General features: G+C 48.0%; 4 protein-coding genes and 1 long non-coding RNA gene across 6 annotated transcripts; 3 read left to right on the top strand and 2 right to left on the bottom strand.

Annotated features, from left to right (window-relative positions):
- The first annotated feature begins 705 nt into the window (after positions 1-705).
- On the top strand, positions 706-36,749 carry LOC308591944 (tumor necrosis factor receptor superfamily member 8-like). Its single transcript, XM_081203121.1, has 10 exons — positions 706-799; positions 17,682-17,763; positions 20,475-20,603; positions 21,867-22,022; positions 25,749-25,842; positions 27,946-28,160; positions 30,126-30,293; positions 33,540-33,565; positions 34,851-35,058; positions 36,366-36,749. The coding sequence occupies exons 1-10, from the start codon at positions 722-724 to the stop codon at positions 36,611-36,613; spliced, it is 1,404 nt and encodes a 467-aa protein (XP_081059247.1). The 5' UTR covers positions 706-721; the 3' UTR covers positions 36,614-36,749.
- A 3,984-nt stretch (positions 36,750-40,733) lies between these two features.
- Positions 40,734-44,329, top strand: RNF186 (ring finger protein 186). Its single transcript, XM_081203188.1, has one exon. The coding sequence runs from the start codon at positions 41,051-41,053 to the stop codon at positions 42,089-42,091; it is 1,041 nt and encodes a 346-aa protein (XP_081059314.1). The 5' UTR covers positions 40,734-41,050; the 3' UTR covers positions 42,092-44,329.
- Positions 44,330-50,660: 6,331 nt separating this feature from the next.
- TMCO4 (transmembrane and coiled-coil domains 4) lies at positions 50,661-95,030 on the top strand. 2 transcript variants are annotated; one of them, XM_081203075.1, is made up of 14 exons: positions 50,661-50,971; positions 58,674-58,858; positions 60,946-61,120; positions 63,095-63,122; positions 66,443-66,578; positions 69,318-69,415; positions 70,613-70,756; positions 74,524-74,643; positions 76,555-76,719; positions 77,594-77,730; positions 80,255-80,339; positions 87,273-87,390; positions 88,452-88,569; positions 93,007-95,030. In XM_081203075.1, the coding sequence occupies exons 2-14, from the start codon at positions 58,683-58,685 to the stop codon at positions 93,433-93,435; spliced, it is 1,929 nt and encodes a 642-aa protein (XP_081059201.1). In that variant the 5' UTR covers positions 50,661-50,971; positions 58,674-58,682; the 3' UTR covers positions 93,436-95,030. The 2 variants fall into 2 exon arrangements, with proteins under 2 accessions (XP_081059201.1, XP_081059200.1); XM_081203074.1 differs by having other exon boundaries at positions 58,671-58,858.
- A 1,077-nt stretch (positions 95,031-96,107) lies between these two features.
- On the bottom strand, positions 96,108-113,364 carry HTR6 (5-hydroxytryptamine receptor 6). Its single transcript, XM_081203132.1, has 3 exons — positions 111,953-113,364; positions 98,084-98,242; positions 96,108-97,607 (listed from the first exon to the last, which is right to left on the bottom strand). Exons 1-3 carry the CDS (start codon positions 112,682-112,684, stop codon positions 97,197-97,199), a joined length of 1,302 nt encoding a protein of 433 aa, XP_081059258.1. The 5' UTR covers positions 112,685-113,364; the 3' UTR covers positions 96,108-97,196.
- LOC308592090 lies at positions 106,183-108,340 on the bottom strand. Its single transcript, XR_014010367.1, has 3 exons — positions 108,020-108,340; positions 107,228-107,553; positions 106,183-106,855 (listed from the first exon to the last, which is right to left on the bottom strand). It is a non-coding gene; the product is annotated as an uncharacterized lncRNA (long non-coding RNA).
- Positions 113,365-121,896: the final 8,532 nt, after the last annotated feature.

The following is a 121,896-nucleotide window of genomic DNA, read 5'->3' as shown; positions in this document are numbered from 1 at the left end:
GGAAAAAATAATAGCAGTTGACAACTCTGCAAGCCGGAGAGACTAGCAGGCAGCCGGCAGACCTCAGCTGCCTTTTAAGCCGAGGCAGGGGAAACACTGATGACCCTCCCTAAATGACGCTGGATCTCACCTCCCATCACAAACACTCCGCGCTCTAACCATTGCTCATGCTGGCTTGCTGGGAGTTGAAATCCAACTGCATCTGCGAGGGCCAAAGATTCCCTCCCTTGCAATCGCGCACACTCCTTGGTTTAAAAGCGTGCAAAAACAAAGGGCGTTTTTTATTAAAAAAAACAAACAACAACCCCCCAAAATACCTGACCGGTCAACCCTGGATAGGCTTGTCCCCATTTCACAGGAGGCAAACTGAGGCAGATAACGGGAAAGGCGGGAGATAAGCTACCGGTAAGCGCCTGTGATGTGTGATTTGGAAACCACGTTCTCAGGCAAGGATGGCCGCAGACCTTGGGGTTTTTTTATTTTAAAAAAGATAATTGTATGTAGGCCCCTCGGGGCGGAGTCCTGAGGTTGACCGCATCCCCAACGCCCCACCCCCAACCCCGTAGTTGATTTTATTCTTTTCTTTCGCCCGGCGCAGATCCCGCGCGCTTTGGGGAGGTCCCTGCGCCCTGCGCTCTCCTCGCCGGGCGGGCAGATGGACGGCCTGCGCTCTGCCCACCTCCCTTTTCTGAAGAAGTGGGGAGAGAGACCCGGAGTCGCCATGGGTGCTTGGAGTCGCCCTACGTGGCTGCTGTTCCTCCTCTTGGTTCTGCAGAGGGTGGCGGCGCCGCCTTCCCAGGTGAGGCATCCGCGCGGCTTAAGATCGGGCGCACGTGGTGGGGGAATCAGTCGCGGGTTTAAGTTCCTTCCTTGGAGGTTTTTGAGCAGAGGTTGGATGGCCACGTGCCATGGGTGCTATAGCTGAGATTCCTACATTGCTGGGGGGTGGGGTGGGCTAGATGTCCGTTGGGGACCCCTACAATTCTATGCTTCTGAGAAGGGGAAGAACCATTGCACGGTTTTGGAGCACTACTAGGTAGTAGACTCCCTTTTCTGAGCAATGGGGACTGGGATCTTGCATCACTTTTTAGGGGAAGGACACGCAGCGCGTGGTTAAACTGCGGAACTCGCTGCTGCAGGAGGCAGTGACAAATGCATGGAGGGGGGGGCTAGCGATGGCTCGTGGCTATGCTTGATGGCTATGTTCTCCTTCCACGGTCGGAGACAGTGATGATGATGATGATGATGATAATTTTTTATTATTATTTATAGCCCACCCATCTGGCTGGGTCTCCCCAGCCACCCTGGGCAGCTTCCAACAAAGTATTAAAATACAGTGGTACCTCGGGTTAAGTACTTAATTCGTTCCGGAGGTCCGTTCTTAACCTGAAACTGTTCTTAACCTGAAGCACCCCTTTAGCTAATGGGGCCTCCTGCTGCCGCCAGAGCACGATTTCTGTTCTCATCCTGAAGGAAAGTTCTTAACCTGAAGCGCTATTTCTGGGTTAGTGCAGTCTGTAACCTGAAGCGTATGTAACCCGAGGTACCACTGTACAGTGGTCTGTTAAACATTAAAAGCTTCCCTAAACAGGGCTGCCTTCAGGTGTCTTCTAAAAGTCCGATGCTTCTAAAGACCAGTTGCTGGAAATCACAGGAGGCCTCTTGAGCTTGAATCCTGCTTTCCCTTCAGGACACATGGCTGTGAGGACAGGATGCTGGACTAAGATGGGCCATTGGCCTAATCCTGACCCTGTGGGCTCGCCTCACGTTCTTTGCTCAGTGGTGGAGCACCTGCTTTGGATGCAGAAGGTCTCAGGCTCAGTCTCCAGTTAGGGCTTGAAATCTCCCCTGCCTGAGATCCTGGACAGCTGCTGCCAGTCTGTGTTGGCAGCAATGGGCTAGATGGCCAGTGGCCCAACTCACTCTAAAACCTACGCCCCTTCTCCTGACTTTATTCCAAAAAATCTTGCCCAGTTTTTTTTGGGCAGGGGGGAACTGAGAGATGGGTGTCCTCTAGGCAATCCCTTGGCCGGCAGGCACCCAAAAATGCAAGAAAGACCCTCTTGGGTCAGATCAGGGGACTGCCGGTCCAGCGCTGGTGCCTCTAAGAAGCCAACAAAGTATCAGGGTGAGGAATGAGCCTGCAGCTGTTTGGCATGCAGAACGCCCCAGCTTTGATCCCTGGTGTCTCTAGGTAGGGTGGGAGGAGAACGATGCTTGGAAAAACTCAAGAACTGCTGCTGGTGAGAGGGTGGATGTGAGGTGCTTGTACAGTGGTACCTCAGGTTAAGAACTTAATTCGTTCCGGAGGTCCGTTCTTAACCTGAAACTGTTCTTAATCTGAAGCACCACTTTAGCTAATGGGGCCTCCTGCTGCCGCCGCGCCGCCGGAGCCCGATTTCTGTTCTTATCCTGAAGCAAAGTTCTTAACCTGAAGCACTATTTCTGGATCAGCGGAGTCTGCAACCTGAAGCGTATGTAACCCGAGGTACCACTGTACTTTCAAAGCGCATTTCCTCCCCGCCCCCCCCCCCGAAAGAATTCTGAGCACTGTAGTTTGGGAAGGTTTGCTGGGACCTGTCACTTTTTGAAGAGCCATATGTGTGTGTGTGTGTGTGTGTGTGTGTGTGTGTGTGTGTGTGTGTGAAACTACAATGCCCAGAATCCTTTGAGGGAAAGAACATGCACTCGATGTGCTTAAAAGCCACTGGAGATGGGCTTTCAATGCATTGCCATTCAATGACCATTGGGATCCCTTTTAACTACAATTCTACGGATCTAGGATAGGAATGAGCGGGGAGGACCAGTGCTGTGGTTCCATCATCGTCACCATCATCATCATTATTGAAGGCAACTTCCCATGTTGGGTATGAGGAACATTTTGCCCTCTGGATGCTGCTAAACTACAGCTCCCAGCATCCCCCACTGCTGAGTGTGCTTGCTAGGCCTGATGGGAGTTGTGGTTTGGCAGCATCCAAAGAGCCCCGTTTCCCCCACCCAACGTAAAACAAAATAAGGGCTGCTCTTATATTGTGGAACAACCTTATACAGAAGGTCCTTCTTGGGCAGGGAGGTGCACTCTGAACATGCCCTTTTGTTTCTGAGCCTCATACAGTGGTACCTCGGGTTAAGTACTTAATTCGTTCCAGAGGTCCGTTCTTAACCTGAAGCACCACTTTAGTTAATGGGGCTTCCTGCTGCTGCTGCGCCACTGGAGCACGATTTCTGTTCTCATCCTGAAGCAAAGTTCTTAACCCGAGGTACTATTTTTGGGTTAGCGGAGTCTGTAACCTGAAGCATATGTAACCTGAAGCATATGTAATCCGAGGTACCACTGTAGTTCCGAATTCATTTATTTTGCTTAATCATCATCATAATTTATTTATACCCCGCCCATCTAGCTGGGTTTCCCCAGCCACTCTGGGCAGCTTCCAACAAAAGATTAAAAATACATTAAAACACCAGTCATTAAAAACTTCCCTAAACAGGGCTGCTTTCACATGTCTTCTAAACGTCAGATAGTTGTTTGGCATCTGGTGGGAGGGCGTTCCACAGGGCGGGTGCCACTACGGAGAAGGCCCTCTGCCTGGTTCCCTTAACATCGCTTCTCGCAGGGAGGGAACCGGCAGAAGGCCCTCAGAGCTGGACCTCAGTGTCCAGGCTGGACAATGGGGGTGGCGATGCTCCTTCAGGTATACAGGACCGAGGCCGTTTAGGGCTTTCAAAGGTCAGCACCAACACTTTGAATTGTGCTCGGAAACATACTGGGAGCCAGTGAAGGTCTTTCAGGACCGGAGTTATATGGTCTCAGCAGCCGCTCCCAGTCACCAGTCTAGCTGCCGCATTCTGGATTAGTTGTAGTTTCTGGGTCACCTTCAAAGGTAGCCCCACGTAGAGCGCATTGCAGTAGTCCAAGTGGGAGATAACCAGAGCATGCACCACTCTGGCGAGACATTCTGTGGGCAAGTAGGGTCTCAGCCTCCGTACCCGATGGAGGTGATTCACAGCTGCCCTGAACACAGAACTGAGCTTTGCCTCCATGGACAGCTGTGAGTCCAAAATGACTCCCAGGCTCAGCATATTACCAAGTTAAACATATTTACCTCTTTTGACCAGTCGGCAAGGAAATCCATGGTCAGGAGGGTTCGCACACAGTCCTGACATGCACACAGCTTTGTCATCATGTAAGGGGTGCAACACAAGATTAATCACACTCAGTACAGTACATCTCTGTTAATCTAATCTAAGATATTCATTTAACAGCAGAATTGTGGTTTTTATTCTGAGCCTTTCCAGCCTCAATGGTCTAAGCAGGAGTGGGTGGTGCAGATTTGTGGCTCTCCAAACATTGCTGACCATTGAGATGTCTGGCTGCTGGAAGCAAGGCTCTCCGATGTCTGGTCTACAGGCTTCCTCAAAGTCGGCCCTCCAGATGTTTTTGGCCTACAACTCCCATGATCCCTAGCTAGCAGGACCAGTGGTCAGGGATGATGGGAATTGTAGTCTCAAAACATCTGGAGGGCCAAGTTTGAGGAAGCCTGGTCTACAGGTTAGACACCCTCGATCGAAGATAATAATATAATATAATATTTCATTATTTATACCCCGCCCATCTGGCTGGGCTTCCCCAGCCACTCTGGGCGGCTTCCAAAAAAATATTAAAATACTGTAATACATCAAACATTAAAAGCTTCCCTAAACAGGGCTGCCTTCAGATGTCTTCTAAAAGTCTGGTAGTTGTTGTTCTCTTTGACATCTGGTGGGAGGGCGTTCCACAGGGAGGGCGCCACTACTGAGAAGGCCCTCTGCCTGGTTCCCTGTAACCTCACTTCTTGCAGTGAAAGAACCGCCAGAAGGCCCTCAGTGCTGGCAGTGTCCGGGTAGATATCTGGCCCGGCTTGTTAAAGGCGCAAGAGCCCTAGCAGGAGAGAGAACATGGCAACCTCTCCAACCATGACTGTACAGTGGTCCCTCGGGTTAAGTACTTAATTCATTCTGGAGGTCCGTTCTTAAACTGAAACTGTTCTTAACCTGAAGCACCACTTTAGCTAATGGGGCCTCCTGGTGCCGCTGCGTCGCCAGAGCGCGATTTCTGTTCTCATCCTGAGGTAAAGTTCTTAACCAGAGGTAATATTTCTGGGTTAGCAGAGTCTGTAACCTGAAGTGTATGTAATCCAAGGTACCACTGTACTTGAAGCACTTGCAGAGGTATGAAATGTTAAGCTAGGCGAGAGTGCCCTGGAGCGTGTGCCGAGTGCCGCTTAGCAGTGAGCAACTGCACATCTAGGGTTAAAGGTAAAGGGACCCCTGACCATTAGGTCCAGTCACGACCAACTCTGGGGTTGCAGCGCTCATCTCGCTTTATTGGCCAAGGGAGCCGGCATACAGCTTCCAGGTCATGTGGCCAGCAGGACTAAGCCGCTTCTGGCGAAACCAGAGTAGTGCACGGAAACACCGTTTACCTTCCCGCCAGAGCGGTACCTATTTATCTACTTGCACTTTGACATGCTTTTGAACTGCAAGGTTGGCAGGAGCAGGGACCGAGCAACGGGAGCTCACCCCGTCGCAGGGGTTCAAACCGCCGACCTTTTGATCGGCAAGCCCTAGGCTCTGTGGTTTAACCCACAGCGCCACCCGCATCCCACATCTAGGGTTAGGTCTGGGTATTGCACAGAAATAGAAGGCAGCTCCTTTTGCTGCCATGCTATGGTGCTTCTTCAAAAGATAACGTAAGATTCTAGTCCTCATGGCTGTGAATATAGGGCTGATTTAAAAGGAACAGAGGAAGCTGCCTGATAATGAGCCCATCTAACTCAGTATCATCTACTCTGACTGGCAGCAGCACTCCAGGGTTTCAGGGGGGAGGTATTCCCAGGCTTACCCAGAGATGTCGTTGGGGATCGAACCTTCTGCATGCAAGACAACTTCCAGGCCTGATTCCTAGAGCCCAGATGTGCAATATATCAAGGAGAGGAAAGGCATAAAGGATCCCTCTCTGTGGAGGTCTCTGTTACAGGGGTGACTACCTGTTTTCAGCTCAAAGGCTGCAGTCCTTTGTGGACAAATCTTGCGTGGGGCGGGGGTTGGACTAGATGACCCTTGGTGTACCTTCCAACTCTACAATTCTATGAGTCTATGAGCTGTTTGCCACCGGTAGGCAGGGCCAGGGCCAAAAGCAGGTGGAGCAACACCTTTTTACAAAGAACCACACACAAAAGCATAGCTGTCAAGAGTCCCTTATTTGGCGGGACAGTCCCTTATCCCAGCGCCATGTCCCGCTGCTGTCCCTTATTGATGATGTCCCTTAAATAAGCTACTGAAGGTAATGGGGCCCTTTCTATGTCCAGCTGTCCTTTGTCAACAACAAATTGTTGCTGTTTTTTTTGTGTTGAATATATACTATATGGTAATTTATGGACCTAATAGGTATCTGAAGCCGTTTGCATGCAACAAAATATGTATTTTATCAACTAATTGTTGATCCCTTATTTTGGCCGCTGATCCCTTATTTTCGAGGCTGCTGGTCCCTTATTTTCAAATCTGTAAGTTGACAGCTATGCACAAAAGTCAGGCACACCTGTCCACACGCCATCCAAACAGAGAGGAGGAGAACCGCCGTGTGGCATAGGGGTTAGAGTATGGGTAGGCAAACTAAGGCCTGGGGCCAGATCCGGCCCAATTGCCTTCTAAATCCGGCCCACGGACGGTCTGGGAATCAGTGTGTTTTTACATGAGTAAAATGTGTCCTTTTATTTAAAACCCATCTTTGGGTTATTTGTGGGGCATAGGAATTCATTCATTTCCCTCCCCCCAAATAATAACCCGGCCCCCCACAAGGTCTGAGGGACAGTGGACCGGCTCCCTGCTGAAAAGGTTTACTGATGTATGGGGTTTTCAACTATCATCTTTTGCTGGCCCCTGGGTTAGAGTGTCAGGCTAGGACGTGTGAGAGACGTGGGTTCGAATCCCCACACAGCCATGAAGCATGCTGGGGTGACCTTTAGGGACCCACCTCACAGGGTTGTGGTTGAGATTAAATGATGAAGGGGAGAAAGAACACAGACCCCGCCTTGAGCTCCTTTGGAGAAAAATATGGGGCGCAATGAATAAGTAAATAAACAAGGCAGGACATAAATGTTGTTGTTGCTGTTACAGTTCAAGGATTTATCCCAGCAGATGCTGTCTTGTTGAACCTTCCAAGTAAACTTTGGGCAAGCAAAAGGCATAATCACAGTTCAAGGACTTGGGAGCGCATTCATGGAGGGTGTGGAGAAAGGCCAGAGGGGGGCATGACCTGGGCAATGGGAGTTCCAAGGCCCACATAGAAAACTGGGGGGGGGGAGACCTCTGAGCCTGAGGTTCCCCACTTTTTTGTACTGCATACCCCCAAGCTATTTGAAACATGGTTTTATTTTTTTAATTCCATTTCTATCCCTCCAAATTGCTCAAGGTGGGGTGCGCTGCCCCCCCGCTCCTCACTTAATCCCAACACAACAACCATGCAAGGTAGGCTAAGCTGAGAGAGACAGTGCCTGGCCCTGTTGTAAACAAAAATTGCCCTTCTTCCCTTATGGGGTATCCAAGAGCCCATATAGAGTCCTTAAGTGGGTTCCCTATTGGTAGGAGAAAATAACAGAGGCCAACCAGAGAATATTGAGAAGCAAAGCAGCTAGTAAGCCTGATCTTTATTGATCTGTTGCAACAGGGTGCTCCCCTCACCCGCAGGAGAGGAAGAGGACCCAGAACAATGGCCTGCAAGGCCTTATAAAGACTTTAGAAATTGCCACCCTGTAGATCAAGACCACCCCCCAGAAACATCATACATACATCACAGAAGGGGTGTAACCTAAGACTACCCCTCAGATACATCACACCCACATCACAGGAATGGCGGTCTAAAACAGATATTTGAATGTTGTTTTTCTCCTGTCCTTGTTTATCTCCTGTCTGGCTGGTTACTTGATTGGATTGCCTGGGGGGCCTGGCTAGTCTTTTTGTAATGATAAATACTTAGTTCCTGGGCCAGGTCACAGGCTCACACCTTATTCAAACACAGACATACCCTTAATACAGGATTTGTGAAGGAAAAGACAATGGGGAGGCTTTTCCATTTTCCTTTGACCTTGCAGAGAAAACATTTGGTCAGGTTGGGAATCAAAATGGTTCCAGGTCGGTCTTCCTGTGCTGATCTATGTACAGTGGTGCCCCGCAAGACGAATGCCTCGCAAGACGGTAAACTCGCTAGACGAAAGAGTTTTCCGTTTTGGAGGTGCTTCGCAAAACGAATCTCCTATGGGCTTGCTTCGCAAGACGACAATGTCTTGCAAGTTCCTGCGGGAGTTTTTTTTCCTCCCCCCCTTTTTCTAAGCCGCTAAGCCGCTTATCAGCTGATCCGATCAGCAGATAAGCCGCTAAAAGCAGCTAAAAGCCGCTAATAGTGCTAAGCCGCTTATCAGCAGATAAGCCGCTAAAAGCCTCTAAAAACCGCTAATAGCGCTAATCCGCTAATCCTTCAATGGGCTTGCTTCGCAAGACGGAAAAAACCGCTAGACGAAGAGAATCACAGAACGGATTCTTTTCGTCTTGCGAGGCACCACTGTACGTGCTTGGTTGGTACACTTATGAACATTTAACATATACCTAAGACCTCAAAATTCCTATCACAGCCCCAAGGTCACCCCAATGAGCTTCAGGACTGAATGGCGGATTTGAACCTGGGTCTCTCCCACGTCCTAGCACGTTTGCACCCTAACCACTATGCCGCACTGCCTCTTGCGGTTTTGCTGTGGACGGAGCTGTAAGCGAGTGCTTTAATGTGGCGGGGAACGGGCCGGTGTCCGCCCGCCTCCTGGCATGTGTGCATAACAACAAAACCTCGCACGTGCGGCTGTTGCTGTGGATCCTGTTCAACCCAGCAGCTCTTTCTCCTGAGGCCAGGAAACCCAGCCATCTTTAACTCCCTTACTGGCTAAGCCAGCCTGAAAATGACTCATGCACTAATATTTTTCTGAGGCCACTGAAACCAGAAGGCTGATTTAGAAAATTTCAGTTTGCAAGAGATGAGTGGCGAGACCAGGAAACCGGCGGGGTGACAACAACTCCTGTCCTCATTTGGGAATTGACTTGGCCAGCAGGCAGAAAACTGCACCCCTCACTTTTCTGAATCGGCTTTCCCCAGTCCCCTCCCCAAGCACACTCTTTGCAAAAACCACCCGACCACATCTGAGAAATTTGCAATAAACCTCCAGCTACCTTTGACACAGCAGTTTAGAGCTGAGAAAGGGCTGCTGTTCAAATGGGAGAGCATCTACATCATGGGTAGGCAAACTAAGGCCTGGGGGCCGGATCTGGCCCAATCGCCTTCTAAATCCGGCCCACGGACGGTCCGGGAATCAGCTTGTTTTTACATGAGTCGAATGTGTCCTTTTATTTAAAATGCACCTCTGGGTTATTTGTGGGGCCTGCCTGGTACAGAGTACAGTGGTACCTTACATGAGTACAGTGGTACCTCGGGTTACATGCGCTTCAGGTTACAGACTCTGTCAACCCAGAAATATTACCTCGGGTTAAGAACTTTGCTTCAGGATGAGAACAGAAATTGTGCTCCGGCGGCGCAGCAGCAGCAGCAGTGGGAGGCCCCATTAGCTAAAGTGGTGCTTCAGGTTAAGAACAGTTTCAGGTTAAGAACGGACCTCCGGAACGAATTAAGTACTTAACCCGAGGTACCACTGTAGAATGTGTGCTTTTATTTAAAATGAATCTCTGGGTTGTTTGTGGGGCATAGGAATTAGTTCATTATTTTTTTTCAAAATATACTCTGGCCCCCACAAGGTCTGAGGGACAGTGGACCAGTCCCCTGCTGAAAAAGTTTCCTGACCTCTGATCTACATTGTGTGCAGAAGGCTCCAGGTTTGACCAGCGGCGTAGCGTGGGTTGTCAGCACCCGGGGCAAGGCAAGTAATTTGTGCCCCCTAACCTGCCGCCGCTGCCAGCTTCTTCTTGCTGCTGCCTGGGCTGGGGTATTTACGGTAAGGTAGCCACGGCGGCGGGTCCATGTCAGGTGATCTGAGGCGAGTTGCTGCTGACGCTGACGCCCAAACGACACCGCTTGCCCGGAGGAGGAGGAGGGCAGAGAGGCGAGGAAAATGCAACATGGCCCAGCAGCTGCAGCAGCAGCAGCAGCGGCGGGGCTGTGAGGAGGGGCTGCCTGGCGTGCCCTCCGCGGCGAGCGCTGAGAGCCGCTGCCAGCTTGTTGGTTCCGCGAGACATGGGGCTCTGCTACAGCCTGCACCCGAGGTTCTTCGGCGACTCCGGAGGCGGCGAGCGCCCCCCCCCCGATGTTGCGCCCGATGCGGCCGGCCCCCCCTGCACCCCCCACGCTACGCCACTGGGTTTGACCCCCCCATGGCAGCATCACCATATAAGGCTGGGAACGGCACTCCTGCCAGCCAGTGTAGGCCAATGACCTGACTCAGTATAAGGCAGCTTCCTGCATTCCGACTGTAAAGGTAAAGGGACCCCTAACCATTAGGGCCAGTCGTGGCCGACTCTGGGGTTGCGGCGCTCATCTCGCTTTATTGGCCGAGGGAGCCGGCGTACAGCTTCCAGGTCATGTGGCCAGCAGGATTAAGCTGCTTCTGGCGAACCAGAGCAGCGCACTGAAACGCCATTTACCTTCACGCCAGAGCGGTACCTATTTATCTACTTGCACTTTGACATGCTTTCAAACTGCTAGGTTGGCAGGATCAGAGACTGAGCAATGGGAGCTCACCCCGCCGCGGGGATTCGAACCGCCGACCTTCTGATCAGGAAGCCCTAGGCTCTGTGGTTTAACCCACAGCGCCACCCATGTCCCTTCGCATTCCGGTTGTACCAGCCCTTTATTTGCAACCATGAGGCCTAGAATCTTGCTAGTCCTTTTGAGGAAATGCCGCAGCGCGGTGGCAGAGCACTTGCCTTGCACGCAGATGGCCCCGGGTTCAACCTAACCCTGCCTGCAACCCTGGAGCGCTAGAGGTTGGATAGTTCAGCTGGCTAGAATGTGGTGGTGACAGTGCCAAGGTTGCAGGCAACAGCCAGCAAGTCGAGACCCCGGTCGATTCAGCCCCGTTCCTCTCCGACTTCAACGTCCTGCTTAACCACATGTGGCGACTCCAGACAGCGGAGAGCATGAGGGAATCTGTTTCGGGAGGAGACTGGACTGGATTGGGTCCATGAGTGGAATGGGATGCAGAGCTGAGCCCTCCCCACCCTTGTTATTGAATAGCGCTTTCTGGGAGAACTGCAGAAAAGCACAAACACCTCCAAGCTCACGATAACAAACGCATGGTTCATTTTGGTCCACCGGCTAAACCTACACATCCTTCCCATCGATGCCCAGAACAGGGACTTGTACAGAGTTGCGACAGGCAACTCCCTCTTTAGTGAGAGCTGCCTGTCGCAACTCTCCACGAGTCCCCGTTCTTAGCATCAAACACTTCAGGGTGGATATCCTGCGTCTTCGGAATTACCGGATGGTCTGATGTTTAGCTGGAATCCTCTTCCTAGCTGCTTCCTCCCACTGATCAATCTAGGAACAGTAATGAATCTCCCAAGTTCTCTTGCTTGGCTCACATACTTCTAATTAAAAAGGCAAGGAGTAAATCTTACTGGGGTTTATAAAGCTTGTAAAAGAACAGCTATATAGTCCTGCCTTGCATGTGGTCAGACTAGAAGATCCTCAGGGTCCCTTCCAACTCTATATTTTGTACATTCAAACAGTCTGCCTCTGATTTTAGGCAGTGGTTTCCCCAAAATGGCCCAGATGGAAACCCCTCGGACTTCCAACCCATGCCTTAACAGGAAACATCAAAGAACAAGTGGGTGGGTTTTGCTCAAAAAATTTTTTGGGCCACCAGCCGATGCAGAGGCAGGGCTATTAATAGAGCTAATAAGCAGCTGTGTGTTCAAATGCAGATCGTGCCTAATTAATAAAAACACTTGTTGACTGTAAACACCAGGTCAAAACTGAACCGAGGTAGCCTCATTCGTAGCTCTTGAAATGAGGAGGTAAAAAGAGCGCAGAAAAGTCCCGCAGAGCCACAGCAGACGGGAAGACCCGTGGCTTGGTGAGAGGCCACGAGCTTGGCATGCGAAAGATTTCCCGGTTTGATCCGTGGCATCTTCACCGAAGGACCAAGAGCCCAAATCTGGCCTGCCACCAACCACCCACTGCACATTTCCCCTGGAGATTTTACAAGACTTGATGTGTGCAGGGATGGATGGAGGAGGGAAAACTGGCGACTGGGAGCGCCCGCCGAGACCACATAACACCGGTCTTGAAAGACCTAAATTGGCTCCCAGTACGTTTCCAAGCACAATTCAGTGTTGGTGCTGACCTTTAAAGCCCTAAACAGCCTTGGCCCAGTATACCTGAAGGAACGTCTCCACCTCCATTATTCTGCCCGGACACTGAGGTCCAGCGCCAAGGGCCTTCTGGCGGTTCCCTCGCTATGAGAAGCCATGTTACAGGGAACCAGGCAGAGGGCCTTCTCGATGGTGGCACCTGCCCTGTCGAATGCCCTCCCGTCAGATGTCAAGGAAATAAGCAACTACCTGACTTTTAGAAGCCATCCGATGACATTCCTGTTTAGGGAAGTTTTTAATGTTTGATGTTTTATCATGCTTTTAATATTCTGTTGGGAGCCGCCCAGAGTGGCTGGGGTAACCCAGCCAGATGGGCGGGGTATAAGTAATAAATTACAGTGGTACCTCGGGTTACAGACGCTTCAGGTTACATATGCTTCAGGTTACAGACTCCACTAACCCAGAAATATTACCTTGGGTTCAGAACTTTGCTTCAGGATGAGAACAGAAATTGAGCGGCGGCAGCTGGAAGCCCCCATTAGTCCTGCTTCAGGTTAAGAACAGTTTCAGGTTAAGAACGGACCTCCGGAATGAATTAAGTACTTAACCCGAGGTACCGTGGTATTATTATAAAACAAATGTCTTGCCACACCCTTGTCATGCGGCCCCTGGGAGGCTTCCCTGGAGGGAACATGGCCCTGGGGCAGAAGAGGGTTTCTCTCAGACATCAAAGCCATGCAGAAAACACCACCTGATGGCATGAAGAGCTGTCGGATTTGACAACCAGATCTCCGCAGGGTGGACCAGCAGCCTGACCTGGAATTCCAGTTGTTGGTAGCTGCAAAGGGGAAGAGCACAGCGGTCCTCAAGTCCTGCTTGCTGTTTTCCCACAGAGAACGTAAGGGCATAAATAGAGCCTGCTGGTTCAGGAGCCACCTATTCCATCTTCCTGTTTTCCTAGTGGCAAACCAGATGCCTGTGGAAAACCCGCAAGCAGGATCTGAGCACAAGAGAAATTCTCCTTTTCTGTGGTTTCCAGCAAGTGGTCTTCAGAAGCATTGCTGCCTCCTGTGATAGGAATTTTGAGGTCTTGTTGATGTTTAGTCGTTTAGTCGTGTCCGACTCTTTGTGACCCCATGGACCAGAGCAGGCCAGGCACTCCTGTCTTCCACTGCCTCCCGCAGTTTGGTCAAACTCATGCTGGTAGCTTCGAGAACACTGTCCAACCATCTCGTCCTCTGTCGTCCCCTTCTCCTTGTGCCCTCCATCTTCCCCAACATCAGGCTCTTTTCCAGAGAGTCTTCTCTTCTCATGAGATGGCCAAAGTACTGGAGCCTCAGCTTCAGGATCTGTCCTTCCAGTGAGCACTCAGGGCTGATTTTCTTCAGAATGGAGAGGTTTGATCTTCTCGCAGTCCATGGGACTCTCAAGAGTCTCCTCCAGCACCATAACTCAGATATATGTTAAATGTTCATAAATGTACCAACCAAGCCCGTACATAGATCAGCACAGGAAGACCGACCTGGAACCATTTTTGATTCTGAAACTGACCTCAATTATTTCTCTGCATGGTCAAAGTGGGAAACCTCCCCATTGTCTCTTTTCTCACAAATCCTGCCTTAAGGGCACATTTAAGACTCTTGAGGAGACTCTTGAGAGTCCCATGGACTGCAAGAAGATCAAACCTCTCCATTCTTAAGGAAATCAGCCCTGAGTGCTCACTGGAAGGACAGATCCTGAAGCTGAGGCTCCAATACTTTGGCCACCTCATGAGAAGAGAAGGCTCCCTGGAAAAGACCCTGATGTTGGGAAAGATGAGGGCACAAGGAGAAGGGGACAACAGAGGATGAGATGGTTGGACAATGTTCTCGATGGTACCAACATGAGTTTGATCAAACTGCGGGAGGCAGTGGAAGACAGGAGTGCCTGGCGTGCTCTGGTCCATGGGGTCACGAAGAGTCGGACACGACTAAACAACTAAACAACAACAACAATTTAAAACAGTCCACATTGGTGGCAGGGATTTCCTGCCTATCATACCACCTCTTTCTTGCCCTTTCTCTAAACCAGGGTTTTTCCAAACTTGGGTCTCCGACTGTTTTTGGACTACAATTCCCATCATCCCTGACCTGTTAGCTAGGGATGATGGGAGTTGTAGTCCAAAAACAGCTGGGGACCCACACTGGGGAAACAAACAGCTCTGAACTGAAAAGGCCCGAGCGCTGCAAGTTTTCTTCATAGGGGAATTGTTCCATCCCTCCTCGATAACTTTGAACCTTTTCCAACTCAGCAATATCCCTTTTGAGGCGAGGCAGCCAGTCAATCTAGTTGGCACCTTTGCTTGACTTGAAGGGCTGTTGACAGTCTGATCTGACAGCCAGACTCTTCTCGAAGGAATGGGTTTCCCAAATCTAAAGCCTGACTGTGCAGTCAGTCTGAAATGGGCCCCAAAATCCCCATTTTTCCTCCTCCAAGGGTCCATTAGCTAAAAAGCATTAACTTGAGCACTTGAGCCAATGTATAACAGGAACCCAGCTGTATAAACAACAGCCCTCTCCTTTATCAGTCCGTGACGCTTAATGGATGGCCTTGTCAGTTCCGAAGTGGAGACGGGATGGCAGAGCTGGGGCTTATCTTGTAGGTTGTAAATATCCTGACACACTGACGCACAGACTCTGCAAGATGGGGTCTGTCAGCCCCCACTGCTGGAGATAGAGATGGCGTCAAGGGAAACTCCTATAGCTGAGTGACCCTCTTAACCCCAAGATAAGAGTACAGGAACAGGCACATCTGTTTATGGTCATGGATGTCAACTTACGTGTATGAACGTACGAGGCTGGATTCCTGGGGAAGGGGGGAGAGGGTGCCTGGAGGATATATATACTGTGTGAAATTTCTATTTCTTCGGACTTGCTGTGAACTGACCACGCAAGTGCCTTTCTGCTACTCCGGAGAGCAGAAATAAAGAATTCTTTCTCTGAATCAACCTTGGTGTCTTTTGACTCCTTCCTCCCTCTCTGGGAGGAACGCTCACCCTACCAATCGGTAAAAGTCTAAGAAGGCTACATTCTTTGGTTCTGAGGAACAGCAGAGAAGCAGATAAACTTGCCCAAGTCTTCAAGCAGCACACATATGTCTACAATTGTCTCATTATTTTACAATCTCTGCCAAACTGACCTCAAAAAAAAATTTTTTTTGAGGGATTGAAATGTCACGTCTGTTGCTACCAACCCCTTTCATCTCTTGATAGTATGTCTTGTTTCGACTCAAGTCTGAACTTTTCCAGTCATTCAGAAAAATCAAACTCAGCGTCTTTAATTCAGAGACGAATCTAGAGAAACGTCCTACCATTTCTCTTACGGGTGAGCCAGAATCGGGGCTCTCTGAGGGCCTCAGAAGGAGACGAGACGTCTCAGAAATAAATGCTTCACGGAATATTATGGTTTGAAGAATCAGCGAGCAGGATTTGAATTATAAGCAACAGAAAGAATGAGAGTCTACAGTGGTACCTCGTGTTAAGTACTTAATTCGTTCCAGAGGTCCGTACTTAACCTGAAACTGTTCTTAACCTGAAGCACGACTTTAACTAATGGGGCCTCCTGCTGCCACCGCGCCGCCAGAGCATGATTTCTGTTCTCATCCTGAAGCAAAGTTCTTAACCTGAAGCACTATTTCTGGGTTAGCGGAGTTTGTAACCTGAAGCGTATGTAACCTGAAGCGTATGTAACCCGAGGTACCACTGTATTGTGTTGTTATGATGTAAAATGAGGGGATAAGACAGGATGCAGCAAAGAGACAATAAAAAAGCACCCTGGAAAATGGGGTGGGAAGTCATATATAAGGATTTTTTAAAAATATGTATTGGAATTGTATGTGGAATTTCTTGAAGTTTAATAAAATAATTTTGGATTAAAAAACAAATAGATGCTTCACGGTGGCTGAAATCCTACGCTTGCTTCCCTGAGAGTAAAAGCTGCTGCACACTGCACGAGTTTGTGACTAAGGCTTTGTGCGCCTTTCTGGAAGACACAAGATTTACTCACTCTGGAAGAATGGCAGATGAAGGTGATTGATTACATGGAATTGGCAGAAATGACTGCCAGAATTCGAGACCAGGGAGAAGAGTCGGTGAAAGAAGACTGGAAGAAATTTAAAGACTATTTACAGAAATATTGTAAAATTAATGAATGCTAGAAGGATGTTGGATAGAAACTAAGTGGTTTCCAGCTGTAATGCTTTAAGAGATAGGAAAAAAGGTTTACAAAAGGGTAAAAGCTTAATGGTAAGGATTTGTTGAACTAACAAACTGAAGTGGAATACAAAAAAGGGAGGTATGAGGAGGTCCGGGGAAATAAGTGTAAGGAAGATATGTTATGGAAAATCAATGTGTTTTTTAACTGTTTTTATTTTGTAGATAGGTAGCCGTGTTGGTCTGCCATAGTCAAAATAAGAAAAATTCCTTCCAGTAGCACCTTAAAGACCAACTAAGTTAGTTCTTGGTATAAGCTTTCGTGTGCATCTGAAGAAGTGTGCATGCACGCGAAAGCTCATACCAAGAACTAACTTAGTTGGTCTTTAAGGTGCTACTGGAAGGAATTTTTCTTGTTTTTATTTTGTATGTTTCTTTTTATTTTTCATTTTTACTGTTATACTTTAAAAACTTTAATAAATATCTTTAAAAAAAAAAGGTTTTGCGCGCCTTTCTGTTTACGCCGGTTCCAGAATGTTCCTTTCATTCCCTGCAAGGAAAGTTTGCAGGGTCTGAGGCTTTTTAGCTTAGAGAAAAGGCGAGTGACATGATAGAGTGGGGGACCTTTGGCCCGCAAGATGTTGCTGAACTGCAAATCCCATCAGCGCTAGCAAACAGAGCTGATGGTCAGGAATGAGCACTGAGGGGAACAGGATGTTGGACTAGAGGGGTCACTGCCTGGCCTGATCCAGCAACCAGGCTTTTCTTAGGAGCTAAAGAATTTGTCTAACCCTTTCTAAAGCACATGGGTTTTGCCAGATCTTGTGGCAGGGAGTTCCATCAGTTGTTTTGGCCCCCCTCCTTCTTTTTAAGGCCTCAAATGGAATCAAAATAGAAACCACGAGAAAACCACCAGTGATCTCCCCCTCCTGAAACTGCGCCTGAAACTATTTCCCCTTTCTTTCGAGAAACAACACTCAAGTCCTGGCCATTGATCCTGAGCTTATGTGGAGAGTTCCACCATATTTCAATGTCTTGCGCGTTATTTCGGATGTATTTAGAAACACAGACTCTGCCCTGCTCAACGCAGGAGAAACATGCAGCCTCTCAGCTTTTAATTATGGCTTTTGTCTTTCTGCCTTTCTAGGGATCGGGTCATTTGCCTTGCTTGGGGCTGGTCATCGGGTCCAACAAAGAACCCCTACGGTGCTGCTACCAATGTCCCTCAGGTCAGTACCTCTGGAATCATAGAGATTAAGGGGATCTGCAAAGGGCACATTCTAGTCTGGCAAAATCTATTGGGGCAGGAAGCAGGATCAATGAGAGGGTGTGGCTTGGATAGAAGAGGGTGTGGCCTGCGGAGAGTTCTGAGGGCCAGGGAGAGAATCCTGGAGGGCCACACATGACTTTCTGGCCCGAGGTCCTTAACCCTTTGCTGACTGTCTTTCTATCCCCCTCTCAGCACCTGTTCCCAGGTCAGCTCATAACACTGTAAAAGTGCAACATTGGAAATGAGTTTAAATACTCCTCCTTATTTATTCTCTCAGATTTATTTCATAAAACTCACATACCACTTGGTTGTAGAGAACCTCAAGGTGGTTGACAAGAAGAATAAAGCAGTAAGATGATTAGCAGAAGCAATTAGATCGCTGGGAGAGTGGAATTAAAACCAGCAACAAATTAAAAACACGCATTCTAAACATCTGGGCACGCTTGTCTGAACAAGGATGTTTTTAGCAGGCGCCGAGAAAAGCACAGCGAAGAAGGCCGCCTGATGTCAAGTGGCAAGGAGTTCCAAAGTGTGGCTTCTGCCACACTAAAAGATGACGTTCTTGCAAATGTGGAAGGAACTGCTAGGCAGCAGTTGTAACAGGGCCAGATCCGCGGGTCGAAGTGGCCGGGTGTGCAGATGTGGGCAAGGAGATTTTGCTGTGCTTTAGTTATTGAACTCTCAGAAACCGACGTGAGCAGTCTTAGTTGTGGTTTCTTCATAAAAACCAGAGAGATGTGGTCTGTCACGCCAGAAGGGGGAGCTTCCCTCCCTCCGGAAATATGGTGCTTTTGGGGGGCTGTCTGAGGTGAGCTGGGTGACTCACCAAAGTTTGCAAACTCTGCGGCCTTGGAAGCCAAGCCCCAAAACTCCCCTCGAGGAACTTAAGAGAACTCTGTGGGTGGGGGGTGTTTTTACTGTCTTTCTAGAGGAAATTTCTGACATTTTCTCCTTCTGACGGTTCTTTTTTCTGTTGGGTATGAACGGCGCGCCGTCAGGGGCTGGCGTTAAATAGAAGGGTGTTCCCCTTCCAGTCCTGCGTGCTGAAATAGAGATGTATAATCCACTCAGGACCCCTTTTAAGGCTTTGTTTTTTCTGCAGTTGGCTGACCAATAATAATAATAATAATAATAATAACAATAACAATTTATTATTTATACCCTGCCCATCTGGCTGAGTTTCCCCAGCCACTCTGAGCGGCTCCCAATCAAGTATTAAAAACAGTACAGCATTAAATATTAAAAACTTCCCTAAACAGGGCTGCCTTCAGATGTCTCTTAAAAATAAGATAGCTGCTTATTTCCTTCACATCTGAAGGGAGGGTGTTCCACAGGGCGGGCGCCACTACCGAGAAGGCCCTCTGTCTGCTTCCTTGTAACCTCACTTCTCACAATGAGGGAACTGCCAGGAGGCCCTCGGCGCTGGACCTCAGTGTCCAGGCAGAATGATGGGGGTGGAGACGCTCCTTCAGGTATACAGGACTGAGGGGGTTTAGGCCTTTAAAGGTCAGCACCAACACTTTGAATTGTGCTCGGAAACGTACTGGGAACCAATGCAGATCTCTCAGGACCGGTGTTATGTGGTCCCGGCGGCCGCTCCCAGTCACCAGTCTAGCTGCCGCTTTCTGGATTAATTGCAGTTTCCGGGTCACCTTCAAAGGTAGCCCCACGTAGAGTGCATTGCAGCAGTACATGCAGGAAATAACTAGAGCATGCACCACTCTGGCGAGACAGTCCGCTGGCAGGTAGGGTCTCAGCCTGCATACCAGATGGAGCTGGTAGACAGCCGCCCTGGACACAGAATTAACTTGTGCCTCCATGGACAGCTGTGAGTCCAGAATGACTCCCAAGCTGCGCACCTGGTCCTTCAGGGACACAGTTACCCCATTCAGGACCAGGGAGTCCCCCACACCCACCCGCCCCCTGTCCCCCAAAAACAGTACTTCTGTCTTGTCAGGATTCAACCTCAATCTGTTGTCCACCATCCATCCTCCAACCGCCTCCAGACACTCACACAGGACCTTCACCGCCTTCACTGGTTCTGATTTAAAAGAGAGGTAGAGCTCAGTGTCATCAACTCTTAAAGGAGCCCCCCCGCATGGGTTAATAAAGTTCAGGATCCTGCATCTCGCAGGATCTACAATTTTGAAACTTGCAGCACGGGAAGCAAACTTTTAATTAAAAACCTCTCCTTTTACAATGGTACCTCGGGTTACAAACACCTCGAGTCACAAACACTTCGGGTTACAGACTCCACTAACCTGGAAATAGTACCTTGGGTTAAGAACTTTACCTAAGGATGAGAACAGAAATCGTGTGCCGGTGGTGCGGCAGCAGCGGGAGGCCCCATTAGCTAAAGTGGTACCTCAGGTTAAGAACCGTTTCCGGTTAAGAACGGAAGTTCGTAATAAGTTCGTAACCAGAGGTAGCACTGTATTCTGATCAAAAATATGTGGCAGCAGAGATGTATTTATCAGGGGCTTTAACAGGCAGCTGGCCTGTCTTATCGCAACATCATCCTCACGAGACAATAAACCAAATTTTAAATGGGCAGAAAAGCCACGTTTGGCGAAAACTAAAGAGTCCTCTCCAACCCTCTGACAGTGGGATCTGCAAGGCCCTGGGACTGGGTTAAGAGTGGCCTCCACTCGCTTTTTATTTTATTTTTAGGATACACCCAGACTGTGACTTGCCCTGCGAATCTCACGGACTGCAAAAAGAACCTGTGCCGAGCCGACCACTACCTGAACAACGCTCACGTCACGCCCCGTTGCGAGGCTTGTAAGCAGTGCCTGCCAGGTATTTGCCCCCGGGCACCCGTTGCCCTTTGCAGCACACTATCTTTTCGATTGGCGCCTGGGCTCGCCTCCTCCTGCACCAGCCCAGTCCCTCAAGTGTCAAAGTCCATGGTAATGACTTCAGCATGTTGTAAGAAAAATACTGCTCCCTTTCACTTATTGGGCACCTAAGAGCCCCATAAGACGCGGGTGGCGCTGTGAGTTAAATCAGAAGGTTGGCAGTTCGAATCCCCGAGACGGGGTGAGCTCCCGTTGCTCGGTCCCTGCTCCTGCCCACCTAGCAGTTCGAAAGCACGTCAAAAGTGCAAGTAGATAAATAGGTACCGCTCCGGCGGGAAGGTAAATGGTGTTTCCGTGCGCTGCTCTGCTTCGCCAGAAGTGGCTTAGTCATGCTAGCCATGTGACCCCGAAGTTGTACTCCGGTTCCCTCGGCCAATAAAGTGAGATGAGCGCCGCAACCCCAGAGTCATCCGCAACTGGACCTAATGGTCAGGGGTGCCTTTGCCTTTAAGAGCCCTGGGGCGGGGTCCGACAGCCTTTTATCTTTGTTGGGGTAACGGCAGGTCCTAATCCCCCAGTGACTCACCTGCCTGTCTTGCCCGAAGGCGAGCACTCCTCCTGCGAGTATTCAGGTCTCTCCTTCTCTCAGACCTTAGTCTCTGCAGCTCGGGAGATGTCGGTGGGTTACTAGACCCAGAGGCCGCCTCAGCCTCCCCTGACCCAACTGGTAGTGGAGCAGCTGTAAGTGATGGCCCAGCTGAAGGCAACGAGGCAATCCCCGCATCTGGAGCCAGGGCAGGCTCAGGCCCCTGACTCGGCCCAGCTGGTGCTTGTTGCTGGGGAACCTAGACAGCTCTTCAGAATCAGGCCCCAGACTTGATTCCGATGATGCCTGAGGCAGCGGATCCGGTGAGGACTGAGTCTCCTTTGGTTCCGAATCCGAGCCCGGGTCCCAGGCCATCACACTCTGACAAATGGCCATCTAACCTCTGTTTAAAAACCACCAAGGCATTGAGAGTCCACAACCTCCAGAGAGGGACCGTTCTATGGTCGAACAGCTCTTACTGTCAGATAGGTTGCTTTTTCTGATGCCTAGAAAGTTTTTCCTGAGGTTAGACCGCCCTGATCTAGAATCTGGGTCTAAATCCCCATTCAGCCACAAAGCTCACTGGGCAGGCCTCGTTCAGTCGCTTCCTCTCAGCCTAGCCTACCTTGCAGGGGCGTTGTGGACTAAAACAGCATCTGTTTGGGTCCTTTCCAACAGACCGCCACCTAGTAGAAAAACGTCCTTGCACCAACCATACCAACCGGGAGTGCCAATGCCAGCCTGGATGGTACTGTAAGGAGCCGTCGACGGGCACCTGTATTACCTGCGTCCCGTTGACCACTTGCAAGCCGGGCTCTGGGGTCAAGACCAAAGGTACGTACTGTTGAGAGTGTTTTGTACTGTTGAGAGTGTATTAACTTATGGTCTGTGTGTGTGGTTTGGGAGCTGCACAGTCAGGGAAAAACCCAATGATGTCCAGGGTTGTAAAGACTGCAGAGAGAATAATTGACTGCACTCTTCCCACGTTGGATCAAATCTATGCTTCCAGGTGCCATAAGAAAGCTGCAGAGATAGTGCAGCATAGTGCGCACCCCAGAAATGATCTCTTTCAGCTTCTGCCTTCTGGAAGAAGGTACAGGGTTATAAAGACTAGGACTAGCCGTCTGAGAAACAGTTTTTATCCAAATGAGATTTTGGTTTTAAACACAGTATAAGGTAGTCTCTGTGGGAGTATTTAATTATGGGGTATCCATGCCCTCCAACTTTTCTCTGATGGAAATAGGTAAAGGTAAAGGTACCCCTGCCCTTACGGGCCAGTCGTGTCCGACTCTAGGGTTGTGCGCCCATCTCATTTAAGAGGCCAGGGGCCAGCGCTGTCCGGAGACACTTCCGGGTCATGTGGCCAGCGTGACGAAGCTGCTCTGGCGAGCCAGCACCAGCGCAGCACACGGAAACGCCATTTACCTTCCCGCTATAAGGCGGTACCTATTTATCTAATTGCACTTAAGTGTGCTTTCGAACTGCTAGGTGGGCAGGAGCTGGGACCGAAATACGGGAGCTTACCCCGCCGCGGGGATTCGAACCGCCGACCATACGATCGGCAAGTCCTAGGCACTGAGGTTTTACCCACAGCGCCACCAGCGTCCCTTCCCCCTGATGGAAATAGAGACATCCTATTCCATAATAATAATTTTACAGTGGTACCTTGGGTTACAGACACTTCAAGTTACATTCGCTTCAGGTTTCAGACTCCGCTAATCCAGAAATAGTACCTCTGGTTAAGAACTTTGCTTCAGGATGAGAACAGAAATTGTGCGGCGGCGGCACAGCAACAGCAGGAGGCCCCATTAGCTAAAGTGGTGCTTCAGGTTAAGAACAGTTTCAGGTTAAGAATGGACCTCCAGCAGGTGGAAAAATCGAAACTAGAGACAGAACTGTTAGAACCAAAGACTAAGGTATTATCGAGAATGTATAACTTGCTGCTTAAATGGAACACTCAGGATGAGACAGTTAAATCAGCCATGATAAAATGGGCTCAAGACATTGGGTACAACATTATGTTTGAAGACTGGGAAAGGTTATGGACCACCGGTATGAAATTTACGGCATGTAATGCCTTGAAAGAAAACATTATGAAAATGGTATACAGGTGGTACATGACCCCAGTCAAGCTTGCTAAGATATACCATTTGTCTGATAATAAATGTTGGAAATGTAAGGAGGCTGAAGGGACATTCTTTCACCTCTGGTGGACATGTCCAAAAGTGAAGGCCTTCTGGGAAATGATTTACAATGAGTTAAAAAAGGTGTTTAAGTACACCTTTCCTAAGAAACCAGAGGCCTTTCTCTTGGGCATTGTCGGCCAGAAGGTGTTAAAGAAGGATAGAACGTTTTTTATGTATGCAACTACAGCAGCAAGAATTCTTATCGCAAAACATTGGAAGACTCAAGATTTACCCACACTGGAAGAGTGGCAGACGCAATTGATGGACTATATGGAATTGGCCGAGATGACTGCCAGGATCCGGGATTTGGGAGAAGAAGCAACGGAGGAGGACTGGAAAAAATTCAAGGACTATTTACAAAAAATTTATAAGTTATATGAATCATAAGAATTCGCATGATTTGGAAAGGTTAGCTCCAGCAACGAGATTGGATGGTATATGAAACTAAGTTATATTAATGAAAGGACTAATGTTTAAAATAACATTATATTTGTCTTTAGAGTAAATTGATAATAAGTAATTTAAACTTAAAATGCAACTATCTGAAAGTACAAAAGAATGCATGAAACAAGGTTATAATTTGCTGATATTTTTATTGTTAAGAATGCACGGTGAGGGAGATGTGGGGAAGTCCGGTAGAAGACTGAAAAAAGTTCTGAAATGATGAATTTTTCTTTTTTTCTTTTCTTTTTATTCTTGTTTCTTTGTATATCTGACTTTGTGTCTTTATCTGAAAAAAATGCAATAATTTTTTTTTTTTTTTTAAAAATGGACCTCCAGAACGAATTAAGGACATAACCAGAGGTACCACTGTACTAATTTATACCCCTCTCATCTGACTGGGTTGCCCCAGCCACTCTGGGCGGCTTCCAACATACAGTGGTACCTCGGGTTAAGTACTTAATTCATTCCGGAGGTCCGTTCTTAACCTGAAACTGTATTTAATCTGAAGCACCACTTTAGCTAATGGGGCCTCCTGCTGCTGCCACGCCGCCGGAGCACGATTTCTGTTCTCATCCTAAAGCAAAGTTCTTAACCCGAGGTAAAATTTCTGGGTTAGCGGAGTCTGTAACCTGAAGCGTATGTAACCCAAGGTACCACTGTGTATAAAAACATAATAAAACATTTTTTTAAAACTTGCCTATACAGGGCTGTATTCTGATGATTCAGGGACGTGAGTGACGCTGTGGTCTATACCACTGAGCCTCTTGGGCTTGCCGATCGTTAGATTGGCGGTTCGAATCCCCTTGATGGGGTGATCTCCCATTACTCTGTCCTAGCTCCTGCCAACCTAGCAGTTTGAAAGCACACCAGTGCAAGTAGATAAATAGGTAGCTCTGCGGTGGGAAGGTAAACAGTGTTTTCGTGCACTCTGGTTTCTGTCACGGTATCCCATTGCACCAGAAGCAGTCTAGTCCTGCTGGCCACATGACCTGGAAGCTGTCTGTGGACAAACGCCGGCTCCCTCGGCCTGAAAGCGAGATGAGCACCGCAACCCCATAGTTCCCTTTGACTGGACTTAACCAGCCAGGGGTCCTTCTGATGGTTCAGAGTTTGGATAACTCCCTACCCTCCAACATTTCTCTGATGAAAGTAGGAACATCCTAAGGAAATGTGGGACATTCTGGGATCAAATCAGAAACAGGGACGGCTTATGTAAATCCGGGACTGTTCCTTGAATAGGCTTCCTCAACCTCAGCCCTCCAGATGTTTTGAGACTACAATTCCCATCATCCCTGACCACTGGTCCTGCTAGCTAGGGATCATGGGAGTTGTAGGCCAAAAACATCTGGAGGGCCGAGGTTGAGGAAGCCTGCCCTAGAAAATAGGGACACTGAGACTCCTTTCCAGCGCCTAAAAGCTCCTCTTTTGACTGCTCTAGGAAACTAGAGAGAGAGGCCCCGCTGCAGAAATAGGAACAGATCTTTGGCCTCCTGGGACCCCCAACCACAGCACCTCTGGTGGTGCTTGTTTTAAATTACAGTAAAAATGTAAAGGGACCCCTGACCATTAGGTCCAGTCATGGCCGACTCTGGGGTTGCGGCGCTCATCTTGCTTTATTGGCCGAGGGAGCTGGCGTAAAGCTTCCGGGTCATGTGGCCAGCATGACTAAGCTGCTTCTGGCGAACCAGAGCAGCGCATGGAAACACTGTTTACCTTTCCACCAGAGCGGTACCTATTTATCTACTTGCACTTTGACGTGCTTTCGAACTGCTAGGTTGGCAGGAGCAGGGACCCGGCAACGGGAGCTCCCCCCGTAGCGGGGATTCGAACCGCTGACCTTCTGATCGGCAAGTCCTAGGCTCTGTGGTTTAACCCACAGCGCCACCTGCATCCCTAAATCACAGTAGTCTTTTATCATTATTTTCATCAGGCACCCCTGACACAGATACCATCTGTGAAGAATGCCCTTCGGGTACTTTCTCTGATGAAGATTCCAGCACCCAAATCTGCAAGCCTCGCACCAAGTGAGTGATAACTTCCTCTGCAATTCTGTATCTAGTATGTACTTACAGAGCAGGCATCCCCAAACTCGGCCCTCCAGCTGTTTTGGGACTACAACTCCCATCATCCCTAGCTAACACTGGTCAGGGATGATGGGAGTTGTAGTCCCAAAACAGCTGGAGGGCGAAGTTTGGGGGTGCCTGTTATAGAGGGTCCTATCCTGCAGATAAAAACTAAAACCCAGTGGACTACCTTACAGGGTCGTTTGTAACACTTCTCTTTTTGTATTGGTTTCTCTCTCTCTCTCTCTCTTTTTTAAACAATAATATTTATTGAGTTTCATACAAATATAACACATACTGTAAAACAAATGAAACAAAAATAAAACAAATAAAACAAATAAAACGAGTAACAACAAAATATATAACAACAAACACATAAACAATACAAATTAATTAATTAATTAAACTTCCAACCTCATAAACGTATTGCTTGACTTCCTCTAGTCCCTCCCATCTGAATTTCCTTGTAACTGAATGTGGCAGTTTTCCAATATCATTATTCAAAAATAATATTCCAATTATAGTCAAATTTCTTAATTTTTCTTAACATTCTAAGTCTCATTTATTTAATTAAATCCTAATTTAATCCTAGGCCTATTTAGTACTTTCAGGTAACTTCTAATTTTTAATGTTGCAATATTTATTCAAATAGTCATTAAATTTCTTCCAATCTTCTTGATATTCCTCTTCTTTCTGGTCACGGATACTTCCAGTGAGGTCAGCTATTTCTATAAAGTCCATCATCTTTATCTGCCATTCTTCCACAGCTGGTAATTCTTGTGTTTTCTACTTCTTGGCTATTAAAATTCGAGCAGCAGTTGTGGCATACAAAAATACCTTTACATCTTTCTTGGGCAATTCAAGACCTAATATTCCTTTTTTAAATAATAATAATTTTTATTAATTTTAACATATAAATACATACCACAAAAAGTAACCACTTATACAATCTTTTTTTTTTTTTTTTGGACTTCCATCAGCACCTCTGATGATCCACCGTTTTGACCACTTCTTATGCATTTCTTAAATTCATATTGCCTTTAATTATCTTAACTAACCATCCTCCCCTTTATCCATTTTTGCAATAGTTCCAATAATTCACCTCACAAAACTTATTGCAAACCTACAAACGTAGTCTAATCATCACAGTTACTTTTCAAATAGTCTGTAAATTTACACCAGTCTTCTGTGAATTTCTGGTCCCGCAGATTTTGAATCCTTTCTGTTAGTTTATCTAATTCTGCATAGTCCATTAATTTCATCCTCCATTCTTCTTTCGTCGGTAATTCTTCTTTCTTCCATTTTTGTGCCAATAATATTCTTGCTGCCGTCATTGCATATAAAAACCATAGCTGTCAACCGTCCCTTATTTGGCGGGAAAGTCCCTTATCCTAGCGCTGTGTCCCGCTGCTGTCCCTTATTGATGATGTCCCTTAAATTTCCCGGGTTTCAAAGGAAGCAGCTCCTCCCTGCCTGCCGGCCAGGGAGGAGGGAGGCTTCAACTGTGTTGCTTGGCTGCGTTGCTCACCCAATAAGGAGTCTAAGAACGACTGGGGGGGTGGAGCTTGCATGCCTTGTGCCGATCAAATCGGCCGCGTTGTCCGGGGGACTCGCCTTTGCTCAGCGCTTCCCAGCAGAGAGGTGACGGTGGTTTTCCTTGCTGCATCCCCTTTGCTGGGTTGCTGCGCTGTGGGAACCACCGCTGGAGGCTTCGTTTGGCTGCTGGCTGGGCTTTCTGCCTTTGGCTCGGAGGGGCTCAGAAGTTGAACATACCTGTGCTTGGAAAATCCCTTATTTTGGCTGCTGATCCCTTATTTTCGAGGCTGCTGGTCCCTTATTTTCAAATCTGACAGCTATGATAAAAACAGCTTACATTCTTTCCTGTTTATATCACTTCCTACAATGCCCAGTAAAAGTGCTTCTGGTTTCTTTATAAATGTATATTTCAACATGTTTTTCATCTCATTATATATCATTTCCCAGAAGTCCTTCACCTTGGGACTGGTCCACCACATGTGATAAAAGGTTTTTTTTTTCCTCTCCCTCCTTCTCATCCGCCCCCAGTTGTGCCAAGTTAAACAAGGTCCCTCTGGGCAAAGGGGCAACCACGCAGGACGAACGCTGCCTGGACCACTCGTCTGGGCAGTCAACACCGCCGGAGGGCACAACTGCCATTCACCTGGACCCCTTGCTGGACAGCATCCTCAGCACAACGGTCAGCGAAGGCAGAGGCGGATTCAACTCCACCCACATCTTGCCTGTGAAGAAACCAAACAGAGGTTTGCAAATGGTGTTGGTTGGCAGGGAGGTACGGGGACAAATCAAGAGTTAGGCCTCGTCTGCGCTGTACATTTAAAGCTGTATCGTACCTCTTTAAGCAGTCATGGCGCCCTCCCATCAGATGTCAAAGAAATAAACAACTACAGTGGTACCTCGGGTTACATACGCTTCAGGTTACATACGCTTCAGGTTACAGACTCTGCTAACCCAGAAATAGTGCTTCAGGTTAAGAACTTTGCTTCAGGATGAGAACAGAAATGGTGCTCTGGCGGCGCAGCGGCAGCAGGAGGCCCCATTAGCTAAAGTGGTGCTTCAGGTTAAGAACAGTTTCAGGTTAAGAACAGACCTCCGGAACGAATTAAGTACTTAACCCAAGGTACCACTGTATTGGACTTTTAGAAGACATCTGAAGGCAGCCCTGTTTAGGGGAGCTTTTAATATTTGATGAATCATTATATTTTAATATTCTGCTGGAAGCCGCCCAGAGTGGCTGGGGGAAACCCAGCCAGATGGGCGGGGTATAAATAATAAATTATTATTATTATTATTATTATTATTATTATTATTATTATTATTATTATTATTCATGGCTTCCACCCAAAGAATCCTGGGAAATTCCGTTTAAAGTGGTATAATGCAGGTTTAAAATTAAAGTGCCGATGGGGTCTGTGTCTTCAAAGCGCTGTCCACTCTTTCCCGAAAGCAAACTGCAAAAACGTCGGCTGCTTTTGTCTTTTCTGTGACTTTGCTTAGAACTGTGTTTTTGTGTTTCGAAAAGCTGAACTTCTGCACTGAGGAGATCCAGTCGCTGGGTCAAGAAAAGCACTGCTCAGTCACCCTTCCCATGAAGTACCAGGGCGAGTCACAGTGATTTCAAAGACACAATATTTAAAAACAGTTGGCAAGAAAGATCAGTGTGATCTGATCTGATCTGATCCCCTGGCTCCCGGGGAAAACCTTAGTGCCCGCATTCTGGATCAAGTAAAGTTTTCCTGACTGTCTCCCAGGGCAGCCCACAATGCATTACAGTAGTCTAGCGTTGAGGAGTCAAGGGGCTGGAACAGCCAACTGGCTCAACTAAAAATCCCCCAAATCTATATCTATAGAGTTATCAAAGAGATGAACAACTACAGTGATACCTTGGGTTAAGTACTTAATTCGTTCCGGAGGTGCGTTCTTCACCTGAAACTGTACTTAACCTGAAGCACCACTTTAGCTAATGGGGCCTCCTGCTGCTACCGCACCGCCGGAGCACGATTTCTGTTCTCATCCTGAAGCAAAGTTCTTAACCTGAAGCACTATTTCTGGGTTAGCAGAGTCTGTAACCTGAAGCGTATGTAACCTGAAGCGTATGTAACCCAAGGTACCACTGTACCAGACTTTTAGAAGACATCTGAAGGCAGCCCTCTTTAGGGAAGCTTTTAATGTTTAACAGACTACTGTATTTTAATGCTTTGTTGGAAGCCGCCCAGAGTGGCTGGGGAAGCCCAGCCAGATGGGTGGGGTATAAATAATAAATTATTATTATTATTATTATTATTATTATTATTATTATTATTATTATTAGTGCAGAAATTAATTCCTTCTGCTCCGCTTTCCAAAAAGAACAGATCATAAGACGTTACTCAGTTCTACAGTGGTTGCTTCTTTAAACCACCTTCCACATACAGTGTGGCACCACAGGTTACAGACGCTTCAGGTTACAGACTCTGCTAACCCAGAAATAATACCTTGGGTTAAGAACTTTGCTTCAGGATGAGAACAGAAATCATGCTGTGGCGGCGCGGCGGCAGCAGCAGGAGGCCCCATTAGCTAAAGTGGTGCTTCAGGTTAAGAACAGTTTCAGCTTAAGAACGGACCTCCGGAACGAATTAAGTTCTTAACCCAAGGTACCACTGTATATTTCTTCCTCACCCTTTCCTCTCATCCCTTGCCCATTCCTCTGTGTGTCTTTGGCTTTTCAGGGGAGACTGATTTCACCCTCTTGGTTGCTGTCTTCCTTTCCGTGTTGGTCCTGTTGGCCGGCTTGGTGATGTTCTGGCGGAGGAGGTTTTGCAAGGCGTGGATCGTCCCCCATGCAGCGAAGAGTGAGCTGACCTTCTTCCGCAGGAAATCTATGCTCAATCTTCAAGGTGCTGGTTATTATAAGAGATATATATATATAATAACATATCACATTGTTAACAACCCAGAAGTGCAGTGACGGGGTATTAAAAGGTAAAGGTAAAGGGACCCCTGATCATTAGGTACAGTCATGGCCGACTCTGGGGTTGCGGCGCTCATCTCGCTTTATTGGCCGAGGGAGCCGGTGTACAGCTTCCGGGTCATGTGGCCAGCATGACTAAGCCGCTTCTGGCGAAACAGAGCAGCGCACGGAAACGCCGCTTACCTTCCCGCCAGAGCGGTACCTATTTATCTACTTGCACTTTGGCGTGCTTTCGAACTGCTAGGTTGGCAGGAGCAGGGACTGAGCAACGGGAGCTCACCCCGTTGCGGGGATTCGAACTGCCGACCTTCGGATCGGCAAATCCTCGGCTCTGTGGTTTAACCCACAGCGCCACCCGCGTCACTTGACAGGGTATTACGTCATACCATATACAAACCAAACATCCAGTAAATAGGAAAGAAAGAACAGTAAACATTCCAATTTATAACTGAGACATGATGAGCATCCAAGTCAGAAACATAGGAAATAAAATCCCACCAGATTTCAAAAAAGTATTCTGAATCCTTCAAACACCCCCCCCCCCGGGAAACATGCAGTTTACGTGGAATTTTTGCCGCAACGGCCAAAGTCCAGAAGTTCCTATGCCGCACAGCTAAAAGATTAAATACAATAAACTCTGCTTATAGAAATGAGAGACACAGAGGCATACCAACAAATGAACATGTTTGCATTAGGGGATGTCCTGAAGTAGAGGACCTTATGCATTATATCTTGCGCTGCCCCTTATATAATGAAGCAAGAGAACAATTTGTAGCACCTATAATGACAAAGTCCCCTGGCCAGAACCCCTCTGACATGATTATATATCTCCTCGCTGACACAGATAAGTATGTGACCTGGCGTGCAGCACTCTTTGCAGCTGCCGCTAGGAAAATTAGAGCTAATTATATAGCCAAGGTAGGGACGCGGGTGGCGCTGTGGGTAAAAGCCTCAGCGCCTAGGGCTTGCCGATCGAAAGGTCGGCGGTTCGAATCCCCGCGGCGGGGTGCGCTCCCGCTGCTCGGTCCCAGCGCCTGCCAACCTAGCAGTTCGAAAGCACCCCTGGGTGCAAGTAGATAAATAGGTACCGCTTACCAGCGGGAAGGTAAACGGCGTTCCGTGTGCTGCGCTGGCTCGCCAGATGCAGCTTTGTCACCCTGGCCACGTGACCCGGAAGTGTCTGCGGACAGCGCTGGCTCCCGGCCTATAGAGTGAGATGGGCGCACAAACCCCAGAGTCTGTCAAGACTGGCCCGTAACGGGCAGGGGTACCTTTACCTTTACCTTTATATAGCCAAGGTAGCCAAGGAGATGAATTTATTTAACCCAATCTACATCAAGCTATATTCTATCTTTATCACCAAACTCCGAATATAATTGCACATTGTATTAATTAACTTTATTTTTTAATATATTAGTGGCCATGTGATAATTTTAGCCTATAAATTTTATTGTTTAATGCTTTAACCTGCATATTAAGGTACTTTTATAGCTCTGTTTAGAGTAGGTAATGTCTTGATAATATAAATGTTTTAAGTTTTTTGTATCAATCCAGTATATTGTCTTTCAATTGTTGAATGATTCTGTGTGCATTGCGGCAGCCTTTGGCTATGTGCAATAAAACTGACCGACTGACACAGCCAAAAGCAAATTTATTGAGGTTTTCCATTGCTGGGCTCTTGAAATCCCACGGGAAGCTAACGTCCATGTCAAAAGCTCTTTAGAGAGACAAGAGTTCATGTTGCCTGCCCACAAATTCAGTAAATGACAGAAGAGCTCTGGTCGAGTTGGGCTCTTGTCATGACTTCATTGCAACAGTAGGTGGCACAGTTCCCTTTGTTTTGGGTACCAGGATGCCGCTTATAATGTTTTGAGTGCTTTCAGGTGCCCCTGTCCTGGGAGCTCAGTGTAGCCCATCATGCATTGCTTTGAGTGAATATCGGAGGAACATAGGACGCCATAGGTCCATCTAGCTCAGTATTGCCTGCACGGGCTGGCAGCTGCTCTCCAGGATTTCTGGCAAGGATCATCGCCGGCCCTACCTGGGGGTGCTCAGTCTGGAGGTTCTGTTTAAGCTCAGAGCCATCAACAGACGTTCTCTATGGGTTTTCCTAATCCATATATTTTTATCTGTAGAGTTCATAAAAAATATACTACTACTTGAAACGGTGTTGTTTTTTCAAAATAAATTAAAAACAGATTAAATTACAGCAATGAATTAAAAACAGCAATAAATTTAAAACAGATTAAAGGACACATCAGCCTTCTACATGTCTGGGTAAAGGTAAAGGACCCCTGACCATTAGGTCCAGTCATGACCGACTCTGGGGTTGTGGCGCTCATCTTGCTTTAATGGCCGAGGGAGCCGGCGTACAGCTTCCGGGTCATGTGGCCAGCAGGACTAAGCTGCTTCTGACAAACCAGAGCAGCGCACAGAAACGCCGTTTACCTTCCCACCGGAGCGATACCTATTTATCTAGTTGCACTTCGTGCTTTCGAACTGCTAGGTTGGCAGGAGCAGGGACCGAGCAACGGGAGCTCACTCCATCATGGTGATTCGAACCACCGACCTTCTGATCGGCAAGTCCTAGGCTCTGTGGTTTAACCCACAGCGCCACCCACGTCCGGGTAGGCTTGCCTAAATCGTAATGTTTTTGGCTGGTGCCAAAAAGAGTACAGTGATGGATCGTACTTGATGTCACTAAAAACATCATCTGCTAAGAACATTTTGTTTTGGTGAAAGCCTGTATCACGTAGAATGCTGGCAGGTGTTTTAATCTTCTTGCCACTGATTTTAATTAATTTTGAATAGTTGCTTTTACCTGCTTTTACCTGGTAATTTCATGCTTTTATTCTTTTTGTAAACCACTGATGGGATTTTGCTTGTTTTTGTTTGTTTTTTTTTACAATCACGTACACATTTCATGAAATATAAACCCATATAAATTTTATGAAATAAATAAAAAACAATCTCTCCTTCTTTAAAAAGATTTTGAAAGCCCGAGGCCATCAATTATCTTCTTTGGCAGAGGCCTTTCCTAATTAAAGAATGACATGCTTTGTTTGTGCAGGGAGAGGGAAACCTTTTGGGATTGCCGTTTCCAGAAATTAATGCAGAAACATTGAATGGCGAGAGATTTAATCCTTCCTCTCCTTTTCTCTCTCTTTTGCAGCCTCTAACCCGGCGAAGATTTGCGAAGTAAGTATGATCCCTTGCCTTGCAACTCAGCATATTGAGGGGTTAAATAAAGCTTTCTGTTTCCAGTTATTGCTTTTTTAAAAAATACTGTTCTGGAACCGCTGGAGCTAAGAAAAGAAGGTGAGGGCAAAAAGAAATACCCTAGAAAGAGGAATAGCAGGCGAAGCTGATGGACTATGCGGAGATGGCAAAATTGACAGAAAAGATCCGAAACCAGGAGGATCAAGTATTTGAAAAAGACTGGGATAAATTCTTACTTTGTTTAAAAGATCAGTGTAAAAATTTAAAGTCACTGGCAGGAATGTGAAGATACTTGTACAGTCATACCTCGGGTTACAGACGCTTCAGGTTGCACGAATTTGGGTTGCACACCGCGCTGAACCCCAAAGTACTGGAACAAGTTACTCACAGGTTTCGGCGCTTGCGCATGCACAGAAGCTCTAAATCGTGCTTTGTGCATGCACAGGAGCACTGAATCGCAACCCACGCATGCGCAGACACGGCGCTGCGGGTTGCAGACGTGCTTCCTGCATGGATCACGTTCGCAACCCGAGCGTCCACTGCAATGTGAAATTTTACTACATTTTACTTGTGATTTATATTGCGTGGCGAGTTCCTGCCCCACCAGGTGGAAATAATGACACATGACACAATTATTAAGGTTAATGGGCTAAAAAAGGCCACAACTTTACTGGTTACAGGTGACGAGCGGTACAGTGGTACCTCGGTTTAAGAACTTAATTTGTTCTGGAGGTCTGTTCTTAACCTGAAACTGTTCTTAACCTGAAGCACCAATTTAGCTAATGGGACTTCCCGCTGCCACCGCGTCGCCGGAGCTCGATTTCTGTTCTCATCCTGAAGCAAAGTTCTTAACCTGAGGTAATATTTCTGAGTAAGCGGAGTCTGTAACCTGAAGCGTCTGTAACCTGAAGTGTCTGTAACCCGAGATACCACTGTAGATAAATAGGTACCACTCCGGCGGGAAGGTAAACGGCATTTCCGTGTGCTTCTCTGGTTTGCCAGAAGCGGCTTAGTCATGCTGGCCACATGACCCAGAAGCTGTACGCCGGCTCCCTCGGCCAGTAAAGGGAGATGAGCGCTGCAACCCCAGAGTTGTCCGCGACTGGACCTAAAGGTCAAGGGTCTCTTTACCTTTTATGCAGCCTAAATCTTGACAGTGGGGAAAGCCAGAGAGGGAGAACTGGGCAGTGAGAATAGATGGCTTGCCTTCCTGCACAGGATAGACCCTTCACCCATTGATCTCCTGGTTTTCTGTCTTTGCAAGGAGAGGATCGATGGGCCGGACTCTGAAGAGCATGGGTCAGGAGAGGGGGACCAGCTGAATCCCGAACCCCTCGCAGAAGTCCCTGACTTCTCCATCTTAGAAATGGAAGACACTCCTGTCCTTGGTCGCGAAGGTGATGAGCTGCTTCAGATGGACGGAGGGGCATTTGTGGATACCCCCCTGCACAACCACACGAGTAACCACATCGGTGAGTCAGCCGTTGAGTTTGGTGGCCCTCACTGCTTCCTGTTGGAGTGAGTGCTCCATTACGGATCGTATAACACAGTGGTACCTTGGTTGTCGAATGGCTTGGCTCCTGATCAAATTGGTTCGTGAACACCGCAAACCCGGAAGCCTTCTGGTTTGCAAATGTCAGGGAACTGCCATCAGTGCCGGAGGGAGAGAGCAAAAGCCAGAGGGATTCCAGAGAGTGTCCAGGGATTGGGAGAAGCAGCCCATCTTCTGGGGAAGAGAATCAGCGTAGCACCAGTGGAGAAGGGGGGCAGATGGGGGAAGCGGCGAGGCGGTCCCATGACTCCTTGCCTGGGACCAGCGGGGAGAGTAGAGGTCCTCCGCTGCCTATGCCCTCCTTGCGCAGAAGGCTTTCGCGCAGAGAGAGTAGGAGGAGACTAGGCGTCAAAGAGCTTCTTTGCTGGAAGAAGTTTAAGAAACGCCCACTGACAGATTCTGCCAGCGATTGAGACAGCCACGGGTGAGTGGCTGTCCGGACAGAAAAGGTTCTCTCAGGCAACCCAGCCAGGTGTTTGCACCCAGCCGGGGAGATAAGCACCGGCTTACGCACGAGCAACCCCTAGAACCATTACAGGAGCTGAACTGCCGACGTGGCTTCCACAGCTTCTGAGTGAGTGCAGAAAGCTCCTGCAGCCAATCGGAAGCTGTACCTTGGTTTTCGAATGGTTCCGGGAGTCGACTCCCGGAACGGTTTAAGTTTGACAACCAAAGTATTGGCGAAATTGACATACAAACTGCGAGACTAGGACAACTGTGACTTTAAAGAAGAATAGGAACTTTTTACAAACTATTTAAAAAACCCCAAAATGAATTGGACTCCTTGGCAGGTTTTGAATAAACATACACAAATTTATTGATTGTTAACATAATAGTCAGATAATTTAAGGATCTTTACAATTTTACAATATGCAGAGAATAACATGTGTTGAAAAATCAGAGAGAGGAGCTGAGGGAAGTCTGGGGTGGGTGGGTTTTTCTTAGAGAGGAGGGGGAAATGGGGGGGAATGAAGGTGATAATTTTGTTTTGATAATGTTTTGATAATTTGTTACGTTGAAATTCTTAATAAAAACTATTTTTTAAAAAAGTTCGACAACCAAGGTACCACTGCATATCCATTTTTTGCAAAAAGAACGTTTTTTTAAAAAAATGAAGTGAGGAATGTTTTGAGCCCCCAACTGTTTTCCCCACCTGAAGCTATGCTTTATGTGTGACTGAGGGAGGGGGAAAGTAATCCTGTTTCCTGCTTCTCTCCCCCCACCTAGAAAAAATATACATCATGAGAGCTGACACGGTGATTGTGGGGTCCGTTTCGGAAGTGCCTTCCGGGAAGATGTGCCTCGCCAAGGAGGAAGATGGCGGCTCTGAGACCCAGGAGGACGTAGAGGGGAAGGAACTGGCCATGCGCTATCCAGAACAGGAAACAGAATTCCACCCAGGCAGTGACATCACAACTCCCGTGGAGGAAGAGTGGGAATTCCACAATTCCTGTGAAAAGACTTTGGCCATCTAGCTAGAAAATGACGGGTGCACCCTTATAATAATAAATAATAATTTTATTATTTATGCCCTACCCATCTGGCTGGGTTTCCCCCAGCCACTCTTACTGAACTGTTTTTAGCATAGGAAGTGCTCTACAGTCGTACCTTGGTTTCCGCAGCTTCTGATTGGCTGCAGGACACTCCTGCAGCCAATCAGAAGCCACCCCTTGGTTTCTGAACATTTCGGAAGTCAAACGGGCTTCCGGAATGAATTCTGTTCGAAAACCAATGTACAAATGCACAACGATTTGAGTCTTGGTCTTGCGTGGTCACGTGAGTGAATTTGCAGGCGACATTGCTCCAGATTTGGAAACGGAAGATGAATTGATCACCCTTGCACCCGCCTTTTCTTTGTGGGAGTCCATTGACAATGATATTTTAGCTGAGATTCGTGCATTGCAGGGGGCTAAACTAGATGACTCCTTTCTAACTCTAAGACTCTATGATTCTTTGATACCTTAAGCCAGCCTTCCCTATCCTAGTGTCCCCTGGATGATGCCAGAATTTGACCCCCATCAGCCCCAGCCAGCAGGGCCAATGGTTAGGGATGATGATGGGAGCCCCACAACATCTAGAGGGCCACAAGTTCTCCGTTCTATGATCCCTGCGTTGAAGTATGGCAGAGTTATGATGGAGTTAGCTGGGGGCTGTAATGGCAAGCGACGGTCTGCTTTGGGGATGACATTGGCCTCCTGTTCCCAGGAACCCCAGTCAACATGGCCGATGCTCAGGGGTGACGATGGGAATTGCAGCCCCAAAATCTAGAGGGCACCAGGTGGGAGAAGTTTTATTAGGCAGAGTTTCTTTTCCTGCCACTGGTTTGGAACTGCAGAACTGGAACGTGTCCAGAGGAGGGCAACCAAAATGGTCAAAGGCCTGGAAACGATGCCTTATGAGGAACGGCTAAGGGAGCTGGGCATGTTTAGCCTGGAGAAGAGGAGGTTAAGGGGTGATATGATAGCCATGTTCAAATATATAAAAGGATGTCACATAGAGGAGGGAGAAAGGTTGTTTTCTGCTGCTCCAGAGAAGCGGACACGGAGCAATGGATCCAAACTACAAGAAAGAAGATTCCACCTAAACATTAGGAAGAACTTCCTGACAGTAAGAGCTGTTTGACAGTGGAATTTGCTGCCAAGGAGTGTGGTGGAGTCTCCTTCTTTGGAGGTCTTTAAGCAGAGGCTTGACAACCATATGTCAGGAGTGCTCTGATGGTGTTTCCTGCTTGGCAGGGGGTTGGACTCCCTTGTGGTCTCTTCCAACTCTATGATTCTATGATTCTATGAACTGACGGACAAACAGAAATCTGGTGGTAAAGTTTCCCCGCGCAGATTCTCTGAGCCTAAAGTAGTTTGCGAAGAAACCCGAAGCTGTCTTCTACAGTGGTACCTCTGGTTACGTACTTAATTTGTTCCTGTTACGGTAAAATCTGGGTGCGAGGCTGCTCTGCCACCCAGCTCGTCGGACTAAGTCCGCGGGTCCCTGTGGAGGAAAATGAGCTCAGCCGGAGACAGGAGCAAGCTGCAGAAGATCCAAGTTTATTGCGCAACAGGTTCAAGGCGAGATTGAACAGCGAGAAAGGGGTGGCATGAACTTTTGAAACTTCCCTCCATGTCCCAGAATACAGTGCAAAATACATCCCAGTTACATCATGAATACATTAAGAAGAGGTTGGGTTACACAGGATTAACATATGGAGGAGGGAGGGGGGAATATGCAGAGCTGGAGATATGTGCAGATAAAAACATCCTGAGTACCGGTGATGAGAAGACAATGGTCCATGTATGCATGGTCTGCCACCTGGCATTGCCCGGAGGAAAGGCTTGGCAGAGTGATTTGACAGGATTAGTGTCTTGACACCTTGCTTGAGGGATTATGGAGGACAGGGGAGGTGTCATAGAGTCCTAGAGAAACTGAGCAAATTGGCACGTTGATTTTCTATGAATTTTATAGATTTTAGTCCCTTTTGACATTGACAATTGGAAATAAATGGATATATTGTAGCGAAGAAGGAGGTGAAGAAGACATGCCCCCCCCTTCCGTATCAGTCCGGAGGTCCATTCTTAACCTGAAACTGTTCATAACCTGAAGCACCACTTTAGCTAATGGGGCCTCCCGCTGCTGCCGCGCCGCCACCGCACAATTTCTGTTCTCATCCTGAAGCAAAGTTCTTAACCCGAGGTAATATTTCTGGGTTAGCGGAGGCTGTAACCTGAAGCATATGTAACCTGAAGCGTATGTAACCCGAGGTACCACTGTATTGGCATTTGAATACAATCCCCTCCACACCCTATATTCCCCCCCCCATATCTTTGATTTTTGTTTTCCCAACCACCCCCAATTTAGAACGCCGCAAGGCTTTTTCTTTTAATCGAAAACAAAACACGCCCACACAAAGGTGTTTCTGTGAAACTTTGGGTTACAGTATTTTTAGACATTGCCTTCAAGTCATTGGCAAGACTTGATGATTTCCTTAAAGCATCCCTAAACACTGGAATGCGCAACTAAAATATGCAGATGTTTGGAATATCCGGAGGGAGCTGGTCATTTCGGGTCAAATTTGAAGTCTGTGTGGAATTTTCAGCTCTGCTTGTTTGTGTTTGTGTGTGATGGGTCCCTCAAAACACTCATGAGTCTCTGAAATTGCTTCTTGTTTGCCTGGAGTTATTTTCTTTTCTAGGTAGACCAGAAGCTTAACAGGAGTCAACAGTGTGATGCAGCAACAAAAAAAAGGTGATGAAATCCTAGGCTGCATCAACAGAAGTTTAGTGTCTGGATACATTTACGGAAAGGTCCGTATAGTTACAGCTATGGTTTTCCCGGTAGTGATGTATGGAAGTGAGAGCTGGACCATAAAGAAGGCTGATCGCCAAAGAATCGATGCTTTTGAATTATGGTGCTGGAGGAGACTCTTGAGAGGCCCATGGACTGCAATAAGATCAAACCTATCCATTTTGAAGGAAATCAGCCCTGAGTGCTCACTGGAAGGACAGATCCTGAAGCTGAGGCTCCAATACTTTGGCCACCTCTTGAGAAGAGAAGACTCCCTGGAAAAGACCCTGATGTTGGGAAAGATGGAGGGCACAAGGAGAAGGGGACGACAGAGGACGAGATGGTTGGACAGTGTTCTCGAAGCTACCAGCATGAGTTTGAGCAAACTGCGGGAGGCAGTGCGAGACAGGAGTGCCTGGCGTGCTCTGGTCCACGGGGTCACGAAGAGCCGGACACGACTAAACAACAACAACATTTAGGGAAGTAAGAGGACCACTGTATTCTGCCTTTGTCAGACGACACCTGGAATACTGTGTCCAGTTGTAGGTGCCACAATTTAAGAAGAATATCAACAAGCTGGAATATGCAGCCAAGAGGAACAAGGGTCTGGAAACTAAGCCTTATGAAAAACAGTTGAGGGAGCTGGGTATGTTTAGCCTGGAGAAAGAAGAGGAGACTGAGAGGAGATATGATAGCCATCTTCACATATCTAAAGGGCCGTCACATGGAAGATGGAGTAAGCTTGTTTTCTGCTGCTGCAGAGGCTAGGACTTGAACCAATTGATTCATATGACAAGAGATACCGACTAAACATTAGGAATACATTTCTGGCAGTACAAGCTGTTTGACAGTGGAACAGACTCCTTCAGAAGATGGTGGGTGCTTTTCAACAGAGCTTGGGTGCCCATCGGCCAGGGATTCTTTATCTGTAATCACTGCACTGCAGCTTAGAGTTGTAGTGTAAATGTAAAGGTAAAGGACCCCTGGGTGGTTAAGTCCAGTCAACTCTGGGGTTGCTGCACTCATCTGGTTTTCAGGCCAAGGGAGCCGGCGTTTGTCCACAGACAGCTTTCTGGGCCATGTGGCCAGCAGGACTAAACCGCTTTTAGTGCAACGGAACACCATGATGGAAACCAGAGTGCATGGAAACGCCATTTACCTTCCCCCTGCAGCAGTACCTATTTACCTACTTGCACAGGCATGCTTTTAAACTGCTAGGTTGGCAGGAGCTGGGACAGAGCAACTGGAGCTCACCCCATTATGGGGATTCGAACTGCCAACCTTCCGATCAGCAAGCCCAAGAGGCTCAGTGTTTTAGACCACAGCGCCACCCACTCCCCTAGAGTTGGACTAGACGATGCTTTCAACTCTGTGCTTGTATGATTCTGAATGCTGGCTACACCTTCTCTGAAAAAAAAACCTCAAGCGTCCTCCTTATGTTTTGGATCTCAGTTTAAAAAAACAAACAACAAACTTTTGCTCTTTAGGGCAAGAATTCCGCAGCTTATGTTATCGGGCATCATAAAACCCTGTGACCGTTGGAGTTACTGATTAACGCCTATCCCTGCCTTGGTTTTTTTGTGTTTTTTTAAAATGACAACCACCATGACGTCACTGCCTTTCCCGGAGCAAGCGGGATGTTCGGAGAGCAAACAAAGCCTTCGCTCTGTGTTGGCCGGACAAAGCGCCTTTATAAAAGGAGCTTCCAAATGCACACATGCAGTCTGAAGGGGGCTGCTGTGCTGTCGCTGAGGCCGCCATTGTTTCCTATGGAAGGCTCCGGGGATCACTTACATACTGAGAGCGAAACTGGCTCTCCAGGCAGGGAGACAGGGCAGCTGGGGATGGCAGAAGGCGAAGACGCTGCGGACATGGACGTGCCGGAGACATCCAAAGGGCCGATACACGAAGAGAATGGTGGTCCATTAGATGAGGCTGATCCTACAGAAGAGGGCAAGGGTTGTTGTTCCCCTGCTGCGGAAGCCCCCGATCCAAATGCTGCCCAGTTAGGCACTCCAGAACCGGTGCCCTCCGCACCCTTGGAGCCGCCCGCTTTGACGGAGACTTCTGTGCCGCCGGTGGCCGACCTGTGCCATCCGCGCCCCTCCAAAGTCTCGCTGGCCGAGATGGATTGCCTCATCTGCTTCAACCGGTACAGCGCCTGCCGCCTGCCCAAAGTCCTGGCCTGCCAGCACGTCTTCTGTGCCGTCTGTTTGAAGCTCATCCTGAGGAACGAAGACCACACCTGGGTCGTCAGCTGCCCGCTCTGCCGGAAGGCCACCGTCGTTTTCGGAGGCCTGATCTGCAGCCTTCACGACAAGGAGGACGTGGTGGGCCGGCTGGGCAGCCCCGGCCTGGACACCGAGGTCCCCTGTCCGCCAGACCCTCCTGGCACCAGCCTCACTGATGGCAACCCCGCCTCTGAGAATGATGCCATCAGGGGACCAAGCCGGGCAGCGGCCAAGAGGCTGGTGCTGCTTTTGCTGCTGGTGGCTGTCCTTATTGTCCTGGTCCTCCCCTTCATGTACACGGGGATGTTGAAGTGGGTGCTTTGCTCTGTGGTGGTCCTGGGGCTCATCATGTCGGTGCTGCTTTGCTGCAACCCCAGCTGGAGCTGCCCAGATCTCTTGCGGTCTCCCTGGAGGTGGAAGGAGAGACAGGCGGCGCCGGTTGCTTGAGAAGACCGCCATGCTGTGGTTCCTTATTCGCGGGTCGGGAGCATTGCATGGCCCCATCTGCGGATCCTGTGCGTTTGGGGAATGTCGTAGCAGTTGTAGTTTCTCACTCGGAGACCTTGAGCCAGGGCATCTGTCATCCGCTGCTGGGAGAAGGACCGACAGAGGCCTTCCTTCTTTGGGTCATCGTACAGGTCAGGCAGAGGCCCGTCCTGTCGCTGGACCAGAGGGTGAGGAGGGTGGAGAGTTTGCTAACACAACCCCTGATGCCTGTTCCCGTTGAGGCACAGCCCCGCATGCCCCACAGCGGGAGCCTACAGAGAGACACAAACACAGCTCCCTGTTGAGTTTTGGGTGGTTTCACCCAAAGATCGCCTGCCTCGCTGAATGATTTGTTGTTGCCGGAGAATGTCTGGCTCTGTTTCGCTGCAAGGCAACTGAGCTTCTGGCTTGAAGAAAGCGGGGTCGGACCTCTCCGTAGAGCGTGGTCAGTGGCTGTTAAGCATGTCAACTAAGTAGAACCTCCATGCGCACATGCAGTCTACCTGTGAATGCTGAAAGGCCAATAGCAAAGGCTGCTGCTTTCATGTTCTGCTTCTCCAGGGGCATCTGACAGGCCGCTGTGACCACAGGGTGCAGGACTAGATGGGCCTAGATCAGGGTTGGGGGAGCATCTGTGGTCTTCTGGATATTGCTGGACCACAAATTCACACCACCCCCTGACCATTGGCCATGTTGACTGCAGATGATGGGAGATAGAGCCCAACAAAAGCAGGAGGGTCATGGGTTAGCCACGCCTGGCTTGGATGGATCCATCAGGGCTTCTCTTAGGATCCCCTTAATGCAGATTACCTGCTGTTTAATTCCCCTGATTGTCCTTGCAGTTGGGCGTTTGTTTTTAAAGAGTGTTTTTTCCATCAAGATGAAATTGAGATTACCTTTCTGTGTGAGAGAGGTTGACTATAGCAGGGAGCTCCAGCGGCCACCAAGCCCCAGTGGTCAGGGATGATGAAGGGAGCTGGAGATCCCCATCCTCGGATTAAGTAGCCAGAAAAGGCTCAGTCCTCCAGGTATCATTTAACGCAAAGTAAGGGTGGATCTTTATGGGCACCATTTAATGCAAAATGCAAAAGGGCTTGTTCCTGTGTGCCTGTTATTTCTGCAAAGATTCTGATGAACAAAAGATCTGTGATGGCAAATACAGCACAAACGCAACTCGGGTATCTCTGCAAATAAGGGCAGTTGAAACACTCAGTATTATCAAAATGTACTGTGTTTTCATTTTTACAAAATAGTGTATATATTTAATAGGTTTTCATATGTATAAATAGACAATTTGTCTTGTGAGTTTTTGTCTCTGTCCTTTTGTTTCTTTCTCCCTGCTCCAAATGTGACAAAGTACCTGCCATCACCAACAAGATATGCTGTTACTCCCCAGTGACTAGTTAGTAGAAACCAAACTGGCCCATTCTGTATGGAAGGAAAGCACTTTACCTGTGTTGATCTCTGGCTGTGACACAGACATTGTTGAAGGGAGAAAAGGCAGAGCATACAAGATTTGTTGGAACATCTTATCACTGCTCTCATGCCTCTAACTGCAGCATGATCCTCAACCTAACCCACAATTGCTTAATTCCCACGCTGCAATGAACATTACCACCTGATTCCTGCAGGCTAAGCTGCTGTTAAAGGCACAAGAGCACTCCAGAGCAGCTTTTATTTCTGGTCAGTTGGCAACCTTATGTTCAAAGACACCTTTTCTCTGCTGAATCCATTACACTTTACAGCGTAATCTGGTGCACTTAAATCAACTGCGTTCAGTGGTCCTCAACTGCCTACTGCTCAGGATTTGTAGCTAACTCTTTGTCACAATTTCCAAAACCTGATTGGCTGAGTCGTGGGAACTTCTGATTGGCCAGAGGCCTTATATAAACTGCCATGCCACTGAGTGAAGGCTCAGTAGTGTGAGGAGCTCCCTACTTGTTTATCAGCGATGGGCAATGCATTCCCATTAGCTATCACAGCCCACCTAATAATGTCCCCAGCTTCCTTTACTTGCGCCCTCCCCAAATATTGGACTACAACTCCCATCTGCCCCAGGGACAAAGACAGGCATTGTCAGGCTCCTCCAGGTGAGCTGCTTATTCAACAGTCATCCTGATTTGCTTACACCAAAGCTTATGCGGAGATGACGGTAGATTGCATTTGTTTCCCTTTGCTTGTGGGGAGGCTATAAGCCTTCCTATTGATCCTTCGCTCGTCCCACACTTTCCAATGCATTTCTCGGTCACTTTCCTTACAGCAGACAGCTCATTTTATAAAAGATGGGTTTCTTGCACCGGAATGAGAAAGTACAGTGGTACCTCGCAAGACGAATGCCTCGCAAGACAAAAAACCTCGCTAGACGAAAGGTTTTTCCGTTTTTGATTTGCCTCGCAAGACGAAATTTCCCTATGGGCTTGCTTCGCAAGACGAAAACGTCTCACGGCTTTGTTTCCTTTGTCTAAAAACAAAGACATGTTTTGTTTATAAAATTAATTTATTTTCCCTTCAATTTTTGAACTGCTCTTTACAGTATGTGTGACTTTAAAGAGAAGTTAATAAACTGTTGTTGTACCAAATTTGGCTTTGTTTGGACTTTTTTTGACCATAGGAACGCATTAATTGATTTTCAATGCATTCCTATGGGATTTCGTGATTCGCAAGACGAAAAATTCGTTAGACGACAAAACTTGCGGAACGAATTAATTTCGTCTTGCGGGGCACCACTGTACTTCAATCCACTTCAATTGTGCCGGCTGAAATTTCCCTAGATGCACATAAAACTGGAGGTGTCTGAAGCCCAACAACATCTGAACATGTTCCTCACACCTGTCTTAGACTGACCTCTCATTCCACTTCCACAAGGCATGTGTTGTTAAACATTCTGTGTCCACACACACCCAACTTCCCAGTCGCTGCTTGGACACATTTCCTCCAGCGAATTTAGTCTCCCACAGGAGGCTGGACTAGATGAACCACTGGTCTGATTCAGCAGACTCATCTTACTTTCATATGGCCTTGTGTCTCCACCAATGCATGGCGTGCTTGTACTGTCTGGCCTTGAGACCACTTGCAACCCCGCTCTGTCGGCGACAGAGAAGATAGAGAGCCTACTGTACTTTGATTTGGGGGTGCTCTTGATTAGATGATACATTTGAAGCAGCAGGTCACAAATCTGCTCCATGGCGCACAATGGGCCAAGACAAACCAGCCTCCGGTGCAGCAAAAGGTTGAAAGCCAAGGTTTTGTGAGTTCTAAATGGGACCCAGGCCAATAATCTGCCCTCTGTTTTCTGAACCAGTTGAATTTCCCTGTTCTCCAAGGGCAGCCCCATGCTGAGTGCATTGCAGTAGCCCGTCTTGCTGTGCCTTCGGCGGGGGCGGGTTGTATAGAACAAAATCTGAACTTCCCCACTTCTCTTTTTTCTAGAAGGAGCAGCATGGGCTTTTACAGAAACAGAGGCTGGATCTAGACACACCAAAGAAGCGTTTCAGTTAAATGCGTTGTAAACTTTGTGCGAGAAATCGGGTTGGCAAAAGCGGAACTCCACAGCGCCATCTGGTGTTATATGCATATACAATGCATATAAAGCGTTTTTTCTTTGCCAGTGTAGCTGAGTCTAGAACCGTGTTCCTAGAACGGGACGAGCAAGATTTCAAACGCAGAAGATTTGTTCTTTGGCAATTTGCATGGGCCAAAACAGGAGAAGGATTTGGGGAGGAGAGGGACTGATTAAGTTTGATTTAGAGGGGAACCTCCCAAATCTGCACATTCCGAAAGAATATGCAAAATGAAACACAACCAACCTTTGAAATTAGCACTTCTCTGATTTTTTGCAATGCAGTTCTCCCCTCAAGTAATTTGTACAAAAACCACAGGTGTTGGTGTAAAGCGTGCATAAAAATGCATATTTAACTGAAAACAACACACACAATGCACTGTATTAAGAGGAATCGCATAGCAAAAAGGTGTAGATCAATAGTTCCCAAAGTAGGCAACACTGTCTCCTCGGTGGGGGAATTACGGGCGGGGGGGGGGTGCTAAGAGGCAAGGAGATGGCAGGGGGGGCACTGGAGGTGTAAATGACCATCAGACTTTGAAAAGCTGGTATCCCTGGATGAAGTTCACTCGTTCCATTGAATGATGAATTAAACTCAATAATTTTTATTGGATTTTGAATAAATGTGCAATTAATTGTCACTGTTTTGAATTTTATGGTGCCGTTATCTTCCTTGTTGTTTAGTTGTTTAGTCGTGTCCGACTCTTCGTGACCCCCTGGACCAGAGCACGCCAGCCACTCCTGTCTTCCACTGCCTCCCGCAGTTTGCTCAAACTCATGCTGGTAGCTTCGAGAACACTGTCCAACCATCTCGTTCTCTGTCGTCCCCTTCTCCTTGTGCCCTCCATCTTTCCCAACATCAGGGTCTTTTCCAGGGAGCCTTCTCTTCTCATGAGCTGGCCAAAGTATTGGAGTCTCAGCTTCAGGATCTGTCCTTCCAGTGAGCACTCAGGGCTGATTTCCTTCAGAATGGATCGGTTTGATCTTCTTGCACTCCATGGGACTCTCCAGCACCATAATTCAAAAGCATCCATTCTTCGGCGATCAGCCTTCTTTATGGTCCAGCTCTCACTTCCATACATCACTACTGGGAAAACCATGGCTTTAACTATAGGGACATTTGTTATCTTCCTTAGTCAACCACTATTATAAATAATGCTTTTTATAGGGTAGGGCAAGGAGGACTGGGGATTAGTTTATGGAACTGAGGGGTCAGACAGACCTGGAAAAGTTTGGGAACCGCTGCTGTACATTAAGCAAAATCGCATCGGGGGGAAATTACACTCGTGCTGACAAATTTTCATGAGGTTTTTCCTTTTTTATTTTTATTTTTTAAATTGAGGATTGCTCTAGGGATGTGGGGAGCTGAATATAAGGCCCTGGAAATGAGAAACAGAGAAAATTGCGATTGACAGGCCAGTCCGTCCCTCCCTCCCACATGCCTGCGGAAAAAAGAATCGGAATATGTCACAATGCAAAGCTTACTAAAAATAATAATAATAGGAAGACGGCAGAGAGCTTTAGCTTCTGAAGAGGCAGGGAAGACTGGCAGCAGGTGGGCGAGGATGGGTTTATCTTAAGAACAATAGGGGGTCCATTTTCACAGAGCTTTGCAGGCTTCAAAGGAGGAAGGACCTGTTACTCCCTCAAAAAAAAGGGACAGGGCTAACCATCAGTTAAGCACCTGATTCCCTAGGACAAAGAATCATAAAACGAGGAGCGATTCAGAAAGCGGGCTTAAGTTTCTGAAGGCCGCATGCCAGTGATGGGCAGAGCCACAGCCAGAGCTGTCTTTCCCATAGGGTTTAGTGGTGCGCTGCGCCAGGGCGCCGACCTCTCCGGGGCACCTAGTGAGTAGGGGAGCTGCGCGGCTTTGCCGGCAGCCTCCCCTTTACCTGAATGCCCGCCAGCTGCGCCATATCAATCATATGGCTGGCGGGCGTGCAGCTTGCCTCCCAAGCCTCCGCAGGGATTGCTCTCCCGCAGCGGCATGGGGGAGAGTTGCGGGCCCCCCCATGGCTGGCAGTGTGCAGCTTCGCCCCCATCCCCACTATCCGTGGAATTGGAGACGCTGGGCAGATATTTGCACCCCAGTGCCACATCTGCTAAAGACGGCCCTGGCCATAGCCAGCAGTAGACGAAGCAACAAATGCAAATTTGGCCTCTATACAGTAGCTAAAAGGGACGTGGGTGGCGCTGTGGGTTAAACCACAGAGCCTAGGACTTGCCAATCAGACGGTTGGTGGTTCGAGTCCCCGCGACGGGGTGAGCTCCCGTTGCTCGGTCCCCGCTCCTGCCAACCTAGCAGTTCGAAAGCACGTCAAAGTTCAAGAAGATAAATAGGTACCACTCCAGCGGGAAGGTAAACGGCGTTTCCGTGCACTGCTCTGGTTCGCCAGAAGCGGCTTAGTCCTGCTGGCCACATGACCCAGAAGCTGTACGCCGGCTCCCTCGGCCAATAAAGCGAGATGAGCGCCGCAACCCCAGAGTCGGCCACGACTGGACCTAATGGTCAGGGGTCCCTTTACCTTTTTACAGTAGCTTAGTTTTGACACACCCTTCTCTTATCCTCCAGGCAAGCGAGAGGCAGAGTCAGAGTTTGACATACTTTTCAGCCAGGCATAAACACTTGAAGAGGGTGCAAAGCAGGGCTGGAAAAGGGCATGGCCTGGGAGGGTGGAGGGTGTGGCTTGGGAAGGCCCTGAGGGCCAAATGGAGAATCCCAGTGGGCCGCAGTCAGCACCTACGCATGAGGTTCACCCTGCAACTGACTGGCAACAGCTCTCCAGGGTTTCAGATGGCGATGCCAGGAACTGAACCTGAGACCTTCTACATGCAAAATAAAACCCCAAACCTTTCTGGTTTGGATTCTGGTGAGGTTTATAGACAGAAGAGTCTGTGAAGGGCCACATACCGTATTTTTTGCTCCATAAGACACACTTTTTTCTTCCTAAAAAGTAAGGGGAAATGTCTGTGCGTCTTATGGAGCGAATGCATGGTCCCTGGAGCCGAATTGCCCAGGGGCAAAAAGCAGATCATGGTTTTGTGTTTTTTTAAAGAGGGAAGTGGGTGTTGAAACAAAGCCGCTGATCGTTTGCCGATCGGGGAGAGAGATAAGGGACGCTAGAGATAAAGGAGGCTGCCTGGGAGGGGGGAGGTAAAGAGAGCAAATTTGCAAAGGGGGGAAACAGGAAGACTAAAGCAATAAGGAGAGAAATTAGAAGAAAAGGAGGAGCAAAAAACTGCTCCAGCTAAGGAAAAGACACTAAGGCAAGCAAGAGGGAAATGAAACAGCTGATCGGTGGGCTCGGAAGAGAGATAAGGGACGCTAGCGGAGGCTGCCTGGGAGGGGGGAGGTACAAGCCCATAGATCCTCAGGATTTTTACATTGGGTCACCCAAATTCACCATCAGATCACATAGCATGTCCATGGCTATAGCCTGCACCAAAAAAAACCATGCATCCACTGTTGCGTGGGGCTGCAATGGTGCAAAAATGTAGTTACAAAGCACGGATCCACATGGATCCTCAGGATTTTTGCATTGGGTCACCCCAAATTCACCATCAGATCACATGTCTGTGGCCACAGCATGAACCACACAAATCATACATCCATTGTTTCATTCAGAATATTTTTTTTCCTTGTTTTCCTCCTCTAAAAAAACTAGGTGCGTCTTATGGTCAGGTGCATCTTATGGAGAGAAAAATACGGTATATAGGCAAGGTGACTATTTCTGCATTGGGAAAATGAGGGATCGCATCATGGGGTGGGGCAGCAGATTTGCACAGAAAGTTCCACACGCTCCTTTATTTGCAGGGGAACAATTTAAAATAATGGTTGTGATTTAAATAGAAATGTTTGCGACACATCACACCATGGTAGGATGAGAATTTTTTAAAAAAGAAATCTGTCTGCCAGAGAAGAGCAATGCTGGCTAGAGGATGGACAGACCTGTGTGGGTTATTCCTGAGATATCTCCATATAGTTTTTATATGGGCACATCACAAACCCCCCTAGATTAACATCACCATCCTGTGCCAAACGTCAAGCCCAGAAAACAAATGGAGGCCCCTCAAGCCTGTCTTACTGGGCCTGCTTTTGCCAGATGGTTGGTGTATAAATAATACATTATTATTATTATTATTATTATTATTATTATTATTATTATTATTATTATTATCATCATTATCATTATCATTATTATCACCCCTCCCTCTGCTGACATGTGGCCCCCGGAAGCTTCCCATGAAGAGAAATGTGGCTCAGATTGAAAAAGGTTACTCACTGCTGTTTTTAAAGAGGGAGCCCTGTTTATCTATTTATTATCATGTGGGGGAGGTCGTCTAAGTATTTAACCTTTTACTTGGAATCCGGTTAATGCAATAAATTGAAAAAGAAATCCCAGGAAAAAGATAGATTATTTGTTTCTTAAATTAAAAAATAAGGAAGAGAGAAAGGGAAAATAATATAGAAGTCTTTCTTACACTGAAGAACGATTAGGTTGTGATTTAACACTTTCACAGCAATATTTATATTTATTAATGAGTTATGGAAACGTAACGGCAATTTCCGTAAGCACATTAAACATGTATAGGGACTATTAAGTAATCTTTAGTGATGCATCGATGTAAAGGCATATTTTCACGGTGCAGCTTATACTTTTGAAAAACATGCTATTACCTTAAATAAACATTCAATAACGAGCACTGTGCAACGTCTTAATCTGCAGATAACGGATTAAAATACATATGGAAAAAAATTTAAATTTTTTTATTAAATTTTTATTTTTATATATTTATTTTTAATATATATATTCATTGTTATTAAAATATATTTTTATTTTTCCAATTAAAATATATTTTTCAAAAAACTTTTCCAAACTCTTGCAATCTTGGGCAACCCCCTCTGAGAATTCCCTTCCCCGAAATGAGAGGCAGCTTTTTGCCTTTTTTGCATGCTCCGCCCACCCAAAAATGAAACTATCGGAAGGCAAAGTCAGCGCTTCCAAGTCTAGAGTCTAGATTTGAGAGCCTTTCTCCTTCCGTTCGCTGCTACGAAGTTTGCGCAGCCTCCCGCTCCCTCGCGTGCCGCTTACGCCAGCCTCCTGCCGGAAGTGCCCTCTCAGAGTAGCGCTCTGGCGCAGCTGTCGGCGTACGAGGGGCCTAAGCCGGCTTTTACAAGCCTCGGACTGGAGTGATCGCTCGGCCGGCGGACGTCGCGGGGAAGGCGGGGACGAGTCGGGAGTCCGGATGCGGCCGTTTTCCACCTCGAGGGCGGCCAGGTGGGGCTTCGAGGCAGAGGGGAGAGGATTTAGACGCGGGGTGGAGTGGGGGGGAAACTTCATTTTTTAAAAAATTAAGGGTGGGGGCGTGGCTTTTTGCTACCCCCCCAAAAAAAGTTGGACTGTAGTAGACTTTCCCTCCCCCCAATATTAGGATGGATAAAGAAAGGGAGTGCTGGTGGGTTTCAAATGGTATTTACCAATTGCATTTGGTGGGGCTTAAAAAACAAAAAATACAATAATTTTGCTCCCCTCTTTTTGCATCAATTTCAGGACATGCTGGTGTAAATGCAAAAGCATTCCTGTTCCCAGTGACAGGGCTATTGGGTTGTTGTTTTTATTTTTATTATGTGTTTCGTGGTTTTGTATCTTGATTTTATTCTGCGGACCGCCCTAAGATCCCTGGGTATAGGGCGGTATATCAATTCCTTAAATAAATAAAATAAAAATAAATAGTAAGAGGCTCCAAAAGTCAGCAGGTTGCTCCGTGAGCTTCTCTTTCCAATGCCCCGCCAATATATATATATATATATATATATATATTAATTAAACATTGGCTCAGGATTTCAGTGTTTGATCAAGGTAAGGGTTTGCACCAACACCTGACCAATGAGGAGTTTGTCAGCAAATAGCAGAAAACTATGGCTAGAAAAGCCACTTCTATCATCTGTCACCCCCCCCCAACTGTATTACCTGGGTTATGAAGGCGCCCTAAAGATGTTAAAGCAAAGATTATGGGTTAATGCACACAGGGACTTGCAATCTCGATCACACGCAGTCCGTAGTCCGCTGGAAGTAGGAGTACAATATGGGCATGTCTTTAAGTTAACATCTTACATTAAAAACCTGACAGTACCAAACTACCAAAGGCTTTTCACCAAAGCCAGACTAAACGTCTTTCCTTCTGCAGTGTTGGATGGCAGGTTGAGAGGAGTTCCCTACCAGGACAGACTTTGCTCGTGTGCTCAAGACATCGATTCCATAAAACATATTTTGCTGCACTGTGCAAAATATGAGCAAGCCAGGGCTGAACTGATATTACCCTTGCTGGTACCTTTGCTGGGAAAATCAGAGGCTCACTATGTCAGGTTTCTATTGGAAGACCGGACAAATGCTAGAACATTAGCAGTGGCAATTTTTTTATCAGTGGTTGCAAGAACCAATGATTCCTATCTTTTGAACAAAATGCTTGTTTAACCTGGAGGTAGGCTGAATGAATTGTGCATTGCTTTGTAACGATTTGTTGGGTCTCTGGACCATAATAAAGATTGATTGATTGATATATACAGTGGTACCTTGGGTTAAATACGCTTCAGGTTACATACGCTTCAGGTTACAGACTCCACTAACCCAAAAATAGTGCTTCAGGTTAAGAACTTTGCTTCAGGATGAGAACAGAAATCGTGCTTTGGCGGCCCGGCGGCAGCAGGAGGCCCCATTAGCTAAAGAGGTGCTTCAGGTTAAGAACAGTTTCAGGTTAAGAACGGACCTCTGGAACGAATTAAGTACTTAACCCAAGGTACCACTGTATATCAAACAAAAGCAATATGATGTGACTACTCCCTATTGATCACTATATGGTGTCTGTGGCAAGAAAGAGCCTTCAGTTTCCACCCTTCCATTTTCTGCTGCGGACATGATGGACAGATGGATGGCTCCAGACACAATGCCCCTCTTAAATCTTTTAAAAAATAAAACAAAGGCATGGATAGGACAGGATGATTCATGGACTGGGGGCGGGGGGTGGTGGTATTGGCACACTTTTCACCGCTGAAAATAGGAGCGTGCTTTCAGTCACTGCTATTGTCATATGAAGAATAAATTCCTCAGAAGCCCCCACCCCCTAACCCCTTTTTACCTGCTATATAACTGAAATCCCACGTACAGTTTTAAAGCCCTGTAATTAGAACTTCAGCTAAGATGTGTTCTGCCCTTTGGGGAATTGTAAGTTTCTCCCACTCTACTCTGAACGTCACCGCTGCACCCCAGAGAAGACAATCTTAATAATAATAATAATAATTTTATTATTTATACCGCACCTATCTGGCTGGGTTACCCCAGCCACTCTTCCTGCCTTAGCATATCCTCCAACAGTTCTTCGATGAAAATAATAATTTTACTATTTATACCCGACACACTGGGCAGCTTCCAACACATATAAAAACATTAAAAAATATTTTAAAAAACAACTTCTCTATACAGGATTGCCTTCAGACGGCTATGGGGTCGGATAACTTCATACCCTCCAACATTCCTCCAATGAAAATAGGGACATCCTGAGGAAAAGTGGGACATTCCAGGATCAAATCAGAAACTGGTACGGCTTCGCTAAATCAGGGACGTGCTGGAAAATAGGGGCGCTTGGAGGGTCTGCCTTAGATTCTGGTCCACGCTTTGCAATGGGCCACAGGCACAATCCCATCCTGACCCGGCTTAACCCTTTTTCTTCTTATGTCTAGGCACCTTCACCCCACTGTATCTTTTCCATATCGTTTGAAGGTGAAAGGAAAGCATTGTCAGTTTCCGCTGACATAAGAAGATCCTGCTGGATCAGGCCAATGCCCATCTGATCCACCATCTTGTTCTCATGGTGACCAACCAGATGCCCATTATGGGAAACCTGCAAGCAGGGCAAGAGCTCCCTCCCATCCTGTGGTTTCCAGCAACTGGTGTTCAGAATTTAGGGCCCTTCAGGATTTAACCTCCTTCCGTCGGGCCTGTAAGACAGAGCTATTCCGCCTGGCCTTTAATTTGAACTCAGCCTTTTATTTCCCTTCTTTCCCCTCCCCCTTCCCTTTTATGAAGATCACCCGCTCTGAGACCCCACAGCTAATTCTCCCCTGGCCTCCTCGCTGGCCCAAGTAGGACCAATTCAGCCAGCTAGCCCTGGGGATTATCTAATTGACTTTTGAATTTTATTGTTATTCATGTTTTTATACTGTATTTTATGCTGCTTTTATAATTAAGTGTTTTAAAGTGTTTTAAATTTGTTAGCTGCCCTGAGCCCGGTTTTTGAACTGGGAAGGGTGGGGTATAAATTAAAAAAATTATTATTATTATTATTATTATTATTATTATTATTATTATTATTATTATTAGCATTGCTGCCTCTGACTGTGGAGGCAGAGCATAGCCATTGCGGCTAGTAGCCACTGGTGGCTTCTGGTTCGTGAAATTGTCCAGTACCCTTCAAAGCGCTCCAAGTTGGTGCCCACCCCTGCTTCCTGTGGGAGTGAGTTCCAGAGGCTAATCTTAAAGCAGGCATTTCCAAAGTCTGTTTTGGGGGCCTAATCTGATTTAATCTGGCCCCTGTGGCAGGATACGTCCTGGGGTAAAATCCTAAAAAAAGGTTGGGTTAAAACTTTGGTCGGCCCTCATGCATGTTCACTTCATCAAATCTGGCCCTCTTTGAAAAAAGTTTGGGCACCCCTGCCTTAAAGGATGGGAACAGATTTATTACAGCTAATCACGAGCAGCCATGGGACATTTTTCACGAGGTTATATGATTTCCTTCCCCCTTTTGCAGTATCGCTACATTCCTCTTTCACTTCTCTTCCTCCTGGCCCCGATCCCACCCCCACTAAAGAAATTCAAAATCACATGAGCAGCCTAAACAACAACAACAACAATTGCTCATAGCCTCCCTCGTGCCTCAAAAGCAGGTGATCAAAAAACTCCCTCCAAGACAAACTAGGAAAGGCTGTAGCTTAGTTGGTAGGGCAGCATCTCCCAGTACAGTGGCACCTCGGGTTACATACGCTTCAGGTTACATATGCTTCAGGTTACAGACTCCCCTAACCCAGAAATATTACCTTGGGTTAAGAACTTTGCTTCAGGATGAGAACAGAAATCGCGTGGTGGCAACGGCGTGGCGGCAGCAGCAGGAGGCCCCATTAGCTAAAGTGGTGCTTCAGGTTAAGAACAGTTTCAGGTTAAGAACGGACCTCCGGAATGAATTAAGTACTTAACCCAAGGTACCACTGTAGTCTGTTAATGTTCCCTACTTAAAACCCTGGAGAGCTGCTGCCAGTCAGTGTAGGCAGTACTGAGCTAGATGGACCAATGTTCGTATTCTGTATAAGGCAGCTTTCGATGTTATTTCTGTGTTGCTAGGGTCAGCTAAATAGTGGCAGGGAATTTTTATTTGCCTGCTCCCTGGGGGTTAAAAGGGCCCTTAATCTCCTCCCCCCCCTCAAAAAATTAATTAGTTTTCACAATATTATAAACAAACAAACAAACAAACACAAAACAAACAAACAAAAATCATAGCCTTATTGAAAATTACAGTTATTGACTTTGTTAAGTGACTTCCTCGCTTCCCCTTGGTTGAATTTCATTGCATGTCCTTTTAACGGTTTTCCAAATCCCAATTTTTATGAAATTTAACTTAAACATTAACATCCTTAGATCTTCACCTTATGGAATTAAACATCTTAATTCATCACTTAACATAAATAAAATTTTATTTAGGATTTTAAAAGGGCCCTTAATCTCAGTATTGCCCTTACAATGTTCGCCTGGAGGAAGGGGACAGAACTAGATTTTTTTTCTTCTACCTGCCATTGACTCTGGCGCCAACTCCGGCCTCCCTGCCATCTGCCCAATGGGCACCTGCCACCACTTGGCGTTTGCCTCTTCCGCAACTCCAAATTAAAAAATCGAAATGATGCGACTAGTCCCTAGTAATCGGTAGTGCAGCTGCAAGGAAGCTCCTTGATATCGCACATATTTCCCTCCGGTGATGTGATGAACAGGCCGAAGGGTTTATAATTTGCTTGGTTGAAAGGCAGCGGGGCAACTCTGCAACCTAGCCCCCAAATTTCGTAGGAGCATAGGAGCTAGACCATTGGTCCATCTCAGCATTGTCTGCACCCGCTGGGATTCAGATACCGCTGGAAATATTTCAATGGGAGGAGAGAAATGTAGAGCAGGGGAGGAACAGAGTTTTGCAGGTTCTTAAAGTCAGTCTCAAGTCCTTGCACAACACTCCCTCTGTTTGGATTTGATGCCGTAAAGGGGTGTGTGTGTGTACACACAGGCGAGATTGCGGCACACCTTTTAATTTTTACTGTGGGCGACGTTTGCGTTATCAGGACGCCAAGCTGTCCTTCAGGCTAATGTCAAGAACTGGGAGGTCGTTAAAAAAGAAAAGAGGAGAATGAAAATAAACGAAATAGGAGCTTGCAGGATGCTCAAGGTCGCCTCTCTCCAGGAAGCAGGAAGGTTGGTCTGTAAAAGGAGGCATACCTGGGCAGTGGAAGTGGACTTAGGAAGATGTCTTATGCAGACTCAGACCATCGGTCCATATAGCACAGTACGGTCTCCACTGACTGGTAGCAGCTCTCAAGACTCTCAGGCAGGAGTTTCTCCCAGCCTTACCTGGAGACGGAACCTGGGAGCTTCTGCATTATTCTGTGCCCCTTCTCTCAAGACATAGGATGCCGTCTTATACTGAGCAGACTTTTGGTCCATCTAGCTCAGTACTGCCTACACTGGCTGGCAGCGGCTCTCCAGAGTTTTAGATGTTTAAAAAGTTGATGCTAGTTTTTAGCCTACAGTTGCTTTTGGGACGCGGGTGGCGCTGTGGGTTAAACCACAGAGCCTAGGACTTGCCGATCAGCAGGTCGGCAGTTCGAATCCCCGTGACAGGGTGAGCTCCCGTTGCTTGGTCCCAGCTCCTGCCAACCTAGCAGTTCGAAATCACGTCAAAGTGCAAGTAGATAAATAGGTACCACTCCAGTAGGAAGGTAAACAGTGTTTCCATGCACTGCTCTGGTTCGCCAGAAGCGGCTTTGTCATGCTGGCCACATGACCCGGAAGCTGTACGCTGGCTTCCTCAGCCAATAAAGCGAGATGAGCGCCGCAACCCGAGAGTCGGTCACGACTGGACCTAATGGTCAGGGGTCCCTTTACCTTTTACCTTACTTTAACTTTTTGGAAGTATTAAATTATTTTTTATTTTTCTTGCTGATAATGTTATTGTTTTATTGTTTTTGTAAACCTTTTTTTTTTTTTGCAACCGTGTGGTGTATAATTCCTAAGAAATAATAATCTTTAATAACAACAACAACCTTACTCCCTGTTAAGAGGAGAAGATAGACTGAGCTGGGCTATGTAGGTTCCATGCTGTCAGTTTTAAAATGCTTTGCTTGCATGCTTCCTTGTCAGCCAAGACCCCGCTGAGCATCTTGTCTGGTATTCATAGATTGGGAGAGGGCCAACATCACTGCAGTCTTCATTTATTGGATCACGAACCTGTGCCACATCTGTCTGGCCGCTCTGCTCAGAGACCGCCACCAAGGTTGAGACAAACTGTAAAGTTACTGGTTCCATCAAAATACTTGAGCCATCAAGAAGCCTCTGCCAACATTCAATCAAAATCTGCTCTACTATAATTATGAGATCTAGGATCTGGCCTAGAACAAGTCTTTTTTTTTTTTAAAGGAAAATTGGGGTTTTTTGTGGGCAGGTAGTGAAGAGTTTTTAAAATTTCATTTTATAATGTATATAAAACAGAACAATTATGACAACAGATGGAAATGAACACACACAAAACGAATAGCTAAAATAAGCACAGTTACATCCGGATCAAGTAAGAAAGTCCAGGTCATGAAAGGAAAAACAATGAGATTAAAAGTCGTCTTCACATAAAGAAAGAATATTAGTGTGATTTGATTGTCAGAATTGCCGGCCTTGTGACGATGGCTGTCTTGGAATTGACAGTCCCACTATACATGTAATAAAGGAATGTCCTTATCGAAATGTCAACCAATGCGTAGTTTTCTCCATTGCAGCTATATGGAAGAAAGTTTATTGACAGCTTTAAAGCAATCAACGTAGTACAAAACAGGCTCTGTAATCCCATGGCAGGGGCGCTTTTTGAGACTTCTGCAACCTAGTGCAGACAGCATGTTGGGTTTATGTTGAGGCAGATTCCGGTTCCACCAGCAAGACCCTGAAAAATGAATCTCATGTACAGATGGACAGCAGCTTTATCCCAGTAATATTAGCATTCATAAAGGGGGGCCCACAACTTCTCAAATGCATCGACCCAGTAGAGGTCTCTCTATGTATTAGGGTTGCCTAATATCCATGGCACAGATAGAGAAAAGTTTTAGATACAGTGGACGCTCGGGTTGCTAATGTGATCCGTGCAGGATGCATGTTTGCAACCCGCAGCGTCGGCAACCCACAGGGGCAGGTCTGCTCATGCGCAGGTTGCGATTCAGCGCTTCTGCGCACGTACAAAGCGTGATTTAGCGCTTCTGCAAATGCACGGCCTTCAAAACCCGGATGTAACCCGTTCTGGTACATCCGGGTTTTGGCGGTCCGCAACCCGAAAAAACACAACCTGAAGCGTCTGTAACCCAAGGTATGACTGTGCAGTCGTACCTTGGTTCTTGAATACCTTGGTACTTGTACATTTTGGCTCCTGAACGCGAAAACCCGGAAGTAAGTGTTCTGGTTTTTGAACATTTTTTGGAAGGCGAACGTCTGACGTGGTTTCTGCTTGAGTGCAGGAAGTTCCTGCAGCCATTCGGAAGTCACACCTTGGTTTTTGAACGTTTTTGGAAGTCAAACAGACTTCTGGAATGGATTACATTCGAGAACCAAGGTACGACTGTATATTTGTGTGTGTGTGTGTGTGTGTGTGTTCTATTGCATGTTTATTCCCTGTACATATCTCTGGTTTTTGCAGCAGCTGGTGAAAATGGCAGCCAACCGCCAGCAGCGGTGGAGGCCCTGGGGAAGATTGGCGCAGCCACAGCTGGAGAAGGAGGAAGTGTCTGAATGCGTGGGCCGGCAGCTGGGTGATCCGGGGAAGTTTGCCTATGCGGCCCTCTGCGCTGTCTCTTTGGCATCATTGTTTCCCGAGGAAGAGGAAAGGTAGGCGCTCGAGCGAAGGAGAGAATGCAGGTTCTGCTCTGTTCTGTCCTCATTCCTCCTGACGGCATGGAGGGGGATGATGGGAGTTGTAGGGTAAAGGGACCCCTGACCATTAGGTCCAGTCGCGGACGACTCTGGCGTTGCGCCGCTCATCTTGCTTTACTGGCCGAGGGAACCAGCGTACAGCTTCCGGGTCATGTGGCCAGCAGGACTAAGCCGCTTCTGGCGAACCAGAGCAGCGCACAGAAACGCCGTTTACCTTTCCGCTGGAGTGGTACCTATTTATCTACTTGCACTTTGATGCGCTTTCGAACTGCTAGGTTGGCAGGAGCAGGGACCGAGCAACGGGAGCTCACCCCGTAGCGGGGATTCGAACCGCCAACCTTCTGATCGGCAAGCTCTAGGCTCTGTGGTTTAACCCACAGTGCCACCCGCGTCCCTGATGGGAGTTGTAGTCTGCAACTTAATGGAGGGCACCGCATTGGTTGCCCATGCCATAGGCTGGGGAGAATCCCCACTCCGCCAGGAAGCTCCCCAAGGTGAGCTTGAGGCCGTTGTTATCTCCGCACCTAACCTTTTTCGCAGGGTTGTGAAAATAATGAGGGGAGAAGGAGCTTCGGAGAAGGAGAACTCAAATGATTGAGGAGATGGAGCAACTCCTTTGAGGAAAGGTTGTTTCCTCAAAGTCGCTTGTGGCTTTCTAGTTTAGTGAAAAGGCGGGGAAAAGGCGACATGATAGAAGTTTGTAAAATTATGAAAGAAGAATGGCAGACAAAATTAATGGACTATGCAGAATTGGACAAAATGACAGGAAGGATTCGAAACCTTCGGGACCAGAGATTTACAGAAGATTGGAAGAAGTATATGAACTATTTGAAGAGCAATTGTAACCAACAAATTACGCTAGTAGGACTACAAGAAGTTTTGTAAGGAGAAATATATGAAGTGTTACAAAGTAGATAAAGAATAGAGATATTGGTTATGAGTTTTAAATGTAATAGGGAAAGTAGGAAGTGTATTCTAAGAGATTAGATTGGGAAATTTTCAGACAGAACTGATGGAAGTCAAAAATTGAATAAGTTGTAAAAGTATGTTTAATTACTGTTGAAAATGATACTGTTGAAAATGGTATGTTAAAAAACTAATAATTTTATATATATATATATATATATATATATATATATATATATATATATATATTTGCTTTCGTAGATTTTCACGGGTACAGGAATGCAGGTTTTGGTGTCTTCGGGTGTTTTGGTGTCTTCGGGTGTCTAAACTCTTACACGGGAAGACACCCGAAGACACCAAAACCTGCATATATATATATATATATATATATATATATATATATATATATGTTTTTTAACATACCATATATATATATGTCTGTGTGTGTGTGTTTGTAAAATTATAGGCATATATGTGTGTGTGCTTGTAAAATTATAGGCATCACAGAAGCACTGGATAGAGAGAAGCTTTTCTGCCTCTCTCTCGTATGACAAGAACTGGGGGGGGGGGTGTCCAATGAAGCTCAGTGTAGGGAGATTCAGGACCGATGAAAGAAAGCCCTTCCTCACGCAGCAGAGAGTTAAACTGTGGAACTCCCTGCCACAGGAGGCAAGGATGGCCACCAGCTTGGATGAATCATAGAATCATAGGATTGTAGAGTTGGAAGGGATCCTTGCAGTGCAGGAACCTTGACTGAAAGATCCCTGACAGATGGCCGTCCAACCTCTGCTTAAAAACCTCCAAGGAAGGAGGGTCCATCTCCCGAGGGAGTCCGTTCCACTTGACAAACAGCTCCTGTTGTTGGAAAGTCCTTCCTGAATCTCCTTTCTTGTAACTTGAAGCCCTTGGTTCGAGTCCTACCCTCCAGAGCAGGGGAAAACAAGGTTTAAAAGAAGATTAATGAAGGACGAGATGTCTATGGTTGCTAGCTAGGATGGCTTTTGCTCTGCTCCGCAGTCAGAGGCAGCCCTGCCTCTGAATACCAGCTGTTGGAAAGGGCAGGAGGGGAGAGTTGCTTTTTTGCTTGGCCCTGCTTGCTTACCGTTTTTGTCTTCTTTGTTGTGTTTGTTTTGAAGGCCGTATAGGACGGGTTTCGTGGAGAGCCTGGTGGAATGGCTGCAGCTTTCAGATGCCGTCCTGCCTGCTATGTTGGCGTTTGTCGGTGGTCTGGGGGGCGAAGGGACGGAGACTTTTGCGCAGATCCTCTTGAAGGAGCCGCTCATGAAAGACGACCCCAGCATCATCACACAGGTAGGTTCTGTTGGGATACTGCCGGGGAGACGGGGGCATCAGGCAGGCCCCCAGCTGGCTCCAGCCACCGGCCGGCAGCCAGGCGAACTCCGGTCTCCCTTGGAACAGCATCAATCAGCGACACAATCCTCAGATACCTTTAGAGACTTGGCACGCTCTATCAGCAGAGTGAATCAATCTTCACACAACGAAAGTGGCAGACAGAGACATGTATAAGCATTATTTACAGGCGTTTATTCAGCATAATCCAGGAACAAAGGGAAAACATGTCTGCTTCCCTTCGTGTCCAAGCAAACAGCAGATAAAGAAAAAGCAATATACAAATGGAAGTTCCCAGCAAGCCTGTGCGGGAAGTAAACAGGCATGTGACACACAACAGTCATGCCTGTTCCTCTTAAGGTGGAACGGAACGATATCCTAACAGGTTAGACTCCATCTCCATCTCCACATTCTCTGCTTAGCACCACTGTGAACAAGTCAAGAAAAGGTTATAATTCTTTGGCAAAAATTTGCTGCTGCTGAGCCAGACTTAACCAGAAGGATCTCTGGTGCAGATCCTCCACCTACTTGCGCTTTAGTAATCTGCAGACAAGTTGCTATGCTTTTTAAAGAGAGAGAAAGCGAGAAGGAAAAAATATTTAGTTTTCCAGCTATACACAGTTGTTTTTATTCAAGATGGACATCTGCGAACTTTTAGTAATGTAGCTTCTGACCTCTTGTTAGAAAAAGCTGGCCTTTCCCCAAAATAACTTAAGACTAACAATGCATAAGCCAAGTGGTTGCTTAGCTTGTTTCTGAACTACTCTGAATGGTCCCCTCTGATGATGATGATGATGATGGTGATTTATTTATACCCCGACCACCTGGCTGGGTTTCCCCAGCTACTCTGGGCGGCTACCAACCAAATATTAAAAACAATACAGCATTAAACATTAAAAACTTCCCTAAACAGGGCTGCCATCAGGTGTCTTTTAAATGTAAGATATTTGCTTATTTCCTTGACATCTGATGGGAGGGTGTTCCACAGGGCAGGTGCCACTACCGAGAAGGCCCTCTGCCTGGTTCCCTGTAACTTCACTTCTCTCAGGGAGGGAACTGCCAGAAGGCCCTCGGAGCTGGACCTCAGTGTATACTGGGCTGAGGCTTTAAAGGCCAGCACCAACACTTTGAATTGTCCTTGGAAACGTACTGGGGGCCAATGTAGGTCTTTCAAGACCGGTGTTATGTGGTCTTGGCGGCTGCTCCCAGTCATCAGTCTAGCTGCCGCATTCTGGCTTAATTGCAGTTTTGAGTCACCTTCAAAGGTAGCCCCACGTAGAGCGCATTGCAGTGGTCCAAGCTGGAGATAACTAGCACATGCACCATTGAGCAGCTGTTCTGTCCTGAGCTACCACAGATTTCAGATTTTCCACCTTCAGTGGATCCTTTCGGTATCCACTAATATGCCAAGGAAGTTGGATCAGGCCAATGAACCGTTCAGGCCAGCATCCTGTTCTCACAGTGGCTAATCAGATGCCCCAACAGGAAGCCCCACAGCAGGACCCGAACATAGCACATGTGGTTCTCAGCAACTCGCATGCAGAGGCAGGATGTTGCCATTGTGGATAGTGGCCTTCTCTTCCAGTCCTCTTTTAAAACCGTGGAAATTGGTGGCCATCACCACCCCCTATGGAAGCAAGTTTTAACTCTGCAAAGAAGGACTTTAGCATCCGCCGACCCTAAGTTAGCCTAGCCTGAACGAGAATAAAATTGCGCACAACCTTCTTTTTTCATTTTGTTTTGCATACCCCCACTTTCTTAGAGAAGGGATTAGCTATTGGTTGCAGGGGTTATGGCTAACTATGCGGCACTTCAGTGCCAAAGATCAAGTACATTTTAAATTGAGACTTCTGTGCATATTCAGAAACCTGCACTTAAAGGGCTTCCCTTTTTAATATGTTCTCATTATTCTTCCCCCCCCCTCTTCTGTTCTAGGATCTTGTGTCCTTCTCTCTCAAGGACGGTAAGTGAGATTTGAGGACCCTCTTTCTCCTCTGAGTTGTTATCAAAAATATAAAACTGTTAAACGGAAATGATTTCATGGAAATGTGGTGTGATTTCATGTGGTTTATTGCGTTTCTATCCCACCTTTTCCTCCAAGGAGCTCAGACTGGAATACAGTGGTACATCGGGTTAAGTACCGTATTTTTCGCCCCATAAGACGCACTTTTTCCCCTCCAAAAATGAAGGGGAAATCGGGGTGCGTCTTATGGGGCGAATGCCTGCAAGCCTCGCGCGCCCGGCAGGAGGTCCGACCGGGTGCGCGAGGCTTGGGGCGGCAGCCTGTCGCCCGAAGCACGGGGAGCCCTCTGGAGGGCTCCCCCTGCTTCGGGCGAGTGTCTGCAAGCCTCGCGCACCCGGCAGGAGGTCCCACCGGGTGCGCGAGGCTTGGGGCGGCAGCGGACTGCTTGCGCGCACCGAGAAGCTTGGGGCCAGCTGAGCTCAGCTGGCCCCAAGCTTCTCGGTGCGCGCAAGCAGTCCGCTGCCGCCCCAAGCCTCCCGCACCCGGCAGGAGGTCCCGCTGGGTGCGCGAGGCTTGGGGCGGCAGCGGACTGCTTGCGCGCACCTAGAAGCTTGGGGCGGGCTGAGCTCAGCTGGCCCCAAGCTTCTCAGTGCGCGCAAGCAGTCCGCTGCCGCCCCAAGCCTCCCGCACCCGGCAGGAGGTCCCGCTGGGTGCGCGAGGCTTGGGGCGGCAGCGGACTGCTTGCGCGCACCTAGAAGCTTGGGGCGGGCTGAGCTCAGCTGGCCCCAAGCTTCTCGGTGCGCGCAAGCAGTCCGCTGCCGCCCCAAGCCTCCCGCACCGGGCAGGAGGTCCCGCTGGGTGCGCGAGGCTTGGGGCGGCAGCGGACTGCTTGCGCGCACCTAGAAGCTTGGGGCGGGCTGAGCTCAGCCCGCCCCAAGCTTCTCGGTGCGCGCAAGCAGTCCGCTGCCGCCCCAAGCCTTGCGCACCCAGCGGGACCTCCTGCCGGGTGCGGGAGGCTTGGGGCGGCAGCGGACTGCTTGCCGGCATGCAGAAGCTTGGGGCGTGCTGAGCACGCCCCAAGCTTCTAGGTGCGCGCAAGCAGTCCGCTGCCGCCCCAAGCCTTGCGCACCCAGCGGGACCTCCTGCCGGGTGCGGGAGGCTTGGGGCGGCAGCGGACTGCTTGCCGGCACGCAGAAGCTTGGGGCGCACTGACCTCAGCTTGCCCCAAGCTTCTGGATTAGCGCAGCGCACCTGGGGGGGAAATAAATTTTTTTTCCTTTATTTCCCCCCCTAAAATCTAGGTGCGTCTTATGGGCCGGTGCGTCTTATGGGGCGAAAAATACGGTACTTAATTCATTCCGGAGTTCCGTTCTTAACCTGAAACTGTACTTAACCTGAAGCACCACTTTAGCTAATGGGGCCTCCTGCTGCTGCTGCACCGCCAGAGCACAATTTCTATTCTCATCCTGAAGCAAAGTTCTTAACCTGGGGTACTATTTCTGGGTTAGCGGAGTCTGTAACCTGAAACGTATGTAACCTGAAGCGTATGTAACCCGAGGTACCCCTGTACGTGGTCCCCCCCCCCCACTCAATCCTCACAACAACCCTGTGAGGTAGGTTAAGCTGAAAGGCAGTGACAGGCCCAAGGTTACCCAGTGAGCTTCATAGCCAGGTGGGAGGGTTTTGAACCCTGGTCTCTCCCAGGCCCTAGTCCGACACTCTAAACCAGGCATAGGCAAGCTCGGCCCTCCAGATGTTTTGGGACTACAATTCCCATCATTCCTGGCCACTGGTCCTGTTAGCTAGGGATGATGGGAGTTGTAGTCCCAAAACATCTGGAGGGCCGAGTTTGCCTATGCGTGCTCTAAACCAATGGCTCCCACAGTGGGGATTAAGTAGAGGGCAATAAGGATTACCTCGCCAGACAATAAGAGGCAAGGGAGCTGCAAGGGGGCACTGGAGGTGTAAATGACTTATCAGACCTTGGGTATTTGGCATCAATTTAATCAGTTTTGCTGAATTAATCTATTATTATTAGCATTAATATGCCGCCCAATTGGCTGGGTTACCCCAGCCATTCTGGGTGGCTTCCAGCAAATTAAAACACAATAAGACATCGAACATTAAAAACTTCGCTATACATGGCTGCCTTCAGATGTCTTCTAAAAGTCAGGCGGTTGTTTATTTTCTTGACATCTGATGGGAGGGCGTTCCACAGGGTGGGCGTGGCTACTGAGTAGGCCCTCTGCCTTAAATAGTTTCAATTGGATTTGAATCAATGTGCAATGAATTCTTATTGTTTTGAATTTCTTCCTTAGTGGCTTGTGAAAACGGCTATTCTGAATAATGCTTTTTTTAAAAAAAGGATGGAGTAGGGGGCATTGGGGATGAGTTTATGGAACCAAGTGGGTGGTGGCCCAAAAATCACTGGCTCTCTGCTGGTTCTTGGTCCTAGCTTAAATGTCCAGGAAGAAACAGGACCTGGTTTGTCCCAGGGGCCAAAGGCTCCCTACCACTGCCTTAGACAAAAGCCTGGGTGGGCTAAACCTGTGTACGTATGGGGGATTTGGTATTCTGGTAACAGTTCATTGGGGAAATTTCATCATGCCGTCCTGTCAAACGGAGAGTGATGGGAATTATAGGGACAGAACTACCCAAACTGTATAGAAACTTACGCATGTATGCTACTACAACGGCCAGAACATATAGGCATATTAAACACATAAAACGTTATATACAATTAATGGAAAAAGGTGTTCAAAATAACTTTTATTTAAAAAAAGACCAGAACCTTTTCTTTTGGAAATTATAGGGACAGAACTACCTAAACTGTATAGAAATTTATTCATGTATGCTACTACATCAGCAAGAATGCTACTTGCCCCAAAGTGGGAAGAAGCAGAAGTCCCAGCAAAGGAAGAATGGATACAAAAACTTACGGAATATGCAGAAATGGCGAAACTTACTGAAATAATAAGAAATCAAGATAACAATTTTTTAAAAATAAAAGAATGGAAATGGTTTATTGAATATTTACAGATAAATCATAAAGAGATAAGAGCTTTGGCAGGTTTATTGTAATAACCTGCAGTTTTATAAGTTTTATAATAAATGAGCAAATTACGTTAATTTGGATATGCAGAAGATATTAAAAACAAATCTAAGGAACCGCAGAAAGAGGGGGAAGGAAGTCAAGTTTTGAAATATTGTAATGATTGTAAAATTAGTGAAAAATCTGAAAAGCATAAATGAAATTTAAGTGGGGGAAAGACACTGACTAGCCGCATTTGGTGGCCTTTGGCTCTTTCCTTGCCTTCCAGGCACCTACGACGCCCGAGCGAGGGTGCTCCTCTCCCACATCACCTGGCTGCTGAGGATTCCCCCTGCAGAACTGGAAGCTTCGGAGGAGCGTCTGCTTGAGTGCCTGAAAGAGGAGGAAGATGAGGAGGAATCTGAGTAAGGCTGTTTCCCCAGAAATGCTTTCATGTTGTTGTTGTTGTTTAGTTGTTTAGTCGTGTCCGACTCTTCGTGACCCCCTGGACCAGAGCACGCCAGGCACTTCTGTCTTCCACTGCCTCCCGCAGTTTGGTTAAATTCATGCTGGTAGCTTTGAGAACACTGTCCCACCATCTCATCCTCTGTCGTCCCCTTCTCCTTGTGCCCTCCATCTTTCCCAACATCAGGGTCTTTTCCAGGGAATCTTCTCTTCTCATGAGGTGGCCAAAGTATTGGAGCCTCAGCTTCAGGATCTGTCCTTCCAGTGAGCACTCAGGGCTGATTTCCTTCAGAATGGATAGGTTTGATCTTCTTGCAGTCCATGGGACTCTCAAGAGTCACCTCCAGCACCATAATTCAAAAGCATCAATTCTTCGGCGATCAGCCTTCTTTATGGTCCAGCTCTCACTTCCATACATCACTACTGGGGAAACCATAGCTTTAACTATACGGACCTTTGTTGGCAAGGTGATGTCTCTGCTTTTTAAGATGCTGTCTAGGTTTGCCATCGCTTTTCTCCCAAGAAGCAGGCGTCTTTTAATTTCGTGACTGCAGTGATTATGGAGCCCAAGAAAGTAAAATCTCTCACTGCCTCCATTTCTTCCCCTTCTAGATGCTTTCATAGAACCATAGAATCGTAGTGCTGGAAGGGACCCCATGGGTTAGAGTACAACCACCCCTGCAATGCAGGAATCTCAACTAAAGCATCCATGACATCTCTCTTTATCCAACCTCTCCTTAAAGACCTCTGAGGAAGGAGAGTTCTTTTTTAAGAAAATATGAAGAGCCCTGCAAGGAATCAGGCCAGTGGCCCATCTAGTCCAGCATCCTCTTCTCCCAGTGGCCAAGCAAATGCCCCAGTTGGAAAGCCCACAAGTAGGGATCATGCCCCAAGAACCCTCTCCCCTCCTGCGGCTTCCAGCAACTAGTATTCAGAAGCATTGCTGCCTCCAGCTGTGTAGAGGCAGAGCGTGGCCACTGTGGCTAAAAGGTAAAGGTAAAGGGACCCCTGACCATTAGGTCCAGTCGTGGACGACTCTGGGGTTGCGGCGGTCATCTCGCTTTATTGGCCGAGGGTACAGCTTCCGGGTCATGTGGCCAGCATGACTAAGCTACTTCTGGCGAACCAGAGCAGCACACGGAAACGCCGTTTACCTTCCCGCCAGAGCGGTACCTATTTATCTACTTGCACTTTGATGTGCTTTCGAACTGCTAGGTTGGCAGGAGCAGGGACCGAGCAACGGGAGCTCACCCCGTCACGGGGATTCGAACCGCCGACCTTCTGATCAGCAAGTCCTAGGCTCTGTGGTTTAACCCACAGGGCCACCCGCGTCCTGGCCATTGTGGCTAGTAGCCATTAAAAAACAAACAACCTACAACGTTTACGTCCTTTAAGAACCCCTTTGCCACAGGTGTCCTTGAAACCTTGCGCAATTGCAAGTCTGGTCCCTATGAAAAATCAGCTGCCAGCCAGAGGTGCAGGGTTGTTCCCTTAAACAAATACTTTTAATCTGCTGTTATTGGTCTTCTGGGAAATTGCCTGTGTACATATTTTAATAGCTTCTGTTTTCACTACACAAGCTGCCAAATCGCTAGGAAGGATTTTCAAGGTAAGCGTTGCCAGTACTGTTCTTTTATTACCATTATGATTTCTGGTTCTGTTTTCAGCCATAAAAAGTAAGCATTATTATTATTATTATTATTATTATTATTATTATTATTATTATTATTATTATTCCCTATCTTTCACCCCAGATTACACACGTTAAAGCCACACAGATAAAACTCAGGTTGCTAAAAATACATAATAAAGGTAAAGGGACCCCTGACCGTTAGGTCCAGTTGTGACCGACTCTGGGGTTGCGGCGCTCATCTCGCTTTACTGGCCAAGGGAGCCAGCGTACATCTTCCGGGTCATGTGGCCAGCATGACTAAGCCGCTTCTGGCGAACCAGAGCAGCGCACGGAAACGCCGTTTATCTTCCCGCCGGAGCGGTACCTATTTATCTTCTTGCATTTTGACATGCTTTGAACTGCTAGGTTGGCAGGAGCAGAAGTAAAGGTAAAGGCAAAGGTAAAGGGACCCCTGACCATTAGGTCCAGTCGTGGCCGACTTTGGGGTTGTGGCGCTCATCTCGCTTTATTGGGCGAGGGAGCCGGCGTACAACTTCCGGGTCATGTATGTGGGCAGCATGATTAAGCCGCTTCTGGCAAACCAGAGCAGCACACGGAAACACCGTTTACCTTCCCGCCAGAGCGGTACCTATTTATCTACTTGCACTTTGACGTGCTTTTGAAGTGCTAGGTTGGCAGGAGCAGGGACCGAGCAACGGGAGCTCACCCCGTTGCAGGGATTCGAACCACCGACCTTCTGATCGGCAAGCCCTAGGTTCTGTGGTTTAACCCACAGTGCCACCTGCATCCCGGGAAAAACAACAACAACATAATAGATAATAGTTAAAAAGCAATCCAGTTCTAATAGAATTGAAATAATATTTTAAAAAGTCAAGTGTGTTGAAATACAGAGGGCAAAAGCAGTGCAGCACTATTAAAGCCCTTTTCTTAAAAGAAGGCAGGGGACCAGTTTGCAAAGGTGCCAAAAAGAGTTCAATGAAGGGGCCTGCCTGATATCAATAGGCAGGGAGTTCCGAAGTATAGGTCCTGTTGCGACTCTCACACCCATCTCTTCTGCCACCGCTAGGACGGCAGCAGCTGTGCGGAAGAAGAAAGAGAAAAACAGGAGGTTGAAGAGGTACCTGTTGATCGGCTTGGCGACTGTTGGCGGGGGGACAGTAATAGGTGAGTGACACCGCGCCCCCATCTGTTGTCTACGCCAGCTAGGGGCAGCTGGCTTCTAACCTTCTTGTGACCCACTTGCTTCTCCAGACCCAGTCTAGTTAACCTGTGGCCCTCCAGATATTGATGGACACCAGCTCCAACCAGTCCCCTTTGGGCCAGCATGGCTAACAGTTAGGGATGATGGGAACCGTTGCTCAGCAGCATGCCTGGTTCAAAGGTCCCCCCCCCCCATTGAAAGAAGGCAGAGTTACGATGGAGTTAGTAAAGTTAACTTTGACGTGCTTTCGAACTGCTAGGTTGGCAGGAGCAGGGACCGAGCAACGGGAGCTCACCCTGTCGCGGGGATTTGAATCGCCGACCTTCTGATCAGCGAGTCCTAGGCTCTGTGGTTTAATCCACAGTGCCACCCATGTCCCTTTACGATGGAGTTACTATTTATTAAATATGTATATTGCCCTGGCCTATACCCACAGGTTTCAGGGCGGTTACAACATGAAATCACACCTTTTTTCAATTCATTATGGATCATTTCCCAATACTCTTTCCCTCTTTTACAAGTCCACCACATATGAAGAATGTTCCCTCAAACTCTTTGCATACCAACACTTATCTGATTCAGTCTTATACATCTTAGCAAGCCCACTCGGAGTTAAATACCATCAGCAAATCATTTTCAAGTGGTTCTTCTTCAAAGAATAACATGCTGTAAACTTCAAGTCAGAGTTTTCCCAGAGGTTAAAAATCTATATTGTCTCCTATATCTATTGCCCAGTGTGTCATTGAGGCTATAAAAAGCTTGTCTTTTGTTTCCCAGTCTAATAACAAAAGTTTGGACAAAAGTTTCTTTGTGTTTTGTAGAAATTCTTTTTTCGAATTGTGAGCTTTGGTCTGCAGCATTAATGACTTCAACAGTTTAGGAGAGAGGGTGTGCAGCCTGGGAATGAGACACTCCCAAGGGCCAGAGAATCATAGGATCCTAAATTTTAGAGTTGGAAGGGACCACGAGAATCATCTGGTCCAACCCCCCTGCAGTGTAGGACCCTTTTACCCAAAGTGTGACTCAAACCCATGACCCTGAGACTAAAGAATCTCACTCTCTGCCAACCGAACCTGGGGATCTGCACTTTGCTCCCAGGTCTGAGGTTCCCTTCCCTTGACCCTCTGCCAGGAGTTGAAACAGCATCCCTCTGTTTTCAGGTCTGACGGGGGGCCTGGCTGCCCCCCTGGTGGCAACGGGAGCGACGGCGATCATTGGCAGCGCTGGGGCCGCTGCCCTCGGTTCGGTGGCCGGGATGGCTGTCATGGGGTCGCTCTTTGGAGCTGCGGGAGCTGGACTCACAGGTAAGCCACCTCCTTGGTGCTCCTTGGGTGCAAACCAAACTCTTCTTCTATGCAGCTGGGTCTCTAGGGGGAAGCAGGGGGCAGTGTGTCCACCTATCTGTTTAGTAATAATAATAATAATAATTATTATTATTATTTATTATTTATACCCTGCCCATCTGGGTTGGGTTTCCCCAGCCACCCTGGGCGGCTTCCAACAAAACATTAAAATATAGTGGTCTGTTTAACCATTAAAAGCTTCCCTAAACAGGGCTGCCTTCAGATGTCTTCTAAAAGTCTGGTAGTTGTTTATCTCTTTGTCATCTGATGGGAGGGTGTTCCACAGGGTGAGTGCCACTACCAAGAAGGCCCTCTGCCTGGTTCCCTGTAGCTTTGCTTCTCGCAGGGAGGGAACCACCAGAAGGTCCTTGGCGCTGGACCTCAGTGTCCGGGCTGGACGATGGGGGTGGAGACGCTCCTTCAGGTATACTGGACCGAGGCCGTTTAGGACTTTAAAGGTCACCACCGACACTTTGAATTGTGCTCGGAAACGTACTTTTAGGACCCTAACCCAGTGGTTCCCTAAGTGGGCAGTAGCCACCTCTGTGGTGTGGGTGGTGGGATTACCTGGCGGGGGGCACTAGGAGGCAATTGAGTGCCCATGACTATCAGAGCTCCAAAAACTGGTTGTCACCGGATCAAGTTTGAATTAATCAAACTGAAAAGTTTTAATTGGATTTTTCACAAATGTTTGATTAACTGTTACTGTTTACTGAATTTTATTGCCTTCCTTAGTGGGTTGTGCAAACTGCAACTATCTGGTTCAGTGTTGTCTACACTGACCGGCAGCAGCTCTCCCAGATTTCAGGTGGAGAGTGTTGCATGCAGAAGGGGCCGGATTCAATCTCCAGCATCTCCGGCAGGGCTGGGGGTGGGGGGAACCTTGTCTGAATTTTTGGAGAGCTGCTGCCAAGCAGTGTATTTATTTATTTTTATAATATTTTTATTTGATTTTTAAAAAATAAAGAAAGGAAAGGAAAGAGAAAAAATAAAATATACATCCAAAACACCATACGAAATCCACATATTGAGATTACTCTGAATCTCCTGACTTCCCCCTATTCCTTCCATGGGTCCTTTTGACTCTATTTTCAACTGCATATCAACACAATACAGCATTTCATCTTCCTAAGTTATCTATACATTTTGTTACGTTACAAGTGTGTTTAAAATCGTGCTAATGTTTTGACCTGTTTACAATGATTTTGTATACCATATTTTTCGCTCTATAGGACGCACCGGACCATAGGAGGGGGAGAACAAGGGGGGGGGAATTCTCCCCCTCTCTGCGCAGTGCCCCTTCAGCGAAGTGGGAGGAGAAACGGAGCCCCTTCCATTTCTCCTCCTGCTTCGCTGAAGGGGCGCTGCGCAGAGAGGGAAAACTGCAGTGCCTCTCCAGCAAAGCAAAGCCTGGAGAGCAAGAGGGATCGGTGTGCACCGACTCCTCTCGCTCTCCAGGCTTCAGGGGGCTATCCGCAAGCCTGCGGAGCACAGTGAGAACTCCTGCTGCGCTCCGAAGGCTTGTGGATAGCTGCCTGAAGCTTCCGGGGGCTTCAGGCTGCTTCAGCGAAAGCAATGCGAAGCCTCTAGAGTGCAGAGGGAGCTCTCCCTCTGCGCTTCGGAGGCTTCGTGTTGCTATCGCTGAAGCCAAGGAGCCTGCATTCACTCCATAAGACGCACATACATTTCCCCTTAATTTTTGAAGGGGAAAAAGTGTGTTTTATAGAGCGAAAAATACAGTATATGTGATGAACATTTCTCATTCTTTTTAAAATTTCTGTCTTCTTGCTTCCTGATCTTCCCATTTCGGCATAGTCCATCAACTTAATTTGCCATTCTTCTTTGATTGGGGTTGTCCCTTCGTTCTATCTCTGGTCTAGCAGCACCCGAGCGGCCGTTGCATTATACATAAATAGTTTCCTCTGGTCTTTTGGAATCTCGGTACCTATAATTCCTAATAAAAAACTTCTGGGTTTTTTTTTAAGAAAGGTTATTTTAAACATTTTTTTCATTTCATTAAATATCATTTCCCAGATTTTTTTTTAGTTACATTGCAATTCCACCACATATGATAAAAGGTACCTTCTTTTTCTTTACATTTCCAGCATATATTGGTACAGCTGCCAAGCAGTGTAAAACAGGGGTGAAGGAACCTTTCTGGGCAACCTTCAGAGTGGGGGGGGGGCAAAGTGGGTGGGACCTTTGAATGCCAGCTACACTCCAGTCCTGATTCTGGGCTTCCCATTGGGGCATCTGGTTTGGCTGCTGTGAGTACAAGATGCTGGACTAGATGGGATGTTGGCTTGATCCAGCAGGGCTCTTCTTTTGGGGGGTGACAGCAGAAACTCCAAGGGACACGGGTGGTGCTGTGGGTTAAACCACAGAGCCTAGGACTTGCCGATCAGAAGGTTGGCGGTTCGAATCCCTGCGACGGGGTGAGCTCCTGTTGCTCGGTCCCTGCTCCTGCCAACCTAGCAGTTCGAAAGCACGTCAAAGTGCAAGTAGATAAATAGGTACTGCTCCGGCAGGAAGGTAAACGGCGTTTCCGTGCGCTGCTCTAGTTCGCCAGAAGCGGCTTAGTCATGCTGGCCACATGACCCTCGGCCAGTAAAGCGAGATGAGCGCCGCAACTCCAGAGTCGGTCACGACTGGACCTAATGGTCAGGGGTCCCTTTACCTTTACCTTAGCAGAAACTCCATGCCCAGGGACAGTCTACCAGTTGGCCACTGCGAGAACAGGATGCTGGAGTTGGTGAGTTCCCTTTGGCCAGCAGCCAGACTCCTAAGTTCCTAGGAGATTTGAGCGTATGCCAATAAAAATTTTTAAAAAATTATACTGCCCTTCATCTGAGATTCACAGGGCAGTTTACAATGTAAAAACACAAAAAGTACATAAAAACTGTGTGTCTCATTTTAAAAAAAAGTAGGTCATGCAAAATTGACGTTAGTAAGCCATGCTCCTTGCTTAAAAAAAATTGGGGGGAGGGCAAGCCAGCCCCTGATCCCCACCCCTAGGGGCACTACATGCCTTAAAGGTAAAGGTAAAGGGACCCCTGACCATCAGGTCCAGTCGTGCCCGACTCTGGGGTTGCGGCGCTCATCTCGCTTTATTGGCCGAGGGAGCCAGCATACAGCTTCTGGGTCATGTGGCCAGCATGGCTAAGCCGCTTCTGGCGAACCAGAGTAGCGCATGGAAACGCCGTTTACCTTCCCGCCGGAGCGGTACCTATTTACCTACTTGCAGTTTGACGTGCTTTCGAACTGCTAGGTTGGCAGAAGCAGGGACTGAGCAACGGGAGCTCACCTCGTCATGGGGATTCGAACCGCCGACCTTCTGATCGGCAAGTCCTAGGCTCTGTGGTGTAACCCACAGCGTGTCCCTCTCCTACCTGCCTTACACACTTAAAATAAATAGAGAAATCTTATGTCCACAGTCACTGTGCAAATATAAGATACAACAGGCAGCGGTGAATCTGTGACCCAAGCCGTGTCTTTGGGTCCCTGTGATGTTTTTCCTCGCTGTTATTTATTTCAGATGTGTTTGGCTATTTCCGCAGCTTAGCCTCTTAAATCATTGGTCGCTGTGCAATGTAAAGATGGGAGCGGTTGGTTTGACAGGCAACGGATCTTATTGGTTGAGCCCGATGTCCATTTATGCAGCTTGGCCTGGAGTCCTGCGGACAAAGGGCAATCTATAAGAGGGGCTCTTGTTTCCCCCCCCCGTTCAGGTTACAAGATGAAAAAGCGCGTGGGGGCCATTGAAGAGTTTGAGTTCCTGCCCTTAACGGAAGGGAGGCAGCTCCATCTCACCATAGCCATCACTGGCTGGCTCACGACTGGCAAATACGGTAAGGAAGAGGCAAGCAAAAGGGGAGCGCTGCAGCAAAAATGTTGCAGCGTGTGGTGGGGCCGCCCAGTCCAGCATTCCTGGCATTCAGCCATCCCTTCTTTCAGCATGTTCATTTCCCCTCTGGCTTTCTTGCTTACCACCACCATTGTAACAAATCAACCTTCTGCGGCTTACTGAACATGCTCAGTCCCCGTCGGGCTGCTTTGGTGTCCCGTCCCCCCAGTCCACACATACACACTTAGCCTTTTCCCTCCTAAAAATATTTACTTTTGTGAACACTGGGGATCTCCCCAAACCTTCTGGCTCCTGCCTCCCTCTCAACCACTTGGGCTACATCTGTAACGGCCTGAATCTCAGAAATCGAGGGTGTCCCCAACACCACCAGCAACGTTTGGGGAGATTCCATGACATCACAGCAGCACGGCCAATAGCAGGGCAGAAGCCTGGCAGGGGGCAGAATTGTGGGTGAGATTGGCACGGTAGCAATGGCAGGTTTGAGGTTTTCCTGGGTACACAGATGGGATTGATTTCATTTGAAAAAACATGCAGCCCCCGAATCTGTTTGTCTTACATTCTGATCCCTACACACTCCCCCCTGGGGTAGATTCTTGTCTTAGCAAATGTTCCTAGCTTTGCTGCTTGTGTGGAATCTTTCCTATTTAAGTCTCGCAAGGACGCTGTTCTCATTAAACCTGTTTGCTCTATAAAACAAAGACGTTATATTTTTTTTACAGTCTATTTCCATTTGCCTTTCACACCAGTTTATTTTCTGAATAACAAGCGGCGTCCCATGAGCCGTGGGGAGAAGCTCCTGGGTGAAAGGGTGAACGTGTTAATGTGCTCTTGCAGAGGTTTTGAAGTTTAGCAGAGGAGCCCAACAGCACTTTACAACTCAGTGTTGCTGGCCCTTTGCCTTGGAGGAATCTGCTCCCAGCACTAATATGCACAGCGCAGGCATGATCTTTCAAGACCTGGTTCAATAAAGGTAAAGGGACCCCTGACCATTAGGTCCAGTCGTGGCCGACTCTGGGGTTGCAGCACTCATCTCGCGAACCAGGGGTGAGCTCCCATTGCTCGGTCCCTGCTCCTGCCAACCTAGCAGTTCGAAAGCACCTCAAAGTGCAAGTAGATAAATAGGTACCGCTCCGGCGGGAAGGTAAATGTTGTTTCGGTGCGCTGCTCTGGTTCGCCAGAAGCGGCTTAGTCATGCTGGCCACATGACCCAGAAGCTGTACGCCTGCTCCCTCGGCCAATAAAGCGAGATGAGCACCGCAACCCCAGAGTCGGCCATGACTGGACCTAATGGTCAGGGGTCCCCTTTACCTTTACCTAAGCTGCTCTGGGAGCTTTTGGGACTGAAGATCAGAGCACTGAAACTCTAAATAATAAATAAATAGATAAAATTTTATCCACGACCATGATAATGCAACACCTGTTTGCATCAGAAGGTGGCTGAATCTTCCCATTTTGCTTCCTCCTCGTTTCTCACCTTTCCAGTCTTTGATTTCAGCACATCCCACTCCTGCGTCAGTTTGCATTTATTAAAGAGCACCGGAATCTGCCTGCATTTTGGGGAGCAGTCTTCTTTAAGACACACGTTTTGCCTAATATGTTCATTTTTGCAAGCCGGTCCCCCCTCCCAATAATATAATGCATTATGTATGCCCCCCCCCGATTCCTATTTCTGTGTGCATGTTTCCCTAATAACACTTCTTTCTGTGTATACACAATATTTGTTAAAGAGCTGCATTGCAAAATTCAGGAGAGCATGACATTTGAAAGGCAGCTGCATTTTTCAGCCCGCTTACTGCTTCAGGAAGTGTATATTCTGCATGGATTCTGCACCTCCCCCTTCCCATCTGTGTCTTATTAATTCTTCGTGTCTGCAACTTTTTCTCCCTACTTTTAGGGAGTTTCACGGCTCCCTGGAGCAGCCTGCTGCAGTCCAAAGAACAATATTGCTTAGCTTGGGAGAGCAAATACCTGATGGAACTGGGCAACACGCTTGACACTTTGCTGAATGGATTAGTCAACGTCGTGGCTCAGGAAGCGCTGAAATTCACTGTCTTATCAGGCAAGTGGTTGGCTGTCATCCACGCTGGGCGATTATTTTCCCACAATTATTCTATGTTCCACCTTCCGCCTGTTACTTCAATTTGAAGCCCTCTCGCTCAATTATCCCATGACTCTTGGCTAGCCAGATATACTTAACGTTTCTTTTTTAAAAAAGAAAACCAAGTTCCTAGTCCCTATTATTATTATTATTATTATTAAAATTTGTACGCTGTCCCATACCTGTATAGAGTGGCTGGGAAACCCAGCCAGATGGGCGGGGTATAAATAAATAAATTATTATTACTATTATTATTATTATTATTATTATTATTATTATTATTATTATTATTATTAAAATTTGTACGCTGTCCCATACCTGTATAGAGTGGCTGGGAAACCCAGCCAGATGGGCGGGGTATAAATAAATAAATTATTATTACTATTATTATTATTAAAATTTGTACGCTGTCCCATACCTGTATAGAGTGGCTGGAGGCATGTTCACAACCCGCAGCGTTCGCAACCTGCTGCGCCGCATCTACGCATGCACGGGTTGTGATTCAGCGCTTCTGCGCATGTGCAAAGCGCGATTTAGCGATTCTGCGCAGGTGTGACCGCCGAAACCCGGATGTAACCCGTTCCAGTACTTCCGGGTTTGGGCAACCTGAAGCGTCTGTAACCCGAAGTATTACTGTATCTGTTTTATTTTCTTCATTTCAAAAGGTTTATATGCCGCTTGGTTGTAATAAAACCTCAATGCGGCTTAGAACTAGAATCGGTGCAGATGCTGGCCTCACCAGGGACAGCAGACTCTGGCAAAAATCCTATTAGATTTGTATGTAGCTTTCTGATTTCCAGCTGTCCTGTTTCCTCTCCCCTGCCCCACCCCCCAGGCATCGTCACGGCGCTCGCATTACCCGCCTCCCTGCTCACGGTGGCCAGCGTGATTGATAACCCCTGGGGAGTGTGCCTCCACCGCTCGTCTGAGGTCGGCAAACACCTGGCTCGAATCCTGCTCAGCCGGCACCAGGTAGGAAGGTGGCTTGATGGTCACAGCCCAAGTCCAAGTGTGCCTGAGCTGGGGAAAATCTCTGTGGGATCTCTGTAGTAGAGGGGGTCCTGGCTCAGTTGGCAGAGCAGTGAGGTGTAGCAGAGCATTGGAACTTCCAGTACCTGGGAGACCAGGGTTCAGATCCCCCACTCGCCCATGAGGCTCACTGAGTGACTCTTCCAGCCTAACCTACCTCACAGGGTTGTTGTGGAGATTTTTTTTTTAAATGATATTTATTAGAAGTTTAAAGATTACAGAAAGAAGAAAGAAGGAAAACAATAAAAAGTTTTACAATACATAAAAAGAAAAACATAAAAAACACAATACAACAATACAGCAAAAGAAAAAACAAAAACACTAAAACACACATCCAGTATTCCATATCTTTACCTTTCATTTACTTGTTTCATCGACCTCCTCACACCTCCCTTTTTTGTATTCTAGTTCAATTAACTATTTCAGCAAATTCTTTCCATCTTTCTCAATTTTTGTTCTATATTTCTCTTAACAGTCCAACCTTAAATTTTTTTCATTTTAGCCCATTATCAATCAGCTTTTACCCTTAAATTTTAACCCATTTATAACCCTTTTTCATATTCTCTTAAATCATTACAGCTGGAAACCCCTTAATTGCAATCCAACATCATTCTATCATTCATTAATTTTACAGTATTTCTGTAGATAAACTTTAAATTTCTTCCAGTCTTCTTCCACCGACTCTTCTCCCTGGTCTCGGATTCTGCCAGTCATTTCTGCCAATTCCATATAGTCCATCATCTTCATCTGCCATTCTTCCAAAGTGGGTAAATCTTGTGTCTTCCAAGGGTTGTTGTGGAGATTGAATGAAAGAAGGGGAGAGAATCATTTAAGCCACCTTGAGCTCCTTGGAAGGAGAGGTGGAATAGGAACTCAATAAATACAGTGGCACCTCGGGTTACAGACGCTTCATGTTACAGACGCTTCAGGTTACAGACTCCGCTAACCCAGAAATAGTACCTCGGGTTAAGAACTTTGCTTCAGGATGAGAACAGAAATCGTGCAGCGGCGGTGCGGCAGCAGCGGGAGGCCCCATTAGCTAAAGTGGTACCTCAGGTTAAGAACAGTTTCAGGTTAAGAACGGACCTCCAGAACGAATTTAGTTCTTAACCCGAGGTACCACTGTAAGTAAATTTGCTTATCCGTAAGATCGCCTTGCCAACAAAGGTCCGTATAGTTAAAGCTATGGTTTTCCCAGTAGTGATGTATGGAAGTGAGAGCTGGACCATATAGAAGGCGGATCGCCGAAGAATTGATGCTTTTGAATTATGGTGCTGGAGGAGACTCTTGAGAGTCCCATGGGCTGCAAGAAGATCAAACCTCTCCATTCTTAAGGAAATCAGCCCTGAGGGCTCACTGGAAGGACAGATCCTGAAGCTGAGGCTCCAATACTTTGGCCACCTCTTGAGAAGAGAAGACTCCCTGGAAAAGATCCTGATGTTGGGAAAGATGGAGGGCAGAAGGAGAAGGGGAAGACAGAGGACGAGATGGTTGGACAGTGTTCTTGAAGCTACCAGCATGAGTTTGACTAAACTGCGGGAGGCAGTGGAAGACAGGAGTGCCTGGCATGCTCTGGTCCAGGGGGTCACGAAGAGTCGGACACAACTAAACAACAACAACAGGAATAAGGTCCAGTCCACAGCAATCCGCCACTCAAAGGATCATGTAGAAAGAATCGTGGGGGAAACATTTATTGCAGTGATAGTGTTAGTCCTACGCATGCACGGTTCTCCACCAACCCATAAATCATCAAATCAGCCTTGTGAGGTAGGTTATTCTGAGAGGGGCAGTGACCATCCTTAGGTCATGGCTGAGTGAGGATTTACGACTCTTAACATCTGTATGGTAGGCTAGGTTGCAGCCACTACGGAATCGTAGAACTGTCAAGTTGTAAGGCACCCACTGGTCATCTGGTCTAGCCCACCGCAAATCATTGCTGCTAATGAATTTCTTCCCAAAGGAGCTCAGGGTGGCAAATACATCACTAAAACAAAAAGACGGTTTAAACACAGTCTCTCTGTTGCGTCAATCAATCCCTGCAAATGCCAAAGGCGCCTGCATGTAGGCAAGCATCACCGAATTTCCAGGACATGATCCAGCTAGGCAAAATCATCCTTTCTTTTTCACTATCAAGTGGTAATAACCTTTACAGTGGTACCTCGGGTTACATACACTTCAAGTTACATATGCTTCAGGTTACAGACTCTGCTAACCCAGAAATAGTGCTTCAGGTTAAGAACTTTGCTTCAGGATGAGAACAGAAATTGTGCTCCGGCGGCGCGGCAGCAGCAGGAGGCCCCATTAGCTAAAGTGGTGCTTCAGGTTAAGAACAGTTTCAGGTTAAGAACGGACCTCCGGAACGAATTAAGTACTTAACCCGAGGTACCACTGTACTGCTTTTTTGAGGCAGGGAGCTTGAGATTTTAAGCTTGTTTAGGTTCTGTCATTCTGTTCCTTCCCCTTCCAGGGCAAGCGGCCGGTTACCTTGATCGGTTTCAGTCTTGGCGCCAGGGTCATCTACTTCTGCCTACAGGAAATGGCCAAGGAGGAAGGTGCGTGCTGGAGGGAGGTTGGGGAGTCAGGCCGTAAGATAACTGAGACAGTGTTTGTTCTTCATCAGCAGTGTAGTGCTCTGTGGTTGCGGGGGGGGGGTGTCTCAAAGACCCCTTGTAGCAGGGTCTCCACTTCCAGCATCCCAGGGACAACTAATCAGCATGAAAGGGGAGCTTCTGAGCCACTGAAAAGGAGTCTTCTCACCATTTGTGCCAACAGGGGCCAATCGGAATGAAAGGAGGCGGGTCCAAAACCGGCCATTTAGGCCAAACTTGGGTCTCCAGCCGTTTTTGCACTACAGTTCCCATCTTCCTTGACCACTGGTCCTGCTAGCTAGGGATGATGGGAGCTGTAGTCCCAACAACAGCCGGAGACCCAATTTTGAGAACCTTAGGCACACTGAAAGCACAAGGAGCTTCCTGCATGGCAGTGGGTTAGGCCAGATGACCTTGGGGGATCCCTTCCAACTCTGTTTCGAGAGAATGGGGCGCAAGTTCTGCTAGGTACAAGGAGAACTCCGGGGAAAACACAACTTGGCTCACTCCAAAGGAATTGGTGAAAGGCGACATGCTGAGATCTTGGGTTGCAATGCACCCTAATTATTATTATTGCATAATTATAAGATTATGGGACGCGGGTGGCACTGTGGGTTAAACCAAAGAGCCTAGGACTAGCCGATCAGAAGGTCGGCAGTTCGAATCCCCGTGACAGGGTGAGCTCCCGTTGCTCGGTCCCTGCTCCTGCCAACCTAGCAGTTCGAAAGCACGTCAAAGTGCAAGTAGATAAATAGGTACCGCTCTGGCAGGAAGGTAAACGGCATTTCCGTGCACTGCTCTTAGTCAAGCTGGCCACATGACCCGGAAGCTGTACGCCGGCTCCCTTGGCCAATAAAGTGAGATGAGCGCCGCAACCCCAGAGTCGGTCACGACTGGACCTAATGGTCAGGGGTCCCTTTACCTTTAATTATAAGATTATCACATAATCTTAGAAGAGGGCCTGGCTTACCACAAAGGGACCCTGCACATCTGAATTGGCCAGGGTCAATTCAGGGACCCGGCGAAAGGTGTATGTAACTTACAGATGCACTCCTGAAAGAGCCTGGTTTTGCTGCAGGCCTGGGCAGGTGGCAAACCCTGTCAAAGGCGAAGGGCACCTGTTTGCTTATAGAAGGTCCTAGGCTCAATCCCCAGCATTATATCCAGTTGGGCTGGGAACGCGCCATTGCTGCCAGTCAGTGCAGGCAGTATTGAGCTATCCGGACCCAAGAGTACGGTTCAGTATAAGGCAGCTTCTGGTTCTGGTATGCAACAAGAGGGAGTTGCAAAAGGCAGGGGCCACACCCTAAAGGCCTAGGTAAAGGTAAAGGAACCCCTGACCATTTTGGTCCAGTCGTGGCCAACTCTGGGGTTGTGGCGCTCATCTCGCTTTATTGGCTGAGGGAGCCGGCGTACAGCTTCCGGGTCATGTGGCCAGCATGTGGCGAACCAGAGCAGTGCACAGAAGTGCCGTTTACCTTCCCGCCGGAGTGGTACCTATTTATCTACTTGCACTTTGATGTGCTTTTGAACTGCTAGGTGGGCAGGAGCAGCGAACGAGCGACGGGAGCTCACCCCGTCGTGGGGATTCGAACCGCCGACCTTCTGATTGGCAAGTCCTAGGCTCTGTGGTTTAACCCACAGTGCCACCCGCGTCTCTAAAGGCCTATGCATCATAAATAAAGCAACTGCAGGAGGTCTTGTCCTGCCCAGTGCACTTTATTGGCCAGGTACATAACAGACCAGTCAACTTGTTACACAAAGCTGGCGCCGTCCTCCTCAAAGCGCCATGGCGTCAGGCTTCCTGGGATCGCTTCCAAGCCTCCCACAGTGGCTCTTTCGTCACGACAGCATCCGTTACTAAAAGTCCGCCCGAGCCGTCTTCGCATCCTCACACTCCATCCTGTTTTCTTCCTCCTTTTCCTTCAAAGTCGCCGTTCTCGGCTGCCGTTGCCCACCCCCACGCCTGACAGTTCTCCTATTTAACTTGGAAAACAATCTGCCAACTGCTAACATGAGTCGCGACCCCCTATATTAATAGCTCCACTCAGTGGCAACGAATGGTCACGATCGCTCGCCAACGTGTGTTTGTGTCTCCCCTCCCCCGGCCTTCCTTGCCGCAGACGGTTATGCTGGGACGATTTGTACCAATTAATATAACGAGATGCATCCCCACCGAAAAGGAAGGGACCCTATCCAATATTTCCGGGTGCTTCATTGAAATTGCTGCGTGGTAATACGCAGCGCTCAATGCCCGCTCCTTGTCTTTGCTTCTTCCTGCCGCCCCCGGCCTCATCTCTCAGCCTCAAGGACATATCAGGATCAGGCCAATGTCCCCGATTAGTCCATCCTGTTCTCACAGTGGCCGACTAGATGCCAGTGGGGAAATCTGCAAGCAGCGCCTGAGCAGAAGAGCTCTCTCCCCTCCTTGCAGCACATTCACTTTGGAACTCCCTGGAAGAGGAAACAAACTTGTTTTCTCTTGCTCTGGAGGGGAGGGCTGGAACCAAGTCGGCATCAAGTCCCAAGGAAGGAAATTCTGACTAAACATCAGGAAGAACTTTCTGACAGTAAGAGCTGTTTTGACAGTGGAACAGACTCCCACAAGAGGTGGTGGACTCTCCTTCCTTGGAGGTTTTTAAGCAGAGGTTGGATGGCCATCTGCCATGGATGCTTTAGCTGAGATTCCTGCATTTGGAGGGGGTTGGGCTAGATGGCCCTTGGTGGTCCCTCCCAACTCTGCACTTCTATGATTCTGTGCCTCTTGGCACCAGGAAGGTGACTTGACTGCACTCTTTTCAGCACCTCTTAAGGACATTCTCTAAGGACTCATTGATGGCCACCAAGATAGATGGCTTGAGGAAAGGATTGGAAGAATTAGTGGAAGAGAGGGCTATCGATGGCAAATAGCCATGATGACTCTGCTCTGCCTTTGTAATAATAATAATAATAATAATAATAATAATAATAATAATAATAATAATAATAATTTATTTATACCCCGCCCATCTGGCTGGGTTTCCCCAGCCACTCTGGGCGGCTTCTAACAAAGACCAAAAATACACTAAAATGTCACACATTAAAAACTTCCCTGAACAGGGCTGCCTTCAGATGTCTTCTGAATGTCAGGTATTTGTTTATCTCTTTGACACCTGATGGGAGGGCGTTCCACAGGGCGGGCGCCACCACCGAGAAGGCCCTCGGCCTGGTTCGCTGTAGCTTTGCTTCTCGCAATGAGGGAACTGCCAGAAGGCCTTCAGCATTGCTTCCAAATGCCACAGGAGGGGAGAGGGCTCTTGCGCACGGATCCTGTTGCGGGTGTTCCTTTGGGGCACCTGGTCGGCCGCTGCAAGAACAGGACGGGCAGTTAGTGTGATCCAACAGGCTCTCCTTACGTTTTTAAGTTCTTAAAAAGCCTTGGGTGCAGATAGACTAGACCCAAACCACCAAGAGCTTTAATGAGGAAAAAGAGCAATTGCATTCAGCCCAACAGCAAACCCAAGAGCCGATGCATTTGCCAAGGCACCACTGTGACGAGTTCTCTGGTTGTGAGCTAGCTGTGATTTCCCTAAGCCGTCTCCAAAGGCAGCCCCACAAGCACTGTGCCACAGTAGTCTAGCCCAGTGGCACGTCCGTGCACAGCCCTTTCCCCCTTCTGCTCTTTTCGACCATGCAGGCTTAACAGTGGCGTAGCGTGGGTTGTCAGCAAGGCAAGTAATTTGCGCCCCCTAACCCGTGGAATTGCACCCCCTAACCCGTGGATTTGCGCCCCCTAACCCTAACCCCCAGATGTTGCGCCCGGTGCGGCCGGCCCCCCGTGCACCCCCCACGCTACGCCACTGAGGCTTAAGACTGGGTGGCTGTCCAGGGGCCGAAAGATGAGATGGGGAGGAGGGAGGAGGAAGACATTGCCAGGCAACTCTGGCGACTGTTGATTTCCTGTTGCTCCTTCAGCGTCCAGTGTGCTTGGCAGTGGCTGTGTGTTGTGGGTGGGTGGGTGAGGTCCATGCAGAATGCACCCCATTCAGCCTGGAGCTTTCCTCCCCCCGGCCCCAACCCCACTACCACCCACTGTCCAGTCTTAAACAGGGGGTGGTTTTAAGGTCGGAAGCCCCAAGCTGCAAATAACGATGATCACATTACCTGAATGTAATGCTCACTCAGAATCCGTCCTCCTCTCATCTGAACTTCTTCTGCAAAAGAACCCTGCTGCTGTTCAAATTAAGATGAGTCAAATCAGGCTTATGAATTCCTTTTGGGCAGCAGATATTGCTCCCCCCCCCCCACCGCCGCCAACTCCTTTTTTCTCTGGCGTGCACTTAGAATAAGTCTCCTAATCTCCCCAAATTGGATCATTCAGAATGACAAATTGGAAGTGTCTTAACTTTTTTGTTTCCTCTTCACTCTCCCCCTCCCCTTCCACCCTCCCACAAAAAAAAGAGACCCTTCTAGGAAAAAATCCAAGAATCTGAACACAGATTGTAAATTGCGTTGCTCCTGAGAGCTGCCTGCAGCCGCTTTGATATTTATTTGCAATCATTTTTTTTTTATTTTTTTGAATTGTCTTCCCCGTTGCTTGAGTACTGGTTGTACTCTGGGTGTTGGGGGAAAAATAAGTAAATCTCAAAGGTTCCATCTAAGTAAGTCCTACTGGGAGTAAGCACATTGAAGGAAATGGACGTAACTTAGTCATGTCCATTGGTTTTGATGGGTCTCCTCTGAGTAGGCCAAGCATTGGGTACAAGCATGTAATATAGAATTGTAAAGTTGGAAGGGGGGGCCCAGCGGTCATCTAGTCCAACCTCCTGCTATGCATGGAGGGGCGGACAATTAAAGTTGCTTAGTCCATTGAATTCAGTGGCACCTGCTCCCGAGGAGACATTCAGGCGCTCGCACCTGGGAATGTAAGAAGCTGCCTTACCCTGAATTGTACCACTATTTATTGCAATGCCCGCTATATATAGAACCACATATAGAACTATATATAAACCCCTGCTCACGAATGGAACACACTCGAACAGGGCGGAAAGGGTGAAATGGCTGCTGAGTGATACTGATGACTTCGTAACTTATAAAGTAGCACTAAATGCGTTGGCAGCTAAGAAGATCAGGAGAAAAGAACTAGCGGTCAATTGCAAAGGTGATTCGGACATTTAAGCTGGCACATTCCACCTGAGAACCCCTTGCTATTATATTGTATGCAACAAATAATTTTTAGGAGATTTGATCGTGGTTTATTGTATCTGCAGTGCCTGATGTTTTTATGGATATTGTTGTTTTTCTTTTTGTTCCCGTTGTGAATGATGCCATGGCCTTTGGCTAGTGCAATAAAGTTGATGATGATGATGATGATGATGATGATGAATCAGGCCTTTGGCCTATCTAGCTCAGTATTGTCTGCACTGACTGGCAGCGGCTCTCCCTCATTTCAGGCAGGGGATCTTTCCCAGCCCTACCTGGAGATGCCAGGGATTTGAACCTGGAGCCTCCTGCATGCAAAGCAGGTGCTATGCCCACTGAGCTGTGGTCCTTCTTTGAAAGAGAGTCAAAGAATCTAGTCCTCATGGTTCTGAATGAAGGCAAGACTTCAAATAGAAACATAGGAAGCTGCCATATATTAAGCCAGGCCGTGGGTCCATCCAGCTCAGTATTGTCAACACGGGCTGGCAGCAGCGGCTCCCTGGGGTTTCAGGTAGGGGATGTTCCCAGCCTGGAACTGTAGTTTGTTGAGAATTGTTAGGGTGCCGCTATTCCCCTCCCAGGGATACGGGTGGCGCTGTGGGTTAAACCACAGAGCCGAGGACTTGCTGATCAGAAGGTCGGCTGTTCAAATCCCTGCGACGGGGTGAGCTCCCATTGCTCGGTCCCTGCTCCTGCCAACCTGCCAGTTCAAAAGCACGTCAAAGTGCAAGTAGATAAATAGGTACCACCCTGGCGGGAAGGTAAACGGCGTTTCCGTTCGCTGCTCTGGTTTGCCAGAAGCGGCTTAGTCATGCTGGCCACATGACCCAGAAGCTGTACACCGGCTCCCTCGGCCAATAAAGCGAGATGAGCGCCGCAACCCCAGAGTCGGCCACGACTGGACCTAATGGTCAGGGGTCCCTTTACCTTTACCTTTATTCCCCTCCCAGAGCTACAATTCCCAGAGTGGCTAACTGTCCATCCCTCTTCCCAGGGAACATTGGGAACTGTAGCTCTGGAATGGGAATGTAAAGGGACGTGGTCTCCTACCAACTCTCAGCACCCATAACCTACAGCTCCCAGGATTCTTTGTGCGAAGCCATGGTTGTTGAAAGCAGCATAATAGAGCTTGAAATATAAAGTGCGAATGTGCCCTTCGTTGGAGACAACCCTCAGTGTTCATCTTGCTTGTGCAATTCTTGCATTTATATCCCACCCTCTTCCTCCAAGGAGCTCCAATTGGTGCTCATGGTTCTCCCCTCCTCATTTAATCCCCACAATGACCCTGTGAGATAGGTTAGGATGGGAAGCAGTGACTGGCCTAACATCACCCAGTGAGAGCTTCACAGCCTAGTGGGCCTTCGAATCCTGGTTTCTCCCAGGTCCTATTCCAACACACTAACCAACAGGCCACACTGGCTTTTGCTAGAATCCGGATAAGACTAGGCATGCATTGAATCTGGATCCCTCTTTGAGACTGCATCCGTATGCATGGTTATGTGGCAGTGAATCCCTGTGAATTAAGTGCAGCTTTCTTCTGAGTAAACACACACACACACGAGTTGTGTTTTGTGATGCCAGATTCTCCAAGCTGCATTTCGAAAGCGGCAACCAGCCATTCCCAAGCCGCCGTCACTTCTCTAGAGCATCATCCTCCAAGGCCGTCTCACTGATCCTTGATCCTTTGCGGGGTGGGCGGGCTCCCTCTCTTCTCAGACTGCAGAGGCATCGTCGAAGACGTGGTCCTCCTAGGGGCACCGGTGGAAGGGGAAGCCAAATACTGGAAGCAAATTGCCAAGGTCGTTTCGGGAAGGATCATCAACGGCTACTGCAGGTCTGTAGGCCCTAAAAATAGTGTGGCCAGGCTGGTTTTCTGTAAGCATTTGGAAAATTTAGCGTGTGCTTTGGATGGTCTCATGAAAAAGATTGCTGGGTCTGAGGTCTTTGCCTTGATATTCTTCCTGGGAGGCGAGGTGTGTTTGTTTGTGTGTGTGTGTGGAGGAAGGAAGGAAGGAGAGTTAGGCACTGAAGAGGGGCCAGTCCTGCATTAAATGAAGCCAGAGTTGTCATGGTGGGAGTTAGGGGCAGTAAAGGCAAGTAACGGTCTAGTTCAGGGGTGTGATACCTCGCTAGCTGTTGCTGGACCCAAGCTTATATCAGCTATTCAGATGGCATAGCTAATGGCCAAGGAGAGATGGATGTTGTTAATCAGCAACATCTGCAGCTCCCCAGGTTTCCCATCCGTGAATTAGACCATCACTTGCCTTCACTTGCAGAGCTGGCTCGCCAGGCTTTTCTCAGCTGTCCAGCCAGCATGGCAAACAGCTAAGGAGGGATGGGAGTTGTGGTCCAGCATCATTCAAAGAAGGCAGAGTTGTGATGGCGGGAGCTAGGGGCAGCTCCCTGGAAGGACAGATCCTGAAGCTGAGGCTCCAGTACTTTGGCCACCTCATGAGAAGAGAAGACTTCCTGGAAAAGACCCTGATGTTGGGAAAGATAGAGGGCACAAGGAGAAGGGGAGGACAGAGGACGAGATGGCTGGACAGTGTTCTTGAAGCTACCAACATGGGTTTGACCAAACTGTGGGAGGCAGTGGAAGACAGGAGTGCCTGGCGTGCTCTGGTCCATGGGGTCACGAAGAGTCAGACACGACTAAACGGTTAAACAAAGGGGCAGTGAAGGCAAGTGATGGTCTAGTTCAGAGATGGGGAACCTGTGGCGCTCTAGGTGCAGCTGGACTTCATCAGCCCCAGCCAACATGGGCAATGTTCCAGGATGATGGGGCGGCAGTCATGAGAACCCGATCCCGGGGTTTGGTGGCCCATCCGGCTATATGCTTCAGTCGGTTTAATGATATGGCTGCTCAGTAGTTTTGGTTCCTTTTTCTCCTCCCAGGGGAGACTGGCTGCTGAGATATGTCTACCGGACATCCTCTGTTCAACTCAACGTCGCTGGGCTTCAGCCGGTTAACCTGGACGACAGGAGAATGGTCAACGTGGATCTCTCGTCGATCGTAAGTTGCGCTTTCCAGACCTGCAGGCAGTAAACGTCAGTGACGGCTGCTGAATTCTCCCAAGCCAGAGGGCTGTGTTTTGAGACCTTTCTGGTTCCCGGACCCAGCTAGTGTTAAAATATAAGCAAGGACTCAGTTCCTGGACTAGCTAGTAAAGTAACAAAGGAAGTGGCTCCATGCCAGATGGCAAATGGGAGCCCTGTGTTCCCTCAGCTCATCGCTAGATAGAAAGACAAAGGCCAGAAGTTGAGAGTTGAGTTGCATGAGCTTGAAGCTGGAAGTTGGCAGGCTGAGCAGCTGGGAGACAGAGCCATGCCTGATTTCTGATGGAATCTGAGGCTGCTACTATGGGGGAAGCACGGCCCGCTTGGGGTGTTAATGCTGCGAACCCCTCCATTGTGGGCTCAGGTTCTGTATATGTGTAAATAAAGCATGTATCCTAAACCGTCTCTGCTGTGCCTCATTCCAAAGGAAACCGAACCCTGAGTAAGTGGACGGAACCGCTGGAATCTCGCACCTCTCAGAGATTAGGGTGGTGTCAGGGAACTGACATCGGAGCGAGAGGCGAAGGGGAGGCTCCCAGATGATGCTGGCAAAGGACCCAGCAGCAGGGGGAGAAACAGCTCAGTAGAGGGGGAAGCCATTCAGGGCAACACCAGGGATGAAGGGGGGCAGATGGGGGAAGTGGAGAGAGGGCTCCAGGACTCTTCACTGGACATCAGTGAGGAGAGCCCAGGTCCTCCGCTACCCACGCCTTCCCTGCGCAGAAGACTCCTGCGCAGTGAGAGGAGGAGGAGACTGGGTGTCAAACAACTTTTATGTTGGAAGAGGTTCAAGAAACGCCCACTGACGGATTCTGCCAGTGACTGAGGCAGCCACCATGAGAAGGGGCTGTGCAGTCAGTCAGAAAGGTTTAACAAGGCAAATTAACCGAGAAAGGCACCAGTTTACGCACGAGTAACTCATACCTATTACAGGTGGCATGCAACAATATTTTGGTTGATCACTTGCTCTGCACCCTAAGGCCCCAGGGAGAGTCCCAGCAATTTGAAATGCAGCTTTTAAAAACGGATCAAAACGAACAATTGCAAGAATAGGATGGGTTCTGAAAACATACTGTGCCTCTGTGTCAGAGGCCAGGATAAAGAGGTGCAACTGGAGCATATGACAAAAACTGCATAGCGAAGCTGCCACTTGCATCTCTTCAGGCTCAGGGGTCCAGCCCTCCTCTCCCTCAGCTGTCACTGGGGAGCAGCCGTTCCATCCCACTGGCTCCGTGGGAAAGACAGAAAGCAGAAGGCTCTCTGCATCAGCTCTGCTGTGACAGACTGGCTCCCCCAATAGGCATCACCTCCCACTGAACTGTGCCAGCTGCTCATTAGAAGAACAACCAAATAAGAGTTGGTGGCCTGTTTGATTTTTCCTCCCTGTCCCATTTTCCTTTTGTGTCGTGCCCTATAGTTTGTAAGCCTACTGGCTTGCACTTTCTGATTGTACGTGAGCCACGCTGGGAGCCAACTCAGCCGAAGAGCTGGGCGCAAATGCTCCAAATAAAATAAAATAAGCTCAGGGGTTCTGGCTCCCAGTACGTTTCCGAGCACAATTCAAAGTGTTGGTGCTGACCTTTAAAGCCCTAAATGGCCTCGGTCCTGTATACCTGAAGGAGCGTCTCCACCCCCATCGTTCAGCCCGGACACTGAGATCCAGCTCCGAGGGCCTTCTGGCAGTTCCCTCATTGCAAGAAGCCAGGTTACAGGGAACCAGGCAGAGGGACTTCTCGGTAGTGGCACCCACCCTGTGGAACGCCTTCCCACCAGATATCAAAGAGAAAAACAACTACCAAACTTTTAGAAGACATCTGAAGGCAGCCCTGTTTAGGGAAGCTTTTAATGTTTAATAGGTTATTGTATTTTAGTGTTTTGTTGGAAGCCACCCAGAGTGGCTGGGGGGACCCAGCCATATGGGCGGGGTATAAATAATAAATAATAAATTATTATTATTATTATTATTATTATTATTATTATTATTATTATTATTATTGTAGCACCATGAAGGATGGACTGTGGTCCCCAGGATTCTTTTGGGAAAAGTGATGTGCTTTCAGTGGATGTGTAGATGTGACCCACGACTGAATATTTTGGACTGCTTACCCGTGCAGAGATGCGGCCGTGACTGCATAATTAGCTGTTCTGGGCCTGCCTCCTTCCAGGCCTACATAATGCAGAAAGATGAAAGAGAGGTCTTACAGCCGCCGCCGCCGTCCCAGTACCACAAGAGTAATGCTGCCCTCCTCTCACCCTTAGATTCTTCTCCTCTTTTATCCCTCTGCCTGATTTTTAATTTCTGTCTCCTTAGCAACCAAACGGGGTTAAAGAGGAGAACAGGGCTGCCCTTCCTACCTTCCGCTTCTCAAAATCCCCACCAACATCTGGAGTCCCCTTCCATTAAGCCCTCAACAGCCCCTTTTAATTAAAAGTTCTAACCTCTCCAAAACCAGGAAGAGAAAAAGACCGGTTGAGCCATATGGCTGCAGATTGCCTCGTAAAAAAATGTGGATTAAAAATACGACAGCAGGCTGTTCGTGCCAAGTTCTAAGTGGCTTCAAATGTCAAAGTGTTCCTGACAAAACCTCAGCGGCGTAGGCAGATAGGTCGGTTGTCAGGGGCTATTAGACACCGTAGCTATATAGAGCCTCCATTTCCTTGAGCAGTAGACCTTCAAATAGTAGGCAGGGCTGATAATGGAGACAATGGGAGTCTCCTCCATCCTTTCTCCTCCTGTGCACCTGACCCACTGCACTAAAGCTTTGTTCCTAACTGGTGGCGTTGTTTGGGGAAGGGGTGTGGCTCGGTGGCAGAGCACCTACTTCACAAGCAGAAGGTCCCGGGTTCAAAATCTCCTCCGGCAGCATCTCCGGGTAGGGCTGGGAAAAGACTCCCTTCCTGAAACCCCTGAGAGCTGCTGCCAGTTAGTGCCGGCAGATCACGAACAGGTCTGACTCAGGATAAAGCAGTTTCATGTGTCTAAGCCAACCTCATGGGGACTAGAGACCTTGCTTCATTTTTAAGGAAAGGGCTGTAGTTCGGTGACGCAGCACCTGCTTGGTACGCGGAAGGTACCTTACCTCTCTCGCCCTGACCTAGCCACTGTGATCCACGCGACGGTCACCTCCAGACTGGATTATTGTAACTCGCTCTACGTGGAGCTGCCCTTGAGACTGACCCAGAAACTCCAGCGGGTGCAGAATGCCGCGACGAGACTCCTCATGGGGTCCTCGCTGCGGGATCACATTCACCCGGTGCTATACCAGCTGCACTGGCTCCCGGTGGGGTACAGGATCAGGTTTAAGGTGCTGGTTTTAACCTTTAAAGCCCTATACGGCCTAGGACCCTCGTACCTACGGGACCGCCTCTCCTGGTATGTCCCACAGAGGAACTTACGGTCTTCAAACAAAAACATCTTGAAGGTCCCAGGCCACAGGGAGGTTAGGCTGGCCTCAACCAGAGCCAGGGCTTTTTCGGCTGTGGCTCCGATCTGGTGGAACGCTCTGTCACAAGAGACTAGGGCCCTGCGGGACTTGACATCTTTCCGCAGGGCCTGCAAGACTGAGCTGCTCCACCAGGCCTTTGGCCAGGGCAAAGCTTGACTCCCTCCTTTGGCAATACTCACAGAACTCTAGCCCAATGGTTGCCATTAATCTTATTTGAATTACAGTGGTACCTCGCAAGACGAATGCCTCGCAAGACAAAAAACTTGCTAGACGAAAGGGTTTTTGGTTTTTTGAGTTGCTTCGCAAGACAATTTTCCCTATGGGCTTGCTTCGCAAGACGGAAACGTCTTGCAAGTTTGTTTCCTTTTTCTTAACACTGTTAATACAGTTGCGACTTGACTTCGAGGAGCAACTCATAGAACGCGGTGTGGTAGCCTTTTTTGAGGTTTTTGAAGACTTTGGTGATTTTTGAAGCTTTTCCAAAACTTTCCCGACACCGTGCTTCGCAAGACGAAAAAAATCGCAAGGCGACAAAACTCGCAGAACGAATTAATTTCGTCTTGCGAGGCACCACTGTAATTTTATAATGAAATGATTTTAGAATGTTTTATCATTTTACTGTTGTTAGCTGCTCTGAGCCTGGCTTTGGCTGGGGAGGGCGGGATATAAATAAAATTATTATTATTATTATTATTATTATTATTATTATTATTATTATTATTATTATTGCAGGGGTAGGGCTAGATGACCCTTGAGGGACCCTTCCAGCTCTAGGTTTCTCTGAATCCCCCTGGCATGTCTAGGTATGGCTGGAAGAGTTATCTGCCTCAAACCCCGGAGAGCCCTTTCTGCTGGTCATTGTGGACTACGCTCAGCTAGAGGAACCAATAGGTCAGACTCAGTCCTGGGCATCTTCCCATGTCCCTAAACTCTGCGTTTCTTTCCAGGTAAGCGGCCATCTGGACTACATGAAGCAGATGGACACGATCCTGAAAGCCGTGGGTGTCAAAACGAAGCAGTGCCGCCTGGAAGAGGAGGGTAGCCTCGCCACTCTCTCCACTGAGCTTGAGGAGGCCCAGGAGGCAGTACCATGTGGCGCTCAGGAAGAGCAATGCATCGTGGGAGAGGAAGGGCCCGGCGGTAGCAATGAAGACGACGTCAACGGTGATGACCACTGGGTGTGGGAGCCGGTTTCCAGCCACAGTTCGGGCCCAAATGACCTCCCGCCGCCAGCAGAGTCGGTTTCTGGACAGGGTGAAATCTCTAGTGCCACAAGGGACCAGGACGCAGCTGGGCTAGAAGAGCCATTTCCCACCAGCTCCTCACATTCCCAAGAACTTTCCAGCTCCGCAAGCGCCCCTCTGACTCTCAGATAACATATGAGGCGCCGCAGCGTGATGGTTATTGTAGTGTTTGCACTGCGTCTTCCCATCAGCCCTTTGCTGAAGTTTCCAAAGAACACTAAAGACTTGCCTTTGCAGGAGCCGACCAAAGATCAGTCTGCTAGGATTCTCTGTTCCGCAGCAGTCGTCTGGCCCTGAGAACACCAGCCGCAGAGCGTGATGGAAGTCATCCGTCCACGGTTGTTGTTTTCCATGGTGTTTGGTAACTGGGACGGGTGGGTGAGGAGGTGTCCTGCCCCCTGAGGATGGAAGCTTTCCACCTTTACTTGACAATGGCAAACAGCTCTCAATTTCTACTCATCCTTCCAGGGCCCATTGCTGTGCCTTACAGTAACTCACGTTCCATAACTCCGCATTTGTATGAGGAAGCTTGTCCCTTTTGCCAATCCAGAACTCTCCTGAGGGGATGGGCCGTTGCACAGTGACTGAGCAGCCTGACATTAAGAGCTGCTTGACAGTGGAACGGACTCCCTTCAGAGGTTGTGGACTCGCCTTCATTAGAGATTTTAAAGCAGAGTTTGGATGGCCATCTGTCATGGATGCTTCAGTTGAGATTCCTGCATTGCAGAACATTAGGGTCCCTTCCAGCTCTATTCCATGACATCTCCAGGTTAGTGGTGGGAATGTCCCCTGCCTAAAACCCTGGAGAGCCACTGCTGGTCAGTGTTGATAATACTGAGCAAGATGGATGCAGTGATATAAGGCAGCTCCCTAGGTTCATAGACCATCCCCTTTATTCACAACGTTGAGGACTAGAACCTTGCACTGTTTTTAGAGGAAGAGCCGTAGCTCAGTGGCAAAGCGCTTGCAGAAAGTCCCAGGTTCAATCTAGGACACTGGAGACGTAGCAAGCTTCACAGGAAAGAAGAAAATAAATATACCTCTTTTATTTATAACTGCACAGGTTGAGAGGACAGGGGGTTGGGTGGGGAGAGGGACAAAAGTTGTGATTTCTTCACCCCCACCCCACCCCAGACATCCGCTTGCACAAACCCCATCCATTTGTTTTTCCTTAAGTAATTTCTGTGCAAGTCCTCTAAGGAAACTCCCAAGACGTATTCCCGATGTGACGTGCCCTGTTTCCCTGCTTGAGGCAAAATGGAAAGTGTCGCCTTGCCACTGCCACTGAAACATCCCTTACTTAGGTAGCGTGGCAGCGGCACGAAGCAGCAGAGACGGCGATGGCGGGTTCCGGCGAGATCGTGCCATCTTGCTAGAAATTGGCACCATATCTCTGCCATTTCAAGGTGTTGCCTTGGGGCTTCCACTGCCCAGGGCAGCTGCTTCACCCTGCCTGTTGCAGGGGCTGGCCTTGCGTATCCTGTCAGGCTTCACACAACCCTTCAAGCTGTGGGTATCCTTGCTCAGGAAGAATGAGCAACCCCCCCCCCCGAGGGGCACGGTTTGAAGGCACAGAATTTAGCCAGCTTGCAGAGGAAGCTAAGCAGGTCTCAGTCGGGTTGGGGGTCTGAGATATACGGGGGGTGGCATTATGTTACTGGGAAATGCTCCGCCGCAGGTAAGAAAATTGAAGGTGTCAGTATAATAAAAAACCATTTTAAACGGTGGCTCTGAGTAAGACGAATTAACGTATTGAATCATTTTACACTCTTGGAAGAAAAGGCTGTATTGGAATGAACCTGAGTTTATATCCCCATGCGTCACGGGGTCTTGCACCCTAGCTAGAGTGCCAATCAAAAGCCAGTTTTCCCCGCCCCCGTACATGAAAGATCCAGCCTGGCCATTAGGTCTTGTTTCATTTCATGAGAAAGCTGTCATCCAAACAGGCATCTCGCTGTTTTTAAATCCTCTTTACTGGGCGTTGTTGAAAGGGATTCTGGGTCCCATCGGCCCAGGATAGAAGGAGGGCTGGTCCCTGTTCTGCTTTGTGAATCATGAGAAACACGTGGCCTACCGGGCAACTGAAAATGACTGCATCTGCTTCCTGCATTCTTAAGTGGAACCCCAGGTTATATGGCCAGTTTCACATGTGCAGAAGGTGAGAATTTGTACACAGGTGCAATCTAGATCGGGATGCAGTCTCTCCTGGGAAGCAGGAGGAGGTAAAATCAGGCTCACCGGTGCAGCCAGAAGCAATCTCTCGAGTCTTTCCACGCTGCAGCCAAATTTGGCACATACACAAACTTGTTGAATCTGTGTGGCTCCATACAAAGGCGGCTTAAACCTTTATACAGCATACTCCTCAAATTGATAGAAAGTGCCAGAAAACAAGTAAGACCAAGCAAATCAATTTGGGGAGAAATAGAGCTCCTTGGAAGCCCTTTTACAGAAATTAAGGCGGTCTTTTCTTAGCAGAATCTAGGCGTTCCTTCTTTTAAAACACAGAACACACACCTCTCACTCTGCTGTTTCTGAAAATTGATAGAGATATGCAAACTGAAGGAGATAAGGTTAGCAAACCACATCATGGGGAAGCAGGGAGGAGAGAGAGAGAGAGAGAGAGAGAGAGAGAGAGAGAAGCAAGCAAGCAAGCAATTTCAGATTCCCTGCAAGGAACTCCCAAGCTATATCACCTATACAAGAACTGACACTGGTTTCTTAAGAGGGTGCAGACACAGACTGGCCTCCCTCACACCTGGCTTTAAAAAATAAATAAAAATAAAATAAATAATAATAAAGTCTAGTTATTTTTCAAATCAAGAACCCTGGGATCAACTTATGTGTCAGAAGAGGAGCATATATGTTGTTCTGCCAAGAAAGATTTCCAGTTCACGTACACAACGATATAAATCCTTGAACAGGGATTGTCAATTTCATTTTGTCTGTTTTCCCATCTGACATTTGATTTGCTCCATTTCTGCATATGTTGGTGGGTTTTTTTAAAAGTCTGCATGAAGATTAGTATATATTCTTCCTATAAAAATTGCATGTCACCTATAGAAAAGGTTTTGAATGCAGTTTTTCCTAATGGATGCTTCCTTGCAAGCGGCCTCCCCTAACGGAATGCCATTGCTGTATGCTTTAGCTAAACATACACTTTTTTTGCATGCGCCTCACACTAATGCCTGCACACTCATGCGCCCGATCTTTGGTTGGAGAGAAACTACGCTTCAAAACTCCGGAGAGACGCAAGTTTGGAAAATTCATGCATTTCAGTTTGCATGTTTGTTTGAGAAGCACATCTCTGGTAGGTCTGCATGAAAATACGGCCGAAAATGAAACATCTCCCGTTCCTGCTGCCTATATATCCTCCTCCCTCCAAAAACTCCATCTCTCGATGGTTCCCTCATTCTGCCGTGCTTCTGCTTAGCTGTTGTGCCTCACACAGAGTCGAGAGCATCTGACCGTTTGCCACTGCGGCTCAACACCATGGCTGCCTGCAGCAGATTCTTCTTCCTAGAGCTCTGAAGAACAACAGCCCTGCAGGATCAAACCAGAGGCCCATCTAGTCCGGCTTCCTCTTCTCACGGCAGCCAACCACCATGAGAAACCAGCAAGTTGGATCTGAACACAAGAGCACACTCTCCCCTCCGGTGGCTTCCAGCAACTGCTTTTCAGAACCATCACTGCCTCCAACCGTGGAGGCGGAAATCAGCCACTGTGGCTCATAACCATCGGCTGCCTTACCCTCCTTCACAAATTGGTTCAATCCTCTTTTAAAGCCAGCCCGGTCATTGGCCACGCCTGCTTCCTATGGAGCAAGTTCCATAGTTGAACCACACAAGGTCCTTTGCGAATGTCTAGGGCAGCTGGGAAGCCCGGACAGGCCGTCCTCAGTCCATGGGGGTGTTGAGATGGTGGATACGGAGCTCCTGCTCCGTGGCTTGCTCCAGGTTGAAAAGTGTCACCGAATCGGCCCCCGTGGCTGGGAGGGACCCCAGGCGCTGACCGCAGTCGTCGTGGACTTGGGTGACGGAGTCGGCCGAGTCCGTGTCCCCCGGGAGCGCCAGGACGTTTTTGAGGGACGTGCCGGGCCGGGGGCCACTGTTTGAGTTCCTCATGGAGAGCGAGATGGGGCTGGGGCGGCGGTCCCAAGCCCCCCGACAGCAAGGCAGGTACTTTGCCATGGCTCTCTTGAAGTCCCGCATGAAGAGCGGGTAGATGATTGGGTTCATGGTGCTGTTGCAATAGCCCAGCCAGGTCAGGGTGTCAAAGAAGTCCTCCGAAACGCACTTGCAGACTGCCTGGAGGGAAGGAAGAACACACAGGGTTAATGTTACGGGACTTCCTTTCCTTTTCCTGCAAAACATCGCCAGGCATAAAGTTCAGTCTCCCAAAAGCAAATGCCTGTGCAGGTGTTAAGTCTTGCATGCAGTCATCTGCAGGGCATCAAAACAGCCTTTTTGGATAACCTTTTGCATTCTGCATACATCTCCCACCCACGGGGTGTACGTCAATCTAAAGCGCTAAGGGAATTTCTTCACCGTGGCCACTGTGGCTGAGACAGACGGGAGATAACTGTACTATTGTTAACGAAACGATAAAAATCGAGACCATACTGAGTCAAACCCACTTCTTTTTTTGAAGATTGTCCTAGCCCAACACACTAATCACTATGCCGCACTGAATCATAGAGTTGAATACAAGCCCGTGGAAAGCGATTCCACCACCAGACATCGTTCTGGAGAGCTGAGCCAATTTCCTGGACCCCAGGACTTACCTGGGCCACGTTACAGACGAAAAAGGGCAGCCAGGCCACGAAAAACATCCCCAAAAGCACGCCCAAAGTTAGGCTGGCCTTCAGGGCTCTCTTGCTGTGCTTGTTGGCGAATTTCCGGGTGTCGCTCATGGCAGCCGATTGGCTGTGAACTCTGTGGACCTATGAAGGGAAAAGGCAAGGTGGCGCATGAGGAAGAGAGAGGCACACATACACAAATGTGCTCCTCGTTCCTGATCAGATTAGAGCACAGCTCCCCTTCTCAAAATCTATATTTGAGTCGACAGTGTGGTGCAGCATCAAAAAAGGCTAATGCAGTCCTAGGTTGCCTGGGTACAGTCAAACCTTGGTTCCCGAATGGCTCCATTTTGAAACGTTTTGGCTCCCGAACGCCCAAAACCCGAAAGTAAATGCTCCAGTTTTCGAACGTTTTTTGGAAGCCGAACGTCCGACGCAGCTTCTGCTTGAGTGCAGGAAGCTCCTGTAACCAATCGGAAGCCGCGCCTCGGTTGTCGAATGTTTCAGCAGCTGAAAGGAACGGATTAGGTTCAACAACCGAGGTTTGACTGTACCACAATTTAAGGATACAGGATTGACAAGCTGGAATGTGTGTCGAGGAGAGTGGCCAAGATGATAAAGGGTCTGGAAACCAAGCCTTGTGAGGAATGGTTGAGGGAAGTGGGTATGTTTAGTCAGGGGAAGAGGAGACTGAGAAGTGATTTGATGGTCTTACTTCACCAAACCTTTATTGGGCATTACAGATATGAAGGTAAAGGGATCCCTAACCATTAGGTCCAGTCGTGGCTGACTCTGGGGTTGTGGCGCTCATCTCACTTTATTGGCCGAGGGAGTCGGCGTACAGCTTCTGGGTCATGTGGCCAGCATGACTAAGCCGCTTCTGGTGAACCAGAGCAGCGCATGGAAACACTGTTTACCTTCCCGCCGGAGTGGTACCTATTTATCTACTTGAACTTTGACGTGTTTTTGAACTGCTAGGTTGGCAGGAGCAGGGACCGAGCAACGGGAGCTCACTCCGTCATGGGGATTTGAACCACCGACCTTCTGATCGGCAAGTCCTAGGCTCTGTGGTTTAACCCACCCGTGTCCCTTAATACAGATATAGGCCATCATAAAACATCCATATATAAAATTTTAAAATATATACAGATAACAGCCATGTAAAAATATGTAAGAATGAGGATTTTCATTGGAGTCTCTTCCAACTAAATAATGCTGTTTGATAGTCATCTGTCAAGGATTCTTGAGCAGTGATTTCTGCATTGTTGGGGTATAGACTAGATGACTCTTAGGGTCTCTTCCAACTGTACAATTCCATTGTTCCTTCTACCCTCAATAGAAAGCAACCCAGACTCATGAAATCTAATTAATCCATCATACCTTTCAGCTCAGCCGTACGGTACAAGATTTTTGCTATTGATTACAGAGGCTTCTTAATTAGATTTATTTCTCTTTTTCCAAGCCTTGAATATTTCAGTTGGCAAATCATAGGCTCTCTCTTTCTCCCAGCAGTCAATTGTTATCCCTGCATCATCTCTAAATTAAATAAACCCTGATTTTGGTGGGGGTTACTCTGCCGAAAAAGATCCAGCATGCAAAAACACCCCAAGGACCTGCTTCCTCCATATTATTTTGTTTTGCAAATTAAAGTTTTTATTTTAGTGTGTCTAGAGGCACAATTTAGGGATGTGTTTCTTCATCTCCATGGTCCAGAACAATAATAGTTTACTTCATGAATACAGAATGTAATGAAAACACACACACACACACACACACACACACACACACACACACACACACACCCTCTGTCATTGACAAAGAGTCCAAGAAGTTGTCCACTCCCCTTTTTAATGCAACCAAGTTAGTGGCTGTCGCTGCCTCCTGCGGGTGTGAATTCCATAGTTGTGTGGAGAAGTACTTTCTTTTATCTTGTTGCTATTGCACGCTGGGAGTCTGCTTGTAAGAGGAAATCGAAATTATTTGTTGCAGAGGAGACCCTTTCCCCTGTTTCCCCAGTCTGTTCCTGAGGCCTCAGTAAAGCCATTAAGCCTCGGGTCTTGCTTGAACCCAAATTTACTTCATTTTCAATCTTGCGGCTGTGTCTAAATGCAGGCAAGTTGGAAGGGATATTCTCAGTCTAGCATAGGGGACTATCAAGTACAAAATCCTGTGGAAGAAATACTGTGCAGATGGTATGGTTCAGCTTTTCACAACTGGTGGTTTATGGATCTGTTTATGGCATGTATATCCTGTCTTTCTCTCAAGGTAAGGTCCATATTTCTCCTCCTCCTCACAAGAATCTGGTGAGGCCAGTTAGGCTGAAAGTGAGTGACTAGCCCGAGGTCACCCAGGGAGTCTCCAGGCTGAGTGGGGCTTTTAACCCTGCTTTCCCAAGTCCAGGTCTACTATCACACACTGTCTCTCCTAGACTCTTGGCACGGTGGCCGTCCATTCCATGTCACCAAGGGCTGTCCCCCAGCAACAAAGTGTGTGGCCATTTGAACGGAGGTTCTGGCATCCTCAGCGTGTAGAGCCTTGCAGAGGTTTGCTGTAGTGACCCTTGCTTCGTCAGTATAGACTAGGGCATCTGGAAAACTCCTGGCAGTAAGTGAATGTTGGCATTTCCTGTGGACTTAGCTCTAGAACATAGCATACTACGTTCCTTAGTGTCTCCTGCTCTGAGCTTGAGTCCGCATCACAAGGCAGACCAGGAATCTCAAACCTGCACTGTGATTCACTGCCTGGCGCAAAGCAGACAGTCATATACTAGGTGGGTGTTGCAAATGATGTGCAAAGATTTTTTTTCATTTCTGGAAGGAGTTCCAGGAGCTGGGTTCCAATTTTCCCAGGGCAGAATCGGCACATGCGGAGAGCTTTACTTATGAAGAGCCATGAGCCTTACTTGCTAAACAAACCAACAAAAGCTTGATTGGTGGGGATTCAGTTTTCCTCTGTGAGTTTATAATCTGAGAACTAAGGGCAGCAGCACCATTTAGGATTATAACTGTTGGGGGTTTATTTTTTTGCTGCTGTAACCTTAAAGGTATCGTTTCCTTCCACCATGGGGTGGTAGCCTTCCAGTGCTTAAATTATAGGGGTCTCAGACTTCACCATCTGAACTAGGTGCTGCCTTCGAGGTTTGAGTAAGAGGCAGGGGTATTTTAAAAGCTTTGTTAAAGGGAGATCATTAACCATCTCAAAACCCTTTGATGGGCTGAGGCTAAAAGGATTTGCCAGTCAACGTCCCCTCCCTGTTGATGGTGCAGTGGCCACTGTCCGTGGTGCTGAAATGCCTCCACTGCTATCTAGAAGAGACCGACCAAGAGTTTCTTCATGGTCTTGAGGACTAGACTAGTGAATGATGGCAGGCAGAGGTGAAGGACCCATCTCCCTTTTCTCTTTCCCTGTCCTGGGAAGCAGAGGAGAAGTGAAGTCCCTCTTTTATCCCTGCAGCAAAGATGTTGTCTATTGCTATCAGTGACCTATAACAGCATTCGCAAACAGAGAATCGTAGAATTGTAGAGTTAGGTCTTCTAGTCCAATCTGCTGCAGTGCAGGGATATCAACTAAAGCATCCATGACAGATAGCCATCCAAACTCTGCTTAAAAACCTCCAAGGAAAAACCTCTTGTGGGAGTCTGTTCCACAGTCGAACAGCTTCGACCCTCAGAAAGATCTTCCTAATGTTTAGTCAGAATCCATTAGTTCGGGTCCTACCCTCCAGAGCAGGGGGGAAACAAGATTGCTCCATCCTCCATGTGACAGCCCTCCAATCACCCCAGTCTTCTCTTTTCCAGGCAAAGCATACTCCGCTCCCTCAACTGTTCCTCATCAAGCTTAGTTTCCAGGTCCTTGATCATCTTGGTCACTCTGTCCACATTCCAGCACTAGGGCTGCCTTCCTCTATTGGTGCTCCTCCAGATGTTGTTGAACTACAGTTTCTCATCATCCATGACTGTTGCCCATGGTGTCTGGGGCTGATGGGAACTGGAGTCGATAACAGTATCTGGAAGAGCAACGGTCGCCCATCGGTGAACTAAACCTTCACATGCTTTTGAGGCTCCCACCTACCTCCATCTGCCTTCAATTCATGTAGGGGTAGGCAGCCTGTGGGCCTCCAGGTGTTGTGGGTCTGTGGTCCTCATCATCTCTGGCCATTGGTCATCCCTGGCTGGGGCTGATGGAAGCTGGAATCCAACATCAGGTTGAATTGGACCCCTTGAGCTAACCACCAGCAAGAGAGTGTCGCATTGAGGCAATTTAACGGGACGGATTAAAACAACTCAGATTGTAGTTTTCAACACTCGCTGTCCTTTCCAGCACAATTCTCCTGGTTCTTTCAATTATTCCAAATGGAAGGGTTGATGATGGCTTTGTAAGTTTGATGATGGCTTTGTAAGTTGCAAAACATCATTGTGACCCTTTTAGATTGTGTTTGTTTGCAGTAAATGGGGTGGGCAATTATGGGGTGTTGGAGTTGAGATTAGCTACTTATTGAGGAACATAGCAATTAGGTTGTTTACCAAAGGTGCCGAGCCAATTACTTAAATGGAGGGGGAGGGCGGAATTGCGCAAATTATGGCAATGCAGTAAAAGCTGCAGGTATCCGGCTAGTATTGATCACTGTCCAAAAGGGAAATAATTCAAGCCGTTCCTTCCTCATCCCCTACGGATAAATTGGAATACCAGATTCCAGATCCCCCTGCTTCTTTCTCCTAAAAGCATTTCTAAGCCGAGAACCTGTCTGGCCCTGACATGGCGAGTTTTTGAAGTTTCCGCCTCCAAAACATTTAAAGGTAATTAGGCCTGTCATTCTCCTGTAGGGCACAAGGGGTCAATAGATGAGATTGCTGGAGAACAAAAGCTGTCTGCAGCCTGTTGCCTCTTATTTTTAGGGGAGGGAAGGAAAGCTACAAGGACAAGGAACTTAAAGGAAAATTGGGAAGTGAAAAGAAAGCTGAGAAGCTAGGTTCTGCACCTGTAAGGACCAAAACCTTGACATGTGTTTTATTATTTCAAGGTGGCATTCTTGGGAAGCTGGATCCTTGCTCCCAGAGCTGGATCTTGCACATCTGCTGAACTGAAGCACACACAGAGAAGGAGGGAGTGAGAGAGAGACAGCCCTGGGAACAGCTCCATTTCCCCTTAACAAGCACGCTAGTGACTAAATGATCTTGGCAAATTAAATCTCGCTTGCCTAGAACATTAGTCATTTGTCAGAGCGTGGCATTAGAAAAGTGTGGCGCCGGGGAGGCTGCTTTTCATCTTACTGATGCATCTGATCTCCACCCTCCTCAAATGCCGGGAGAAAGATTATTTTATTCATCGCAGGGTTTGCCAATCTTCACCTCACCCCCCCCCAAAAAAATGCCCTGCTGACATGTCTGATTTCCCGCTAGTTGGAGTGCTTATTGAACTTGGCAATGGGGTTAATTAGATTTTCCCAACATGGCAAGCATGAGCAGAGCAAGGTCTGGAGCTGGCTAGGATGGGCTGGCTGGCAAGTTTTACTTATTTACGTCCTTGTGAAGATTAATTTCCAGAGAGGTGCGGATTAATCTGGGCATTCTCCCCTGCCCCCTTTCAAATGCAGGGCTCCCTCCCAAATGGGCATTGTGGGTTTTTTCAACCAGAGCATTGCAGCTTTAAAGGTAAAGGGACCCCTGACCATTAGGTCCAGTCGTTGCTGACTCGGGTTGCGGCACTCATCTCGCTTTATTGGCCGAGGGAGCCGGTGTACAGCTACCGGGTCATGTGGCCAGCATGACTAAGCCGCTTCTGGCGAACCAGAGCAGCGCACGGAAACGCCGTTTACCTTCCCGCTGGAGCGGTACCTATTTATCTACTTGCACTTTGATGTGCTTTCAAACTGCTAGGTTGGCAGGAGCAGGGACTGAGCAATGGGAGCTCACCCTGTCTCAGGGATTCGAACCGCCAACCTTCTGATCGGCAAGTCCTAGGCTCTGTGGTTTAACCCACAGCGCCACCCATTGCAGCTTTAGCACGCCACAGTTAAAGAAATCACCAGACTGTGCACTTCAGCGCACTTCAGTGCTGTCCAACTAACACTAAATCTCTTTCAGCATAGCATAAGAGGCAACCTCTTGCCTGTGGATGTTTTCAACCGTCGTTGGTTCTTAGAGGGTTTTGATCTGTTCTGAAATGTTTTGATTTGTGCATCTTATTCTGCCTGCCTGGGCTTCTTAGGGAGGAAGGGCAAGTATAAATACAACAAACAAATAAATAAATAACACGTTCAATGGTTCAGACTCTGCCGCAGACGTGATGCTTTCTGATAGGAGCAGCTGCCATGTTCACCTGCGAGCCGCTAAGTCTGGAATTGCTTGGTGTGTCTCTGCACACTGCTTTGTTCGCTCTCCCTCAAATTTATTTCCTGCCCCTCAGCTGAACCTGCTTAAGGGTCTCCGTACAGTATAAATGAAAGCAGAATTCTGTTGGATCAGTCCAGCATCCTGCGCTCATGACAGACAGTCACACGCCCTAATAAAAAGTTGGTCTAAAATCTTTTTACGGTTGCATTTTAATTGTTTGATTGTAATTGTCGCAACTGACCACGGGACCTTAAGATGAAAGGCAGGCAATGTATCGTAACTATAATTAATATTAGTATTATATTAATATCAATATATTGATATTAATATTCTTCCTCTTCCCCCAGAAGGCAGCTTACACACAAATCAAACCGACACAGATAAAATGCAAAAAGCTGAAAACGTAATAAAAAGCGATTGTTAAAAAGTAATTGAATTCTAATCAAACTAAAACAATGTAAAAAGCAAATTTTAAAATACAAGTGATAAAAACAGAACAGCCCTGTTGGAATAAAACCATCTTCATCTGCTGGCGGAAGGACAGCAATAATTATTATTAAAAAAATTTTTTTCTAATAAAATAAAATAATGGATCATGCCAAAAGCCCATCTAATCCAGCACCCTCTCCCCACAGAGGCTGAAAAAATGCCCCAATGATAAGCCCCAGAGAGGTAGGCTGCCCCTGACCCTGGAGGTTCCATTCAGAAATCATGAGGACTAGTAACCTTTGGGCTTCATTCCTGCCTCCTCCTTTTGTGTCATCTCCATTTTCAAAGGCACGTGCTGTGCACAGCCGTTGCCCTCGGTAAACAGGGACAGTTGGAGCGTAGGAAACGAGCTTTCAGAGTCACTGCTCCATGTCCCTTGCCTGCTCTCTTTCTTCCCTGCGCAGCGGCTGCTTGCTGCCCACTCACACATGGCACCGGGTTGCGGAGGGGACCGGAGTAGCTTCCCCCCCCCCCCGCTTTACATGATGAGCAGCAGCTCCTCAATATTCTCCAACAACGAGCCTGACAGATTTCCTCCTCCTCCACTGTTTTCCTTTCGGAGGCTTCAGCTATCTTCTTCAGGAGAGAACAAAAGAGTCAGAGACAAAGAGAGCGTGAGAAAAGGGGGAGATTTCTCTCCCCAAACTCCTTATGGGGTGCTTGCTGCGAAATCCCATTCATCCGGTGCTATACCAGCTGCACTGGCTCCCGGTGGAGTACAGGATCAGCTTTAAGGTGCTGGTTTTAACCTTTAAAGCCCTATACGGCCTAGGACCCTTGTACCTACAGGACCGCCTCTCCTGGTATGTCCCACACAGGAACTTATGATCTTCAAACAAAAACATCTTGGAGGTCCCAGGCCACAGAGAGGTTAGGCTGGTCTCAAACAGAGCCAGGGCTTTTTCGGCTGTGGCTCTGATCTGGTGGAACACTCTGTCACAAGAGACTAGGGCCCTGCGGGACTTGACATCTTTCCGCAGGGCCTGCAACACAGAGCTGTTCCACCAGGCCTTTGGTCAGGGCACAGCCTGACTCCCTCCTTTGGCAATCTTCACAGAACTCTAGCCCAATGGTTGCCATCAATTTGATTTGAATTAATTTTATAATGAAATGATTTTAGAATGTTGTATTATTTTATTGTTGTTAGCCGCCCTGAGCCCGGCTTCGGCTGGGGAGGGTGGGATATAAATATATAATAATAATAATAATAATAATTATTATTATTATTATTATTATTATTATTATTATTTAAACAAAACAGAAATGTGCATTCCTCGATTCACTTGCAGAGCATCCCAAGTTGAATCTCTGGCATCTCCAGGTAGGACTTGAACAGACCCCTGTCTGAAACCCTGGAGAGATCCTGGCAGTCAGTGGAGGCAGTGCTGAGCTAAGTGGACCAAGCGTCCTGACTCAGAATAAAGCAACTTCCCCTGTTTCTTATCTGCTTATACAAGTATATAAGGAGGAATTACTGTGCGTCACGTAAAGGGCAAGCAGAATGATCAGAGGGTGAAGCGACTCCCCTATGAAGTTAGTGGAACGTACTCCTTTGGAAAGTGGTGGACTCGCTTTCCTTGGTGGTTTTTAAGCAGAGGTTGGCTGGCCATCTGTCGTGGATGCTTTAGCTGAGATTCCTGCACTGCAGGGGGTTGGACTAGATGGTCTGTTCCAACTCTACGATTCTATGATTGCAGTGTTTGGGACTTTTCAGTTCAGAGGAAAGGCGAGTGAGAGACTGCATGGTAGACCTTTATAAAATTCCACGTGACGTGAAGAAAGTGGGTGGAGAATAATTCTTCTGCCTTGTAACACTGCAAACTGGTGGAAGCTGAATGCTGGACGATTCAGGAAGGATTTTTAAAAGCCCCTTTTCACCCAGCGCGGTGTTAGCCTGTGGAACTCTCTCCCACAGGAGGCAATGATGGCCACAAACCTAGTAAAGGTAAAGGGACCTCTGACCCTTAGGTCCAGTCGTGACCGACTCTGGGGTTGCGGCGCTCACCTCGCTTTACTGTCCGAGGGAGCCGCCGTACAGCTTCTGGGTCATGTGGCCAGCATGACTAAGCCGCTTCTGGCCAACCAGAGCAGCGCACGTAAACGCCGTTTACTTTCCCGCCAGGGTGGTACCTATTTATCTACTTGCACTTTGATGTGCATTCGAACTGCTAGGTTGGCAGGAGCAGGGACCGAGCAACGGGAGCTCACCCCGCCGCGGGGATTCAAACCACCAGCCTTCTGATTTGCAAGACCTAGGCTCTTTGGTTTAACCCACAGCGCCACCCGCGTCCCTGTAATGGCCACAAACCTAGACAACTTTAAAAGAGGATTGGGCAGATTCATGGAGGAGGAGGGGACTATCGAAGGCTGCATTTCGATTTTGCTTGCCCTTTCCTACTCTCAGCTGCTAGGGACTGGTGAACATAATCAATTTCAGTTTCTTTCTGTTCCTCAATTTTCTGCACTGAAATTCAGCCTGCCTCCTTACTGAATCGCTTCAGTTCTTCATTTTTAATTCCATCTGGTGTCCATTTCTCCTGATCTAGACATTTTCTGTGTGTGCAAACAATTCCCCCTAACATCACACTTCGGGATGAGGGTAGGTTATTTGCAGAAGAATATGCACAACTTTACCTCTGACAGAGGGCAGATTTGAGGGTAAACCATACATAGCACGGTCTGCCCTTGTGGCTCATTGGAAGTTGAAACTGCTTCACATGTACTACTACGTTGTCGTTTTTATGAGGATATACGTTTGACTTTTATTACACCTGTTTTGCAAAAGTCCAGGAAAGAATCGGAACACCATAGTTTAAAACTACTGCTAGAGGACAAGAATCCCAAGTTTACATTAAATGTAGCCAAATTCTGTGCGTCTGCAATTAATCGCAGGAAGCAAGTGGTATCCCATAATGACCAAACCCCTAAATGTTAATTACAGGGGGGCACGCTAATAATTAATTTTAATTTTTTATAGTTAAATCCTTGTTATATTCAAATTGTCATCTGTATTTCTGATTTTGTTATTTTTTTATGATCTGTGATATTGTGTGTGTTGATGCTGGTCTGTGACCGTATTAATAAATTCATTCATTCATACCTCTGACAGACACATTTCTGATTGGAGAATGGCATTGCCAAATTTGGAGATGTCTGACGTTCAAAGGTTCTCAGCTGGGTTTCTGTTTGCGCGCCCATTTCAAGAAGTGTGGAGTAATTGATTGACTGATTGATGGATGGATTAATGCATGCATTCCTAGACTGCCTTTTTGCCAAGGCCCTCTAGTCTGTTGACAATTTTAAAGTATTAAAAGAAAATAACAAGCTGGGGAGGTTCTCATTCAAAGGCCACACCTGTCATCTTGCTTCTCCATGGTCTCAATGTTGCTTGTAGACCTCAACAGGGAGGAGGAAGATGGGATAAAAACTGTCATGAGTTTTTAAAGAGAAAGAAAAGTAAAGAAAAAGAGGGAACATTTTATCACATGTGGTGGGAATGTAAAAAGGTGAAATGCTTCTGGGAGATGATATATAATGAGTTGAAAAAAAAGTTGAAATATACATTCATAAAGAAACCAGAAGCATTTTTAATGGGCATTGTGGGGAGTGATATAAATAGAAAGGAATGTAAGCTCTTTTTATATGCAGTAACAGCAGCAAGAATATTACTGGCCCAAAAATGGAAGCAAGAAGAATTACCGATGATTGAAGGATGGAGGATGAAGTTAATGGACTATGCAGAATTAGATAAACTAATAGGAAGGATTCGAAACCGGCGAGACCAGAAATTCACGGAAGAGTGGAATAAATTTATGAACTATTTGAAAAGTAATTGTGAAGAACAGACGACATTTGTAGGGCTGCAAGAAGTTTTGTGAGGAGTATTATTAGAAGTATTGTAAAAATGGACAAGGGGGAGGATGATTTGATAAGAGATGTAAAGGCAATATAAAGTTAAGAAACGCATAAGAAGTGGTTAAAACGGTGGATCATCAGAGGTGCTAAAAAGATTGTATAAGTGATAAGTTTTGTGGTATATTTTATAATTTATATGTTAAAATTAATAAAAAATATTATTTAAAAAAACTGTCATGAGTTGGCTCTGGCGTTCATTAGCTCTGCCTCAGCCAATCCTTGGCTCTGGTTCCACCTCCTGTGGGGCTCCTTGCCTTCTTCCCCACCAGCCCCAATGGGCACCAACAGCCAATGGATGCTTCAGGAGTTGCATCCTGAACTGCAGATCCTACATTGAACCGGGGGTTGGTCTAGGTGTCCTCTGAGTTCCTTAGCAGCAGATGTGGGATTCTAAGCTTGGGGAAGTGTCTCTACCACCACCAGCGACAAATAAACCCCTCACAAAGCCTGATTTTTGAGAGAAGCTTTGTTGTAAAACCGTTCCAAAGTTAGTCGAAGAACACTTCATTCTCTCTATAATGAGATTGTCTCTTCCCCACAAAAGACACCCAAAAGCAGCGGCTGGGAGAGAAATAGAGGAGGAGGCAGATGAAAGGAATTGGCCTTATCTGGGGAAAACACGGCGCCCGACTGTGAGCAGGAAACTGAGCCGTTAACTAGCAAGTCACACCAGATTTGCGGTTTTATCACCTGTCTTCTGACAGGACTTCCGAAGAAGAGGCCCAGCTGATTCCAAACACCATCGCCGCCAAAAAGAGAACGTTCTGGTTAATCTTGCTATTAAACTGGTTCCAGGTTCCTGCATATATTGGCAGATTCCTGAGCAGGAAGATGTTTTCCTTGCAGGAGATAACACACAAAGCACCAAGTCGGCCCTATCATTAAGTGGTTTGGGGTGGCTGCCTCAGCTAGCAAATACTGGGGAGTGACGACTATCATTTATTACCTGCGTTCACCCTCAGGTCCCAGGACAGTTGACAACAATATTAATATTAACAATTGTAAACCACTTACGAATGATGTGGGTGGTGCTGTGGGTTAAACCACAGAGCCTAGGACTTGCCGATCAGAAGGTCGGCTGTTCGAATCCCCGCGATGGGGTGAGCTCCCATTGCTCGGTCCCTGCTCCTGCCCACCTAGCAGTTCGAAAGCACGTCAAAGTCCAAGTAGATAAATAGGTACCGCTCTGGTGGGAAGGTAAACGGCGTTTCCGTGCGCTGCTCTGGTTTGCCAGAAGCGGCTTAGTCATGCTGGCCACATGACCCAGAAGCTGTACACCAGCTCCCTCGGCCGGTAAAGCGAGATGAGCACCACAACCCCAGAGTCGGCCATGACTGGACCTAATGGTCAGGGGTCCCTTTACCTTTTTTAACCACTTACAGTGAGATGTTGGGAGGACAGAGGAACATAGGAAATGGCCTTCCACTGAGCCAGACCCTTGGTCCATCTAGCTCAGTACTGTCTACACTGGATGGCAGCAGCTCCCAGGGCTTCAGGTTTGCAGCGGTGACTCATACAGGGAGGCAACGGGCAGTTTCTTAGGCTCAGCCCCCTTGAAAGAACCAATTATGCTGGTTGTCATGGTGTGATAGTGGCTGATTGGAAGGTGACAAAAAGCCCAAACAATGAACTGCTCATTTTGATGTGTCCATGGCAGAATGATTGATCACTCTCAGTACAGATAATACAATAGGGGGATTGGATGAATCTGTCTTGCTCTGGGCTGACTGGCCTAAGAAATTGCATTTCCTGAGGCAGTGAAGAAGACTACTGGGGGTGGGAGAGTGTCCCCCATGTCCACATCAGGGGACCAGGGGAAGCCTTGCAGCAATAGAGGGAAATGGCCGGGGGGGGGGGGAATTAAATTCAGTTGACATTTAAAGGAGAATCTGTCTATTTCACACTTTGTTTTAAAATCTGCAAAATGGAACTCGGCCATCCATAAAAATTCACACTTCTCCGAATTTTGCAACATGTTTCACCACCCAAGTAATGCTTAATATGTATAAAAAATGCTTATATCACATTAAAGCATGCACACAAAATGCACCCATTTGTGAAAATAATAAGGAAAAGTGTGTTCTGCCAAGGAAGAATGTTCTGTTCTGCAAAGAATGTGTCTGTTAGGGGAAAGTGCATACAGTCACGAGTCTTTCGGGAGAGATTGCCCTGAAAAGCTGTGAACTTTCACAAGAACTGTATTATTTTTTGCTACAAAGTGAGTTTAAGATTGGGAAGTCAAGGAACAGAGAAAGACTGAAATGGGCAGGTTTGCCTATCGATAGTAGGTGCTTCCTTCCAGCATCTGTGGCTTCAGGTGACATGATAAAAGTTTATAAAACTACTCATGGCAGGAGTAGAGAAAGGTTTTCCTGCTTCTCTTGTTTGCACTGGAAGTTGCGGATATCCAGTGAAGCTGAAGGTTGGCAGATTCAGGAGTGATAAAAAGAAAGGACTTCTTGACACGACACAGAGTTGAACTATGGAACTCCCTGCTACAAGAACTTGGATTGCCCTAAAACAGAATTGGACAAATTCATGGAGGCGATGGCTGTCAGTGGATGGCTGTCCACAGTCAGAGGCAGTAACGCTTCTGGATTCCAGTTGCTGGAAACCACAGAGGGAGATAATACTATTGTAATACTTGAATCCTATTTGCGGGACGCTGAACTAGCTGGGTCCAGCAAGCTCTTCTTAGGACTCTGGGAGGCGAGTCCTCTGACAGCACGGCTGCATGACCTTCTCTTGAGTTTTATTCCCACCCCAAAGTACAGTGGTACCTCTGGTTGCGAATGGGATCCGTTCCGGAGGCCCATTCGCAACATGAAAAGAGCGCAACCCGCAGCGTCGTGTCTGTGAACACGCGGGTTGCGATTTGCCGCTTCTGCGCATGCGCGTGACGTCATTTTGCGCTTCTGCAGACGCGTGAGCGGCGAAACCCGGAAGTAACCCTTTTCGGTACTTCCGGGTCGCCGCGGGACGTAACCTGAAAGAACGTAACATGAAGCGGATGTAACATGAGGTACGACTGTTCAGACAACAGCTGGGCCTCGGAACAGGCCCAGAGCCCTGATGCCTGTCAGATACCAGTTAGAAACATGGAGCAACGTGGACCTACCTGTTGAGTTGGTTCGTCAGCTGCGACGGACACGTTGTTGGTAAGAGAGGCCACCTGCAGCGCCTGCTTCCGGGCAGCGAGCAGGATGCGGCAGTAGGTGAAGAGGATGGCGACGGACGGGAGGAAGAAGGTCAGACCCGAGGCGATGAGGGCGTAGGGCAGGCTGACCGCCACGCGGCACTGCCCCTCTTCTTCGGCCTGGAGGGTGGCGTTGAAGGGACGCCGGCCGAACTCCATCTTGTGCCAGCCCATCTCGATGGGCAGGAAGGAGACCAGGGCGGCTAAGGTCCAGGTGGCCAGGATGAGCAGCACAGCCCTGCAGGACGTCATCCTCAGCTTGTACCTGAGCGGGGAGATGATGAGCAGGTAGCGGTCGAGGCTGATGACGCACAGGTTGAGGATGGAGGCGCTGGTGCACATCACGTCAAAGGCGAACCAGACGGAGCAGAAGGCGCCGTCCAGCACCCAGCGGCCGTAGTGCTGGTTCAGCAGCGCCGGTGGCATCACCACCGAGCCCACCATCAGGTCGGACATGAAGAGAGACACCAGGAAGTAGTTGGAGGTGTTGCGGAGCGCCCGCTGGGTGAAGATCAGCAGAATGAGGGAGAAGTTCCCCAGCATGGTCAAGAGGACGATGAAGCCGAGGAAGGCAACCGTCCAAGCACTGCCGCTCGGCGCGGAATATTCCCCACCGGCCACGCTGGCGTTGCTGCCCCCTAGCTCCCCTTCCATTGACAAGACAGGAGAGCGTGGCAGAAGGGGGGGTTGCGGCTTGGCCGAACGCCGGTGCTAGGTGATCATCACCGACAGCTCGCCGTTCGGAGGATGCGAACGGATTCGGTGCCCTTTTCGCTCTTTCCTTGCTTCTCTTCTCCTCCTCCTCCTCTCTCCTTCCTCCCACTCTTTGCCGGGAGCCAGAGCTGCACAGCGTTCCTCTGCGAGGAGGGAGACCCCCATCAATCAGTCGGCAGCCTCCGAGCCATCAAGAGGCGAACCGGGAAAGTCGGTGGGGGGGGGGGAGCAACAGAAGCCACAATCCTCCAAGCGCTCTCTGCCACCCCCACGGCTCCCCACTTTTGCTCCCTGCAGATCTTCTCCTGGCGTGCGGAAGAAAGCGGAAAGGAGGCACGCTCTCTCTTCTCCCCGCTGCTGTGAATGCAGCTAGCTGGCAGCACCGCCGATGCCTCTCCACCACTCCTGCATCTATCTCTCGCTCTCTCTCGCAAAAGCTCTGCTCCGTTGCTACAAAGGATGTGAATTTTCTCACCCTGAAGATTCGGCTGGGTGTGGGGAGGGAAGGAAGCACTGAGTGTGCAGCTGGTGTTTTCAGGAACCACATGCCAACTTGTGTGTGTGGCAGAGTTTATTTCCCTTCATGGGCAGTTCAGGCTCCAATCGCCCAATGCAGCGTAGAAACAGTTACTGGGCTGTTGCTGTTTTAAAAAAACAAGACACACAATTAACATTTTCCAAACTCTTCAGAATCCTGGAGTCATTCCCTCGGAATATTTGTAGAAGCAGGGAACATAACAGGAGTCGGCTGGATCAGGCCTACGGCCTACCCCGACCCTGCCACAGTGATCCATGCGACGGTCACCTCCAGGCTTGACTACTGTAATTCGCTCTACGCGGGGCTGCCCTTGAAGCTGTCCCAGAGACTCCAGCGGGTGCAGAATGCTGCAGCGAGGCTCCTCACAGGGTTTCTGCCATGGGAGCATATTGACCCAGTGCTTTTCCAGCTGCACTGGCTCCCGGTGGCATACAGGGTCAGGTTCAAGGTGCTGGTTTTGACCTTTAAAGCCCTATGCAGCCTAGGACCCACTTACCTACGGGACCGCTTCTCCTGGTATGCCCCACGGAGAGCCTCAAGGTCCATAAATAGCAACACCCTAGTGGTCCCGGGCCCTAAGGAACTTAGGCTTCAACCAGAGCCAGGGCCTTTTCAACACTGGCTCCGGCCTGGGGGAACGCTCTGCCTCATGAGACCAGGGCCCTGCAGGATCTGATTTCTTTCCGCAGGGCCTGTAAGACAGAGTTGTTCCGCCTGGCCTTTGGCTTGGAGCCAATTTGATTCCCTCCCCCTCTTTCTTTTTCCTTTTTCCTTTCTCCTCCTGTGATGAGGCTACATTTTAATATTTTAATGTTTCAATATTTTAATGTTGTATTTTAATCTTGTTTTTAAGTTGTATTCATTCAACTTGTTTTTATTATTGCTTGTAAGCCGCTCTGAGCCCGGCCTTGGCTGGAGAGGGTGGGGTGTAAATAAAAATTATTATTATTATTATTATTATTATTATTATTATTATTATTATTATTATTATTATTATTACCTTGTCCGACATCCTGTTCTCACAGTGGCCAACCAGAAATGGAAGGGGACCCCCCCGCAAGGATCATCTAGTCCAATCCCCTGCAATGTGGGAATCACAGCTGAAGAATCCCTAGCAGATTTTAACAAAATACCAAAGGCATTTCTGTTAGGTTTAGTTGGAGAGGATATTCCAAAAAAAGATGTAAATTTGTTTATGTATGCCACAACGGCTGCAAGGATACTTCTGGCACAGAAATGGAAACAGCAGGAAATTTCAACATTGGGAGAATGGCGGAGTAAGATGGTGGAATATGCGGAGTTAGCAAAGCTGACGGGGAAGATCCCGGAATCAGTGCGACGAACTGTTTCAAAAGGACTGGAGCAAATTTGTATTATATATGAAAGAGCATTGTAAACATCTGAAAACGTTTGTAGGTTTAAGTTGGAATGTTTTGTAATGCGAATATAAGGAACTGATTTACATATAATGAGGTGAAGTACAAAAAGAAGATAGAAGGTTAAAAAGTGGTTATAGAAATGCTAAGAATCTAGGAAAGATATCTGGAAGTCAGAAAGAGGGAGGGAAGGAAGGAGGTCGTTGCTCAGTATGAGCAAGGTCTCAGGTTACAGAGCTATGTAATAGAAAGTGATAATGATAAATATGGAAAACTTAATAATTTTTTTTTTTTAAAGCATCCCTGGCAGATGGCAGAAGGCTATCCCATCCTTCCCTCGGCTTTCCCTTGTCAAACAGCTCTTGCTCTCAGAAAGTTCTTCCTAATGTTTAGTTGGACTCTCCTTTCTTGCGGTTTGAATCCATTGGTGTCCCATTGGGTCTGAGCCCAAGCTCATCCTTCCCCACTGCAGTTTCCCACAACAGATATTCACTGCCTCCGACTGTGGAGGCAGCACCTAGCCAACTTGTCCAGTGGTCGCTGATAGCCCTTTCCTTTTCCTAAGCCATCCCAGTTGGTGGTTGTCACTGCCTCCTGTGGCAGTGAGTTCCATAGCTAAACTATGCCCTGTGTGAGTCTGGAGACACACAAGTTCCCTGACCCTAATGTACAGGGCTGCACTGCAAGGAGGAGGTGTGATAGACCAGGCTTTCCAAATCTGAAGTCCTCCAAGGATTCCCATCTCCACAGAGCTCCAGCCAACATTGCCTACACGCCCCCCCCCCCAAATTGGAGGAATTCCCCATTCCTTCATTAAAAGAAGGCAGAGTTGTGACCGGGGGTGGCGGAAGCGAAGGCAAGCGATGGTCTGGTTCAAGAATGGAGAACGTGCAGCCCTCCAGAATTTGCTGGGCTCCCGATCCCCGGAGCTCCAGCCAACATTGCCTTTGTTGTTGTTGTTTAGTCGTTTAGTTGTGTCCGACTCTTCGTGACCCCCTGGACCAGAGCACGCCAGGCCCTCCTGTCTTCCACTGCCTCCCGCAGTTTGGTCAGACTCATGCTGGTAGCTTCGAGAACACTGTCCAACCATCTCGTCCTCTGTCCTCCCCTTCTCCTTGTGCCCTCCATCTTTCCCAACATCAGGGTCTTTTCCAGGGAGTCTTCTCTTCTCATGAGGTGGCCAAAGTATTGGAGCCTCAGCTTCAGGATCTGTCCTTCCAGTGAGCACTCAGGGCTGATTTCCTTCAGAATGGAGAGGTTTGATCTTCTTGCAGTCCGTGGGACTCTCAAGAGTCTCCTCCAGCACCATAATTCAAAAGCATCAATTCTTTGGCGATCAGCCTTCTTTATGGTCCAGCTCTCACTTCCATACATCACTACTGGGAAAACCATAGCTTTTACTATACGGACCTTTGTTGGCAAGGTGATGTCTCTACTTTTTAAGATGCTGTCTAGGTTTGTCATTGCCTACCCACCCCCCAAAAAATATCTGGAGGAGTTCCACATTCCTTCATTAAAAGAAGGCAGAGTTGTGATGGGGAATAGCCAGGGGCAGCGAAGGCAAGTGATGGCCCAGCTCAGAAATGGGGACCTGTGCCTTCCATGCATTGTTGGGACTCCAACTCACTCCAGACTCAGCTGGAATGGTCAGGCCTCAGGTTCCCTATCCTGGCATGGCAGGATGCAGCCTGGTCTGATCCGGCAAGGCCGTTAACAACGCTCTTACGAAATGAGCCTTGGCCCTTCTGCCGTTTTATGGATTTTCTTGCCCTCCGTTCAACCTGCGTTAACTTGCCCTCTCCTCGGATTTTTGCATCCTGCTCAAACCGCTCCAGGGCTGCCCTGAGGCTCTGGCCTCCCGTTTCCTGGAGAAGCAGACTAAGTAGTCTCTTGTAAATCTCTCCCTCCTTGCAGTAACCAAGAAACAAATCTGCCTCATCTAGAATCGGGCCTTTCCTGGCTGCAGATGCCTGCTCGGCTGCTGAGGTGCCAACCTTCCCCGTTGGCAACCTCCTCAAGCTCAATGGCCCAGTGACATAGGCAGGGACGCGGACTTATAAAAAATATTGGGGGGGCCCGGGAAAGCTCATGAATAATAAATAAGCTCATAAATATGCAAATAAAGTGGCGCCGCCTCCTCGTGAGCGAGCGTGCTGCGCCTATTAATCAGCTCCGGAACAGCTGATATGCGGGAAACGTGGGGCTAGCCGGAGAAGAGAGGGCGAGCCCCCTCCGCTCCGGCCCTAAATAGGGCAAGCCACACACCCCCAGCCAGCCGATTGGTACCCGGTCGTTCTCGCGGGGGCTGAAACCGCCAGGAGGAAGGAAATTCCCCCCGGCAGTGCCTTGGCAGTGGCGGTGGTGCTGCGAAGCAGCGAGGCAGGAGCCCCCGCCCCCGGGGATTCCCTAATCTCGCGGGGGACGGCTGGGGCTCTCCGACTAGGGCGCGCGGCTGGCTGGCTGGCTGGCGAGGGAGCAGGTGGGGAGGAGGCGGGGGACGGCGGCGGCGCTCTGCTGGAAGGGCGCCCGAGATTATTGGGGGGGCTGAGCCCCCCCCAAATTTTTTTTGAGGGGGCTCGAGCCCCCTCAGGCCCCATGGAGTCGGCGCCTATGGACATAGCTGTCAAGCGTCCCTCATTTGGAGGGACAGTCCCTTATCCCAGCGCAGTATCCCGCTGCTGTCCCTTATTGATGATGTCCCTTAAATTTCCCAGGTTTCAAAGGAAGCAGCTCCTCTCCCTCCCTCTCTGCCGGCCAGGGAGGAGGAAGGCTCCAACTGTGTTGCTTGGCTGCCCGGCCCGCCCCCCTCCGGCTTCCTCTCACCAGCCTCGGCCCCCGGGAGCCCCTTCCCGCCAGGACTGGCGGGAGCCTCAGGCCCTTCCGCCGCCATCCTCCTCGTGGCCGCCGAACTGAGCATCTCTGCCTGGGGCCTCCCCTCTGCCCATCGCTGCCACTCCCGCTCCCGCTAGGCCGTACTGCGGCTGCACCGCCAAAGGACCCGGATGAAATGGGCAGCCTGGCATGGCCTATGAATTACTGAGGAGCCTTGAGAGGAGAGCGAGGGCCAACCATAGTGAAAGCAGTTCAGAGAGAGGAGGAAGAGGAGGAGGTGGAGGCGTGGGCAGATGTTCCAAGGGCTACAAGGGAAGAACCGCAAGCGCTTCTCCCATAGATTTGTAGTGGTAGACTAGCATAGATGGTCTGATCTGCGGGTTTACTTTGGGCGCTATTCCCCCCCCTCCCTCCCGCCCCACCTGATGGAATTGAGAGCTGCAGATGGAGCACGAGAGAAAAGATACAGAACTGCAGCAGCATCTTCGTAGCTTGGACTTTGTTTTGTGCGAAAAGTGGTGGCTGCTTGTAGTTATTTAATTGCAGTGTTTCATCAGCTGGTGTCTTGAGCAGCAACGTCTCCCAAATTATCTGGTCCCTTTTAACTTCGTATTTCAGCTGGTTGACTAAAATCCCTTATTTTGGCTGCTGGTCCCTTATTTTCAAGGCTGCTGGTCCCTTATTTTCAAATCTGTAATGCCCAGTGAGCTATGCCCAGTGAGCCCAGAACTGCCTCTGCGTTAGGGATGGTGAAGCTGAGACCTTCCTGGTGTTCCCAAATCCGATTCCTGCTTCTCATTGGATCTGCTGCCTGAGGCTGCGGGGAGTTGGAGACCAGCAACACCCTGAAGGCAGGGGTTCCCCTTCCCCGAACTAGACCAGTCGCTTGCCTTTATTGCCCCAGCTGCCTCTGCCACAACACTGGCCATCACTTGAGACTCCTTAGGTAAAGGTAAAGGGACCCCTGACCATTAGGTCCAGTCGTGGCCGACTCTGGGGTTGCAGCGCTCAACCCTCTTTATTGGCTGAGGGAGCCGGCGTACAGCTTCCAGGTCATGTGGCCAGCAGGACTAAGCCGCTTCTGGCGAACCAGAGCAGCACATGGAAACGACTTTTACCTTCCCGCTGGAGTGGTACCTATTTATCTACTTGCACTTTGACGTGCTTTCAAACTGCTAGGTTGGCAGGAGCAGGGACCGAACAACGGGAGCTCACCCCGTGGCGGGGATTCAAACCGCTGACCTTCCGATCGGCAAGTCCTAGGCTCTGTGGTTTAACCCACAGCGCCTTCAGGTAGTGATAAAGCGGGATATCAAATCCAAACTCCTCCTCCTCCTCCTCCTCCTCTTCTTCTTCTTCTTCTTGCCTTTGTTCCCCCTCGCTACAGGCAGCAGCAGTTCTGTTTTGCTCATGATGGGGGAGCTCCGGGAGCTCATGATGAGGACTTGTAGGAGCCGAGCGGGAGGAACCTCTTGGCTCCTCCGGAGGAGAGGAGTCCCGATTTGTGTAGGAAGCCCTGCAGGATCAGGCCCGGAGTACAGGATCCTCTCTTCTAGCAGGTGCCCCATGCAGGATCCAGTGACCATTGAGAGCCATGGCATATGCCTCCTTTTTTCCAGGACTGGCAGTCAAGGTGGCTTTCAGGTAAAACAGGAAAACTAACATAATCCTTAAAAAGTAATTCTACTCTAATAAAGATATAAACATAGAAAGAACTATTAAAAAGAGCTGATAATCATCTCTCCTGGACCTGGTCCAAACCCACGGGATGAAACTGAAGTATTATTATTATTACTAAATTTGTATACCGCTGTATACCCGCAGGTCTCAGGGCAGTTCACAAAATAAAATCACAATATAAAAACAGAAGATACACTATGAAGAGGACTTGTAAACGGGTTCAACCTCTGGGAAAGACTTCTGCTTAAACCTTGGAAAGGGCAGGGCCGCAGTAACTATTCGGCTAATGAAGCTGTAGCCTTAAGTCCTTGTGATTTTTTAGGCCCTCAGTTCAAGAGTTTAGCCATGAACTTCGTCCAGTCGCTCTTAGCATTACCTTCTTTACAGATACAGGTAGGTAGCCGTGTTGGTCTGCCATACTCAAAATAAAAAAATCCCTTCCAGTAGCACCTTAAAGACCAACTAAGTTAGTTCTTGGTATGAGCTTTCGTGTGCATGCACACTTCTTCAGATACACTGAAACAGAAGTTGCCAGATCCTTCTATATAGTGAGAAGGTGGGGAGGGGTATTACTCAGAGTGAGAAGGTGGGTAATACCCCTCCCCCCCTTCTCACTATATAGAAGGATCTGGCAACTTCTGTTTCAGTGTATCTGAAGAAGTGTGCATGCACACGAAAGCTCATACCAAGAACTAACTTAGTTGGTCTTTAAGGTGCTACTGGAAGGGATTTTTTTACTTCTTTACAGAGTCGTTGTTGTGATGCCCAGCGAGGTGGGGGGGGGGAGGCAGAGAAATCCCTGTAACTCTGTGCTCTCTTGCGCCTCCTGGACATCGTCCCTGGCTTCACGCAGGTGTTTCGCAAGAGACACACCTTGACCTTAACCAGAAGAGATTCCTTCCATCAACATTTGTATCAACAAAATACTCCCTTTCCCATCCCACGGAGCTTTGCTAGTCCCAGAGTGCCACCTGGTGGCCATAGAGGGGAGAAAATGGGTTTGATTAGCCCCACACACATCCCAGAAATCTATTTCTCCTTTGGCTCCAACATTTGCTCCTTGACGTTCATTTGGATCCAATGTGTGTCCGGAAATAAAGGGCGGTGGAATTGAAAGTCTTGTGTCGCTCAGGGGTGGAACATCTGCTTTGCGTGCAGAAGGTCTCAGGTTCGTATCCCAATGGCATCTCCAGGTAGGGCTGGGAAAGACACAGTTTTTTGCTGAAATTTTGACCGCGCGGCTTAGGGATTTTTTCAAAAAAAGTTGTTCAGACGTCGAGGGCTAATTCTGTTTCCAATAATAAAAACCCATCTGTTTACACCGAAAAACATTTCAGGGGATCGTTAGCAACAGTTTGGGACCATTTTTGAGTGAATTGCAGAACGTCAGATTTTTGCTGAAATTGTGACCGCGCGGCTTAGGGCTTTTTTCAAAAAAAGTTGTTCAGACGTCGAGGGCTAATTCTGTTTCCAATGATAAAAACCCATCTATTTCCATCCAAAAACCTTTTAGGGGATCACTTGAAACAGTTTGCAACAATTTGCAACAGGGATCGTTTGCAACAGTTTGCAACAGGGATCGCTCCGCTGTTTTTCAGTGGAAACAGATGGGTTTTTATCATCGGAAACAGAATTAGCCCTCGACGTCTGAACAACTTTTTTTGAAAAAATCCCCAAGCACAATTTCAGCAAAAATCTGACGTTCTGCAATTCACTCAAAAATGGTCCCAAACTGTTGCAAACGATCCCCTGAAAGGTTTTTCAGTGGAAACAGATGGGTTTTTATCATCGGAAACAGAATTAGCCCTCGACGTCTGAACAACTTTTTTTGAAAAAATCCCTAAGCCGCGCGGTCACAATTTCTGCTAAAAATCTGACATTCTGCAATTCACTCAAAAATATTGGCAAACTGTTGCAAGTGATCCCCTGAAATGTTTTTCGGTGGAAACAGATGGGTTTTTATCATCGGAAACAGAATTAGCCCTCGACGTCTGAACAACTTTTTTGGGAAAAATCCCTAAGCCGCGCGGTCACAATTTCTGCTAAAAATCTGACATTCTGCAATTCACTCAAAAATATTGGCAAACTGTTGCAGGTGATCCCCTGAAAGGTTTTTCAGTGGAAACAGATGGGTTTTTATCATCGGAAACAGAATTAACCCTCGACGTCTGAACAACTTTTTTTGAAAAAATCCCTAAGCCGCGCAGTCACAATTTCAGCAAAAATCTGACGTTCTGCAATTTACTCAGAAATGGTGCCAAACTGTTGCAAACGATCCCCTGAAATGTTTTTCGGTGGAAACAGATGGTTTTTTATCATCAGAAATACAAATAGCCCTCAACGTCTGAACAACTTTTTTTGAAAAAATCCCTAAGCCGCGCGATCACAATTTCCGTTAAAAATCTGACGTGCTGCAATTCACTCAAAAATGTTGGCAAACTGTTGCAAGTGATCCCCTGAAATGTTTTTCGGTGGAAACAGATGGGTTTTTATCATCGGAAACAGAATTAGCCCTCGACGTCTGAACAACTTTTTTTGAAAAAATCCCTAAGCCGCGCGGTCACAATTTCTGCAAAAAATCTGACGTTCTGCAATTCACTCAAAAATGGTGCCAAACTGTTGCAAACGATCCCCTGAGATGTTTTTCAGTGGAAACAGATGTGCTTTTATCATCGGAAACAGAATTAGCCCTCGACGCCTGAACAACTTTTTTTGAAAAAATCCGT

Source organism: Podarcis bocagei, assembly GCF_964188305.1.
Source record: "Podarcis bocagei genome assembly, chromosome: 7".
NCBI classification, from domain to species: domain Eukaryota; kingdom Metazoa; phylum Chordata; class Lepidosauria; order Squamata; family Lacertidae; genus Podarcis; species Podarcis bocagei.
This window is presented reverse-complemented; position numbering and strand designations above follow the sequence as displayed.

What these genes read in the sequence shown, in the direction of transcription:
- LOC308591944 (XM_081203121.1), top strand. Translation starts at nt 722, where the DNA reads ATGGGTGCTTGGAGTCGCCCTACGTGGCTGCTGTTCCTCCTCTTGGTT. An exon ending in ATCTGCAAGCCTCGCACCAA is followed by an intron (nt 25,843 to 27,945) that starts GTGAGTGATAAC and finishes ATCCGCCCCCAG; the next exon opens with TTGTGCCAAGTTAAACAAGG. An exon ending in ACCCGGCGAAGATTTGCGAA is followed by an intron (nt 33,566 to 34,850) that starts GTAAGTATGATC and finishes TGTCTTTGCAAG; the next exon opens with GAGAGGATCGATGGGCCGGA.
- RNF186 (XM_081203188.1), top strand. Translation starts at nt 41,051, where the DNA reads ATGTTCGGAGAGCAAACAAAGCCTTCGCTCTGTGTTGGCCGGACAAAG.
- TMCO4 (XM_081203075.1), top strand. Translation starts at nt 58,683, where the DNA reads ATGGCAGCCAACCGCCAGCAGCGGTGGAGGCCCTGGGGAAGATTGGCG. An exon ending in GAAGATGAGGAGGAATCTGA is followed by an intron (nt 66,579 to 69,317) that starts GTAAGGCTGTTT and finishes TGCCACCGCTAG; the next exon opens with GACGGCAGCAGCTGTGCGGA. An exon ending in GAAATTCACTGTCTTATCAG is followed by an intron (nt 76,720 to 77,593) that starts GCAAGTGGTTGG and finishes CCCACCCCCCAG; the next exon opens with GCATCGTCACGGCGCTCGCA.
- HTR6 (XM_081203132.1), bottom strand. Translation starts at nt 112,684, where the DNA reads ATGGAAGGGGAGCTAGGGGGCAGCAACGCCAGCGTGGCCGGTGGGGAA. An exon ending in CTGACGAACCAACTCAACAG is followed by an intron (nt 98,243 to 111,952) that starts GTAGGTCCACGT and finishes TTCCCTTCATAG; the next exon opens with GTCCACAGAGTTCACAGCCA. An exon ending in TCGTCTGTAACGTGGCCCAG is followed by an intron (nt 97,608 to 98,083) that starts GTAAGTCCTGGG and finishes CCTTCCCTCCAG; the next exon opens with GCAGTCTGCAAGTGCGTTTC.